The sequence below is a fragment of the Panthera uncia genome, chromosome B1 (assembly GCF_023721935.1).
Source record: "Panthera uncia isolate 11264 chromosome B1, Puncia_PCG_1.0, whole genome shotgun sequence".
Taxonomy (NCBI): domain Eukaryota; kingdom Metazoa; phylum Chordata; class Mammalia; order Carnivora; family Felidae; genus Panthera; species Panthera uncia.
In genome coordinates, this window is record NC_064811.1 from 170,446,945 (window position 1) to 170,590,553 (window position 143,609).

A 143,609-nucleotide genomic window follows, 5' to 3' on the forward strand; every position below is an offset into this window, starting at 1 on the left:
TGTCAGCAAATCCCAATGGCCTTCTCTTCTAATTGATTTTGAATCAGGAATTTTACACTCCCACTGCTAACACCATAATCTAAGCTACCATCCCCACAAGCCTCACTACAGAACCTTCTGGTTGATCACCATTTCTAGTCTTACCCTATACTGTCTATTCTCAACATAGCCAAACAAGATAGATGACATCAAACCTGTGAGCTATATTCTCCCGTTTAGGGCTTCCCCTAATATTTCCATAAAATGCAAAGTCCTTTCCGTTGTCCATGTGACTGGCTCCTGGCCTCCTCTCTGGTTAGAGAAAGAGGGGTCCAGCTATTGTGTAACTAGAGTTGAGAGGAAGGGAAGAATATTGTTGGCTAGTTATCAGAAATACTTCTTGGAGAAAATAGTCAAAGGAGTGCTGTTCAGTTCAGACTGGCCTTGTGTGGATACCCATTTGTTTTACAATGATTGTTTCACAATGGGGGCATTGAACTCCCTTACCCTTGCCCCACTGTGGACTGCACCAGCAAACAATCACAATAATCTCTTGACCTTGCTTTTTGTTGCACTGCCCTAAGGGTAGTCCAAGGAGCGTGCACATCTTCCATCTGCCCACTAAACTAAATATATGACCATCTTCAAGTAATGAACCACAAGGATTGGACATCACTATCCCTTCTATCTGTCAATGGCAGCTGGAAAAACTGATTGGCCTTCTAAAACAGCTAAACTTTGTTCTAATATTGAGTCTCTGGTGTGTTCTAATGCTTTAGGATCAAAGTGGTTTATTGTTATAGAGCTAACTTGGAAAAAGAGATTTCCCTTTGAAATTAGAGAAGCAATTTCTTCTGTCGCCACCACTGTGCTGATAGAGATCATGATGCAGGGCTTGAACTCCTGAACCAAACCGTGAGATCATGACCTGACTCGAAGTCGGATGCTCAACCGACAGAAACACCCAGGTGCCCCCAAAACAGTATGTTTAGCTTAACATCACAGAGAGCAGAAGAGGATGTAGGAGAGTCAAATGTACCAAGTTCAGTGACATCAAAGCTAAGTATTAAAATTGAAGTCATATAGTTAAGAATTCAGAAACTGAATTATTTAATACCAAGCGAAATAAAACAAGAGGAACAGAGAGTGGGGTGTTTGAAGTCATGTTTTCAAATGCTAGTTAGCATTTTAAACTATTCCATGGATGTCCTTAGCAATAAGAAAGGGCTGGGCCAGTCCTAATGGCTTACCTATGTTAGGGAGTAACCTCACGAGACCCCTCTTCTGACTCTTCCTAGCCCTTGCTGGTCCCCATGAAATATTTCTAAAGCATCTGCTCTGCTCTGTTTGGGAATTATTCTAGATGTTTCCTGCCCTTGACACTCAAACTTTTCTCTCTGTTGGCAGCTGGTTTTACAATCTTCATTCTTTTCCTTGGATAGAGACTAGCCCTGCAAATTGACCACCTAGATAAGTCTGCTTTCTTTTTTTCTCCTCCAAAAGTGTCTGCATGTGGGGTTAGCTTAATATTTTTTAATCAAGATTTATTTAGTCAAACACATTAGTCTTATACACAGGGTATATTGTATAAAGGTATTACCCTTATACAAGGGTATATATAGGGTATAGTCAAACACATTAGTCTTATATACAGGGTATATTGTATAAGGGTACTACCCTTATACAAGGGTAAATTCAACCCTTGGTATCAGAGATAAATGTTGAGTTCCAATGATCTCCAATTGTGGGACTTCATAGTAAAACCCTTACTCAAATTCATGTTATGGGTGTTTTTCCATGGCAACAAATGAAATACAAATCTTATACTACCTAGAAATTAAAGAAAAGGAAACAGTTTACTCACGAAATTTACTATAAAGTAAACTACACTTCTAAAACACTATCTTAAGAATTATATTTCTATCCAATTTCCATCTGAGTATGATCACTTGACCGTAGCAGTGAAACCACAGGAAAGAAAATTCAAAATTACTTTAGAGGAGAAACAAAAAATTGGCAGTGTTTCTGAATCAACAGAAGAGATTTGTGAAGTAGCAATGACACATGTAGACTCCCTAGAAATCAAATTAGGAGGATATAATTTAGTAGCAGGATTCACATTTATATAAATGTACATTTATAAAACACTACCCTAAGATTTAGAATTCTTTCAGACTACCACTAGAGCTATTGTATAATCACTTTGAAAATAGCAATAAAACCAAGGGAGAAAAAGAAATCAAAATTACTGTACCAAGTCCAAGAAGAAAGACAAAAAAAAAATTCTTTGGTTGTTCTGGATTATTCAAATGGGTTTGTTAACAATAACAAAAACATTAAAACAAAAGCATACTTACAAATAGAATCAAAAGAAAGCAATTTATAAGACTGACATTTAAATCATCTACAAGTATAAAACATTACCCTAAAAATTATAATCCTACCAAGCTTCCAGTGAGCCAAAAGACAGCCTTCATTTTTACTTGGCACTTTTTAAAAAAAATTTTAATGTTTATTTATTTTTGAGAGAGAGAGAGAGAGAGAGAGAGAGAGAGAATGAATGAGTGGGGGAAGGGCAGAGAGGGAGGGAGACAAAGAAACTCAAGCAGGCTCCAGGCTCTGAGCAGTCAGCACAGAGCCTGATGTGGGGCTCAAACCCACAAACCATCAGATCATGACCTGAGCCTAAGTCGGACGCTTAATTGACTGAGCCACCCAGGTGCCCCTTTACCTGGCACTTTCTTAAACTGTAGATTCTGGGATCCGTTAGTTAGTTTCACAAACTAGTTGCAATAACGCCAGGTTATTGCAAGCAGCTCAGAATAATATGGTATGGCAACCTTGGCCTGGCCTTAATCTGCTTCTCCTGAGGATGGGATCATTCCTGACACGAATGGTCCCATCCTCTGTCCGCCCCCTGCCTCTCCCCCTCCCCTGTTCTCACTCTCTCTCAAATACAAATAAATGTTAAAAAATTTTAAACATACTGTTTTTGACTCCAACAAGAAAATTCTTTGTTAGGTTCTTCCTGGGGAAGCCTTTTTTCTGACTGCCCACTTCCTTACTCAATACCCTTAAATCCAGGTTAAACATTCATTATGTCCTTTATTCTTTTCAGGTTAGGTGGGCTCCTCATGAAATAAACGATCCTGTTATGACTACTGCTTGGATCATTTTCATTCTTGGTTAATTATTATGATTTCTTGATGACAAAGATTGTAGGACTACCATCAACACTTCATGGTAGAAAAAAACACTACTTTATATTGTATATAACATTTCATCTGATTTCTAAAGAGGAGTAGAGGAGACTTGGTGTCCAACAGCCTCTAGGCTGGGTCCACTACATGATCCATGAGCCGGAATCAAATATTCTTCTCTTTAGACGACGTCTTCCAAAAGAGCAACCAAAATGAAGTATATCTGGGGATCGTCGATTAGATCTTTTTCAAATGTAATGTATATGTGTATATAAGGTTGTACTCAGTGAATACTTGAAAAATGTGCAAATCGTTCTTCCATACCTGTGCATCAGCTGTATTCTTCACAGCAACAGAGCTCAGTTAAATGCAACTGCAAGTAGGTTACTGTAAGGTATTCAAGATAAATTGCTTCTAGTCAGTTTTCCTCTTAATATAAGAGCCTGTTTGATTTTGCCTGTTATTTTTGTTAAAGTTTGTATGTTGCATTTTAAAAAAGTTCATATTATATATTTCATATTATATACATTTCATGTTATATATAATATTTCATATTCAAAAATGAAGGCTGTCTTTTGGCTCACTGGAAGCTTGGTAGGATTGTAATTTTTAGGGTAAGGTTTTATAATTTTAGGTATTTTCCCAATTTATAGAAAACAGGATCTGACACTGCAGTTGGTTGAGATGTCTTTAAAAGCTCTTAATTTCTATCAGTTCTCCCTCCACCCCATTTCTTCCATGTGAGTTATTTCTTGAAGAGACTTCTTTAAGTTGTGGAACTTCCCATATCCTTGTTTGGCTGATGATACCATCGTAGTCTCTTTTCGTCTGTTTGTCTGCCATATTTCTTGCTATTTATCTGGTAGTTAGATTTAGGAGTTTGATTAGATGAAGTTTCAATTTTTGTGCAAGAGTGTTTCATAGATGCTGTGTACTTCCTATTGCACATGGTATCTGTGTGTCTCACTCTTCGTGATGCTGTTAAGATAAATCAGTGGGTTCAGGTTTTTTAGCTCCATCCAGCCATTTTGTCTCCCACTTACATTCCACCTCATACTTTTTAAATTTTTTCTTTGTAAGTAATCTCCATGCCCAGCATGGGGCTCGAACTCACAACCCTGAGATCAGGAGCCACATGTGACACCCACAGAGCCAGCCAGGCGGCCCCCACCTCATACTTTGAATAGCCATGCTGTTAAGCCATTGTTGCCTTGTCCCCGTGCTTCATTAGTAGTTGTGAAGAGTGAATCTCTAATTCTAACCTTTCTGTTGCATTTATTATCTTTTCAAACTATTTGGGTACCCTGAAATAACAGCAGAATAGAGACTTGATTTTTTCCTCTTATTTACCAGTTTTCCAAATAAAGAGTTAGTTCCTTAGGTGATACAAGGCTGAGCAATGAGGGATTTAAAAAAATATTACTACATATTCATGGATTTCTATAGATATGTTAAGATCAAATCAGTCATTATTCTTTCTTGAGCCCAAACTATTCCATCTTTAGCCAAAGGGTGCCCCTTTCTATTTGCTCTTGGGTTCTTTTGACAAAACCTCAGTAGTATTTGATAGCTACCTTGCTTTCTGGCCTAACAAAATGTCACAGGCTCATCTTACACAATCCCTGCCCTGGTCCTGAAATCAGTCATTTCCGAAAGGGGTCTCTGTTCCTCTTCAGTGGGCAATGGCATTTAGATGACCCATTTGGACACTAGGGCTGCTCATAGCCAAGAGATTGCCATTGCTTCTTGGCCTTCTCAGTGGACACAGCCTGCATACATGCATTTTGTAGAAAGAGAAAATTTAATCATGAATTCATACTACCATTGCCAATTTAAATTTTCCATTCTACAACTTATCCCTGACATCATTGATTTTGATACCTGTATCTTTTCATCTCTCACTGAAGAGCTTGATTTCCAACAATATCAATTCAATTATTTACTATTTTATTTATACATATATATAATACAAATACACGCAATAGCATATAAATAACAAGACTAGTATTATTACTAACAAATAGTGTTATTAAATGCAGCTTGATTTCTTGGCCATTTTTTTTATCCTTAAGATGTGTCACACTAAGATTATGTAGTCAAAATAATGAGTTTTAAAGTCAGTTTCTTATTTTTCCATGCAGTTATGTCAGTAACTCCTGATATACTTTGATTAATGGCTTTTTTTGTCCTTTTGCAAAATGCTTTGCTATTTTCTTTTAAAAATGTAGCATGTAAACCATTTACATGATTCCAAAGTCAAACTATAAAACACAATATATGAAAATAAGTCTAGCCCTTATTTCCATCTCTTACATCCTGTTCTTCTTATATGCAACCATTTTTATTAGTTTGTGATTTATACTTCCATTGCTTCTTCTTTAAAATGTAAGCAAAGCACACATCTTTCTTCGAAGGAAGGCAGCGTATACAGGGTCCCAGTCTTGCTTTTTTCACTTAATGTATCCTGGAGTCTGGTGGCCTTCCACAGAGATGGTCTTCATTCTTTTGTAAAGCTTCACAGAACTGCATTCTGTAGATATATCGTGGTTTATTCAGCCAGTCTTCTGTGGATAGACACGTGAACTCAACAAACGTTTACTGCATGGCTAAATTGTGCCAGGCCCTGGGGATAAAGACGTGGTCTCTGGCCTCAGGAAACTCAGAGTGAAGAGGGGGAGGTCTCTGCAATACAGGTAACTTTGCTCACAAGGTAGGGAGATCTTGGATCCACTTAGCACAAGCAGTGGGTAGAACAGGGAAAAGAGGCTGACACACAGGAGGGACACAGTAACAGTCTATTGACTGGCATCTTGCTCCCACACGGGCCTTAATATGGGAGAATCCCCTTGGGATGAACTAGTTTTTGTCAATGTTTGAAATTACTTAGAAAATCATGAGAGCCACCGATTGGTCGGAGAAGGCAAGGCCAAATGAAAGACGCAAAGAGGAAGGTTCCTAACCACAAAATTCCCTCAAAAGAGGAAACGTAAATTAATACATAAGCTGTGGTTTAACAATTAAAAGCTACTGCCTGTAGAGAATGTAACACTCCCCAGAGCTTGCCCTAAGCTGTTGACACACACATATATAACTTCTTTATTTTTCATAACAATCCTAACAAGTAGGGACTATCATTTCTCACATTTTACCGTTAAAGAAATTAAGGCACAGAGAGGTTACTGGACTTTTTCTCCAAGGTCACACAGCGAGCGAACAAGGAAAGGAGCAAGGAAGACATCGCAGATAGGACACCCGCAAGTAGTGCCCTCTCCCAGGTGGGACCAAAGTCCTCTAAGTCTCTCCGGATCCGAACCACTCCCTGGGGAGGAGAACCTCCCTCCCTCCGTCCCTGCAAACATACACCCCACGATCGGAAAACCCCACAGGGTTGTCTCTGGATTCTCTGGGGTGGGGGTGAGGGAGCAGGAATCCCAAAGGCAGGCGGCGACCTTCTGGGTGCGTGGCGGAGGCGCGGGGCTGCTAGCCGAGGCTCCCCCTCCGAGAAGCAGCCAAGCCTGCTCTCCGACCCCTTCCGGTGTGCGACGCCCATTTCTTCGCGCTGCCGCTCCCGCCTTGGCACCAATCAAGTCTGCTTCCCGGGCTCCTACGATGCGGGGGAAACTACAGGAAGTCACGAACAAACTCCCGGGGACAGCCAGGCACCGTTAACCGCCGCTGGGGAGCCCAGGTCACTTGGGCACAATTCTACCCTCTGGGAACCCGCAGCTAGGGGACAAGCAGTGCCGACGCAACATGACACGGCGAGACAGGACACGTTCTCACACTGGGCCATGGTTGTCCAACCCGCCCCGCCTGTCTAAGCCGAACCAATGACCGCTAGGTGGTTGTGGGCCCCCTGCTCGAACCTGCAGATTGTCGAGGCCCGCTGGCTCGCTCCCGGCGCCGCCTGCCGTCCAGAGCCCAGTACTGCGCGTGGCCACACCGCAGCGCAGGGGGCTCACACTCGAGAGCCGGCCCCCGGCGCGACCGCGCCAGCCGAACCACCCATCTTGCTGGAAGGCCCCCCGCGTCGGGGTGGGGGTGGTCAGACTTCAGAAGTGCATCCGCGTCGGGGTGGGGGTGGTCAGACTTCAGAAGTGCATCCTCGCCGGACACTGGCAACTGACTCCCCGCAACCCACGGGTAGCCATTTAAAAACGCCGGCTCCCGGCTACTAACACCTCGTATGGAACTAAAAAGCTAGGGCTCGAATCCAACTAGAAAATCAGCGTGACAACCTGCAACCAGAATACCGACGGATATAAAGGACACTAACTTTCTGCATCACTCGAAGAGTAAAAGGATCCTCCTAAGTTCACGTCAGACGGGTAATGTGCCAGCGTCGTAACAAGGTTTAAGGGTGGCACATGTCACACAACGGCGTGAACACCCAATCATCACGCTTATGAACTACAAAAGGATCGGCCCGCGCCTCCTGTTAAGGAGTCCCGAGGATGTCCCACTGACTTTACAGAAAGGGTGACATACATAGTACTTATACACTCAGTCTCAACCGTAAAATCCTGTACACTTTTAAGACATTATCGATGTTCTTCTTTTGTTCCTACCTTACTAAATGAAAACAGAAACAAAACTAGCAAGAGGATCTATCTATGCAAATTTTTCGCCCAAACGCCACCTTTTCTGGAACCCGATTCTCTGTTGCTTTACGACAGTAGGTCGTGAAATGACGAAGTGTTGCCTCAATATCAGCGGAAGCTAGCTTTGTGCTTTGCGGCAGCGAGGATAGCTAGGTCCGGATCCTGATGGGCACGGGGCGTGCGGGAAGGTCTGGAGGTGCCCGTAGAGGTGTTCTGCTCATACCTTAGGGGGTTATTTCTTAAACTCTTGGGGTTTTGTTTTTGTTTTTAATCATCCGTTGGGAGTCTGAGATTCTCTTACTCCCAGAGAGGCTCCTTTCCCTTTCCTGCACCTTTTCCTCTGCAGACTTTACTTTTATTATGCTGGTTAGATTCTTGGTCCTCCGTCCCCCGGACGTCTTGCCGTTTTATTTGGCTTTAGTTGTTTTCTTCGGGAGAATTCCAGCATCCGAGTGATCTTTCTCTAGCAGATCCCCCCGCCCGCCCCTTGCCTCCATCTTGGTTCTCTGGGGGAGACCAGCTCATCACTGCCGCAGTCCGAGAAATGGAGCATGACCGCTCTCGGGAATCCCCATCGCGGGAAGGCACTTCCTTGCCGGGAGAGTGGTCTTCCTCGGCCCTCGGACAGTCCTTCTCCCAGATTTTGCACCGCCTTACCAGCCAGGAGTCCCGACGGGGCAAGGCCAAAAGTGCAGCAGTTCAGGACCTCAGTGCTCTCATAGAAGCCGCAGAACGCGATCAGTTTTTTGAGGGGAGTGGCACATCGCTCCACGGAATGCCCGAAATGCTGGGGCAGGTGGCAAAAGCCCTGGAGAAGTATGCAGCCCCACCCAAGGAGCAGGAAGGTAGAGGTCATGGTTACTCTGAAGTGGCCGAGAAAGCGGCAGCAGTTGGCTTAGTATTTCTTAAACTCTTGGGGAAATTTGAGGCGGCCAAGAATTCCTTGGTTTGCCCTAAGTGGAAGACAGGCCTACGTGACTTGGCAGGACCCATCTATATTTTTGCGGTCACACACAGCTTGGAGCAACCATGGACCAGCCCAAGATCTCATGACGTTGCTGGAGAGGTGCTCGCCTTACTCCTTCAAGTTACTGAGTGTGGTTCTGTGGCAGGATTTCTGCACGGAGAAAATGAAGATGAGAAAGGGAGATTTATTTTAATAATGGAACTTCTTAAACCCGATTTGAATAAGTGAGTATTCTTGTTGAGAGAGCTACTTACTTGAGCTTCAGCCTAACGTTTTAGAATGTTAGATAGAGCTCAAAGAAACTTGAGTTTCTTCATCAATAAGATAAAGGTGTTGTAATAGGAGATTTCTTAAGGCCCAGAAAGGTGATTTGCTATAAATGACATTAGACATTGGCAAATTCTACATTAGAGCCCCGGTCTTCAGACTCCCCATTTTCTACTGCTCTTTGCCATCCTCCTGACAACTGCCCTTGACATTGGAAGTTCTGTCCAAATTATTTATACTGAACTTTCTTCAGTTAGGTGAGAATGGGATTTGGAGAGGATTTAAACTTAAGTGGTTTGAATTTAAACTCGGGGATCTTGAAACTCATCAACAGTTATTAGATAAGGATGGTTATTAGATATGGAAGCAGTGTTTGGGATGAAAAACACCCTATAGATTGCTGTTAGCTAAAGTATTTTCTGTCAGTTCTACCTGCTATTTTGTTAGTATTTGTGACACCAGAGTGATGAGAGAAAAAATGTGCACATAACTCTCACTTAACCAGGAACTTGGAGTTCAAAGGCTTGGTTTGGAGGTAGTCTGGTACTTCTTTTTATTGCTTCTGAGTAGAACCAGGTCAGAGGGCTTCTCTGAACCTGTTTCATTTTTTTGTAATATAAAGATAATATTATCTATTACAGAGTTATTTTGAAGGTTAGTTGAGTAAAGTGTGTAAACCCACTTTATAAGTTGTAAATTGCTGTTCAAATATTGACTCATTTACTCCCTTACAATAATTACAGTGATGCTTGAAGACGTTTCCTTTACTTCTCTCCCGTGTCAGCACGTCTCCTCTGTAACCACCCACAGATTCTTTACAAGCTGTTGGTTTTAAATGGATCCTTCTCATTGGATTAGCTTTAGACCCAGAGCCCTGGGTGATTATTAAATGTATTTAGTGTAAGTTATTTTGATTTAGTATGCATAACATCAAGAGATATCTTATGGGGGATGTATTTTTTTCAAGGGCAAGATAATGCTTTATTTAGCTTGAGTTTAATTTTTTTTTTTTTTTTTTTTTGCTAGCTAACACTGTATCACTTTACTTCCTGTGGTTTCACATTTCCATATAGAGAATCCTGGAAGAATAACCCTGCCACAAAACATGTTTTCTCATGGACTCTGCAGCAGGTCTCTCGACCCTGGCTGAACCAACATCTGGAGAGGATACTTCCCCCATCGCTGCTCATCTCGGATGATTATCAAACAGAGAACAAAATACTGGGTGTCCACTGCCTCCGTCACATCGTGCTTAATGTGGTGAGCGACCTCTGCACTTTGTCATCTGTGTTGATGGGACAGACTGAGTCATGATATCACTATTCTTGCCTTTTCATATTTCCTATTAACTTTCCATTAATGCCGTTACGTGAAAAAAATCACTGATTTATATTTTTTCTTTATATTTTCCTTCTGCCAGCCTAGTAGATTGTGTCTCGTAGGTAATATGTGGAAGACACCTGGGCCATGATCACGCGGGTCAAAATGAATAACCAGACCTTGAGTAATTAACAGTTGACTTTCAAGGAGCAAAAGAATCGGAAACTGAAAGGGATTACACACACCCAAATGCGCAAGCTGTTACTCAAGGAAACTTTTTTTTTTTTTCCCTCTTAACTATGTGTTGTGGAGCTTTTAAAAAAAGTATACACAGAAGTAGAGGGTGCTGTTCTGGGCCCAGCACCCTTCTGCTGCACCACTTTGCGGAGAGTGCTATTATGAATCCTTTGGTGTAATAGACCCTACGTACCCATAATTCAAGTTCGAAAATCATCCATGGTTTGGCACCGTTGGGAAGCTTTTAACTGGGTAATTTGCTTGCAGCCAGCTGCTGATTTGCTCCAGTATAACAGAGCCCAGGTCCTCTACCACGCCCTTTTCAACCACCTGTACACACCGGAGTACCGCCTCATCCAGGTAACCGTACGATTTGTTTATTGGCTGTGAGTCCCAGTTCTCAAATTCGAGTAGAAGGTGGCAGTGTGCGAATAAGAATAGTTGAGCCCTTTTCCTCTCTTGGAAAATGAGGATGATAACTAAGTCAGGGCCAACTTGAAAATAAAGAGGTAGCAAATGACTCGTGAAAATGTCTCGATACTGAGCAGGCATCCACATTGCTGAGTCTCCACAGAAAAGCCAGTGTTTTATCTTCATTTGGGTGAATTACACATTATTTGAGGGTGGCTTTATGTGTGAAAAGTTCTGTTTTACTAATCTTAAGTGTTCTTCTCTGCTCCTCTCTATGAACTCACAGTTGAAACTCCTTGTAGGTTAGATGTTCCAGTGCCATTCTTTCATCCAATACACATTAAATACCTACTGTGTGCTAGTAACCACTGTCCGTTCCAAGAATGAATGAATCAAATCAATGAATCTTAAAGCCCTTCTGGCTTTAAGAAACCCTTTGAGGGGCGCCTGGGGGGCTCAGTCGGTTGAGCGACCGACTTCAGCTCAGGTCATGATCTCGCGGTCTGTGAGTTCGAGCCCCGCGTCGGGCTCTGTGCTGACAGCTCAGAGCCTGGAGCCTGCTTCGGATTCTGTGTCTCCCTCTCTTTCTGCCCCTCCCCCACTCACGCTCTGCCTCTCCCTCTGTCAAAAATAAATAAACATTAAAAAAAAATTAAAAAGAAACCCTTTGGAAAGACATGTAAATAAATGAGTATTTTTACATATCTACGGTGCAGAGTGATAAATCTATTAGAAGACATTTGTATAAAGGGCAGCACATGTCCAGCAAAAGGCAGTTAACCAGGTTTGGTGGTGTTGGGATGGTTTTAGGATTTGGGAAGGAGTTGATATTTGACGGATGAATAGAACTTTCTTAGGATGGGAGAACATTCTGAAGACAGAGAAAACAAGTTATATAAAATCAGAGGTGGAAATAACCTTTTTTGTGCCTGCCCTCCCTTCCCTTGTCCCCCTGCCACCTTTCATTTTAAATATTAATTTAGGTATTAAATTGAGGATCCAGGTACTAAGAGCCAAAAAGTTTAGGGCTCTTTAGATGGTGGTTTAAAAACAAAACAAAACTCATAGAAAAACCAAAAATCTCAGGAGAGCTAGAAGGGAGTGCCTTGACACTGAAACTTCAGATAGGGTAGGTCAAACTGGACACAGATGAGGACCATCTTAGATTCTGTTCAGGAGTGGTTTTACTGTAAGTATGTATAACTACTGCTTAAACTTATTTAATGGCAGGGGCGCCTGGGTGGCTCAGTCGGTTAAGCAGCCGACTTCAGCTCAGGTCACGATCTCGCGGTCCGTGAGTTCGAGCCCCGCGTCGGGCTCTGTGCTGACAGCTCAGAACCTGGAGCCTGTTTCAGATTCTGTGTCTCCCTCTCTCTCTGCCCCTCCCCTGTTCACGCTCTGTCTCTCTCTGTCTCAAAAATAAATAAACGTTAAAAAAAAAAAATTAAAAAAAATAAACTTATTTAATGGCAATGGACTTAGACTCCTAAAATTTGGGTTAAAGTCTAGGGCGCCTGGGTGGCTCAGTCAGTTGAGCGTCCAGCTCTTGATTTCGGCTCAAGTCATGATCTCACAGTTCGGGATTCTCTCTTGCTCTCTCTCTAACCCTCCCCTCCTCAGGCTCTCTCAAAATAAATAAATAAACATGAAAAAAAAATTAGTTTGGGTTAGTCCCAGGTGTGCTCATGAAGTCCCATTTCATAGCTTAGCAAAGAACAGTCTTGAGTAGATGTTAACTTGTTTGGAGATAACGTAAAATAAATTTGAAAATATAAAGTAAGGGGTGTGTGGGTGGCTCAGTTGGTTAAGTGTCCAACTTGGCTCAGCTCGTGATCTTAGTTCATGAGTTCAAGCCCCACATCGGGCTCTGTGCCAACAGCTCAGAGCCTGCAGCCTGCTTCAGATTCTGTCTCTTTCCCTCTGCGCCTCCCCTGCTTATGCTCTCTCTCTCAAAAATAAACACTAAAAAAAAAAAAAAAAAGAATATAAAGTAACATACACTTGGGGTGCCTGGGTGGCTCAGTCAGTTAAGCATCTGACTTTTGATTTTGGCTCAGGTCATGACTTCACGATTTGGGAGTTCCAAGCCCATGTTGGGCTCTGCACTGATAGCACAGAGCCTGCTTGGGATTCTGCCCCTCTCTCTCTCTGCCCTCCCCCACTCATGCGCTCTCTCAAAAAAAACATTAAAAATAATAATACACTTCCTGTGCTTTTACTAGTATCTTTCAGAATTCTATAATGTGGACCCCACAGACAGATTAATATGGGTGCTAGACGAGTCAGTGAATGCAAATGAACGAACGCTTCTTTTCTGTTACTTCCTCCTAGGCTGTGCTCTCGTGTCTGCTGGACTTATTCCCTGTCCTGGAGAAAGGCCTGCACTGGAAGGGAGGTGGGGCTCGACCCACCACACACTGTGACGAGGTGCTGCAGTTGATCCTGACCCACATGGAGCCAGAGCACCGCCTTCTCTTACGCAGGACCTATGCAAGAAACCTGCCAGCGTTTGTGAAGAGGCGAGTGCCCAGCCGCTGGTCTGGCCGCACCCCTCAAGTTCATCCCTGTGGTGCCACATCTTCTCTTCCCTTTTCAGGTTGGGGATCCTAACTGTCCGGCACTTGAAGAGGCTGGAGCGAGTTGTCATCGGCTACCTGGAGGTTTATGATGGGCCAGAGGAGGAGGCTAGACTGAAGACACTGGAAACCTTAAAACTTCTCATGCAGTACACTTGGCCCAGGTAAAACAGCCAAGCAGGCAGGTGGGCCAAGAGGGACAAAACTCAGCCAGTTTTCACTTCAGAACTTGCCCAGGTATACTTTCAGTACAAAGTATTAAGGACAGGCCTGTTTTTACATTGCTATTGAATTTTGAACTGAAGTTGCATTGAAAAGATAAAATACACCCATTGTTAACTTCAGGTGTATATCCCTCAATTTATAATGCATATTAGAATTTCAGAGTCCACTTAGAAGTGCTGTAATAGACATGCTTAACTTTGTTCACCCTAAGGTTTTTGAAATCTAATTGAGAACAGAGAACTTCATAGCTCATTACTGAACATGTGTGGAGCAGTGACCAGGAGAATACTGAGAATATCATTGCTTAGAAAGCATTCCAACTCTGGCTTGAGGTGGGGTCAGGAACAATAAAGTGGAAGGGAAACATGTTAAGTCAGCAAAATACTTTCTTGCATCAACAAAGTTTAATTCAGCTGGAGTCCGGTGCTCTAACATCTGTATCTGTTCTGAACCACAGTACTCTCATTTCCTTAGAATGTACCCAACCTTTTCCCTTAGTTACATCTGGAACTGGACTGCCTTGGTTTACTTACAGTCTTTCTCCTCCACTGAACTGTAAGACCACTTTGGTATATTGAGTATATGAAAGTTTAACCAGTACCTGGTTCTTAAATACACAAATATTTGAAGAATGAATGGACTAAAATAGACTGAATAGATGGATGAAAGAAATTGAATCCAGTTAACATTGGCAGGCCTTTAAAGAGCAGAGACTAAGCTTCCAAGTCGGGATTGTAGGAAGGTGAGAAAATCAGTGCCCTGTATGGCACGAGGGGGGGCTGGGGAGTAGGAAACAGCAGGTTTTATGTGGACGATAGGTGGAGGACTGAGCAGCAAATAGTATAGGAAACCGCTAAATACTTACTAGATCAAGGGATGTAAACTTTTATTCTCCCAGTCACATTTCTGTCCAGAGATATGGTTTACTGTGCATATTTTTCCACTACAACCTCCATTATTTTTCAGCTTCCATTAAGGCTTTTAAGGTTTTTTGTTTTGTTTTTTTATGTAAGAAAAACTACATACAATTTGCCATTTAAAATGGATTCAGTGGTGGGGCGCCTGGGTGGCGCAGTCGGTTAAGCGTCCGACTTCAGCCAGGTCACGATCTCGCGGTCCGTGAGTTCGAGCCCCGCATCAGGCTCTGGGCTGATGGCTCGGAGCCTGGAGCCTGTTTCCGATTCTGTGTCTCCCTCTCTCTCTGACCCTCCCCCGTTCATGCTCTGTCTCTCTCTGTCCCAAAAATAAATAAAAAACGTTGAAAAAAAAAAATTAAAAAAAAAAATTAAATAAAATGGATTCAGTGGCATTAAGTACTACCTTCACGATTTTGTACAACCATCACCACTGTCCTTTTCCAGAACTTTTTTTCATCAAAATTAAAACTTTCAAAAATGCTAAGAAGTTGAAGTTAAATGGGCTGGGCTTAACTGAGGGTAAAAGCTAGGATCTGGAATTAAATAACAGAAAATTCTAATTGTCAATTTGGTCCCAGAAGCCAAGCATATTTCACTTCATTTTAAATTTCCAGGCCTATGACTGTATAAAAGTTAAAGGACTGTGGGCCATCTGCTGTTCTCTGGCCCAAAGTAAAAGCCCCTGGTAAGGGGAGATCCCACTTCTCACTTTCCAGGTGGGGCGATTTCCTTACAGTAGAACCAAGCTTCTGGCTTGGCAGGCCAGAGTACGTGTATTGGAGCTATGCTGCAGAAAAAAGGGTTCAAAATGAGTTCAGAAATCTGGCGTCTCGTCTCTAGTTCTGCTTCCAGCTCCCTGGTCTTCTAAGTCATTTAACTTCAGTTCCTTCATTTAGGAAATAAGGGCTTTACAACTTAGATGGCCTTGAAGTCTCAGTTTTAATATCCTGATTTTAGAGTATGAATGTAACTTTTTTCTTCCTGATTCCAGAGTTTCCTGTAGACGTGTGGTCTTATTGAAGGCTCTCTTGAAACTGATCTGTGATGTAGCAAGGGATCCAAACCTTACACCTGAGCCTGTTAAGAGCGCCTTGTTAGAAGAGGCCACAGATTGCCTGATTCTCCTGGACCACTGTTGTCAAGGACAAGTGAAGGTAAGAGTCTGCAACCTGGTCCTTAGGAAGCTCGTATGTTTGATTATAATTTACTGTTCACATGCCTGACCAAGTCTGTAAGTGAACACGCATGGTTCAGGTTTTCACCTGGGAGCCCTCTAACCTTCAATAAAGGCGGATTAACTTATTCAACTTTTAAAGCTATTCAGAGGTATTTAGGCCAAAAGGCAAGAGGCTCAGGAGATGTCTCTTGGGTGAGGATAGAAAATGGGCAAAAGACTAAGCGTTCTTAAAATTTAAGTTCTGTTATATCTGATTTTTTTTTTTTAAGGATGAAATAATGAGCTATAAGCCACCAAGAAGTAATAATATAGAGTAATTCAGATCCCAGAAATGTTTCCAGTTTTTCCAGGGCACCTGTATTTTTATTTATCCTTATTCTTATTTTTCCACATGGGAATTCTTTAGTTTCACATGTCACAAAAGTTAACTTGTCATAGCCAAAGCATATAATGGCTATGTGTATATTTATATATATTTATAAACTATTGCCTCATTTCTTTTTTTTTTTTTTTTTTTTTTAAATTTTCAACGTTTTTTATTTATTTTTGGGACAGAGAGAGACAGAGCATGAACAGGGGAGGGGCAGAGAGAGAGGGAGACAGAATCGGAAACAGGCTCCAGGCTCTGAGCCATCAGCCCAGAGCCTGACGCGGGGCTCGAACTCACGGACCGCGAGATCGTGACCTGGCTGAAGTCGGACGCTTAACCGACTGCGCCACCCAGGCGCCCCTGCCTCATTTCTTATCCCACTTAGAAATCTTCAGGTTATAAAGCAGCATGAAAAAAATTCATATCCTAACAATATTTATAGAGTATTGTTTGTTGTGTTATCAGTTTATTCAAATTACTTCGTATTGGCTCTTTAATCTCTGGCAGTTTTCAAGTCCTGGATCCAATCTAATTTGCATTGGCTGGGATCAGTCTGCTGGTTCCTGAGCCAGCAGGACATCTGCCTACATGCCAACACAGCTTTTAAAGTTACACCTGTTCCATGAACTGTTCCCTAGTCTCATCCATTCTTTCTTTCTTCGAATATGGTACCGAGAAACAAGAACCGAGGTAAAAGGAACAGAAGTATCAATTAAAAAGAAAAAGCCTGTTTGGTTTCATATTTCAGGGTCTCCTGGTCAAAATTCTCCAAAGCTGTGAAGACAGCAAGGTGGTGAACTGTATCAGAAAAGTCCAGCAGGTTTCTGAAGGCACGCCCTACGATGGAACTTAAGATTTGTCTTACTTTCCTAAAACAGGAAGACTTTTCTTCTTGTTCCAACTGTATAAATGGAATCATTTAAGAAAAAAGGTATTTTTACACTCAACAGTGTAACTTAGTTCTTTTTCCTTCTTTTATTCCCACAGAAGTAGGGAAAGGAGAACAAGAAAAAACTGAAATCTGAACATTTCTAAATAAAGTTGAGGGGGGGTGGGGGAGAAGGATACCAAGGAAAACAGGTGGGTAGCATTTAAAATTTAGAAATATTTACACCCACAGATTCATCTGTTAAGCTTCTTGGGCTCAAGCTGTTACTTCAAAACATATGCCAACACTATAAAAATACTCTGTTCACAACTTAAGGCTTTCTCCACTCCCAGATTTCCTTGCCCCACAGAAGCAGCATAAATATTAAAGACACAAATATTGTGTGAAATACTGTATGAAAGAGCAAAACCTGGAGGTATATACATGGTTAAGGTAAAAGAAAGGAGGATACTGAAAATGTTCAGTCCTGTTGCAGATGTCCAAAGGGAAGTCATGTAGTTTTGGCCTTGGCCACAGGCTCTGTCTCCTGCTCATACTCTATCTCTACGTAGGCTCGTTTCCTCCGCAAAGGTCCTTTCAAGGGTGTTTTGCCTTTATGTGTGGCATCAAGGGCCTTTTCTTCTTCCTCACTGGAGGATTTATCATCCTGATCTTCATCACTACTGGCATCCAGCTTATCCATATCCTGATATGGAGAGAGGAAAAAAAGAAAATGCTAGATGCATCTCCCAAACTCCTTTCATCGTCCTCTCAATTTAGAACTAGGCAATTTATCTGCCTCTGTGTGTGTTCAGAAACGTTCTGTTCTCTGAAGGTCAAAGGTCAATTTTTTGCCCATAAATCTCACCTCAAAATCACTTATGTCACTCTCATCCACCTCATCATCTTCCACAAACTCTCTCTTTCCCACATCCTAAAACAAAACATAACTGTTAAGTTGAAAATACAGAATGAAAATTCAGCTCACACATCTAATTCTATTCTTTGATAAGTGCAACAGTAACAAACAGAATCATAGTCTACTTACTTAGTCCCAACCAAAATCTAATTATTTCCAAGTTTAATACTTCTGAATTAAAAAATTTTAGGGATATCAATTCTCATGCCTAATACAAATCATTAGATCATTTTAATTTGCTAAAAAAAAAAAAAGTACATTAGAAAGGCTTTACAAACACTTAAATCTATTAATTTCAAATATCAAAAAAGGGTCACTACTAGGAAAAGTACATCTATGTGCCTGTATGAGCGCACCATGTGATTAGCAATTACCTGCTAAATCTGGCCTTTTTCTAAAAGACTATCACTCAAGTACCTCCCCTATATTAATAGTGAAATTAAATCCTGTATAAATTTCAGGTTCCTGAATGGTATATTCTGTCAGCTGATGAGGATTCTTCATTTGTCCCCTTAAAGGAAAAATCTCAGAATGCCAATAAGTAAGATTAAAATCCAACGTGTTAATAGTTTGTTGACTGAACTAAAATTAATCTCATGATAGAAAAAAAAGGACCAAATAATTATTTTTGGGTAGGGGAGTGAAAATGCTGTTCTGTCACTCAAGTACATATAAAGAGATCTAGGTCTACAGGTTACTGCTTTAGGAAGCACAAACGAACAAACAAGGCTTACTTCTTCATCATCTTTTTCCTCAGCATCTGAAGAGTCACTCTCTGCCTCCTGCTGTTCCAGGGCCTTGTCGAAGGCATGAATGGGGAAGTTGTAGATGTCGCCATACTGAGGAACATAAATACAGACTGGATTTAACATCTGGATTTTACACTTGAAGTCCACTGTCCGATGACATACTGTTTTCTCCTCAGTGATTAAATAAGAATACTTAATGTGATGGATAATAATTTTTCTATATTAATTTCAAGCCTAGAGCCAACAGTGTCTTTACAAGCCTGTTTCTGACATTTAAGTAATCAGTGGTTAATACCAAACACTATAAACTTAGTAGTTTATAAAATCAGTGGGTTGGAACAAATGTAAATTTGCTGATAGGAAATAATACGGGAAAAATAAGTTCTATCCGTTTTGTCTCGTAAATGACAGTAATTTTTAAGAAGATTTAATTCCTTTTAAAGAACCTTAGACTAGGGTAATATGCAGGAGGATCAGAACTGCATGCCTTTTCTTATCTAGAGCTCTGAAACCGTTGCGTCAGGAACAGGAGTTCACAGTATGGTGCAAAGGGAAAGGTCTCTTTGCTGGATGGAACATCAAGGGTAACCAGGGCACCTTTCGTGTTCATGTTCATGAACTAAGACGGGGAAGCCAAGGCCTGTATATTCCAGGAAGGCCTGTTCTATTCCAGGAACAAAATCAAGGTGAAGACCTTTCTAGCATCTTTGAAAGTAAAACACACTTCCCACTATTTCCTAGCATGATGTTACTGTCTAAAAAGTGAAATTTATATCCCAAACTTCCTAGCTTTCTCACCGTATCTTGTTTCAGTCGCTCCAGCAATTCCTTTTCAATGGCATTGTCCAGCTGAGCAGCTATTAATGCCTTTTCCTGTAACAGAAAAATTTGAGTAAACCCATTTACTTCCTTAGTACTCATATTTCAGCCTGTATAAGTAAAAAACCAAAAAAAAAAAATTTTATTTCAAAAAAAAAAAATCACTTTTTTCCCCTCTTGCATTAAAAAAAAATCACATACCACGATCAAGTGGGATTTATTCCCAGGATGCAAGAGTGGTTCCACATTCACAAAATAATCAACATGATACATACGTATCATTAGAAACGATAAAAACCATATTATCATTTCAATAGATGCAGAAAAAGCATTTGACAAAGTACAGCAACCATTCGTGATAAAAACCCTCTGCAAACTAGGTCTAGAGGGAACATCTCTCAACATGATAAAGGCCTTATATGAAAAACCCACAGCCAACATCATCATCAATGGGGAAAAACAGCTTTTCCCGTAAGGTCAGGAACAAGGCAAGGATGTCCACTCTCACCACTTTTATTCAATATAGTACTAGAAGTCCTAACCACAGCAATCAGACAACAGAAAGAAATAAAAGGCAACCAAATTGGTAAGGAAGAAGTAAAATTCTCATTATATGCAAATGACATGACACTGTATATAGAAAACCCTGAAGGCTTCACCAAAAAACTACTAGAACTGATCAATGAATTCGTTAAAGTCACAGGATACAAAATCAATGTACAGAAATCTGTTGCATTCCTATACACTAACAATGAAGTGGCAGAAAGTAAAATTAAGAAAACAATCTCATTTACAATTACATCAAAAATGATAAAATATCTAGGAATAAACTTAACCAAAGAGATGAAAGACCTGTATTCTGAAAACTATAAAACACTGATAAAAGAAATTCAAGATGATGGAAAGACTCATGGGGCTGGAAGAGCAAATCTTGCTAAAATGTCCATACACCAAAGCAATCTACACATTTAATGCAATTTCTATCAAAATACCAATAGCATTTTTCACAGAACTAGAACAAATAGTAAAACCACAGAAGACCCTGAACAGGCAAAGCAATGTTGAACAAGAAAAAATTGAAGGTATCACAATTCCAGATTTCAAGTTATATTACCAAGCAGTAGCAATTAAAACAGTATGGTACTGGCATAAAAATAGACACGTAAGGGGCGCCTGGGTGGCCAGTCGGTTAAGCGTCCTACTTCGACTCAGGTCACGATCTCGCGGTCTGTGAGTTCGAGCCCTGCATCGGGCTCTGGGCTGATGGCTCAGAGCCTGGAGCCTGCTTCAGATTCTCTGTCTCCCTCTCTCTCTGCCCCTCCCCCGTTCATGCTCTGTCTCTCTCTGTCTCAAAAATAAATAAACGTTAAAAAAAAAATAGACACATAAATCAATGGAATAAAACAGAAAACACAGAAAAAAGTTTATAATTATATCATCAATTAATCTTTGACAAAGGAGAATTAAAATATTCAACAGGAAAAAGTCTCTTCAACAACACTGTTGGGAAAACCGGAGAGCCACAGGCAAAAGAATGAAATTGGACCCCTTCCTTTCACCATACACACAAAAATAAACGCAAAATGGATTAAAGACCTAAATATGAGACCCAAACCATAAAAATCCTTGAAGAGAGAACAGGTGGTAATCTCTGACATTGGCCATAGCAACATTTTTCTATATATGTCTCCTGAGGCAAGGCAAATACATGCAAAAATAAATTATTGAGATTATATTAAAATATTTCTGTACAGCGAAGGAAACAATCAACAAAACTAAAATGCAACCTACTCAATGGCAGAAAATATCTGCAAATGACATATCTGATAAAGGGTTAGTATGTAAAGAACTGATACTACTCAATACCCAAAAACAATCCAATTTAAAAATGGGCAGGGGCACCTGGATGGCTCAGTTGGTTCCATGTCCGACTTCAGCTCAGGTCATGATCTCATGGTTCGTGGGTTTGAGCCCAGCATTGGGCTCTGCATTGGCAGTGCGGAGCCTCCTCGGGATTCTCTCTCTCTCCCTCTGCCCCTCCCCCCAACTTGCATGTGAGCACACACACACACTCTCTCTCTCTCTCTCTCTCAAAATAAACTTTAAAAAAAAATAAAAATGGGCAGAAGACACGAACAGACATTTCATCAAAGATACCAGATGGCCAAAAGACACGTGAAAAGATGCTCAACATCACTCATCAGGGAAACGCAAATCAAAACCACAATGAGGTATCACCTCACACCTGTCAGAATGGCTAAAATCAAAAACACAAGAAACATCAAGTGTTGGTGAGGATGTGGAGAAAAAGAAACCCTTTTGCACCGTCGGTGGGAATGCAAACTGGTGTAGCTGTTGTAGGAAACAGTATGGGAGAGCCCTCAAAAAGTTAAAAACGGAACTGCACTACAATGCAGGCAATGCACTACTGGGTATTTACCCCAAAATACGAAAACACTAATTCAAAGGGTTACACACACCCTTCTGTTTATGCCAGCATTATTTACAATAGCCAAAATATGGGAGCAGCCCAAGTGTACGTCGATTGATGAATGGATAAAGAGAAAGTGGTATTTAAGAAACAAAACAAACAAGGAAAAAAAAAAGACAAACAGATCCTTAACTCTACAAAACTGATGGTTACCAGAGGGGAGGTGGGTTGGGGGGAATGGGGGAAAGAGGGAATGGGAATTAGAGAGTACATTTACCATGGAAAAAAAAAGAAGAAAGAATGCTCAAACCCTGCTTTGAGTAGTATGCAATGTATAAGATTAACAACATACCAAAATTCTGATTTCTCTCTCTTTTAATGTTTGCTTTTGAGAGAGACAGAATGTGAGCAGGGGAGGGGCAGAGAGGGAGACACAGAATCTGAAGTGGGCTCCAGGCTCCAAGCTGTCAGCACAGAGCCTGATGCAGGGCTCGAACTCACAGACCTCAAGATTATGACCAAAGCCAAAGTTGGACACTTACCTGACTGAGCCACCCAGGTGTCCCCCAAAATTCTGATTTCTAAAATACTTAACTTCAAGAATCTCAGACAAGGTACTTCTCTGTTCTCCATTAAATATATCTCCAAGAACCCTTATTTTAACCTGCCCTGAAAATCATAATCTTAAAATACGAATATCCAATATCTTATGCAACTAATACTGTTCTCTATTAGCGAACCATTACCCAAGGCCCAAACAGTTCACAGGAAATGGTGACTGAATCTTTCTCATGATCCCTATACCTATAGAGTCCTACCCTCAATGACATACAGAAGCTATGAATACAAGAAGGGTAAGTTACCTCTCTTCTTTTTTCCCTCCGCTCCACCTTCTTACTCAAGGGAACAAGCTTCCTCCTATGGAAAATAAAACACATTGTCAGAAAACCCAAGGGCATGTTTTGTGTGTTCCTTTAAAAAAACGAGAAAATAGGAATGGAGTTGGTTTTGTAGGGCTCAGCTCAATATAGCTAACATTACATACCTGTAATTCCCTAAGTAGTGAATACTACAAGTCACACATTTTTACACATATTTTTATGCTTATTTTACTTTTTGTTTTCTTTGAGCATTCTGAGACTTCTGAGGGCACTCACCATGCTTCATGATTAATGCTTCAGTTAACTAAAATAAAGAATTTTCTGTAGGGATGCTTGGGTGGCTCAGTCGGGTAAGTGTCTCACTCTGACTCGGGTCACAATCTCCCGTGAGTTCAAGCCCCACATGGGGCTCACTACTGTCAGTGCAGGGCCTGCTTCGGGTCTTCTGTCCCCCGCCCCTCTCTCTGCTCCCCGCCCCAACCCCCAACTCTCACATGCTCTCTCTCAAAAACAAACATAAAAAAAAAAAAATTGTCTGTAGAAGACTGCCACCTTTAGCTTTCTCTGCAGGTCACAACGAAAAAGTATTAGGACCTAGCACTCCTTAGTAAGATATCCAATTAATTCCATGGATTTCATATCACTTTTTAAAATTAATTTTCGGTGAACCCGGGGTAAAGTTCTGACATTCTTATTTATCCCCATTTTTTAGGTCATTGTTAAATCCCTAATTTTACGATTGTGTCAAGGAGTTATACAATTTCCTGAAGCTGATTTTCAGACAGGGAGGAGATCATCAATTTCTACTATATTGGTTTTTATTTTTGTTTAAGTTTATTTTTATTTATTTTGAGAGAGAGAGCGCAAGCGAACACGTATGTGCAAGCAGGGGAAAGACAGAGAGAGAGGGAGAAAGAGAGAATCCCAAGCAGAGTCTGCCCTGTCAGCATGCAGCCCGACATGGGGCTTGATCTCACAAACCGAGAGATCATGACCAGAGCGGAAATCAAGATTCGGACGCTTAACCAACTGAACTACCCAGGTGCCCCCCCGACCCCCACACTGTTTTTTAAACAGATCAAAGGGCACAACTTTAATCAGAGGTAAACTTTCTTCGTAGCATATCATACAAGGTTACCTGAAACTGAATTTAGTAAGAACCATTACTAGACATTTCAGAGTCTCTCCATAAAATGATCCAAGGAAAGACAGACTTAAAAAAATACACATAATAGATGAATGATCTAAATACTTACTGTCGCTTTAATGTAAGTTTTCTAATTCGAATTAGGTACTGGGTGATCTTGGTGAATCTCTGCTTACACTTGTGTCGAATGAAACGGGGCCAGTAAATTAGATTTTCATCTATTTGCTCCAGTGCTCTCTCATAGTTTTTATGAAGCCGGACCTATAAATAGAAAAAGAAAGCTTGAAGAGTGAGGGTAAATGATTAGGTGGGCCTTCACTGCTATGATACCCAGGGGCCTATTGAGGTTGGCTTCAAAAGTTTAATGTAGCTATGGTCAAGGAAGAGAGAAAAGCATGTGGCAGTTTTGTTATTGATCAAGGGTCACTGTCATTTTATGTCCTAAGTCTTACCCGTTCCCAGAGCCGCCTAGGAAAAGCTGCTCGTTCTATAACCTTCATATACAAGTAGCACTGTCCTGCAAGGTAAAGTAAATACCGTTAATATTACTTACAGAGAGACCAAAGAATATCCTTTTAAAAGCTGTTGGCTAGTTCTCATGGAAGTTCAAACTAAGCAGTTACCTTTCTCTTCTTTGATAGTGGCATACTGACTGTTTGCCAGGGGACAAGACGACCGATTACATAGTCCAGTCAGGCTGTATTCATTTCTGCAAAAACTCTGAGTCTTGGTTCTAGAATGAGAGGGAAAGAGCAAAAATTGTAAGAGGGGTTAACAAGAGGACAGCTGAAGGAATCTTTGCCCAAGTTGCAAATCTAGACTCACCTTATTTTGAAGGAACAAAATTGCTTGTTTCCGAGTGTGTCCCAGATAACCTGCAAGACAAGGTAAGAACACATTTCAATTGCTCTGACCCAACAGGTGGGAGTATTAACCCAGGAAAACACAGTGCCCTGGTTTACTTAGGAGGTCTCAAAGGAGTCTTTGAGGGATGAGAGGAGGAAGACATGCTTTGTAAAACAGTTTGATCTGTGGGGGCACCAGGGTGGTTCAGTTGGTTAAGCACTGGACTCTGGATTCCACCTGCTCATGTCATGTTCTCACGGTTTGTGAGTTCAAGCCTCGCGACAGGCTGTGCTGACGTCACAGAGCCTGCTTGGGATTCTCTCTCACTGTCACCCTCCTCTACTCCTCCTCTTTCTCTCAAAATAAATATTTTAAAAATGTCTGATTTGTTTTCTTTTGTAGGGATTCTTGTAGGGAAAAAAAACACAAATTATCAGTAACCACAACCCCCTCACCCACAGATAAAACTTCATTAGAATTTTGTAAATATTTTCGAATTTTTTCTATATATGCATTCCAGCAACAGTATGCCTATATGTATATTTTTAACAAAAGTGAGATACTAATTTTGTGACTTTCTTAATATGTTCATTACCCATTGTAAAAGGCTGCACAGAACTAGATTGTTGGATATATGTACCATAATTTCATCTCATCTGGGCAAAGAAAATCATCTACTACTATCCTCTATTAACTAATGTGTTCTTTATTCATTCAGCATTGATGGTATACTTAATTTATGTAAGGCACTGACAATCCTAGAACCTGACACACAGGAGGCACTCAAGTATTTATTGAACGAAGTAAGGTAGTGTCCTGAAACAGTTTTACCTCTCTACTTAGGGAGAAAGAAATGTAAACAAAGCATCACAAAGCACTAGTCTAAGTGCCACAAAAGAAGTTTGTAAGAGCCTTTAAGTGGGCTGCCCTGAGTAACTGGGAAAGGCTTTAAAGCAGCTACAGTAGTTAAAGCCTGATACATAAAGAAATGTAAACAAACAACATTTTTGGAATTTTATAGGATGTGTGTTTGGCAGGCGATGATAGGAAACAGGTAGGAGGAAATGAAACTGGGAAAGTAGGAGTTCATTCGGGCTTGTGGCTTTATTATTATTTTTTTAATGTTTATTTATTTTTGAAGGAGAGAGAGACAGAGTGTGAGTGGGGGAGGGGCAGAGGGAGAGGGAGACACAGAATCCGAAGAAGGCTCCAGGCTCTGAGCTGTCAGCATAAAGCCCAACAAGGGGCTCGAACTCACAAACTGTGAGATCATGACCTGAGCTGAAGTTGGACGCTTAACCACCCACACGCCCCAGGCTTGTGGCTTTAAATGTCATCTGTAAGTCGATGACTCCCAAGTTGTCATCTCCTGGTCAGACTTCTCACCTGAGCTACAGACTTGTATATACATTTAACTGCCTACTTGACGTCTCCACTTAGAAGCCTGAAAGGCCTCATACACATTAACATGTCCACACCCCTTAAAAGAATACTGTGTTCCTTCCCCATCTCCACAAATAAAACCACCAATGAACTATTCGAAATCCTTTGATTTCTCCCTTTTCCTCATCATTGAATCCATCACATAGTCTTTTTGGTTATACTGATAATACAGATCTCAAATGCATCCACTTCTTTTCATCTCCACCATTACAACCAGGGTTGAAACTACTTTCATCATGCTCTAGTTTCCTTGCTCTTATGCTTTCTCTCCTTGAAAAGACTATCACAAAACTAGACAACTTTTCACAAAAGTCAGATGTCATTTCCCATTAAAAGCCCTAAAAGACACTACATGATCTTGTCCTGCAAACATACCTAACTTCATTACCTCTCTCTCTTCCCTGGATTCCTATAGCACAGGTCACATCAATATTCTTTAATACAGTCCTTCTCTCTTATATCCAGACCTTTGTATTGTACTGTTCCTACTGCCCAGATATTTTGCTTTTCCCTCAGCCCCTCAGTGACGGTTCATTCTCATCTTTTAGATCTCAGCTCAAATGTCTTTTATTCAGAGAAACCTTCCCACAACAGCTTTGTCTGAAGTGGTCTCTCCTAATTACTCTCTCCTTCATCAACTTTGGTCTTCTTTTCACAGTATTATTACACAGTACAGTGGTTTTAAATATGTTCACTTGTTTACCATCTGTCTCCTCCACCAGAGTGCTCCAGAAAAGCAGAGGTCTTTTGTCTGGCTTATTAAAAACTAAATCTCCAGTAATTACCACACTGCCTGGCACACAGCGCTTCTGTATTTCCCAGGACTAATTAAATGAACCGAGGATGCTTCCAAAAATTATGGCGTGGGCAGACCATGAACAAATGTAAGGAAAATCCTAACACAGGAAAAAAAAGATTTTAAAGTAACGTGAACACGGAAGAATGGGATCTGGAAATCTGAGGTCTAAACTTGGCTATACCATCCCCAACCTCACCTCCACCCGCACCTCCCACATCCAGAGACACCATGGGCAAAGTCCTTCATTGCTGGGCACCAGGGACTGAATAAGCCAACCCTGTGGACTGGCGCTGTTCTGGCCCCTTCACCCCGCTGAGGCAGCGCTGGGGATCCCGGGTAGACACGTGAGAGCCCCACGCTCGGAAACCGGGGTTCCAGCAGCCTCGGTTCCGCAGCGACACGAAGCTAATGGGCCAGCTAAGTGTTGCCTCTGATCCCCCTAAAGCAGGAGAACCCAGGTGGCAGAGAAACAGGACACTCACATCATCTGACTGCATAGCGTCGGCAGCTCAGCGTGCAAACCCGGCCAGATCTCGGGGGCAACCATGCTTCTTCCGGAGAATCACTTCCGGAAAGCCTAGTCTCACCTATCGCGAGAATTCTGATTTCCCCGGCTTGCACAGCGCCCCTTGGCGGTCTAGCTTCTGCGCGCATCTCCAAGTCCTGCGCCACGTCCGGACCGTTACCGTGCGCCCCCGCTGCCGTGTAGGTCTTGTTCCCGGTCTCACCCTGGGACGGTAAACCCGGCTAGGAGGCCCCTGCCACCCCGCGCAGGAGTCGGTCGAGTCCTGGAGCGCAGAGGCCGAGGTCCATGGGCGCGCCGTGGTCCAAAGCGCGGGTTGTGATTGCCCGTGAGGATTGGCTGTCCCTCGCCGGCCGCCGGGCGTCCTCAGTCTCGGGAGTGCGCCCGGGAAAGCGCGGACCACCTCCCGCCGGGCCTTAGCGCCTGGAGGCCGGGGCTGCGTTGTCTTTACTCCTTCTCCACCAGGCTGGGGAGCTCAAACTCTGTCCTTCTTCACCTGAGACCCTGATTCCCGCGCTCACTCCTCCCTCACTTAACCCCGCAGACACTCTTGTTCTCTTTTGGTGTGGGTCCTGACCTTTGAAATTCATGGATTAGATAATATTTTTTAAAAAAAATCGGAGGACTAACAGCTTTCCCCCGCTTTTTATTTTAATGGGAAAAAGAAAACCTTTATTAGCGCACACCATTTTTCAAAAGAATGTTCAGTTTAACACCCAAAGAGTAAACAAAGGCACAGTCTCAGAATAAGGATGGGCGATTAATTTGCATATCACGGTATAAAATAATTAAGTATATCATAAGTAATTTTGCTTCATGCTGGTGAGAACTATGAGTTAGAGCCACACCATTGGAAAACATTGATTTAGCACAGGTTTGGGGAACCAAACTTAGGTTATAAAAAACAATTGCTATTTACTAAATATCTTTGGGCAAGTCAGGTAGCCTTTAGCAAATTATCCCATTTGAAAAATGCGGGTATGTGAGGTCTAGAGGTATGTTAAATGCATAGTTTACATTGCTTCATAAAAAAATAGTTGTGATTGTTCTCATTCACCTACTTGCTTTCCCTGGTTTAAAGACCCAAAGGGCAGTCATATCACACACACACATACCCTTTTATGCTAGTAAAATCAAATTTAAAATAATGTGGAAGAGGGGTGCCTGCCTGGCTCAATTGGTAGATTGTGCAACTCTTGATCTCCAGGTCTTGAGTTCAGCCCTACCTTGGGTGTAGAGATTATTGAAAAAATAAATACAAAGATGAAGCTTCTTAAAAAATAATAGTGATGTGGAAGAAATCCAAAGGTAGATGAAACTCACCAGGGTCACCACACCACACTACCCAAATTGTTTTAAGTAGGGGAAGTGATATATTTTTCAGTTTGATTTAGAATAACACTCCTTCCCTGCTCACCACCAACAGGTGAACCCAGTGAATAGTTTTTTAAACTGAGCTATAATTGACACATTAATTTCAGTAGTACAAAATAATGATCGATATATGTATATATTGCAAGAGGATCACCACAATAAGCCTAGTTAACATTTGTCACTATATAATTACAATTTTTTTCTAATGATGAGAACTTCAAAGATCTACTCTCTTCACAACTTTCAAATATGCAATATATACTTTTATTTTTAACTGTAGTCACCATCTGTAAATTAAATCCTGTCATTTTTGTAACTAGAAGTTTGCCTTTGACCCCCTTCACCCATTTCTCTCCCCTCCCCCAAACATTCTGTTCTGTTTCTATGAGCTCTGTTGCCTTTCTGTTTTAGTTTTTTAGATTCCACGTGTAAGTGAGATCATATGATATTTGTCCTTCTCTGACTTATTTCACTTACCATAATGCCCTCTAGGTCTATTCACATCACAAATGGCAAAATTTCATTTTTAATGGCTGAATAATATTCCATTGTGTATATATACTGCATTTTCTTATCCATTCATCAACTGATAGACATGTAGGTTGTTTCCGTATCTTCAGGTATTATAAATAATGCTGCAATGAATGTAGGGGTGCATACCATTAACACTTCCAACACGTGGGTTTGAATTGCATGGGTCCATTTATATGTGAATTTTTTTTTCAATAAAGTATAGTACTGTACACACATTTTTTTCCCCCTTAGGATTTTCTTAACATTTTCTTTTTTCTAGCTTAGTGTATGGTAGGAACACAGTGTATCATACATACACCAAATGTGGGGGGGGGGGTTGGCACGCCCCTAACCCCCACATTGTTGAAGGGCCAACTGTATATCTTTTTTTGAGTTAGTGTTTCACTTTTTTCCGATACCCAGAAGTGGAATTACTGCTTCATATGGTGGTTCTATTTTTAATTTTTTGAGGAGTCTCCATACTATTCTCCATAGTGACTGTACCAATTACATCCCCACCAGCAGTGCCCAGGAGATCTTTCTTCTCCACTTCCTGACCAACACTTGCTATTTCTTGTCTTTTTCATACTGGCCTTTTTGACTGGTGTGAGGTGATATCTCCTTGTGGTTTTGGTTATTTCCCCAATGATCAGTGATGTTGGATATTTTTTCCTATGTCTGTTGGCTATCTGGATGTCTTTGGAAAACTGTATATTCAGGTCCTCTGCCCATTTTTTTTAATCCGATTGTTTTTTTTGATGTCGAGTTGTAAAAGTCCTTTATGTATTTTGGATATGAACCCCTCATTGGATATATCATTTGCAAATATCTTCTTCCATTCACTACATTGCCCTTTTTGTTGTTGTTGTTGATGGTTTCCTTTGCTGTGCAAAAGCTTTTTATTTTGATGTATTCCCAATCATTTATTTTTTGTTTCACTGGCCTCGGGAGACATATGCATAAATATGTTGCTAAGGGCAATGTCCAGGAGATTGCTGCTTATGTTTTCTTTTAGGAGTTTTATGGTTTGGGGTCTCATATGTAGGTCTTTAATCCATTTTGAGTTTATTTTTGTGTATGGTGTAAGAAAGCAGTATAGTTTGTTTTTACGTAGCTGTCCATTTTTCCCAACACCATTTATTGAAACAACTCTCTTTGCCCCATTTTATATTCTTGCCTTCTTTGTCATAGATTGATTGACCATATAGGTGTGGGCTTATATCTTGGTTCTCTATCCTGTTCCATTGATCTATCTCTGTGGCTGTTTTTATGCTAGTACCATAGTGTTTTAATTACTATAGCTTTTATATCTTGAAATCTGGGATTGTGATACCTCCAGTTTTATTCTTCTTTTTCAAGAATACTTTGGCTATTCGAGGTCTTTTGTGGTTCCATACACATTTTAGGATGGGTGGATGTGTGGTAGTATATAATTGTGTTAATCTGCCTTTCCCTGATGACTAAAGAAATTAAGCATCATTCACATACTTACTGGCCATTCATGTTCCTCTTTGTGCAATATAAGTCTTCAGTTCCTTCCTTCCCAGAGATTTTTATTAGGTTGCTTTTTTGATTTTTTTTTCTTATCGTGTTTTAGGCATTCTTGCTATATTCTGGATATGAGTTCTTTCTTAGATAAATCTACTGCAAATATCTTCTACTCTGGTTTTTCCTTAAGTGTCTTTTGGTGAACAGAATTTACTTTCAGTGATATCCAATTTATCAATCTTTTCCTCTGAGTTTGGTGTTTCGTGTGTGTGTGTGTGTGTGTGTGTGTGTGTGTGTGGTGTTTCTTGAAGTTGATACCATTATTATCAACCAGTTTTTCCAGACTAGTTAATTGAGGTTCCTGGCACTGGAGATCTCAGGGCCAGGACTACAGTGAGGCAGGCGCAGGGCAGCAATGACTCTCAGGTTCCTGCAATGTGCCCGGCATTTGCAGGACTCACTGTCTCCTCCTATTTTAAGCCCTAGATGCCTCACTTGCCTCAACCAAGCCCTGGCCCTCCCAAGATCTTCAATTACCTCCCTAGGTTTATCACCTCCCCTGCAGACTAGGGAAAAATAATTTTAAACGGGTTCTCTAAATTTGGGATTCAGTGGCCTGAAGTTAGTTTTCTTTCGCCACTTTTTAAAAACTAAAGATCATCCTGCTCAGTCTACCAAACACTGGTACCTGATTAAATGTATCCCCAGGTCTCTGCTTTGCCTGGCATGTTCTGTTTTCCTGAATAGGTGACTTTGAATTTGCTCCAGTCCTAGCAGAGTTTGAGAAGCAGAAAGTGTCCCGCGACTTACTAAAGAGAATCTCAGGAGTCTTCCAGAAACTTTTTGGGAGTGAGGTGGCTCACGAGCGAGGGAGAAGCAGAAACTGCCGGGAACCTCTGTGGACTAGCCTTTAAGCCCGGCAACGGCGAAAACCTGGATGGAGGATCGCTGGGCCTGCGAGCGCGGAAAGTGATGCCGCTTTTCCCAAACTTCCTTTCCGAGTCTTCGCCCGAGCCCCGGCTGAGCGCAAACTGAAAGTGGAAAGCGGCCGGGCTGCCAGCAGCCAGCGAGCCTCCTACCCGGGACGAGGTGAGTGGGAGGCACTGGGTCTTTTCGGGCTGCAATGATACCTGGTGGGGACAGGGTCTTGATGCCCAGAAACAAAAGGAGACTTTTCTGGTGCGCACGGAAGCCGGGATGCGCACGGAAGCCGGGATGCACCCGGAGCACACCTCCTCTTTGTGCCCAGAAGAGAGTGTGCGTAAGAGAAAGAGTTGCGTGCTGAAAAAGAATCCAAGTCCGTTTTGGGAAACCTTGGGCAGCGCTTTCCAGAGACACCGCCTGAGATTTAAACCTATCTTGGGCCGAAAAAGCCCAGATGGGAGGCCGGTGACGCGCAGGAGCCCCGGGAAGGCGCGCGGGTCTCCGCCTCGGGCGACTGGGGGATTTCACGTCCCTGCGGGTTTGCCGCGACCTTCCCCGCCCCACCGGTTCGAAAACCTCACTCTGCCGCTTGTGTGTTGCGACTTGCTTCCTTCTTCCCCACGTCTTCAGTGAGAATCACTTGTTGCTGGAATTATGTGCTGAAGTAGTAGCGATTCTGACTGCCCAGCTCTAGCGAGCACTGCTTTTTTAACGGAGAAAATGCCGTGGGGGGAGCCCTCTGAATGGCAAGGCTATCAACGTGCAATCCATTTCTTAGGTATTATTGCACCCGATGAGCGCCCTCAGAGTAGAACTCGTTTTGTGTAAGATGTGTAAATAACATCGATGTGATTTTAAGACACTTCCTGGGCACCTTTTAATGATACGTTGCAAGTGTCGCGCAAAATGATTGTTTTCCTTCTCTTCACAGCTCCAACAGACTGCCCCCCTACTCGCTGCCACAGCTCCCTAAAATGCATGTGGTGACTTGGGTTGTTAATTTCATCGTGTGGCGTGCATGCACTCTGGCTGGGTACAATTTTCAGTATGGCAAGTGGGTCTTCAGGACGTCATTCTCCTTGTATGCCCTTCCTTCTCTCAAGATGAGACAACCCAGAAGCTCATGACCAATCTTGGGCTTGGTAGTGATGTCACACTGCAACTAGGGCATTGTTTCTGATCCACCTCGTGGTCTCAAAGGGAGGGCTTTCAGGTGGGGTCTGGTCATCCGTTGAATAAGCAACCCAGGTATTTGCACACTAAAGTGGCAGAGCCACCAGTCAGGAAGCACCCTAACCTCAATCTCAGAACTTAATCCTTAGGCCTGAAAGCCACAGGCAATGTCCTAGCATCAGAGGCTCATTCAAGTCGGCTCCATTTTTGAAACTGCTGGCTTCCCATGCTGGCTTCCTGCTAGATGGCAGTGTGTAACTGAATTAAATAGGCAATCTTAACTGTTACTGTTATATGGCTCCTCTTTCATTGTTCACTTAAAAAAACCCGTTTGTCTTACAAACAGTATGTTTAAAAAAATTCAGACCAGGATCTTTAGAAAATAAAGAAAAAGGACATAGTTTGGACCGACAATAATGTTATTCACATATGTCTAAGTATTGCTCGGATACTGGCATTTCCAACCCATGTTTAAATGCTTTCTAAATGTGGAGCATAAAGTGCCGATTTCAGTGGGAAGGCAACACCTAATTCAATTACCAGCATTTCCCAATAAGCTTTATAGTGTTTCTTGTCATGGGTTGTTAAAAATTGGAAAAAAAAAGTTTGTTTTTATTTACAGTGTTTTTCAGATATTTCTTTGAGAATAAAATTTGAGTTTTCAAAAGTTAATGATGAGTTGCTAAAAAAGAGAATGAAAATAAAGTAATCCTAAACTTGTTATACAGAAATAGTTCTTCATATTTCCAGAACTCTTAGTTTATGATGGCTCAAATTATCTTGATCACCTGTCTCTTGATTAATCTTTCTTCTGTGGAAAGTTTTTCCTCCTGGACACTCTTCGTGGGATGAGAGCGCTTCATTTTGGGATGAGACCCCAGATCAGCTGGTCCAGCCCTTTGTCTTCGGGCATGTGAAGTATTAGCCACATTGTGTTGGTGTTGTTTAACCAGTACCTCATTCATGATTACATAAATGATCAAAGCAGATGATCTTTCGATTTGTTTTCAATTTTTGGTCTGGGTGGGTTTTAATTTAGCTTAAGTAGACCCACTGATTGAGACTGTATTAATACCACATCATTTGAGTGCTTCAGCATATCCAGAATTTAAGAGTTTAAGAATGGCATCACCTTCGTTTCTATAATAGAGATGTGAAAGTCTCAGGCTACAAATTCTGTCCCTCCATTAATCACCCGTCTTGATTCACATGGCTGCCAGTATTCCTTTCTCTCTCATTATTCTCAACATGTCTCCCCTGAAATGTGTGGTTGGTGGAAGAGGATGAACTTCCAGGATAGAGTCTGCAACGCCAAGCACTCTACATAAAAATAAGTGCTCAGCAACATATGAAGTCTGTTTAAAAAGAGTGAGGAAAACGAACACCAATAAATGTTAATCAAGTAAATTGGATGGAAGTGGAGGCTGGAACCATCACTCCACGTTCACCAGGTGCCCAAGGAACAGACGCAGGCACTAGGTTAGAATAAGTCAGCTTTTTAGTGTTCAACAATTGCTTTATATCCATCTCCTAAAACATCTTCAGAAAGTTTCCTGAAAAATGCCAGCTTCCTGCATTCTTTCCACCGCTGTGACAGGAACAATCACAATGGTGTGGACCTAGATCTCCCCACTTGGCATGGGGAGGGGTAAAGCTTGCCAAAGCATGTGGCTTGGAAAGTCCAGGAGAACGGGTAGGCTGGTGGAAGAGAGGTGTGGATGTGCTAGGTAGAGACTAGAGCACAGAACAGGAAGCTACATTCAAGGAATAGTCAGGACGAAGTGTATGTGTAGTTAGAAGCTGGAGAAGCAGGGCAGGGTCCAAGGAGTCTTGTTTTTCTAAGCTACTCAATTTGATCTTTATCTTGAAATCTGTGGGAAGCCATCGGTGGATTTTCATCGGAGGAGAGATGTCCAGTTTACATTATAGAAACAACTCTACAGGCAAGTGGAGAGAGTGCAAGGGGTCAGACCGGTAGGAACACCAGTTGTCAGGCTTCTGGAGTAACCAGATAGGAACGCAAGAGAAGTGTTGAGTGGAGGGGTTAAAAAGTTCCTGGAGAGTTGTCCAAAAGCCCTTAGACTTCCCCACCAGCCTACCATCATCTGTCTTTCCCAGGGCAGCCAGATTTCAGGGATACCGTGAGGGCTTATACATTATAAAATGAAAATGTACCTTGGGAGAGTCAAACCTACTTGAGAAATTATGCTTTTGTGGGAATAATTTAAATTTGGTAATTAGACACATTCCAGTTAAAGCCTTTCCCTGGCATAACCTTAAACTCTGTTTAGACAGTCGCTTATTAACTCAACCGACGCACCAGTTACTAGAAGAGACGATCAAAGGAGCCTCCCCACAACTCCCTGCCTCTGCCTCACTTCTTTGCCCTGCCAGTGGGGACAGGGAGGAAAAGGCAGACACACACAAAGTGTCAGGGTCAGAAAACCCCGTGCATCTCCCATGCTCACTTTCTCATTTTATCCTCAGAGACACGGCAGAACTCATCTCTGAGCTCCATTTCTAAGACCCTGTACCTTGGACCGGCGCTGCATGGCTGAAACTTGAGGCTGGCACCCTCAGACTGCTAGTTTGCTTTAAGATATCTCCTCTATTTTAATTCAAAACAAAGCGGAGACATTGGAAATTATTTTAGAGTGAAAGTGTTGTTGGTGTTGATGCACTAGCACCTGCAGGAGTGTGAGGTAGTCACGCTCAGCTTCAAATCCCACTCTGGGCAGCAGATGGCCAGCCCCAGGCAGAGCATGCAAGCCGAACAATGCATTTCAGATGCTCGGCTCGGGGGTCAAGAAGGTTGGTTAGTGAGCGTCCATTTCCGATGGTACCTACCATGGTTGTCTGCACAAACACCCATTGCTTCGTCCGGGAAAGGAGTGTTCTGGGGCCACCCTATTGGTGGACTCTGAGATTCACCTTGTGGGCAATGACGAAACAGAAGGGAGATTTCCCCCTGGAATCCCATTGCGCTGGTGCTTACTGGCTTTCACCATGCTCTCTGCAGACCCATCTGTCCCTCCAGTGGGGGTCTGTTGCCTTGTTGACAAGCTCCTGGGTCATTAATACCATATATTAGATTGATGTGCCCCAAGGTCTGGTTGATTGCTGCTTGTGATAAATCATAAACCCATCCCCACTAACTGGCTCTATTCTTTAAAATAGTGGTTGGTATGTCATCACAGCTTGGTCCCTGAGACCTCACTATACCTCTGGCTTTGAGAATATAAGTTAAATTGAGATTCTGTGGATGAAAGGGAATTTGTAACGCTAAATTCTTCCGTCATAGTTCACACAGCCGTGTAAAGACTTAAAAAGGCCCTACCTAGGACGGGCCGTAGGACAGCATTGCAGCCGCTGTAAAAATATCCCAAACTATGTCTCCCATTCTCTCCCTGTCTTTTATTTTCCTTTATTTCTGACCCTTTGTCCTCCTAACAAGCTGCCACTATTTGCCCCATCTCTTTCCTTTCCTGTGATCCTGGAGACCGGCGACCTGATTTCTACACCCACTCCAGCCTTTAAAAACTATGATCTTGGGCAAATCGCTTCAACTTGCCGAGGCTCAGTTTCCTTATTTGTGGGAACTGAGAATAAAACCTACCTTGCTTACTTTACAGAGTGGTTACCAATAAGATCAAGTGGAGTGATATCTGTAAAGTCTTCTGAAAATGATACAGTTTGACACCCACTTAAGGTGGTAATATTTCATGACCTAATCTGGTTTACATTAATTATAGCTATAATAAATTGCCTTTGTGTATAACACAGAAATTTGATCATCTTTCTGTTCTGCAAGGGAAAGAAATAATGATAGTTAATGTTTCTTCTTTATTGTGAAGAAACTGAAGCTTAGAAAGATTTAGTAACTTGTCCAAATTTATATTACATATAAATGACAGAGCCAGGATTGAAACTCAAAGTGCTTGCTCCACATTTTATATAGTTAATAGCTATTAGCATTGACTGAGTGGAAGGAAAGGCATTTCTCAGGTTCTTATGGGTTTTTGTTACTTTTTTCTCTGGTATACCAGCTGACAGAAAGCTATTCTGTATAGCTGTATAGAAGCTGTATAGAACACATTTTTTTCTATGACTTAAAAAAAATTTTTTTTAAGTTTATTGATTTTGAGAGAGACAGAGACAGCGCGAGCAGGGGAGGGGCAGAGAGAGGGAGAACCTTAAGCAGGCTTTGTGCTGCCAGCACAGAGCCGGACGTGGGGCTTGAACTCCTGAAACCGCAAGATCATGACTGGAGCCGACACCAAGAGTTGGACGCTTACCGAGTGAGCCACCCAGGCGCCCTACAGGTTTTTTCTATGATTAAGGCAGATAATCTGTGCTAGTATTGTTGGGTGGGAATTTTATAATCTTAGTGTTAAAAAATGTAAAACCGTACATGAACTGCAGAGTCGGACCAGTTTTTGCTTGTACTTATCAAAGTTGTGATCTTGGGTAAGTTACTTGACTTCCTTCGGATTTCGTTTTCTCATCCTTAAAAATAAGGACAGCAATTGCTCCCTCCATAGAGTTGTAGGAGGTTTGAATGGTCTCAGGCACGCTGAGCACTTAGGAAGGGCCTCTCTCACAATAGGTCACTCAACAAACATTAGTGATCTCCTTTTCTTTGGCAAAGCGAGTATTTCTGCTTTTGAAGTTCCAGTTGGTCGGGCAGCAACATACTTGATATGAATTCAGCTTCGTTTTACACTTAAAAGTATAATAAAAATTATAATATTTACAGATAAGATAGTAAATAGTTACTGGTACGGAGTAGGTACCGTGCTCTGAAATAAGTGTTTCAGCAATCTTACGGAATTCTTAATAACCTTCTGATTAGGCAGGCTTATTATCTACATTTTGGAAATTGAGATATTGAGAGGCTAGGTTAAACCAGCTGGAGAGTTGAGATTTGAATCTTGGCCGGCTGACTCTAGGTCCTGTTCCCTTAGTCACTGTGGATTGCAGGAATTCTGTGGGAAAAAGAGGAAAAACACACCATTGGTGATTTCTGAAACCAAGAGTCATTTTGTTGCCGAGGGACTTAGCCTGGACTTAAAAGTAAATGAAGGTAGGTGCATGAGAGGAGAGTATACCTTTAAGGCCAATGTTTTTAACCAGAATTCTACATCATTTTTATATTTTTAATTCTTAAGGCTATTATCTGGGAGATGTACAATCAGTTCTTAGAACCAGATTTTTGGAGTACTGTAGAGCAGCCTCAGGAATATTGATCCTTGCTCTCTTCTGAACTCCACCATGTCATTTGACCAAGACATTTGACTTCACAGAACCCTGGGAATAAAAGGTATTCTTTTGGGGGCACCTGCGTGGCTCAGTTGGTTAAACGTCTGACTTCAGCTCAGGTCATGATCTCCAAGTCAGGCCTTCTGCTGTCAGTGCAGAGCCAGCTTTGGATCCTCTGTCTCCCTCTTTCTCTGCCCCTACCCCACTCATGTTCTCTTACTCTCTCTCTCAAAAATAAATAAACATTTAAAAAATCAATAAAAAAGACATTCTTTGAAACTTTTTAGTTCACTTTTAAAACTTTTGGAGGGGCACCTGGGTGGCTCAGTCGGTTAAGTGTCCAACTTTGGCTCAGAGCATGATCTCACAGTTGGTGCGTTCAAGCCCCGTGTCGGGCTCTATAGCTGACAGCTGAGAGCCTGGAGACTGCTTTGGATTCTGTGTCTCCCTCTCTCTCTGCCCCTCCCCTGCTTGTGCTCTGTCTGTCTCTCACACAAATAAATAAACATTTAAAAAAACTAAATAAAACTTTTTGAAACGATCATCCATTTCAGATAGATGGAAATCTTATTTGAGAACTTCCAGAGAATCATACTGCTCACAGAACCCACTGCTTTGTTACACTTGCTATAAAAGACTAAACAACTAAATCAATAATCAGAATTCCTTGTGTTCCTTATGTTGTGGCTGAAGTTGTTTTCCATAGAGGAAGTTTGGGTCTGTTGATCATTATCCATTTTTGAACTTTTATTTATTTTTTCCCTACTTTATATGGGAGTGGGTGGATAATCCTGGTAATTTCTATTCTATTTCTCTAGTCCTTTGGAACCTGGGTGGAAGAAGTGACTCCATATAAGTGACTTGTGGAATTCAATCTTCTGATGGCAGGGAAAATTAAGTGGCATCAGAATTTTAGACCCAGGACCTAACTATATAGATCTGCCACTCTCCTCTGATGGGCTGTGTGACCTTGACCAGGTCACTTCCTCTCTCTGATCTTGGTTTCCTTATCTAGGAGTGAGGACTACATGATCTCAAAGGTTCCTTTTCGTTTTAAAGCCTTGGGTTTCTACCTGACAGCCCTGAAAGACTACATTTATTAAATATTCTGCACCATGGCTAAAAGATTATTCGTTTGTTACAGACTTTTTGGATGCCTTCTGGTTTGAAGAAATCTCCAGCTGCTCTGATGATAGTTTAAGAAGACTGCATGCTGTTTCCTCTCGATGCCAAGCCAGGCCCGCACGGAACCTCGGATCCCAGCCCTTCATGGAGACCAGGTCCCAGCAGGAATGGCAGTGGAAGACATCGGCACCCAGATGGTTCCTTCACGTGAAGTTGTCTTGGGCTGTGGGCCGACTCGACAACACCTGGTAGCCAGGCCGGCCCTCTGTCAGTCACCCAGGGCCAGGCAGCATGGTGTGGATTCAGAGGAGGAAGCTTTTGGCATCTTGCCTCTGCATCACAGCCTCTGTCTTTCTGCTTGTCACACTCCAGGTAGCAAGAATTTGGGCTGCTTCGTGTTGAGCCCTGAGCCTTTCCACCCTTTCCCCCTTCAACCCACTGCATTTTCTCCAAGTACTTTGCTTTTTGCTTAATTTCTCAGGATCAGGGGTTTTCTGTCTCAGGCAGGGAAAATACTTTTTTTTTTTAGTAGATGAAACTGAGGTTTTAGTGAGTGGGTGTATCAGGTAGAAACGAAACCAGTGAGATGGGGGGATCAATTTGTGACTCCTGGAGGGTTCTGGTGCTAGAAGAACAGAAAGCAGAGCTCAGTCTGTCTTACTGGGTCAAATTTGGATGGGCCTCTCCAAGTCCACTATTACGATGAATTCTGAAAGGTGGCATTCTTGAAGAAGCCATGATTATTCTGAGATTAAGATGGTCTATTCTGCAGAACACAAACATCCACATTAATACATTTGTCATTCTTTTTTTTTTTTTAACTTTTTTTTTTTTTTAATTTATTGTTGAGACACAGAGCACAAGTGGGGCAAAGGCAGAGAGAAGGAGACAGAATCCAAAGCAGGCTCCAAGCTCTGAGCTCTCAGCACAGAGCCCGATGCGGGGCTCGAACCCACGAACCGTGAGATCGTGACCTGAGCCAAAGTCAGATGCTTAACCAGCTGAGCCGCCCAGTTGCCCCAATACATTTGTCATTCTTGACATATGCTACTAGACCAAGCACTGAATGTGGGTGTTTGAACACCAGTTTTTAGTCTTCCGATTTATTTCATTTAGTCGGTGATTCTGAACTTCATTTGCTGGTTTCAAATTAGAGTAAAAATTACACCATGATAGGAAAAATATAGATACGAGTTCAGATATATTTTGGACCCGTTCAAGCACCAGCTATCCATTTTGAAATCCAAAGGACTTTTATTTTTTTTTTATTTTTTTAACATTTATTTATTTTTGAGGGACAGCATGAGTGGGGCAGGGGCAGAGAGGAGACACAGAATCTGAAGCAGGCTCCAGGCTCTGAGCTGTCAGCACAGAGCCCAATGCAGACTCAAACCCACAGACTATGAGATCGTAACCTGAGCCAAATTTGGATGCTTAATGGACTGAGTCACCCAGGCGCCCCAGAAATCCAAAGGACTTTTAAAGATGATTTGTGGACGTGAGCAGCTCAGGTGTGGGGCTGACGGAAAGAGAGGTGTTCTCTGGGCTTTTTCACTCTCGGTGATCTTCCTTCTTGATTAAGATTGAATGAGATTTGCGTATAAAAGCACTGGCAGACAGTCTGGTGCTGGATTCTACCACCTTCTACTGCCAGATTGGGACTCTGGTCAGAAGAAATACTTGCCTCCTTGCTTGTCTGTCCTGTGGGTGTCCAGGACCTCCCTGTGCAGGAGGAACTGGGGTTCTCTACTTCTTTCTGTGGATGTTATGAGAGCTTTCATCTTAATAGACAATTATTTTGGCACTTTTTTTCAGTTACAAGGGACGGCTGCGTCTAAGCTGAGAGCATTTGTTTTGATGTCAGAAGAAATAGCCATGTTTCTGGTATGGCTGTCGTTTCTAAGCTTCCAGAGTATGAGAGGTTGTATGATTACTGGAGCTGAACCCTTGTCTGGATCTTGATTTCAGTTTGCCACCAATTGTGTGGTTTGGGCTGTTTCCCTGTCCACATGGGTATATTAAATGCTTCAGTGTTAGGGGTGCCTGGGTGGCTCAGTCACTTAAGTGTCGGACTTCGGCCCAGGTCATGATCTTGCAGTTTGTGAGTTCGAGCCCCGCATTGGGCTCTGTGCTAACAGCTTGGAGCCTGGAGCCTGCTTCAGATTCTGTGTCTCCCTCTCTCTCTACCCCTCCCCCGCTGTCTCTTGCACTCTCTCAAAAATAAATAAACATTAAAAAAATTTAATAAAATAAATGCTTTAGTGTTCAGAGTTTCAGAGGTGCTATTTTTTCTTAAACACTGCGCACGAGAAGATATAATGCCCACACATTTAGGACCATTCTTATTTCTAGTGGTTTGTTGCCATGTAGGGAGGGTAAAAGAAGGATAAATTAAAAAAAAAAAAAAATCATGCCAGGGCTGCCATCATAAAGTACCACAGACTGAGTGGCTTAAATAACAGAAATGTATTTTCTTACAATTCTGGAGGCCGAGAGTCCAAGATCAAGGTGTCAGCAAGCAGGGCTGTTTCTTCTGAGGTCTCTCTCCTCGGGACTGGTGGATGGCTGTCTTTTCCCTGTGTCTTCGCGTCGTCTGCCTTCTTCACCTTTATGTGTCCTAATGTCCTCTTTTTATGAGGATACCAGTCACACTTGATGGCCACCTGTTGGGTCCACCTAGATGACCTCCTGTTAACTTAATTACCTCTTTAAAGACCCTATCCCCTAACTCAGTCATATTCTGAGGTAATGGGAGTTAGGACGGCAGTGTATGAATTTGGGGGGCAGGTTACAGTTTAGCCCATGACAGATCTTATGACATAATTAATAAATAACGTAACCCTGAAAATGTTATGCTGATCTTCAGTTAAGCTAAAGTACCGTGGTCCCCTAGAGGAAATCGTTCATCTGAGACATTGTTTTCTACTCACACTTTACTGTATTTTGTATACAGTACATGTAAATTCTTTGGGTGTATATGTATCTTTAGTTTTTGAATTTTATTTACTTTTTGGTTGTATAATAATTCATGAATACGTTTGGAGTATTTTAAAACAAATCCAGGACTTCACATTATTTTACCTGGATTTACTTTAATATGATTCTCTAACAGTTGGGAACTTTTAAAAGTATAGTATAACCAAATTATTGCCACACCCAACAAAGTTAGCAGTAACTAATCAGCACCACCCATATCCTAGGCCGTGTTAAGACTTTCCCAGTTATCTCAAAGAATTCTTTTATAATGGGTTGGTTAGAATCTGGAATACACAAATCCCATACATCACATTTAGCTGGTGTGTCTCCAATTGTGGAGTTTTGTTTTTTCTACTATGAAAGTTTCCTCTGTCCCACCTTCTATTCCATGTCACGGGCTTTTGAAAATACTGTCTCATTGATTCTTTGGAATTTCCCAGATTTTAGATTTGGCTGATTTTACTCATAGTTTTATTTAATATATTTCTCTGTCCTTCATATGTCTTACCACTTAGTGGTGATGTCTGAGGCTTAATGTTTTTTTAAAAGCTATTTGGCAGAAAGGGGTGCCCAGGTGGCTCAGTCAGTTAAGTGTCCCACTTTGGCTTAGGTCATGACCTTGCGGTTGGCGAGTTCGAGCCCTGCGTTGGGCTCTCTGCTGTCAGCACAGAACCCACTTTGGATCCTCTGTCCCCCTCTCTGTCTGTGCCTCCCCGACTTGTGCTGTCTCTGTCTCTCTCAAAATAAATAAATAAACTTAAAAAAGAAAAAACAAACAACAACAAAAAAACTATTTGGTAGAAAAATCTCTCCCTAAAGCAATCCCTATTCTTTGGAAATGAACTTACACCTCACATAGTAGACATTGATCAGAAATGTAGAACAAAATTTGTCTTTGAAGTTTTATCCGTGGCTTTCTAAAAGCTTCTTTTTAAAGTTGTTGGTTGTACATTTGCAGGGGGAAGGTCTGGTGAAAAGATACAGATTTTGTGGCTACAAGTCAACTCCACTCCATCAAGGTGCTGGGGAATAGCCACAACCTTAAGTTATCATGAAAATGCTGACAAAGTTGTTGGCGGGGGCTAGACTTTTCTTTAGTTTTTAGCGATCGTCTTACTGTCATAATGCTGACTTTGGTGTCACAAGTGATCCATGATTTTTTCAAGCCAGTATAATTTCTTACTTTTTTTGGAGTGCTACTTGGCTGTCACTCAGTGGTTTTTGACATTTTTTTTTTGGCCTTGGCCTCCCTCAGGGAATCCAGTGGATGTTACAGACCCTTACCAGCGAGCTGCAGACTCTATCTTCAGGCCGTGGCCCTTTTCTGACACTAGGGCCGCAAGCAAGAAAGAAGGCACCACCTGGGCTGCTGAGAGTTAGGGCTGGGCCACACAGATGTCCGCTGTTGCTTGGTGAAGGAGTTAATACATAAAAGTGTGCCTTCCTTTTACTGATTGATTTGTTGCATAGTTCAACTGCTAATGTTTCAGTTATATGTGACACAGACCAACTGGTACTTTTATACTGCTTTCTCTAACACATTTTTTATAACACTGTATCAATATCTACCCTTAAAATTTGATGATGAGGCAGCATTTTTGGAGAACAACTGCCTTCCTGTTTCCACTCTGTCCACCCTGCCCTCCAGATTCCTGTTGCTGATGTCCTAGCTATCCAGTGACCCACACTGTCCTGAAATCAATAAATAAACATAGTTTTACATGGAAGGGAGCCCAGGACTCACTATATACTTCACCTGATACCACAGTGGAAATTATTAGAAATGTAAGACCCGTGTTATTACTCCTTTAATTGTACCAAAAAGAAACTGATTGGTAATTTACAACTAATTTTCCCTAGAATGTTATCTCTAACAATAGCCAAGTAATAGCCCTGATTTTCATGGGTTTCATTAAGACATAAAACTATTAAAAAAAAAAGAGAGAGATAAAACTATTTCTGGATTCTATAGATGCCTATGGAATAGAGAAATATGCCTGGCATGTGCTCAGTGGAGTTAAACATCCTTGTTGGTAGATAGTTCGGAAGCTTTGTCCACACCCTAATCTCTGGAACTTGTGGAAATGTAAATGTAAATGGTTTAAGGTGACACGCTGAGATGAGATTATCCAGAATTATCAGTGTGAGCCCAGTGCAATCTCATGAGTCCTTAAAAGCTAAGAGTCTTCCCTGGTCAGACATAGATGTGACAATAGACTAAGAGTGAGAGGCAACATTGCTGGCTTTGAAGATGGAGAAGGGGCCACGAGTCAAGAATGGTGGTTAGCTCTAAAAGATAGGAAAGTAAGAAAATGGATTCTCTAGAGCTTCCAGAGAAGAATGTAGCCCTGCTGACACCTTGCTGTTAGCCTAGTGAGACCCAGGTCAGACTCCTCACCTCCAGAACTATGTAATCATAAATGTGTTCTTTTCAATTGTTGAGTTTGTGGTAATTTGTTAGAGCAGCAAAAGGAAACTAATGCAAGCCTCGGTCATCAAGATGAATGGGAGACATGTGAGTGGAAATTAAACAATCTGACTCTGTGATAATTGTCTTCTCTTTCAGGTAGTGGTTGAGCTGGGGAAACTTGAAAGGAAGAAGTTTAAAAATTCCAACGGGCAAGATGGACATGCAACGATGGAGGAGGAGCCTACACACCTCTATCCACTCCCTGGGAAAGAAGCCCTGAACTGGAAAAACAAATCAGAGACTGATAACTACCCCATCATGCTCTGGTGGTCCCCACTGACCGGGGAAACTGGAAGGCTAGGCCAGTGCGGAGCGGATGCGTGTTTCTTCACTATCAACCGGACCTACCTACATCATCACATGACCAAAGCATTCCTCTTCTATGGTAAGTGGGGCTTTTGCCTTTCTCCCTTTGCTTGCTGACATCCTGCTCCAAAGCTCGCTTCATTCTGTCCTCCCAAGGAAGACATGCGGAGCTCCCTTTGAAAACACTGTGACATGCCTGCTATCCTTTGCTTTTGGTCTGTGTAAGGCCCGAGCATTTAGCAAACACAGTAAATCAACAAGCTTGACCAACGTAAAAGTGGTTGACTGGCCACTTGGTAATTAGGGAGGAGAAGGATATTTCCTCTCACCTTTTCCCAGTTGGATACCGTGCTTACTGAATTCGGTATTGAGGGAATTGGGTATTGATTCTATTGCTGATATCAATTCAGAATGTCACCTGTGATAATAGCCAAGAGGTTTTGATGACCATAACAGATGTTTAATGGGACATGAGCTAAGCACAGTGTTCTTTCTTTCATTAGTCAGATTAATCAGCAGTAAAAATAAAAGTATTTTTCAGCATCGGCTTTTAAGAGCAAGCTGGTATTTATCACTTCCTGAGGCTGATTATATGTCATGCTGCGACTGAGGGCAACCAAACCCAGGTAGGGGGAGTTAGCAAGATGCCAGTAGTAGCAGGAAATACAGAGCCCCTGGGTGATGAGTGGTGGGGGCCTGGGGAACACAGGTGAGCAGATTCGGCCAAATGTAGGAAAGGTTGATCAGTTAGGAAGTCAGTGAAAGGAATTCTGCTTTAGAGTTCTGCAAATGTGGATATGTATTTGTGTGTGTGTGTGTGTGTGTGTGTGTGTGTGTGTGTGGTCTGGCTTTGGAGAGGCAGGACACAGACTGGGATGTAGAGCTGGGTCATTCTCAGTGTTCTGCCTAACAGCAACTGAAATACAGCAGAAAATAGGTTCAGCAGGAATCAGGTGGTATATTTGTCCCATATTAGGTCAGGGCCGCAGAGCAGTGGGCAGTAGTGACCTGCTGTAAGTCAGGAGTCAGGGAAGTTCTAGGTACTCACAAATCTGGATATAACAGAGTCCACATTCTTCCCAGACGCCTGCTGCTGTCCCCATTCACTTGCCTCCCCTCTCTGCTCCGCGAAGGGGCAAAGGGAATCGGTGCAGGTTTAAGGAGTGAGGGCTCTTTGCCTGGGGCCAGGCTGGTGGCTCCTTTGTCCTGAGGGAGAACAACCACCTGGGTAGTGTCAGATACTCACTTTGAACATCATTTGACTACAGATCCCACTGAACGTGCAATGTAATACATGCACTTGTATCGTGCTCCCTTCTAAAATCCAAAGAATTCAGAATTCTGAAACCTGAAGCTGTGAGTTTGCATAAGGGATTATGGTCCTCTAATCGTGCTTTGAGATGGACAATTCAATGTATGAGTTTAATTTTCCAAATTTGAATAGAAGCTCCTAGAAATACTTCAGTTATACACAAAAATTATAGATAATATAATGGAGACTGATGTATTACTATATATCATAAGAAATAAAACATTACAAGGAAAATCAAAACCCTCTCTGAACCCTTCTCTGACCTCATTGCCCACTTCCTACCCCAGAGGGAATTATGATCCTGAAGTTGCTGTGTGTGTGTATGTGTGTGTATATATCATATGTACATATATGGTATTATTCTAAACGTTATGCAAATAGTGTGATATGTTAATTTTCTATCTTTTCCCTCTAACTTGCTTTTCCTCTTACATGGTTTTTGAGGTTTATTGATGTTGGATACTCAGAGCTCCAGGACATCCATTTTTTCACTGTTGTATAGTATTACATTGAATTTATATATATCACACTTCATGAATATATACGTATATATCATACTACATGCCATTTTTCTCTTGTTGGACCTTTAGGTTATTTTAAAAACCTTACTTATGACGAACAGTGCTACAATAAACCATCCATGTACATGTGTGAGATTTCGTGGGGTTTACACCTAGCAGTGGAATGATTTGATGTGAATCTGTGTTTATTAGATACTGCCAGACCAATATCCCAAGTGGTTGTATCACAGTGGCTGTCTTTTAAACATTTACAACTTCTTTTTCCTCTTCTTTATTTTTAAATTTATTTTGAGAGAGAGAGCACGAGTAAGGTAGGAGCAGAGACAGAGGGGAGAGAGACAATCCCAAGCAGGTTCCATAGTGCAGAGCCCAATGCGGGGCTCGAACTCACAAACCACAGGCTCATGACCTGAGCAGGAACCAAGAGTCAGACGCTCAACTGACTGAGCCACCCAGGTGCCCCAAACATGTACAACTTCTTAACATGTTCGTGCACATAGACCTCCTGTATTTCCAAATAATGTGCTTAGATTGTCACCTCTTGACTTTTCAGTTTTATTTTACTTTTTTTATTTAAAAAAAATTTTTTTAATGTTTATTTATTTTTGAGAGAGAGAGAGCGAGTGAGTGAGCATGAGCGGGGGAGGGGCAGAGAGACAGAGAAACCCAGAATCGGAAGCAGGCTCCAGGCTCCGAGCTGTCAGCACAGAGCCCGACGCGGGGCTTGAACCCACGAACCGTGAGATCATGACCTGAGCCAAAGTCAGCCGCTTAACCGACGGAGCCACCCAGGCGCCCCTCTTGCGGAATTTCAAAGAGGGGAGACAGAACATATGATTGGAGGGATCAGGAAAGGCTTCATAAGTTCTTTTGTATAAAACAGGAGGAATCTGATATGTTGAGAGATAATGGAATTGGATTGTGTTGAGATTGGAGGACATTTAGTATGTACTCCTTTAGTAGAAGAATGGCATGAATGAGAGCACGAAAGTGGAAAGTTACGGGAAGTATCTGAGCTACAGCAAAGCTATCACCTAGTTCTGGGTAAGAGAGAGAGAGAGATTGAATGATATACAGGGACCAGAACGTGAAGAACCTTGAATGTTGGCTTCAGATTTTGCATCAGAGTGGAGAACGGTATCAGGGAGCCACCGAGAATTGAATGGCTTTTTAAAACCAACTCAAATATAACACCCGTTGTGAACCGTTCCTGATTCCCTTCCATCAGATGCAGCCTCTGCTATATGCCAGGCACAATACCAATCATGAGGAATAAAGACAAGTATAGTAACTATGGCATTTGGTTTTCTTCTGTGTGATCTTCCCTTCCTTCATACTGTATAAAGTCTTTGTTGATAGGGCCACATCGACTCATCTTTGTACACCTCCACCCCTTCTGTCAACCACCTTGCATGTGGGAGGTGCTCAGGAAATAGTCATAGAGACCTTGAGCACAGAAGACGTGAGAGTCTAACCTTATCTTTATCAGGGTGAGAAGACCGAGGCTCAGGAAGGTCAGGGACGTGCCAGGATTACACTGGGGTTGGCGGCAGAGTGGGGCGGAGAGCCAAGGTGCCCTGATACCTGATCCACGGCTCTTTGGCCTGCACCGTGTTTGAATGCACACTCATGAGTATAATTAAACCTGGATATGTGGATTTTGGAATGGCTTAAGATGTCCGGTTTTTAACGGACTGAATTAGAAATTCAGTTCGTTCCGAAGGTCTGTTGAGCAAAATCGAACGAAGACAACACATTTGTCTGTCTGAGGGCTCCAAATCCTAATTAAGTAGGTCACTTACAACTGCACCTGGGACTCTGGTGCGGCAGAATTGAAAAAGAAAAGGCAGGGACGATGATTCAGGTGCCAAAAGCTGACCTAATTTAGTGAAATGGAAACTCAGAGGATTATATAACCTCGAAGCTATTGTAAACCAGGATATTTTTGAGTTTGCTTGTTTCCTCTGTAGCCTACTTTCTTTTCTTCTTCCTAGATATGAGTCATTTACTTCATATGAATACAGTGAATACTGTGTCTGTTTTGAGCCATTTGAGAAATGTAAGGTTTCAGCTACATTAACAATTCTCTGAAACAAAAAATTAAGGGGTCACAAGGGAATAAATTATTTTTTAACCCCAAAGTCCAAGAGTTACGGTAGTCTTAGAAACCGTCACCATAGTGATTTCAAAACACAACGCAAAACACAGCTCTGTTTTTCGACAGTTCTCTTGAAAGGTGTCTCTCGTGAAGGAAGAGGACCCTTGACGAGAATTGGAGGTCCTTAGAGCAGGGAACTGCTTATGTTTTAGGTGAGCTTCTAAATGGAAGTTTTAGTAAACACAGGTACGTGGGGAGAAAGAAAACAAGGAGGCTCCTGAAATATTTTCCTTCCTCAGGAATATGGGTATCAGCACCCCTTGATGAAGGCTGGAGGCTGTGAAGAGGAAGGACATCAGATTTGCTCTCCTCCAAGCACAGCTACAGTGCAGCTCTCCAGGACCGAGTGCTAAGTGCCTGCTGGGAGTTCCAGTGCCTCTACCCTAGGTGCAGGCTCCTTGTTCCCCTGACCACCTTCTTTATTTTTTTAAAGTTTATTTATTTATTTTGAGAGAGAGAGAGAGAGAGAGGGGGAGGGAGAAAGAGAGAGAGAAAGAGAATCCCAAGCAGGCTCCATACCATCAGCACAGAGCCCAATGCGAGGCTCCAACTTACAAACTGTGAGATTGATCATGACTTGAGCCGAAATCCAGAGTCAAACGCTTAGCTGACTGCGCCACCCACCCCCGCCCCCCGTCCCCAACCCGCCCTTCTTGAATGTGATCTCATTTCCTTCTCAAAACAGCCTGGTAGGTAGGAATCCTATCTATTTTGATGAAGAGGGAAGTAAAGTACAGAGTGGAAAGGCTTGTTGTCCATTACTTACGTGGGTGGTAGGAGCCAGAACTTTCTCTTCATGGAAAAGCAGGAGATGATAGAGTCCAAATTATATTTTCAACCTCAGAGAAGACTTAGGAGTAAAGGAATAATCAGAAGTGGGTAGTATCATTCCGGAAGACTTGTTCAAGAACTGGAGTTAAAAGGGAGGTTTGTAGCAGAGGAGAGTGTGGAGAGCCCCACACAGGGAAGTATCATGAGCAAAGCAACAGGAATCGTCATTCTAGTTCACTCTGCACCCAACATGGTAACGAACAAGGGGTTCTGGTATTAAAAAGGTCTCCTGAGCGAGAAGGTGTTTCTATTGTAAGCCACCTACACATTATCAGTTCTCACAGTGTTGTAATGAAATATATTTAGAACAAATGATAGCAAATACAGTAGATGCTTTCTTTGTTTTAAAAGAAAGGGGCGCCTGGGTGGCTCGGTAGGTTGAGCGTCTGACTTCAGCTCAGGTCATGATCTCGCGGTCCGTGAGTTCGAGCCCCACGTTGGGCTCTGTGCTGACAGCTCAGAGCCTGGAGCCTGTTTCAGATTCTGTGTCTCCCTCTCTCTCTGCCCCTCCCCTGTTCATGCTCTGTCTCTCTCTGTCTCAAAAATAAATAAACGTTAAAAAAAATAAAATAAAATAAAAATAAAAATAAAAGACACTTTGGTGGGGCACCTGGGTGGCTCAGTCAGTTAAGCATCCAACTTCGGCTCAGGTCATGATCCTGTGGTTCATGGGTTCGAGCCCCGTGTCAGGCTCTGTGCTGTCAGCTCAGAGCCTGGAGCCTGCTTCAGATTCTGTGTCTCTCTCTCTTTCTGTCCCTCTTCTCTGCTCATGCTCTGCCTCTCTCAAAAATAAATATTAAAAAAAAAATTATAAAAGACACTTTGGGATTTTTCAGTGTCTTAGTGTGATCACGTATAATTTAAAAGAGAGGGGTGTAGGAGTGGGGGCCCTGCTCTTGAGAAAAGGCCTTTTGAGTCAGTCCTCATCTGTCACCAAGCATTAGTCAGACTTGAATGAATGGCGACCCAAATATTCCAAATGGAGACTTGTGCTTATACTAAAAAAGTGATTTATTAGGGTGTTATCTTCACAGTTACAGGAGTACTGCTGTTCATTATTCAGGGTATCTCTGCCCAGTAATCAAGTTTGCCAGAAAATGGAATGAGAATCGTAAGGTTGCTTGGTGAGCTTAGAATTACGGGAAACATTTTAATTGGCTTCCTCTGTCCCTAACAGAGAGTAGTAATGATCACTGCCATTATCAATGCCCACTCTGTGCCAGACACCAGATACTCTCCATGTATTCTCTTATTTGAAATCATCATGCCCTGGGGCGCCTGGGTGGCTCAGTCGGTTAAGCGTCTGACTTCAGTTCAGGTCATGATCTCACGGTTCTTGAGTTTGAGCCCTGCATCGGGCTCTGTGCTGACAGCTCAGAGCCTGGAGCCTGCTTCAGATTCTGTGTCTCCCTCTCTCTCTGACCCTCACCTGTTCATGCTCTGTCTGTCTGTCTGTCTCTCTCTCTCACAAATAAATAAACATTAAAAAAAAAATTTAAATCATCATGCCCTGCATCGAGCTCCATGCTGACAGCGTGGAGCCCGCTTGGGATTCTCTCTCCTTCTCTCTCTACTCCTTCCCTGCTTGCACTCTCCCTCTCTCTCTCTTTCTCTCTCAAAAATAACAAATAAGTAAACTTAAAATAAAATAATATCATCATATCACTGTGTAGTACCCTAGCTATTATTACCATTTTAGAGATGAGAAAACAGGCTCAGAGCACGTAAGTGACTTGCTCAAGGTCACACAGATAGAAAGTGCCTGATCACGTACCCGAACCTGAATATCTGATTCTACAACTCAGACTCTGTTTGTTAATGTTTTACCACACTGTGTACATCCTGTCAACACCACAAAAGCAGGCATGCCAGATACAGCATCTTTCTTCTCCAGAAACGCTGGATCCTCAGCGAATCTGGTTACCATTCATTTCCATTTTCCACGTCTTCATGCAAACGTTCACTCTTTTGTCAATGTTTCATTTGTTCATTCATTCATTCATTTATTCATGTTTTCATGGCCTGTACAGTGAACAAGCATGAGCTATCGAATGAGATAAACACATTCTTTATGTTTTTCTGAGCTCTTTAGAACCTTATTCAGGGGGTTAATTTTCCCCATCCCCTAACTGGAGATCTAGCAGATCTCCAGCTCTTAGGAAATGGACAATTTTTGTTTAAGTTTATTTATTTATTTTGAGAGAACACACGTAAGCAGGGGAAGGGCAGAGAGGAGACACAGAATCCCAAACAGGCTTCACACCGTCAGCGCAGAGCCCGATGTGAGACTCGAACTCATGAACTATGAGACCATGATCTGAGCCAAGATCAAGAGTCGAATGCTTAACTGACTGAGCCGCCCAGGCGCCCCAGGAAGTGGACAGTTTTATGGTCATTTTAAGTTGTATGTGCAGTTTCAAGCTTAGTAAGCGGCTCGTTCAGTCCCGTGAAGAAGCCCATCCGACTCTGAACCAGCGTCGTGTAGCATCTTGCTGCTTTCCCCAGCTTGGACCTCTTTCATGCTGCAAGCCGGGCACCCTGCTAAAGGCACCTGTGTTCTTTCTGCTCTCTATGCTCTGCTTGTTCCCTCTGCCTCCATCACCAGCTGCTTTCCGGAGCCTGGTAGAGCGGCAGTGAGGAGACGGAAGAGAATTAAGGAGATGGGACATTTCTTACTTGACTGTGTGGCTTCACGTCTCCTGAACTTGGCAGGTGGTTAGAGCTGGTGTCCTTGAGCGGGCTGGGTAGATGATAAAGTATACTTCTTCTATCCTGGGGCATTTTCATGGCATTTGGAATTTCCCCGCTGGACTTCTACAGTTTCCTTTCTCAGGAAGCTGCATCTCTGCCCTGGGAAGTCAGACAGCTTTTCAGCCCCTGTGGAACACATCCAGCTTCTCTTTGCTGAGCTCTCTTTGTCCGCCGCAGGGCTCTAGTAGGAAAACTCAAGACTCCCCACCTGCTCCCCACATCTGTCTTGACTAGCTCCTAGCTCTGGGATCACAGGCACACAGCCCTCCAGTCATATAGGCAGGTTACTCCCCCTCACCCTCTAGATTTTTCTAGCAAGATGGGTTGGGGGAGCCCAGCCCTGGCCCACAGTCCTCCTGTGCCTCCATGGGCTCTAAGTTGCAAGAACATACTACATATTTCAGAGGAGTTCCCCAGGTAGCCCTGTGGAAGCAGGGGGTTCAGAGCAGGGCTCATAGAAGAGTTTCCTTAGAAACTCTTCAACAGTGTCCTCACAGGCTCTGCTCTCTCATCCCTCTCAGTATTCTTGACCTTGTTGTGGAATCCAAGAATCACAGAACAGGTTCTCCTTCGTGCCGTGCATAAATTCGGAGAGTGGGGACAACTATGTGTTCTGTCTCACAATTACTTTGAATCTTGGTATATGTCCTATTGGTTTCTATTCCAACATCAAGTTATACAGGGTTTCTGTAGAGAACAATCCCTTTCCAGGCCCCTTGCCGTGTGCTGGAGAAGCCCAGAAAACAAATTCAGTTGAGCATGATTATATCACATTTGTTATGATAGCCTCCATAATTCCCTTATGTGGCTCTCTCTGACTTCATGAGTGACACATCCATGAACCGTGCTCAGGGCTAGAGATTTCTGCTCATCTCATCCCTTATGTGTTGGTTCTTAGTAATTTTTGTCTCTAGACAAAAATTTTAACCTGCTCTTGGGCCCCATGCATTGAATCAGTAGGTAATTGTTGCTAATAGCATGCCAGATTAAGACTTATTTGGGAGATTGGAAAGAAATGGACTTAATTTCTTTCCAAAGAAATTGGAAGTGGGCAGTAATGAAGTTGAACATGAAAAGAAGCTCATAATAACCAGGTGATAGATTGTGTGTTATGCACAAGATGTGTATACATATGTATATGTGTTTATATTTATCTGCCTCGCTCTCTCTATATATATATATTTGCCATAATCAAACCTTATTTTATTTGATTCATTTTTTAAAATGTTTATTTATTTTGAGAGAGAGAAAGAGAGACCAAACATGAGTGGGGGAGGAGCAGAGAGAGAGAGAGAGAGAAGACAATCCCAAACAGGCCCCATGCTGTCCACATGGAGCCCAACGTGGGGCTCGGACTCACGAACCATGAGATCATGACCCGAGCTGAAATCAAGAGTCGGACACTTAACCAACTGAGCCACCCAGGCGCCCCAAACCTCTTATTGTAGATAGATATTTTACTTTTACTTCGATAATTACTTGTGAGATACTTCACAGAGGATAAAGCCAGTCCCAGAGCTCTGCCCAGACCCCCCAGGGACGTCTCATCTCGTTACTACTCCAGATCCTTAGCGTGTGGCCTCTGAGACTGCCGGGCTCTGCCATACTCGGTTCTTGAGGCTCACTGTGCTCACCCCTCTGTACCCTGAGCTGCTTCCCCCACACAAGAGAAGCCTTTCCAGCTTCTGAATCTCTCACTTATGCTTTCTCTCCCTGGGATGTGCTCCCCTGGCTCATTCCTTCCCACCAGTCAGGTCTCTGCGAGCGATGCTTCCTCAGAGACACCTCTTTCCCCACCTTCTTTCTGAGGTAGTGCTCTCTCCGACACCACTCTCCAATGGCATAAAGCCTTGCCTGGCTTTATTTTCTGTTCGTGGCACCCATTACCCCTAAAATTCTCCTATTCACTTGGGGCCGGTTATCTGTGGTCTCCCCACGTTAGTATATGTGCTGCCGAAGCGAGCACTGTGGTCTCCCCACGTTAGAATCTAAGTATGGGAAGACCAAGAACTTTGTTTTGTTCACTGCTGTCATCCCACAATGAAGAACAGTGCCTGGCGCCTGGTGGGCTTTAGGAAACATTGTTGAATGAATAAGTGAAACCAGCCTGATCCTCACGTAGAGATGGGGAGGAAACGAGGACACTGGTATTTTTACCTTCACTGGGTCTTGAGATGTTATATAACCTACCCACGTTGTACCTGGCATTCTTTTTGAATGAGTTCGTTTGACCCTATGATTAACACCCTGTTTTATTTAAATTCTGTTTTATCAAATTTTTTCCTGTGCATGATTGAATTAAACTTTCTGGTACAAGGCTTAGTTCAAAAAAACAGTAGAATCTGCCCTCATTTTCTAGTCCCTCAAAGCAATCACTTTTGACTCTTTTAGCTATTTTCTTAGTAACATGTCACTTCCTAATTTTGTAATTAAGAGGATGAACATTACCCTGGCTGCCTGCAGGTGTGGACACACAGCACAGATGCCACACGCTGGATGCTGCAGAAAGTTGGCATGGTCACCTGGGGGACAGTTGTGTTGTAACTTGTATCATATCAGTTGGGTGTGATTGATTCTTGCTTTAACTAGAGCAGATCTGGCAGTCAGGATTCGTAACAAGAGAATAGCTGTCATGAGAACAGAGGCATTCAGTCTTCATAATGCCCAGCATGCACGTGTCAAGGTCATTTGTTGGAAAGTGAAAAAGCCAAACTCTTGGCCCTTTCAGCGGGAGTTGTGACAGTTTTGTTGATCGTTCATGTAGTATAAAGTGTGGGTCATTCTTTAAACTTGTGTCAAATTCGTTTCCATCTCTAGACAGGGTCTTCAAGTGATGCTGGAATGGTGGAGAACCAAGCCCAAGTCCTCTGCCACTTAAATTTCTGAAACTTGAGAGTTTATGACCTTATTTATTTTGCTCTAGATGAGTGGTTCCCAAACCCAGCTCACCCTGAGGTCGTGGTGACCTATGGTGACCTCAAACAGAGTCCTAACAGCCTGGGCCCCCCTTCAACATCCTCAGAATCTCTTGTGTGGAAGGCTCAAAATCTGCCAGGTATCTGTCAGTTTGTCCATGCGGGAGATTGACTTAATAGGCATTTTTTAGGGCTTTTGGGACGTGTGGGAGGAATTGGCCAGAGATTTGAAAACAAGACAAAAGAAAAATTTTCAAGAAAGAAAATGTAATGATAACACACTGGTTTGGCTCGGCAGCAAATAATATTTGTGCCTGTAATAATGAAAGCACTGGCTACACACTTAATCAAAAATGGATGAAGAGTCACAGGGGAGGTGGGTGGGGGGGTGGGTGGGATAGGTGATGGGGATTGAGGAGGGCACTTGTGCTGAGCACTGGCTGGTATATGGAAGTGTTGAATCACTATATTGTACACCTGAAACTAATACTACACCGTGTATTAACTACCTGGAATTTGGATAAAAACTTAAAAGAAGAAAAGAAAAAAATGGATGAGGAGGGAAGACAAATGTGTGGGGGAAGGGCGACCTGGGCAAGTTCAATCTACACCTTCCATAGCGGCAAGACAGTAGGTATCATCCAAAACTGAAAAATCAAGGAATAGCCTATTAAGTGTGTTATTTAGATATTTTTGAAGCGTGAATACAGAAGAAACACCTGAAAGAATTGGAGTGGTGACTTCTGGCATGCGGGAAGGGGAATGAGCATGGGGCAGTCTGGTATTAATGGCCTGATAAAACGATTCACTTTTAAAGCTATGTGCGGGTATTAATTTGGTATAAATAAAATTTAATTAACAAAGATATTTTGTCTTGGGAGATAGTTAAGCACAAGGACAGTGAGAACAGTTATTAATAAATTATCCAATTCCTAGGCTTTTCTGCTTTTATCAGGATACCTTTGGGAAGAGTGTTAATTATGTAAAGACACTAATATTTCTTCTAGCTAACATACTCATTTCCTTCCATGAAAAAATTGCATATTAATATTACTCGATTTTCAGTCTCTCCACATAAAATGATGAATCAACTGAATTTTGCTAGATTTAATTTGGTGTAACGACAAAGGCTTTGGGGAGCCTCATAATGGTTAGTTTTAAGGGCTGTTCAGGCAGGGCGGGAAACCTCTTTGCCTGCTTTCTGACTTAGCCTCTCTCTTCTTTTTTAACCCTCTCTGTTCTTTGATAGCGTGTGGTAATATAAAGATTAAAGGAAGAGCAAAATGGCTAAAAATCTGAAAGCGTGTCTCAGGTTAACCTTAAAAATCTGGAAGGAAGCACAGAAGTAACCAGTGCCAGAAGTCAAGCACTTTTCCTTCTTACTGGCATGAGGCGCGGGACAGATTTTATTATTGCAGCTTGAGCAAATTTGGGCCAATGGGTTGGTTGGCACCCAGACAAGCTGGCAGCTCCCTGTCTTCCAGAGCAGACAGCCACAGTGCTCATAGGCACCCAAGTGAAACCATTTTGCTTCCACCGATGTGTTCTCTTTGCTCTTTAAAAAAAACAAAGCAAAACAAAAACAACTTAAACTGAAGAGAGTATGGTAGACCCTTTGTTTTCACACATTTTGATCTACCCCATCTAGATAGTTCTAGGGTGCAGACTGAGTGTCCCGGACTTTGAGAGATGGGACGGTAGGGAGAGTCACACGCCCGCCGGACAGGAACAGCCAGGGTCCATCTCTCAGCCGGCTTCGTATTATGTATTTGTTGCATATGCTGGAAATCTCTTGAAATAGTAACAAGACTCTGGCACGCTAACTAGTTATGTGACTCCCCCCCTCCCCCCCAGCAACAACAACAACAAAGAAACCTTAAAAACTTTTGTATTAGTGACAAAGTAACCTCTCTGAAGGAGGTAAACTACTAGTGCTGACAATGAAACAATGAAAACGCAGGCAAAACGAAGGCAAAGCAAAGCGTTTTATGAAACAGAGGTTATTAGGCAGAAGATAGCTATTTAAGATCAAAGAGTAGAACACTGGACTAACCTTACAGTCTGGATCTATGTGAAATAGTCCACATAGCTCCATGTTCTGAGGACATTGTGTGCTACTGTATTTGTGTCTTGGGAGAATTTGGAAATGTCTCAGGATGTATGGCTTGCTGATGTCAGGGTCTGCTCCTCATTCATTTATACAACTGGCATCTAAGAAACATTTATTATATGCATTGCCCTGTGCTGGGTGCTGGGGTTATAGTGGTAAATACAGCAGGCTCTGCCCTCTAGAGCTTACAAAATATCTAAGTCAGGTGCTACCAGCTAGGCATGAGCATTTTGGGTTTGGAGTAATTGGGGAGGCTCTATGAGCGTGAGACTTGAAAGATAGGAGGAGACAGACCTATGTATGATTTAGAGGGGATTAATTCCATGTCGAGGGAGCAGCTGATGCATAGGACAATGGGAAGGAGTTTGATAGGAAGGAGGGTCAGGAAGAAAGTTGTTGCGGCAGGAAAACCAGGGGTGTGAGGGTAGAGTGTAGGAGATGAGATTTGAGTGGCTGGCAGGGGCCTGGTGGTAAAGGGCTCCATAGGACAGGGTGAGAGGTCTGGTTGTATTCTAAGTGCGATGGGAAAGTATTTAAACAGGGTTGCTGTGATCTGAGTTTTGTTTTGCTTTTTTCTGATTTATGTTTTTGCAAAGATCCCTGATGGCTTCTCCATGGAAAATGGATTGGAACGTGAAGGTGGAAGCAAGACAGTTTCCATTAAAGAAATGCAAATGATGCTACTTTGGATCAGGGTAGGAGGTAGTGGAGAAAGACAGGGGTGGGTTTGAGATGTGATTTGAAGATAGAATGGATGTCTTGGTGTCTTCGTGGTGTCTATTTTCATATACGTGCGTCCAAAGAGAAAAATTAACTGTGCTTGTTCATTGAACTCCTTGGCCTTTCAGACACTTAGTTCAACCTCATGGTATCCACTTAACTTACCACGACTGTGATGCATAAAAAACGCAAATGCGGCTATTCATTTCCCCTCTGATGGGTAAAAACAATCGGTCATAAATTATTGATCACTAAATATTTTGCTTCCACGGGCACATAAATATTTAATCCTTAAAGTTATTGACATCTGCATATTTTACTTTCCTGAGTGCAGACATCTAACCTTGATATCCGTAGCATTGGTAACTATATTTTTTAGTTGCATGTGAAGAGCCGTGATTAAAAGTATGCAACCGGTAGTCATATAATTCGCTGCCAAAACATTAACATTTGTTTACTGCTGAAGCCATTGGCATCTAGTCAGAAAATCTAGGGGAGAAACATCCAGTCTCATTTATATGGTCATTCTCCACTCTACCCCCTGCCCCCAGCCCCCTAGAGTCTTTTGAATCACCTGGAAAAATTAAAAGAAAAATACAGAATTTTGTTTCTTATTCCATACCAAATCAACATCTCTGGAAATGAGGTCTAGGAATCTGTGTTCTTTATCAAACTTCCCAAGAAATAATGGTGTGGCTAGTCTTGGGAGTGAGGGGTATTGGGAATAGCTCCTAGATGGTCTCTTATGTGGCTTCTGCCCCTAATGTTTTATGTCTTAATATAAAATCTCTAAGTTCTATCATGGGAATTTATAGATGGATCTTTGGTTTTATATCCTGTTATTGCTTGTGTGTATGCCTATGATTTATTTCATGCTTAGTCTTTGGTAACAGAATATCCAATTATAACGTTATGCCTTTGGGAAAATAAAATCCTCTTTAAGACATCTGCCTTGTGACAGTTTCCAAGAATGTCTCATGTTGAAATTAGAAAACTGTTTGTAATTGGACGTGTGAATTTTGATGATTATTTCACAGGAATTATGCAGTTAGGGCATTTTTTCAGCCACATGGGCACAGTTTGGTCTTCCAGGGGCATTAGTTGTTGGACTAATACAGCATCTGGTGATGTCTGAAAGTGTCAGAACCAGAGACCTCCGCTTAGAGCAAGATTCTTATTACTTAGCTGATGCCGAGCAAAAGCATGGATCTGAGAGGGGTGAGACAGAAATTCTTCCTCTACTGTCTCCACCCAGCAGCACTTGTACCCAGGATGCACATTCCCTGGGAGGGGAGGGGGATGTACATGTTGTCATAAAACTGTACAAGTGTTGAGGCTGAAGGGGGTTTCCGGGTTCCTTAATTCCGCTGTCTGCCGCAGTGCGCACGTTCCTAGACTCCTTTAAAACAGTCCCATTAGATTCCCCTGTGGCCAATGACTGTAAAGCTCTTGGTTTTTCAGGGACCGGAGTCTTTGAACCATGATCAGTTGGGGTGGTCCATATTTCTCTTTATTCTCAAGTTTTTCTTGTTTTATTCTCAAGTTATTCTCTTTATTCTCTAGTTTTTATTTTCATCCATGCCATCGAGCAGTCTGTAGGCTTGTTAGCTACGTCGTGCCATAGTTTGAAGAGAAGGAACATATTCACACTCTCATTTCCCAGGTAGCCTATTTTCAACCTCTCGATTCAGTTTTCCAAATATTCCCTGGTTGGGTCACCAGTATACGGAAAGGAATTGAAAGCATAGAGATGAAATGAGCCTTTTTGCTTTCCGTGGCAACCACTTTACCTCTGCTTTTGCTCATCCTATATAACTTTGATCCTTTTAGTGAATGCTCTGTCTTCATATTGACTGAGGGTAGCAGGACACCGTGCTGCTCACACAAGCGGGTGATTTTGTCTGGTCGCAGTCAGTATATGAAATGGTGGCTGGTAATTGTGGTGGTGAGGTAGGGGGTGGTGAGTTTTGGGACATGGGAAAGATTTGCTCAGCTTACATATGGAAATATGGACTGGGTTATTTTTTTTTTTTTTATTTTAATTAAGGTCAAGTGTTTTCCACCCTTGTTCCCTGTACTCATAGCTCCTGTCCCTTATTTTCTAGCCAACATTTTTGTTGTTGTCATCCCCTCCTCCTCCTCAACTGCTTTGTACATTTCTGTTATGAGTTGGACAAAGTATGTATCTACTTGGTAACACCCATAATGCTCTACTTTATATCACGTCATTTCTTGGAAGAAAGAAGCTGAAAGTTGTTGTATACTAGCAAACTATTCTGAAATACTCTGACAGAAAGAACTTCTCTTGTTATGCACAAAGGCAGGTCTAATATTATACATTTCCATGCTTTGCAGAAATAATTGTGGCCTGATTTTGGCAGGGAGAGCCACAACCGTAACCAAACTGTCTACTCCCAAATTGCTTGAGAAACTATGGTGTAATGGAAAACCCTGGAGGCAGGCGGTCAGTGAGAGCAGAGCTGACTAGTTAGATGTGTGACATTAGCACTGTTTCTGAACCTCATTAAGTTTCTTTCCTCATTCGTAGTATGAGGATAATTCCAATTTCTGTAGAGTGTTTATGAAGTTTTAAGATAATTCATGTAAAGTGCAAAACATAGCCTGAGGCATAGTCAATGCTTAATAATGATGACAGTTATTAATATAACCTGAGTATAATGATTACGTTCTAACGTTCTTTTATTATCCTTTTAATGTCCATAGGATCTGTGGTGATGTCCCCTTTTTCATTTCTGACAAATAATTTGTATCTTCTGTCTCTCTTTTTCTTAGCCTACCTAGAGGCTTATTGATTTTACTGATCTTTTCAAAGAACCAGCTTCTGTTCCATTGATTTTTCTGTATTAACTTCCTGTTTTCAAGTTCATTGATTTCTGCACTAGTTTTTATTATTTCTTTGCTTCTGCTTATTATGGGTTTAACTTGCTCTTTTTGTAGTTTCCTAAAGTGGAGACTAATGTTACTGATTTTAGGTTTTTCTTCTTTTTGAATATATGCATTTAATGCTATAAATTTACCTCTAAGCACTGCTTTGTCTGTATCCCACAAATTTTGATACGTTGTTTTTTCATTTTTATGCAGTTGAAAACTTAAAATTTCTCTTGAAGTTTTTCTTTGATGTGTTACTTAGAAGTGTGATGTTAACCTCCACGTATTTGGAGATGTTCTCTCTGTTTTTTTTTTGTTTTGTTTTGTTTTTTTTTTGTTTTTTTTTTTTATTTTTTATTTTTTTTATTTTTTAATATATGAAATTTACTGTCAAATTGGTTTCCATACAACACCCAGTGCTCATCCCAAAAGGTGCCCTCCTCAATACCCATCACCCACCCTGCCCTCCCTCCCACCCTGCCCTCCCTCCCACCCCCCATCAACCCTCAATTTGTTCTCAGTTTTTAACAGTCTCTTATGCTTTGGCTCTCTCCCACTCTAACCTCTCTTTTTTTTTTTGATTCCTAGTTTAATTTCATTGTGGTCTTAGAGAAGGTATTGTATGATTTCTACTTTTTAATCTTTTGCTAGGGTGTGTTTTATGGCCAGAGTGTGGTCTATCTTGATGAATGTTCCATGTGAGCTTGAGAAGAGTGTATTCTGCTGGTGGGTTGGATGCAGTCGGGCACAGATGTCAATGATATCCAGTTGGTAGATGGTGTTTTTCAGTTCAAGTATGTCTGCTCATTTTCTGCCGGCCAGATATGTCCATTTCCAATAGAAGTGTGTTGAAGTCTCCAACTACAATAGTGGACTCATCCTCTCCTCCTAGCAGGTCTATCAGTTGTTGCCTTGTGTAGTTTGACAGTTTGACAGTCTTTTGATAAGTGCCTACATGTTTAAGATTGCTATCATGTTTTTGTTTTGTTTTTTGGTTTTTAGTTAAAAAAATTTTTTTAATGTCTATTTATTTTTGAGAGACAGAGAGATAGAGCATGGGCTAGCGAGGGGCAGAGATAGAGGGAGACACAGAATCCGAAGCAGGCTCCGGGCTCTGAGCTGTCAGCACAGAGTCTGATGCAGGCCTCGAACTCACAAACCGTGAGATCATGACCTGAGCTGAAGTTGTTGGACGCTTAACCGACTGAGCCACCCAGGCTCCCCAGGATTGCTATTATGTTTATATTCAAATGAGCTAATGTAAAGTTAAGGAGCAATGATAATAGGATTAAAATAGACTTAAAAGTAGACTAACAGAGATGGTTTTTGGGTAGAGGAGGTTTCTTTCCTTTTTGAGTAGGCTACTGTCTTCCTCACTGGTCCAAGGGCTCCATCTACTTTGGGGGAGAGTAGGACTGTTACAGAAGAAAAGCTTGACGTTTGTATTTAAGACATTCATAATAGGATATTTCCTGTAAGATAATAATAGCTTTCTAAAGTCAGACGGTTCTCTGGAGGGGATTTTCTACATTTCTTTGGTTCCCACTTTAACGTAAGGGAAACTAAGACTAGAATACTTAGCTTGTAGATTTCTTCTTCCTCTCCAGAAGCTACTCCTTCCAGTTGTGACAACATGGTCAAAGGCCTTGCTTCTCCAGATGGTAGAAGGAAGGGGAAGAATCCTTGCACTTTCTAGCCCTTGGTGTTGTGGGGCAGGAACAAGGAGGAAGAAGAAAAGGAAGGTAGGTGCCAGTGTTTTGTATTTGCCCTTGTCAATCCCAAATCCTGCCTTTGGGTCACATGTTGAAGTGGTGACTTTAGAAATATCTCCATAAGTTGAGAAAAACACAAAGACAGGTGGGTCCTGAGCTAAAAACGTGGGGTCCAGCATAGTTAAGTGGTCAGACTGGTGTGGCCCAGCACGGGGCTTCTGGTTTGTTCTCCAAAGCCTGTGTGCTCTCGTGTTGGATGTCTGCTTAGTGAGAGGGTGCGGAATATTTGCTGGCCAAGGGGAGAGGTGAGCCCCTGTCCAGGTTCTGGCAGAGGGTGTGAACAGAGCACTCTGCTTTGCCCAGGACAGCCCCGCAGCATCAGTGTCCTCTCCAGTTAATGCCCTCTGCCACTCTTACAAGTGTCCTAGTTGTACCGGGAATGATGTGATCATCCTCAGAGAGGTGTGCGTACTCCCGTGAGCAGTGAGTGGGGCTGATCCTTCAACAGAGCACCCCCAGCCCTGGCAGGGCCCCTTGAGGACCAGATCACACATGACATCAGGTGCCAGCCTCAGCTGCAGAAGCCACAGGATGTCCCCCCCTGAGATCAGAGAAGTCGGAGGGCACCGCACAGTTCCAGAACCTCTTTCCCACTGTCACACGTGGTCATGGAAGAGAGGTAGAGAGGGAGGTAGGCTTAGGGAAACTGTACAGACATTTTTACCTAGAGAGAATGAATAGCATCTAGGAGGACTGTTTGGAGGTTTTGCATCAGATTGGGTTGAATCTATTGTTTTCCCTTTGTGCCCCGTTGATGGAGACTGATGAGAAATACTGGATCAGTTAGTTACACAGAAGATACATTTCATTTCCCATGAAACGTCTGAATTGCACTTATGTGAGCAAATTTTGCATCCCTGTCATCGAACAATTAATTGCCTTGTTCTGCAGCTTTTTGCATCTTTGTGGGGCTTTCTTTTCTAAGGTCTCTCAAGCTGCTGAGACAAGATCACTGTAAGCCTCACAGTTAGGGGTCCAAACTTTTCTAAAGGTAATTAGCGCCAAAATGGAATAGACACAGCCCCCCTTTTTCATGATGTCGCATTTTCCTGCTCATTCAGTACTGGCCACAGAAGTAGGCAGTCCTTCCTGTGTGGTTGGGGTTCACCTTACATGTGCAGTCCCTGTAAGTGACCTTCAGGGACACACTGTAGTGTTTATAATTGGGAAATGCTTAGAGGTCGCGTGTTTTTTCCTTTAAACTTTTTTTTCTTCAATATATGAAGTTTATTGTCAAATTGGTTTCCATACAACACCCAGTGCTCATCCCAAAAGGTGCCCTCCTCAATACCCATCACCCACCCTCCCCTCCCTCCCACCCCCCCCTCCCTCCCACCCCCCATCAACCCTCAGTTTGTTCTCAGTTTTTAAGAGTCTCTTATGCTTTGGCTCTCTCCCACTCTAACCTCTTTTTTTTTTTTTTTTCCTTCCCCTCCCCCATGGGTTTCTGTTAAGTTTCTCAGGATCCACATAAGAGTGAAAACATATGGTATCTGTCTTTCTCTGTATGGCTTATTTCACTTAGCATCACACTCTCCAGTTCCATCCACGTTGCTACAAAGGGCCATATTTCATTCTTTCTCATTGCCACGTAGTACTCCATTGTGTATATAAACCACAATTTCTTTATCCATTCATCAGTGGATGGACATTTAGGCTCTTTCCATAATCTGGCTATTGTTGAGAGTGCTGCTATAAACATTGGGGTACAAGTGCCCCTATGCATCAGGACTCCTGTATCCCTTGGGTAAATTCCTAGCAGTGCTATTGCTGGGACATAGGGTAGGTCTATTTTTAATTTTTTGAGGAACCTCCACACTGTTTTCCAGAGCGGCTGCACCAATTTGCATTCCCACCAACAGTGCAAGAGGGTTCCCGTTTCTCCACATCCTCTCCAGCATCTATAGTCTCCTGATTTGTTCATTTTGTCCACTCTGACTGGCATGAGGTGATATCTGAGTGTGGTTTTGATTTGTATTTCCCTGATGAGGAGCGACGTTGAGCATCTTTTCATGTGCCTGTTGGCCATCTGGATGTCTTCTTTAGAAAAGTGTCTATTCATGTTTCCTTTAAACTTTTAAATTGAGGTATGATATTCGTGAATTTCACTAATTGTAAGCCATAGTTTTAAGGCTATTGATTAGTTTTATGGATCAATAAATTCCTTTTTTTTTTTTTAACTTTTTAAAGTTTATCTATTTTGAGAGAGATCACAAGCAGGGGAGGCACAGAGAGAGAGAGGGAGAGAGAGAATCCTAAGCCAGCTTTGCAGGGTCAGCACAGAGCCTGATGTAGGGCTTGAACTCATGAAACTGAGATCATGACCTGAGCTGAAATCAAGAGTCAGATGCTTAACCAACTGAGCCACCCAGGCTCCCCTGAATCAGTACATTTCTATGAAGGGTTTTTCTTAACGACCTCCTTCTGCCTTGGACAACAGGGTGGGTTAGGGCAGTCTCTGCCACTCCCTGACCTGTTCATCTGCTTATAGGAAGCCAGAATGTGACTAGGATTAATTCAGAACTCACAGAGTTGCATTTAATTTCATAAAATCCAGTAAGGTGAATTAAAAAAAAAAATTTTTTTTTTAGTTTATTTCTTTGTTTTGAGAGAGAGAGCATGAGCTTGAGCTGGGAAAGGGTAAAGAGAGAGGGAGAGAAAGAATCCCAAGCAGGCTCCACATGATCAGCTCAGAGCCTGATGTGGGGCTCGAACCCACGAACTGTGAGATCATGACCTGAGCCTAAACCAAGAGTTGGACACTTAGCCGACTGAGCCACCCAGGCGCCCCCAGTAAGGTGAATTTGATGGGGTGTCTGAAATGTTTCATACAGTGAGAGGGGGACAACCGTCTGAACTCAGGCTCCATATCCAGGTGCTGCTCACGATCCTACTTTCCTCCCCTTTCACTCTTGCCAACTTCAGCCAACATAAGCTCCCCTGAGTGGGGGGGCCCACGTCATCATTTTCCACTGGAGAGACAACGGTCATATTGGCAAATCTGTGTCAACAGAAAACAGTCCCCTTACTCACCTTCTCTCCACCTTCTGTCATTCTCTCTTACGACCTAAACCCTCCGAGAGCCATGTCATGGCCATCTTTGTCTTCTCACTCCACCACTCCCTCGCTTCTCAGCTCCCCACTTTGGCCCCCTCACTCCCCTGAAACAGCTCTTGCTAAATTATCAGTGACATCCCAGCTGCCAAATCCTTCTTGTTGCTAAGTAAGATGAAGGCATATTCAAGCCCTCATTCTGTTTGACTTCTCAGCAGCATTTGACTTTGCTAAGTCTTCCTTCCCCACATGCCCTCTTCTCGGTGCTTCTCCAGGTCAACACTGCTGGGTTTCTCCTCTGTCTACCCTTGCAAGGACACCCTTCTCTAGCTGTCCATTAAATGTTGGAATTCAGCTGGATCTGATGCCTTCTCTGTTTCTCACTCTACATTCTACCCCTGGGCCAGTTTATAATCTCATCAGTCTAAATGCCTCCTTTTTATAAAACATGTGATAAAAAAACAAAAAACAAAAAAACAAAAACAAAACAAAAAAGACAACGTAGGGGCACCTGGGTGGCTCATTCGGTTAAGTGTCTGACTCTTGATTTCAGTCCAGGTCATGATCTCATGGTGTGTGAGTTTGAGCCCCGTTTCGGGCTCTGTGCTAACAGCATGGCACCTTCTTGAGATCCTCTCTCCCTCTCTCTCTGCCCCTCCCCTGCTCGCACTCTATTTCTCTCTCTCTCTCTCAAAATAAATAAAATAAACATTTTAAAAAATTGTATTCTGCTCTGTCTGTAATACAAGGGAAAATAATTTCTGTTTGGTGGGCATTTCATTATGTGCGTGCTTGGTCATATGGAAGGCATAATGAAGTAACCAAATGCTTGTGCCTCTGTGTTGAATCAGTGACTGTGAATGTGGTTATTCTTTATGTAAAGTCTACATTATAGACCGACAGAGGAATGTTGACCTGGCACTCAGTGACCACAAGCAGGGATGTGATTTTCCACAATGGTGAATAGCTCTGGAGAAATACTAAAGAGCAGTCCACTTTTCCTTTAATTTACATGGTTCTTACATTCCTGGAAAATTTGATGTAAATTGAAACTAGGCAAGAAATACAAGCCTTGGTGTTTATGTGGAAGATGAGGTTAGATTCTAGGCTCAGATAATTAAAAACAGGTTTTTAACTTTCATGACATGTGGGGCATGGGACATTTCTTCTCTGTGAACTCTGCCGTGCTTTTCAAGGTGTCTAGCATTTGGGGTCCCCTCCCATTGAGTGGCAGTGGCACTGTGAGACACCTGTCCTCATCTCCCCACCCCGGGAAAATTCCAAACATCTGGCTGGGGGTCCTCCTCAGTAGTTGAGAACCACTGCCCGAAGGCAAGGTCGTCCTTGACCTTCACTGCAGCCCATTTGCAGGTAACACCTGCACTCATATCTTTATTGTGGACCTCTCTTCTGGTCTTCATATCGAAACATCCCGTTGTCTGCTTGGTATCTGTTTTATGGATCCCAAAGTCACCCCCGGACTTAGGTAATGGTTGCAGTGTCCATCTGTTTAAGCAAGTCAGGAAACTAGATGTCACGCTTGGAGGCTTCCTCCCCTGTACCCTCCATGGATATCCAACTCATCATAAAATTCTTTGTTGTTGTTGTTAAGTTTATTTATGTGTAGAAAGTGAGTGTGCACAAACAGGGGAGGGGCAGAGAGAGAGGGAGAGAGAGAATCTGAAGCAGGCTCTGTGCTGTCTGTGTCGAGCCAGATGCAGGGCTCGAACACATGAACCGTGAGATCGCGACCTGAGCTGAAATCAAGAGTCAGACGTTTAACCAACTGAGCCACCCCAGGCACCCCTCATCGTAAAATTCTTTTGATTGTATTTCCTAAATATTGGAAATATTTTCTGTTGTTTTGGGATCTCTCCACTCTCCCAGGCTCTAACTTACCATCTTTACTCTAAGCTGCCGCAACCTCGTACATGGACCATCACGGTGGCCTTTGGCTCACCCAGCCGCTCCCACTCAACTTCTTCTCTGCTTCCCCTGGCTACACTGATTTCCTGTGGTTGCTCGTAGTTACCGGGCACCCTCCTACTATAACACATGCTGCTTCCCTTCTGGAATGTTCCTCCTCCTTCTTCATTCTGTTTATTCCAGCCAGCCTTCAATCCCAGCCATGTCACTACCTCCAGGAAGCCTTCCCTGACCTCTCTGATAAGATCAAGTCCCTTATTATAGGCATTTCATAACACATGTTTGAGTTCTGGCATTACCTTCACTTCTTTTTTTTTAATTTTATTTTTCTTAAAAAAATTTTTTTTAATGTTTTCATTTTTTTTGACAGAGTGAATGACAGAGCGCATGCTGGGGAGGGGCATAGAGAGGGAGACACAGAATCTGAAGCAGGCTCCAGGCTCCAAGCTGTCAGCACAGAACCTGACGTGGGCCTCGAACTTACAAACTGTGAGATCGTGACCTGGGCCGAAGTCGGACGCTCAACTGACTGAGCCACCCAGGCGCCCCTGACATTACCTTTATTTACTTCTACGATTAATTGACTAATGCCTGCCTTTTCCACTGAACTGTAAGCTCCCTGAGAGCAGGGCCATTTTCTGATTTTGCCCACTACTGTATCACCAATACTTATTACCACAGTGCCCCCACATAGTAGGCCCTCAATAAACGCCCGACCATCCTGAAACTTGAGAGATTTTTGTGGCCAGAACGTGACCTGTTCTGTTTTGTAACAAGAGGGGGCAGCAGAGAGCTGCCAGAGGAGAGGTTAGAAAATCCAGTTGTCAGGTTGTTTAATCAAGAGTGGGGACAGGGAGGGAAACACGTCCAAGTGGAAACAGAGAAACAAAAGAACAGATTTTGCAGAAGAAAAAGGGAGCCAGAGTGAGGAACTTGGATTTAGGCGGAGGGGGCAGGAAAGGGATCTCTGATGTGACGCGGGCAGCAGTCTGTGGCTTGGCAGATTGCTTCTCCCGAGACCTGTCTAGGGCTGGAAAGAATCCCTCCCGAATACACCGGAAAGGGGTAATGATGCAGACCCGGAGTAAAGGAAGGGAAGAGCCAGTTTCTTGTTGGGGACACAGCTTGTGGCTCTGCAGGTGGTGGCAGTCCTATCCCTTGCATGGGCTGTGGGACCAGCAGGTGAGGCCGTGGGCACTGGGGGGAAGGGGAGGAAACTAACACTTCCCAAGTACCCTCTGTGCTACAGGCACAAAGTGGTCCTGTCAGGTGAGTATTTTCCTCGTTGGAGAGATGAGGGTGCTGTGGTTCGAAGAGTTACAACAACATGGTCCAAGTCATAATCGTGAGGCTAAACTAAGTTTTTAGTCCCAACTCCCTTGCCTCAGAAACCCATGTTCTTTCTCAGACACTCTGGTGCCTTATTAAAGATTTTGGTAATGGTTGGTTTTTACTTGCTGTTTCTGAACAGAAAAATACCCTTTCTGATTATGTGCCCTATTGGTTAGATTCAAAAGCTACAGTAGAGGGGCGCCTGGGTGGCTCCGTCGGTTAAGCATCCGACTTCCACTCAGGTCATGATCTCACGGTTTGTGAGTTCAAGCCCTGCGTCGGGCTGTGTGCTGACAGCTCAGAGCCTGGAGCCTGCTTCGGGTTCTGTGTCTCCCTCTATCTCTGCTCCTCCCCTGCTCGCACTCTGTTTCTCTCCCTTTCAAAAATAAACATTAAAAAAACAAAAACAAAAAACTTACACTAGAAACTGTTACCCCTGTTTATGGATTTGTTGGCTCTGGGGAAATGAAATGTACCATAAGTGTAAAATATTGCATCTTCAGTTGGCAACTTGTAATCTCTAATTTCTAACCAGAGACTCAAAGTTTGAAATGTCCAGGTTTCATACGGCATATTTGTAAGGATCAAAAATTACATCCTGATTGTGTATTGAAGGATACAAACTAATGGTGAGGTTTTCTTAGTCACAGTATTAAACAAGGGACTAATACTAATGTGGGAAATAGGCACCCTGCTCACACACCATGAGCCCAAATTAAAATGCCCTCAGAGCTAGTTAAAGAATTTCTCACCTAGGGGGCGTTTGGGTGGCTCAGTTGGTTAAGCATTCAACAATTCGGTTTCAGCTCCCGTCATGGTCTCATGGTTCATGAGATCGAGCCCTGCGTCAGGGGCTGCTATGTGCCAATAGCACAGAGCCTGCTTGGGATTCTCTTTCTCCTCTCTCTCAAAAATAAATAAACACACTTAAAAAATTTTTTTAGAAAGCAGTTTATGGTGAGAATGATTAACTGGCATCAAAAAATTTGTTTTCTCACCTTCAATATAACTGCCAGAAGAGGAAAATTCACGTGGAAACTTCTAAGAGCGCACTTCTCAGTGGAACACAGACCGCACTCTTGTAGATACTGGTGCTAGAATGACTTAAGCACCCCCATCCAAGCCTGTCTCTTTGTGATTAGCAAAGCAAGCGTGCCTCAGGGTGGGAGGGGGGCAGTGACTGTGGAAATGGTTGAAGTCAGGGGATCCCCAGGGTTCTCTCCCTGTTATCTAATAGCAGAGGAAAAAAATCTTGGAACTGAATGTTTGTCAACATTTTGGCAGAGAGGAATGTGTGATTTTTATCAAATAGTAACTAATGCTGAGGAAGAACATGCATTCTTCTCATTGCAAAGAAAGGAGTGTGGTGAAAAGTGGGTGTTTTGGGTTTTTTTTGGTTTTGTTTTTGTTTCCTTTCAGGTGGGGATGGAAGACATCAAGGTGGACCTTTCGTCTTAGATTCTGTCATCTGTGTTGCCATGTCCGTATTTGTTAGTTTGGTTCGAATAGTTATTAGTAACAACGATCACTTTCCTGTGTGCTGCTTTCTCACCTCAGATTGCCCACAAATAGCAAGATGAGTTCTGAAACCAGTCACTAGCCAGACTCTATGTTTTTCGAGTGTCTGTGTGTCCACCTTCTGTCCAGCATGATGTTAGATTCTGTAGGCATTTACCCTCTCTCAGGGAATCATGGAGAGGGCACACAAGTGGGTTCTTATTCCCAACTGAATAAACCGTTGTTTACAACTCAGAACACACACCCCTCCTCCCCCCCTTAATCATGACCTTCCATCAAAACCTTTGAATCTATAATGAAGCCATACTATCAGGGGCGCCTGGGTGGCTCAGTCAGTTGGGCGTCCCACTTCAGTTCAGGTCATGATCTCGCGGTGAGTTCGAGCCCCGCATTGGGCTCTGTGCTGACGGCTCAGAGCCTGGAGCCTGCTTCAGATTCTGTATCTCCCTCTCTCTGCCCCTTGCCCGCTCATGCTCTATCTCTCTCAAAAACAAATAAACATTAAAAAAATTATTAAAAATGAAGCTATACTATCCAATTAATAATCCAAGTGTGAATTCTTGGACCTCGAACTGGGAGGCTGACCACCTGGAGAGGCTAGAGGATTCGGGATGAAGAGAGAATGTGACATTTGCAGACTTCAGTGAATTTCTAGTTTACAAAATTTAAGATGGTTTCCCGTGAGGTGACACTAGAGGGCAGTATGTACAGTAAAATCTCATAATGGAACAGCCTACTACTGGGCTCTTATCATTTCCAGCTTTTTTTTTTAATGTTCAAATATCACTCCTTAATCCTGTCCATTTCATTACATCAACAAAGGGAAAAGACAATGAAATTCTATGCCATCATAACAGAAGAATCTTAAGAGAATGAAGAATTTTGTGAATATAGTTTTAATCAAAGTAATAGTTAAACTTAGCTTAAAAAATCAAGTAGTATTAAAAGGGATTTTTTGTTTGTTTGTTTTCTTTTGTTTTGTTTTACTTTGGATTAAAAAAAAAAAAAACACTCCTCTTCCCCTGTCTTCTGTACCTTTATTTCCTGTAGCTTCTGGAATTTATGTTCATGCTTCTAAATAATATTTGCTTACTTGTATTTGTGGAGAAAAACCGTTGTGAGATTTATTTTGTTTTGTTTTATTTTATTTTTTTATTTTTGAAAAAGTTTTATTTATTTGAGGAGAGAGAGAGAACATGAACAGTGAGGGGAGGAGCTGAGAGAGAGGGAGAGAGAGGATCTCAGGCAGGCTCTGTGCTATCAGCACAGAGCCTGATGTGGGGCTTGATCCCCTTGACTTCAGCCGAAATTAAGAGTTGGATGCTTAACCAACTGAGCCTCTGTTTTATTTTTTTTTATTTTAGAGAGAGCATGAGCAAGGGAGGGGCAGAGAGAGAGAGAGAGAGAGAAAATCCTAGGCAGGCTCCACACTCAGCACTGGCCTGACTTGAAGCTTGATCCCAGGACCCTGGGATCATGACCTGAGCCGAAATCAGGAGTCGGATGCTCAACTGACTGAGCCTCCCAGGCGCCCTGAGGTTTATTTTTAATGAATTTCCTCAGACTCTCATATTTACTCTCCACCACCCACCCCCCAATTTATCTAACATAGTAAAATTTTATTTCACCAGAAGTCATTGTTTATTATGTGATTGTTATAATTTCAGGTTTTTATCATTCCTCCAGCTTCCACAACCATCAGTCTTGTCTCATTTGTGTTTTATTATCTCTGCATTCCTCCTCCCTCACCTAATTATTTGAAATGATTCTTAAACATCCAGTCATCTCCCCAGCATTGTTTACATTATCATGACTATGAAATATTGCTTAACATAGGGCCAGTGATTGCACTTCCTTTTCTGATACTTTATTTACCCAAGCTAATAACCATCTTAAAAAATTGCCTAGTATTTATATATATATATATATATTTTTTTTTTTTAAGTTTATTTTTATTTATTTTGAGAGAGAGATGGAGAGCAAGTAGGAGAGGGAGAGAGAGAGAGAGGGAGATAGAATCCCAAACAAGGCTTCACCCTGTCAGCACAGAGCCTGATGTGGGACTTGAACTCATGAACTGTGGGATCATGACTTGAGCTGGAATCAAGAGTCAGATGCTTAACCAACTGAGCTACCCAGGTGCCCCCAAAATTGCCTAGTTTTTATTAATTATTTGCCATTAATTTTATCTTAGCAGTATTCCATCAGCTGTATCCAATCCTGTATATGGATGTGGAATTTTTACACGTATGTGCATAAGATACATTTTAGGTACATAAAGTTGAAATAAGTGGTCCAACATGTCAGGTAATCTGCCGGTTTTATTTCTCCCCCAGGGAACCCTTGTTCTGCTGTCCCCTCCTGCTTTAAACTGGACTTGTTGGGGGGTGCCTGGGTGGCTCAGTCGGTTGAGCATCCGGCTTCGGCCCAGGTCATGATCTCGGGGTTCGTGAGTTTGAGCCCCACCTCAGGCTCTGTACCGACAGCTCAGAGCCTGGAGCCTGCTTCAGATTCTGTGTCTCCCTCTCTCTCTGCCCCTCCCCCACTCATGCTGTGTCTCAAAAATAAATAAACATTAAAAAAAAAATTTAAACTGGACTTGTAGGTTGCTAGTCTTGCTGAATGTTCTCATCCTACGGCTTCAAATATCCTCAGGAATTTTTTTTTTTCCCGTTTTCTGATGGACTCCCTGTTTCATAGGTCTGTTTTTAGCGTTCTTGATGTACTCCCTTGAGTGGCTGCAGACCATTTTCTGTTACCTAAGGAGAGTGCAAGGGTGCTTTGGAGTTTGAAGCCCAACATTTTCTTCCCTCAGAATCTTGAAGGGTTTGCTCCATTGTCTTCTAGAAGTCTAATGTCATTCTTTTTTTTTTTTTCTAATATTTATTTATTTTTGGGCGGGGGAGGGGCAGAGACAGAGGGAGACAGAGGATCTGAGGTGGGTTCCACGCTGACAGCAGGGAGCCCAATGTGGGGCTCGAACTCACGAACCGTGAGATCATGACCTGAGCCGAAGTCGGACACTTAACCGACTGAGCCACCCAGACGCCCCAAATCTGATGTCATACTGATTCCTTCTCCTTTGTAAGTGAATTCTGTGACCAGTCACACAGGCCAGTTTGACTTAGGGACATTGGATCGCTGATTTGGGCTAGTGACCACAGAGCTTTATGTCTTTGAGGGAAAGCCTCCGTCAATACTAACTGAAGAACAGTGGAGTCTGGAGTTGGCTTCATTTTTCTATCAGGTTATTACTCTTTGTGTCTGGTAGCATTGTGCTTCCCATTCCTTGGCAAATAACCTGTTTTCTGTAAATTTTGATGACGTGACTTGGTTTGGGACTTTCTGTCTCATGGCGGCTCATGTCATTCAGTTCTGAAGACGCATCTCATACCGTTAGTCAAGTCGTCTTCCCTGATCTCTATTTGTGAAACCACTATTCAGTGGATATTGGGTCTCCTAGATTTTGTACGTTTTAATTTTTTTTCTCTTTTCGATCGCTTTGTCATTCTGTTCTGCTTTCAGGAGATTTCGGTTTTATTTTCCAACGGTCCCATAGCACTTAAAACTTTTGTTATGTTGCTTTTAGTTGAATATTTTTCTTGTACTGTTTTTGTTTTATGGAGGCACTAACGTAACATAACTAACTACTGTTAGTGCAGTAAGCGTGGGCCATGTCTCCGGAGCTGCTCAGTTTCTGAAGGGAAGTGTTTGAGTAACATAACCTGTCTGTCTATGTTCTGGGAGCTGGTGGAGAGAGGTCCTGGGGTTTCCGCTCCTCACCCCACGTTTTCCTCCAGTCTTCCTATTTCTAGCTCCCGATGCCATTCTGCTCTGTACTGTGCCCGGTGTGACCAAGTATGAATACTCTCATTTCAGAAATCTAGAGAGAATGAGTCTTGCGGTGACCTGACTGGGGATGTGTTGGTCACAGGCCAACAGGTGTCACATGTCCCAGCTCATATGTGAGAGAGAGGGAGCCTGGGCTCCTGCTGCCCTATCGTTAGATTTTTCAGTAATTCCAGTCTTCTCATCCCTCACCTCACCTTCCACAGTCCCCGTCCCTTCCTCCTACCCTTCCCTGGCCTGCCCCGGTACGTTCCTCCAGGACCCACCTGCTCCACGCTGAAATCCCTCCCCGGACTCAGCCTCTTCTCCAGTTCTTTGTCCTTGTAGGTTTGTGTCTTTGGTCTGTCCGTGTCTGGTCATTTTAGTGGGATTTGAGGATGGGGAAGAGGTGGCCTTGTGTTTGGCCAGGAGGTCAGTGCTTATCATGATGAGCCAGGTCCTCAGCTCTTCTTTGCTAACCCCGGGCGTTTAGGCGTTGCTAAAAAAAAGATCATTCATGACACTTTTGCCAAAGGTGGTAAGGAGGACTTGATTCAAGGGAGGACGCACTTTATTCAGGGTGTGGGGACCGCGGCATTGGGGTCTGGCCGTGAGAGAGACTGGCCTCAGCCCCAGATACAGCATGGGCAGGTGGGAATTTGCAGCTGGGCAGCACGTGGGGGTGTCAGTGGTTGGAAAATTGCCAGGAGGAAACAGCAGGGTGAGGGAGGTTCTGGCTCAGCTGACCTAACAGGATTTTTGCTGAGGGCTGGCCGGGGGTGGGGAGGGGAAAGGATCAGACCCCCTGGGGGGTGGTGGAGGATGAGACATACGGTCAGACCTCAAGGGTGATAGATAGGGGCGACCCTGGCTGAACTGACATGAGATTCTTGCTGACCCTGAGCAACTCAGGGACACACCCAGAAGCTCCGAGGTCAGGACCTAGTTTAAAAAGAGCTCAGCCGAGGATGGTTAGCGTCTGGTCAAGGAGGTACTGGGTCAGTGTCCAAGTCAACTTGGGGGGAATTGTTTTTTAAGTAAACAGAGAAAGAAATAAGGTAAGGTATTATTTGGGAATAAAGAAGGGAGAATACAGCGAAAATAAGGAAGATTTGTTTTATTCGATTTGGGTTAATAACTATAGAGCTTATGCCCCTTGAAGGAAAGATACTTACTAAATATGTCAAGTTATTCTATTTAGCTCATTCTAGAGGGTGTGATCTAGTTATATACGTTGATGGCATGTATTAGATTGATTACATTAAATATACGTATAAGGAGCTGCTTTATTTATTTTTAAATGTTTATTTATTTATTTATTTAGAGAGTGCACATGCATGCATGGGAGCAGGGGAGGGGCAGAGAGAGAGGGAGAGAGAGAATCCCAAGCAGGCTCCATGTTGTCTGCTCAGAGTCCAGCTGGTGGGCTTGAATCCACAAACCGTGTGATCATGACCTGGGCCCAAATCAGGAGTCTGGTGCTTAACTGACTGAGCCACCCAAGTGCCCCAAGACCCCGCTTTATCTGAGGCACTGTTCTGGCAGACTGTGCTTACATCTTTATACAGCATCACCGTGGCCTCCTTCACTGCCATTCTCCCTGCCTTATTTGATGCGAGTAGTACATTTGTTTGAGTGGGCAGAGAAGGCTAGACGTGGTGGTGAAGAGAGACGTCTGATACTTTTCCAAGGCGTGAGTGCCAGCACTTAAAAAAAAATAAATATAAATGAATGAACACATGAATAAATAGAATAAGCAAAGCTACCAGGGGTTTGTGTACCCAGGAAGTGAAACGTCTCTCGTTTTGTGCTTCTGCTTTCCCTTGTGCGTGGACCGTTCACTCCGGTGCCTTTGTGCCCAGGGTTTCCTAGGACGGCAGAGCAGAGGCACGATGCGTGATATGGGCGAATACAGAGCACTTCCTAGTGGTTAGCCTGACAGGCCTCGGGAGCAAAAATCGTGGCCCAGGTGTGAACGGCTCAGCAAATTCTGCCGCTGCGGCCAGGCTGATGCCTGTGAATCAGGCACGGGATTTTCAGTCTTGGCCTTGCGTGGCTCTGTAGTTACAGTGAGTTGACTGAATCAAAGTGCAGCTCTACTTGTCTAATCATTGCTGAGGGTCAGTTTTTGAGGCCTTTTCAAATTTTTCATACCGGCTTACCGTTTATTCCCAGCGCTTCACTTGCTGTTTGCTTTGGCCCTGCACTGGATGCCTCTGAAGACATTTTGAGACCTTATTCAAAACAGTAATGTGGTAACCTTGATTTCAGAGGTTGTAAGCTTCACTATTATTGAGGATCGTATTGTCCCACTTCTTTAGACTAAAGATCTTGAGGGGCGCCTGGGTGGCTCGGTCGGTTAAGCGTCCGACTTCGGCTCAGGTCACGATCTCACGGTTCGTGAGTTCGAGCCCCGCGTCGGGCTCTGTGCTGACGGCTCGGAGCCTGGAGCCTGTTTTCGGATTCTGTGTCTCCCTCTCTCTCTCTGACCCTCCCCGGTTCATGCTCTGTCTCTCTCTGTCTCAAAAGTAAATAAACGTTAAAAAAAAAAAAAACTTAAAGATCTTGAAAATGTACATTAAGTAAAGATGGCTTTAAAGCTGATGCATCGTGATGTAGCCAACACGCAAATGTTCGCTCCACGGAAGCGGTTTGTGTGGCTGGTGTGGCCTACACAAGACAGACGTGGCTTTTGTTGTCCATCCAGTGAGCGAGGACTCAGGAATCATCAAATACCCGTTCTGAGCTCAGACGTTGAAAGCCCTGGCAAGTACAATGAAGCGTGTCTGAGATTCCGAGCTCTCTGGTTGCTGCCCAGGGAAGTTCACACGTGCTTGATACAGAGCCGGTCCCAAAATGTTGTTCCAGATCACTCTCTCTTTGCGTGGCGGATTGTTTTCAATCCAAAATGAGATTCCTTTTCGTATTGACTAATGGTACTCCGCAGTCTTTCGTTGTGAGAGAGAGCCATTCAGGAAAGTTGAAACGAGCGCGGTCGTCCGCATGTCTACTAGGGAACAGATGAATAGAAAATAAAAATATTCCTCCGTGGTTCGTTTTGGCCCGATTCCAGCTGTGCTGTAGATGAAAACTGCTTCGGCATTTCCCTCTCTCTCTCCTTCATCCCGATTCTGTGTTATTCTATCTTAATTTTCTTACATACCTTGGATCAGTGAATGTGCTATTTTTCTCATGACGTCATCCACGTCTCTAATCCTCTGATTCCTTTCATGCGAGCTCCAGGATATCTCTGTGGTACCATTATTTTTCCTGAGCGCTAGCTCCAAGTTACCGTGGGAGGATTTATTTTCAAGCCTTGGCATCTGAATGGCCTGGCCCATAACACCCAGCGGCTAGCCCCCGCTCATTATGAGACAGGGGGCTTGGCGGTAGGCTAGGAAGCCAGAGTGAAATGGCCGTGAGGGGTGGTCATCAGTAACAGGCGGCTGCCCGCAGGATCTGGTTCGGGCTGCTTTGGGCAGACGGTGCTGCGACGGGGCCCCTGCATGCCAGCTCAGCTTTCGAGTTGCGGGAGAAAGGGTTGGCTGTGATGTTTCACGGGGCTATGTTCTCAGCTACGTACTGGACGTCATTACATACCCTCAGATGGGAGAGTCAACCCAATAACTTTCCAGTTCCCAGTTGGGGAATAATTCTGGGAAGACGTTTGGCTCTAGTGCAACAGCTGCTTTACTGGGCTAACAGGAACCGGCAGACATTTGGCAAATGGAAACGCACAGGCCCACATACACCCAAGGCTCACGAGTCTTAGCCCTTGCCAAACATGCACCCAGTGGGAGACTCTGGATTTTCACTTGAGAGGCTTCCAGTGTTAAGTTCATGGTCACTTCCCTACAAGGCCTTTTGAAGATTGGGCCGCTCTCCTCTCTGACAGTCACCACTAGTGGGCAGCACCTCCCCTCCTGTGGGTGCCACCTGCCTGGCTCAGGCCTGCTTAGCTACCAAGCCGATGCCTTCACTTCCAGCCTCAGATGCCAACTGTTTGCAGGGCATACCAATCCTCTGGGCAGTACTGGTGTCACAGAAGAGGCGGGGAACTGCAAAGTGATCGTTTCCTTGGATCAGGACAAGATGACACTGCAAAAATAAAATATTCGAGGGCTATTTCCCTCTAGAAGGATCACTGAATGATGCATTGAAGGACATCTGTCTGGGACCTCTGATCCCCCTCCCGGGTACTTTGGTCCTGGAAGCCTGTGCCTCTGTTTCCTAGTAGCTAGCCAGCTCTCAGACATTTCCTTGAAGTAAGTAAATAAGACACCAAGGTCAGAACGGAGACTACCTCCTGAACCAAAGGCACGTCACACGTTTTTATTAGATTAGGTTCCCACTGCTGGGGTTATCTCTGTACTAGAAGCTGTTTGTGTTGGGTCGGTCTGCTGCATTATTTAGAGGCGCTGAAATCTGCACCACCTTCCTCCCCCACCTACTGTGCCTCTGTTCTTCTAGTCACTTGATGAGTTTATAGTTGTAACAACAAAACCTCGTAAAATGGGAGAACGTTAGCTATGCTTTTCTTTCAATATTTCCAGAGAAGGAATCCGTGCAATTTCCTGTGATGGATGACTGCACAAATTCCCTGTGAATTTTGCATGTATTTTACATCAGGGAGCGAGGTCCTGTGCTGTCCCCTTGGAATCCTCCAAGTGCAGAGCTGAAAGTCACCACAGCCCTTTGATCTGCCCCACGCCTCAGAAACCCTTCTGACCACATCCCTAAAAACACGTTTCAGTCTGTCCTGAATCTTTTGGGTGAGGGAAGATCCCACTCTTATTTTTAAAATCAGCTCTTGAAAGGTGAGGTTTACATATAGTAAGTGCACACATTTTAAGTCAGCAGTTGGTGAGTTTTGACGAATGTCAGAATCAAGATATAGAGCATTTACTCACTCCAGAAGGTTCCCTCCTGCCCCTGTCAGCCTGCCCTTACTCCCCACCTCCCCACTCCCACCCCCACCCCCCCAGGAAACCACTGATGGGATTTTTATAGGTAGGTTAGTTTTGCTGGCTCAGAGACTTTATATGTTGAATTGTACACCAAGCACTCTCTCTTTTGTCTGGCTTCTGTCACACGGCATATTTTTGAGATTCCTCTATTTCCCAGTCAGGAAGGGACGAAACTGAATTTTAACCCCCGTTGTACTTGACAAGGAATAAGACTTGGTTGAGCCTAATTCATGCCTTTTCTTCCCAGGTGGAGGCTACTGAGGGCCTGGGCTTTGTTTTCTTTGTTAGGAGTTTGGCCCCGGGGGTGACTGTCCTGCATTTGCCCTGGATTCAGGGAGTTCCTCAAATAACAGGAATTTCAGTGGTAAAACTGGACAGGTCCCAGGCAAATTGGGACAAGTTGGTCACCCCAGCTCCCTCTGGTAGGTACTCTAAAGCACCAGAGATACGAGCTTCTAAATAATAAAGGAAGGGCAAGAAAAATGGACATTTCATTTTTGTTCACCTTGAGGCTGTCGGCGACATGGGACCCACCTTGGGGAGAGTCCCTCTGGAAGCTGTCCAGCTGCGGGGGTGGCTGAGGCTTGTGTTGATGACAACTCCTGTTGTTGTTGTTTTTTTAATACTTCGGACTCCTATTTTATTAAGGGCATATTATGTTTTATTACTATTCTGCTTTCCAGTATACTATTTTAAGAGCTCTGACATTTAAAAGTTTAAATGTAACCAAGATTACCAAGTATGTATCTGAAAGCACTAAGATTAACTAGTAATTATTATTGTTTCAAGGTGCCTGGTGTGATGGACTCCAGCTTGATGATTTTGATGTGCTTAATTTTAAAAATCCAACCAAGTTTCCAGCTGAATTGCAAGGCATTGCTCTAACATGGCTTCTCTGAGGACGTGAGCTAATGTCTCATTTACATATGAAATAATTCATTAGCTGGATGTGAGCAAATGTCTTCACCTGTTGATATTCAGGTAAACTGCAATCTGCCAGCTTTCTTTTTTGGGGGTGGATGAAATGCCTGGCATTTAACTGTGCCATAGAGTTTTCCACATGAATTCTGAAATACGATACTCTTATAAGCATGCAGGATTCCAAGGGCAGTATTGCCCTTTTTTTAAAAAAACATTATTTATTTTTGAAAGTTGGGGGGTGGGGAGAGGGGCAGAGAGAGAGGGGTACAGAGGATCAAAGCAGGCTCTGCGCTGACAGCAGAGTGCCCGATGTGGGACTCAAACTCACGTACCATGAGATCATGACCTGAGCTAAAATTGGATGCTGAACCTACTGAGCCATTCAGGCACCCCTAAGGGCAGTATTTTCTAAGTAGCACTGGAGATGTCATGGCAATTTTGGAGTATGTTTGTGAGCCTTTACGTATTATACAAGGATTGTAAGATTTTTTTTATGCTTCTTTTCAGAGAGGTGTGTTGTTTTTTTCCTTTAATTTTTTGATGTTTACAAATTACACAAGGAATGCATAAATATATTCACAAAGGCAAATTTTAAACAATAAAGAAGCAAAAAATGAAATCTCACCTTTACTTTCTCAATCCCTGTCCCAGTCACATTAATGGCCTTCCTTCCAGAATTTTTATGTATAATTGAAATCAGCCTGTAGTTTTGAATGTTTTTTTTTTTTCTCTGAAACTGAAGCATACCATAGATATATATTGGGTTTGGTTTTTCCATTTAAACATATGTTTTAAATTTTGGGGGGGTTAGAATATATCAAGTTTACTTCATTATTTTTAAAGCTACATTGATTCAGTAGTATGAAGGCACCTAAATGTATTTAATCATTCCCCTGTCCATGGCTATTTAAATTATTGCTGTTTTTTTGTCATGTTATTATAAACTTACTTGTATGCCTCTGTTCATATGTGCTATTATTTCTCTAAATATCTGAGAATGGAGTTGCTGTGTCAATGGATAAATTAAAATTTTGCTACATGCTGCCAGATTGGCCTCAAAAAAGCTGTACCATTACTTCTCAAAGGTTGAATTCTTTTTACATGTGAAAAATTTGAAACAAAGTAGAAATGGATAGTTAAATTTTGCAAGCTCAAACAGCAAATTGGGAATTTGCTCTGCTTTTAATAAAATCTGATTTATTGCTTACTTACACATTTGACTTGTATAAAAGTTCTCAGAAAAACTTGCCACTTGGGTATTGATTTATTGACCAGTTATAATCTTGTGGACTTTACATGAGCTCAGGATTAGAATGAATTTTAACGTTTTTCCATGACTGACTGATAAGATGTTTCCATCACAAACTCTAAGGAAGATGTGACCGGCGTGGGATGGTCAAGACATGACCTCCACCCAAAGCGTCTTCCACACCGAAGCTTAGGGTAAGAGTCTAGTTCTTTAGCATTTCCTTAATATCTCCGTTTCCATTTTTATTTTTTTTTTAATTTTTGTTTTAACGTTTTATTTCTTTTTGAGACAGAGAGAGACAGAGCATGAACGGGGGAGGGGCAGAGAGAGAGGGAGACCCAGAATCGGAGGCAGGCTCCAGGCGCTGAGCCATCAGCCCAGAGCCCGATGCGGGGCTCGAACTCACGGACTGCGAGATCGTGACCTGAGCTGAAGTCGGACGCTTAACCGACTGAGCCACCCAGGCGCCCCTCCGTTTCCATTTTTATAACTCACTAATCCCTTCTCAAATCATTGACTCTGTCAAGAATTTTTTTTTTTTTTTTGGCAAGAATTAGTAACGTGATGGCAAAATGTTGCTAAGACTTCACATTATTTTTTTATGAGGTGACAGTATCCCTGGTCCACCATGATGTATTATCATAAGTCTCTAAAATAAAACTGCTGCACTTATCAGAGTACATGAGGCAGGTGAGTGTTGCTAAGATGATGTAGGGGTTTTCTCATCACTTCATTTTACCCACTTCTCCCCCACTCAATATGTCCTTTTATGTTTATAGAAACCCATTGACCTCATTGGGTGCAGATCAAGTCATGAAATCAAACAGCTAGGAATGTGAACGGCAATTCCTATTTTGTGATAGGACTGATAAAATTTGCAGACGACCCTTGTGCGAAATGAAGGGCTTTTGATGCTTTGATGTAATTGTAATGCTTTTTTAGAATTCTCAGTGGTTCCAAAGCTGAGCTCTATCCCTTTGACCATACTTGCTGTTAGCACCCAGTTTCTACATTTACTTCCTGCTCTTTCTCTACCTCTTATTGCCAAAGTAAGCCAAGGCCTGACTTCTGCAAAATAAGATCGGAAAATGCATTTATTTATTGTCCAGATATCTTTGAGTACGTAGTGCGTCACAGGCATTGTGTTAGGTTCTCCAGGCAAAGATTAACAAGACATGGGTCCCTGCCTGTTGAGAGGCTAGATGGGTGCACGTGTAATCCCAGTTGAGGACACTGAGTGCTGTGGTTCAGGTCCATACCCAAAGCCACAAGATACCTGAATAGGGAACAACCAACACGAGGAGGTAGGCAACTTGGGAAGCCCTTCCTGCAACAGAGTTCACCTCCTCGAAGTCCACTGCTTCTCCATACACCAGCAGACAGACTTCCCAAATGTCGGGTCACAGACTAATGTCAATGCCATTCAAATGCATTAGGCTGTAAATATCAAAAAACCTGGCCAAAAGTGGTTTAGCAGTCAAGGCATTAATTTGCTAAATCAGCTGGAAATCTGGGGTAGGTAGGCCTGTTTTGTTCAGCGTGTCACAGATGACATGCTTCCACGCCGTCATTTTCCCACATGGTCATCGGACGGCTGTGGGAGCTTAAAGCTCTGTGACCTCACCTACCTGAGCACGTCCAGCAACCCCAGACTTTGATGATAGCCCTCTCCGAGCCGCTCCGCGTCTTGTACTTTGTTCCCCTGGGCCTGCTCGCTGGCCGGCTGGCTGCTCACACGCACTGCCGCCTTGGAGGGCAGCGGTAACTGAGCCCTGAAGCGAGGCGCCATGTCTATGGGGCTTCCCTTGTCAGGACCAGAGTTTCTGAGGGAGTTTTCATTTCCAATTTTGAGGCCCGTTCTGTTCTCTGAGCCATTGTTTCTACAGGATAGGGTGTTTGGGGACCAATTTCATCTCTCTTTGAGTACGAACAATCAAGTATAAAGTAATATCAACGTAGGAGCTCCTGGGAGGGTCCGTTGGTTGTGTCTGACTCTTGATCTCAGCTCAGGTCTTGACCTCAGGGTTGTGAGTTCAAACCCCACATTGGGCTCTGTGCAGGGTGTGAAGCCTACTTAACAATGACAACAGCAACAACCTAATATCACTATAAATTCTTTTATTTTTCCCACTATATCAGTAGTGATTATACTCAAGTGTTGTAATAAGTATGTTCTTATTTGAATTGTTCGTGCACTAAGACTCATACACATTAATAACCTCAAAGACCCCTAATGTTAAACATTGCTTTTCTTTGGGAATATGGGTGATGTTTCTTCATCTGTATGTATGTATGTATGTATGTATGTATTTATTTCGATCTCCCCTCCATCTGTTTATTTATTTTTGCACAGTAGAACTTCTTGTATTGAGCATATGTTTTCTAGAAATTTGATAAAAAATTCAACTAAAATTAAAATGATAGGAAAATGTTTATGTCCTTTGTGCATTTACAGTCTTACTCTTGTTGACCGCCATAGGAGAGGTGGATCTTACCTGTTCAAAGTATTAAGCGTGTGCCTATAAACTATAATTTATACATCGTATTACTGAGGGTTCCTCACGTAGACCTAAAATTCTTGACCGAGTTTGTGGCTGTTTTGTTATTTCCGCAATGACACACGTGCGTTAGGAAATCAAGCTGGGTGCCCCGTATGCATGATGAACTTTGGAAGGCAGAGCTTTCTTCGCTGTTTCTCTTTGGGGAGAGAGAGAGAGAGAGAGAGAGAGAGACTCTAAGATGATTAAATGGACTGGGGCACTGGAGACTTTGAGAATAAGGAGAGTTTATTTCTCTAGGTCATAGCTTCCCACTAAGGTCAAATGTGGCCCAAGGGCTAAGTGGAATAAAATGATTTGGCAGTCCCATATCTACCAGGTGGTTTGGTCAAAGTACTCAGTTGTCCGGATCGTTGGTTTCAGAGGATGTAATTAGCTTGGAGATTGATTGCTGTCTTGAGGATTGACTTCTGTAAAATGTCCCTCCAGCAGAGAGTCTAAGCACAGACTCCTGGGCAGTGCGCACTGAAGTTTTAGTTGCTAGTGAAGACGTCAGTGGTACCAAGTACTGTAGGAAGCGGTGCGGCCGACTTGGGAAGATAGCTGTTTCACGACCCACTTTACAGAGTTTAGTTTTTGTCCCACGACGTGGAACAGTCGGGAGAACACTGAAGTGACACATACATACACTAAATGGAATAGTCCTATGTGATCGTCAAAAAGAATCGGGCGCTAAATGGAACAACTCTGCCTTCACTGACATGGAAATAACCACATGGTAGTTTCGTGGAAACTGCAGGTGCATGCGCTGTGTCTCATGTGTTTTCATTTCTGTGCAAAAATTTACTTCATTGTAGTTTTGTTGAATGTTTATTTATTTTTGAGAAAGAGCACAAGCGGAGGAAGGGCAGAGAGAGACACACACACAGAATCGGAAGCAGGCTCCAGGCTCCCAGTTGTCAGCCCAGAACCCGTGGGGATCGAACTCATGAGCCGTGAGATCACGACCTGAGCTGAAGTTGGACGCTCAACTGACTGAGCCACCAAGGCGCCCCAAAATTTACTTAATTCTAAAAAGCATTTTTCCCATTCAAATTTTAGCATCCCCGATGTCACCGTGTATTTTATAGTTGCTAGCCTCCCTCCAGTTACCGTCGGCAACAACAGGGAGGTTGTTGTGGTGGTCCTCATGGCCACGAATGGGCCCGTCCTTCCAGTCTGCACGAAGGGAACTGCAGCCCTTTGATGTTTCAGCAAACCATTCAAGGACCATTTGAGGAAAGAATATGGGTCAAGTTAATGCCTGAAAACGTTCTCTGACACCTGGTAATGCCAAGCAAGCATGGACACCAAAACTTGGGGATTGTGTCAGTGGTTTGGAAGGAAACCCCAGAGAGGATGGTGCTGTGTGCTTTTAAGCAATGCTGTATCGCTAACAGCCTTAATGGCACAGAGCAAAACATGGTAGAAAACATAGGACATCACATATTCAAAAATGATTCAGAGTTGGACTCTGAATCTGAAGACATTTTAGATGCTTTAACCAATTCAACTTTTATTTTTCTAAGTATTCACAAGAATGATAAATCACAAAAATCTGTAAGCAAATCTAAAAGAGCTCTTCTACTAAGTATAAATAAAAATTCTAAGAAAGCATTAGATCATAGTTTAATTGCAAATGCTTTTCTCAGTGACACAAAAAATTAATGGTCCGTCTTATAATTTATTTTTCCTAGATTCAGTTAAATGTGCTATTTTATCTTCCTCCCTCCTTTCCTTCCTTCCTTCTTTCCTTCCATCTATGTATTTTTTTAAAAATACAGAACATGAAAAGAAGCTGTTAATAGAGGAGAGGGACCTGGGTTTCTGGTACATGGGAGAGGGAGACACTTCTCCTATATAATATTTTATTTTAGTCCTTATCAAAGCTATACATACTCCAAGTTTAAATAGCAAGTTTGTGTTAGCTTCTCAGGTTACTTAATGGTTTTTCAGTATTAGGCCTTATCTACTGGCTGTATCTTGGAAGCTACTGGCTGTATCTTGGGTTGATTCTTATATCCTCTCCTACTCAAAAACTCACCCTTCTTGTATCCACACCTTCCACTTATATTATCGTATTTGATAGATTAATATTCACTCTACATTTTTATGGCTATGCAAATGATACTCATAGATGAACCAGCTGGTTCACTGTTTACTTATTTGCCCTGAGTTGATAATGGAGTCTTATTTATTTTTTTAAATTGCTTTGTTTTTTTTTTTTTTTTTCCTGTACTTATAAGCAGTTAAGCCCCAAACTCTTTGACCAGTCAGAAATAATCATTCCATTCTTTCTCCTGCCAGGGCTGTTTGCATTTCTGTTCTAGTTTGAACTTCAGCTAATGGCTTAACATTTACATTCATAATCATAAGATCCCTGGAGCTTATTTTGTTCATCTGTGAAGCCCCAGAGTTCCCAGTTTAATGCTTTCCAAATAGTAGAACTCAGTAAAACCTTGCTTTTTAAGGGTGCTGCTCTGAGTCAGTGGCGCTGCCTCCTGTCTCCAGGTGTGTTGGCTGCAATAGAATCAGAACGTGAGACGTAGAAACCCCCACACGCGGCTTTTTAATAATGAAGAATAAATTCTTTGCGTGCCTTGAGAGATATCACAGACCCTAATGCAGGGTCATGTAGCCTTGCCATGAAAGTGGCAAGCAGGGGTTTAGCAGAACATTCTAGAACTCTCTGAAGTGGCTTTGCCAATAAGCCCTGGGCGACATTTCAGCTCCTGTCTCCTGGGGGGCGGGGGGAGGGGGGTGGATAGTGCCTTAGGCCGCCCTGCAAACTGTCAGTCCTGCTCTGGTTTCTTCTTCATCTTCTCACTCGTTCTAATTGTTACCATGGAAGAAATGGAATCCCTTTCGAGATTAGGCTCAGACGCTGTCAGAGGTACCTTAATGTGCTTGTGAAGCTTATTGCAGATAGCGGTAGTGGGGAGGTAGCAATTGCAATAGTTATCTCAAACACTGGAAGTTGTTTGAGTTTCACGAAGCAAATGATTTAATCCCAGGCAGGAAACGACGACACACTCAGTGATGCCATTGTGAGTTTCGCTGCCGCTGAGGCGTTTAGCAATAGGGTGATTTATGAGCCACGGCTGTCTGCCGAGGTTGTGTTTCGCCCATCGTTTCACAAGCCTTAACATCTTGTAGCCACAGAGGTGTTCACTTCCGACGGGTAAAAGGTTCCATAGTAAAATTTTTCGCAGCAAGAAAGTCTTCATCTTTTTCTTACGTTAAATGTCAAGAAACACGGTTGAAGGGGAAAAACAAACACCCAAACACAGTGGAGAGGATTTGTAGTTTGTGATAAAACTTCTGTTCTCCGTAGCTACCTGGGTCATCAGCATTCTGTGTATTTGTGTTCGCAGCTCAGAGAGGCATTTACAACACAGTACCTGCACCAGGACTGGGCTTCCCAGGGTCAAGCAGTTTGATGGTTCCTTTCGTAAGGAGGAGCCTCATTTTCTGATCATTTTCTGATTTTATGTTTTCCCTCCTTAAATAGAAGGCTTGTGTTTTTTCTCCTTCCCCATTCTCACCAGATGGACTAAGAGGGACATAAACACAAAGGGGGACATAAAACCCTGGGATGGTGATAACAAGGGGATAAGAATTGTGAAGAAATAGTGTTTTTAGGAAAATCAAGGAGTAAGCGAGTAAGAAAAAATCTGCAACAGAAGTTGGAATAATAAATTGCAGTCAGATGGAGGTCTCAAGGTTTTTTTAAATTTTAATGCTTATTTGTTTGTGAAAGAGAGAGAGAGACAGAGCATGAGCAGGCGAGGGGCGGAGAGAGAGAGGGAGACACGGACTCTGAAGCAGGCTCCAGGCTCTGAGCTGTCAGCACAGGGCCCGACGCGGGGCTTGAACTCACCGACCATGAGATCGTGACCTGAGCCAAAGTCGGACGCCCTACCGACTGAGCCACCCAGGTGCCTTGGAAGTCTCAGGGTTTTGAAATGGACTTCTGTAGTAATCGTCCTCTGATAGGTGTTCTAGGTGTTTCAAACAATGGGATTTATTATGGGAATTGGTTAGTTACAAAGGCTTGGAAGGGTTGGTGGAACAAAAGAACGTAAGGGAAGTTACGCGGAACAAGTAATGGGAAACAGCTACCATCCGTGGGCTGGAGAAGCATGGCAGGGAGACTGGTTGACCCAGAATGCAGGACAGCTGGCCTCCAAGGTTCCGCTGTTGGAGGTGAGCAGGAACCTGTGCGCTGGCACTGAAAGGTCATTGCCACTGCCGCTGGGGCTGTCACCACAGTCTTCGTGGCTGGTGTCTCCACTGCAGCCGATAACGATCACAATCCCAGGTGCTGCTGCTCTCTCTGCTAGGGGAGAAGCCTGTAGAAGAGGCTCCTTCTTGCCCTTCCACTTCCTAGCCTCCCTACAGCGCTCCCATTGGCAGGACCTAAATGCAGGCCGGTCGGCAGGGGGTCCTGAGAAATGAAGTCTGCAGGGTCTCTCCCTTCAGTGCGGAGCACAACACACAAAGATAGGAATGGAGCTGAGAAGCCAGCAAGCCGATGACTAACACGACCTCCTGTTAGAAAAAAGAGCTCCGGGCCCTCTGTGCCCTCCGTGAACCCACTTGCAGCCGAGAGTGCTGTAATCTTGGGCAAAACCCATGGTAATACTAAGCCCAGTATTTGAATTCTCGAAGGAATGTGTGTTCTGTTGGGGGACATTGGTATGTCTGGAAGAAAGTAGTCTCCAGGAGAGAGAAGGTCTCTACTTTAGATTCTCTCCTTTCGTGATGGATTTATATAAAGCATTGACTCCTGGATCCATTTTGGTGGAAATTGTCTACAAAATAAAAGGGCAAAATCTTCCATGTGCGTGTTCTGTTCTCCATAGGAATTTGTAATCGGTATATTTCAAGTCACTCTGGGGAAAAAAAAAAAAAAAACGCACATAAAAAGCAACTTTATCTGGTCACATATAGCGTCTGCCTGGCATGAGAAAGCCGGAGGATTGAGCGGATCTCTCGGCCGCATGCTCGGGCTGGCAACCCTTCTGTACGGGCTGGAGCTGTGTGTTGGCGTTAAGATTTCAAATGCCCGTGACTCGGAGTTCTCTGTAGGTTTATGCTTGGCTCATTGGAGTCAGTGTGCCGTGTACCAAAGATTACGATTCACCCAATTCTGTGCACCTGAGATGTACTTTAAAAGGAAAAAAGCCGGGGTGCCTCGGTGGCTCAGTCAGTTAAGTGTCCACCTCTTGATTTCAGTTCAGGTCATGGTTTCACAGTTCATGAGATCGAGCCCCGAGTTGGGCTGTGCGCTGACGGCACAGAGCTTGCTTGGGATTCTCTCTCCCTCTCCCTGCCTCCCCTCCTCAAGTAAATAAACAAATAAATAAATAAATAAAAGGGAAAAGGCAAAGGAAGGGTTATACTCAAAGGTAGAGCACCTAGCTTACTCTAAGAGGTTCAAACCAACCTTGGTGGTGATGTAATGGAGACAAGACACGAAAAGGGACTGGGCTTTAGGGGAAGATAGTTAGTTTAGTCAGGGCATGGTCATTGGTGATTTTCTCTGGGCTATCCAAGTGGATATTTCTAGCATGCTATTAGATAATCTGGTTGGAGCTCAGGGGAGCAGTCTGGATAGAGTATAAACGTAGGATCTATCAGTAAGTAGGTTTAGTTGAAACCTGAGTAGGGTTGGGAAACGGACATGTTGGCATATTTTAGACTAAATCATTGAAGAGGATTCATTATGGGAGAATGTGCTAGAAGGAAATAGTCATCCCCCCGTTCCTCCTCCTGCCCAACCATATTGGATGTCATTGTCCAGAGGTTTAAAATCTGAATTTGTGTCCTTGGTTTAAGTAATCACACACAGTACATCAGGCCACTGTTATACCAGAGCATGAATTCTAACCTGGAAGCAACTGTGCTTGGGGACGATGATTGACAACTTAAATCTGGACAATGGAGCTTTTGGACTCGGCCCAGAGGGGTCAACTCTGGCTTTCTCCAGCTGTGCCCCTTCATACAGGACGAGGAGTCCATAGGCTAAGGTCACGTTCTCACCTGTGGCCATAGAGCCCGTGCCTCCCCCTTAGAGGTCACACTCCAAGTACCAGGATCCCAGAATTCCCTGCCCCAATGGCCAAAGTGGAGCTCACTTCCAGAGCCCTCAGTGGCCACTCTCTGTTGCAGGTATGCACCCCTGGGCTTCAAGATTGGTGAAGGGGTGACTACAAAGGTGTGGAATGTAAAAGAAAAGTTTTACACTGGATACTTGTTAAGCTAGATTTTATCCGAACTGCTCTAGTAGAGGAGAAAGACTTCAGTATAGAACTGAGCTCACTTCTGGGGCGCCTGGGTGGCTCAGTCCATTAAGTGTCCGACTGTGACTCAGGTCATGATCTCGTGGTTCATAAGTTTGCAGCCTGCGTTGGACTCTGTGTCATCAGCTCAGGGCCTGGAGCCTGCTTCAGATTCTGTGTCTCCCTCTCTCTCTGCCCCTCCTCTGCTCATGCTCTGTCTCTCTCTGTCTCAAAAACATTAAAAAACATTAAAAAAAAAAAGAACTGAGCTCAACTCTGAATACAACAAAGACTGTTGGGGATGTCTAGCCAACAAGCAGGGTGAGGCAATCAGTGTATGGAAGGTTACTAAGAGGACAGCAGGGGTAGGAAGATGTTTGCTAAACTGGCTTCAGGATTCATGTTGGAGGCAGGTCAAGGACTTAGACATCAGTTGTGGGGGATGAGGGACTTGGTTAAATATCAAGGGTGAGGAGGGGATTATCACCAAACCAACACGGCAGGACTCTTTGCCGAATCTGGGCTCTGGAGGCCGAGGGCAGGGCAGCCGGCCAAGGTTGTGACATAGTGAGAAGAGGGCTCAGAAGAGCCTGATTAAATTTGGTCAGAGAGGGAGCTTTTGTCAGGACAGAGCTTGGACTTACAGGTTCAGGTGTCCATGTCTGTGTCACAGGGTCCCTCATGGTGTGGCTCAGAGCCAGGGGCAGAAGGAAAAGGGGCCAGGCACCCTGGCGTTCCGGCTTGGAACCCTGAGGAATCTGAGAGGTCTCGGTTTGAACCTGACTGCCCAGCCACCGGTTCTTTTGCAAGAGTCTAAAAGGCTGATGCCTGAAGGGATGGGGCAGAGATTGTCTGATGGGGACTCTCAGCTGAGCAACTCAGGAGCTTCAGGAGGCACCTGGACAGTGGGGGTGGGGAGGGACAAGGCCCAGGACAGGCCACGAGGGAGCCCCTCCCCCCCACCAAAGAGGAAGGGAAAATGGCGTCTAGCCTGGGGTGGTGCTGACTGAGTGGAAGGGAAGGCCTGAGGGGTTAGGTGAGGCTGTCTGCGAGCCAGGGAGAACCTTTCCCTTCTCTTTTCACCCTGTGCCAGGCCCCAGTGAGAATCACGACCTATGGTAGAAAACGGTGTCGATTTTGAATATACGTTCTCCACATTTGGTGTGAACTGTGACTTTGCACATTAAAAAATATATATATCCATGAATGGGGGCTCCTGGATGGCTCAGTCGGTTGAGCGTCCGACTTTGGCTCAGGTCACGATCTGATGGCTCATGGGTTCGTGCCCCACATCGGGCTCTGTGCTGACAGCTCTGAGTCTGGAGCCTGCTTCGGATTCTGTGTCTCCCTCTCTCTGCCCCTCCTCCACTCAACTCTCTTTCTGTCTCTTCCTCAAAAATAAACATTACAATTTCTTTTTAAATCTTAAAAGAAAATCCAGGAATGTATATATGTTAAGGTGGAAGGATCAAAGATCCAACACTCAGAATGATTTACAGGTGCTGAACGTTTAGGCATATGGTACTCCGGACCCCGTTTTTACTCTTGCCTCAGGCTCTGCACCGCCAGGAAGGGGCTGCAAAGTTGCTGACTGGCCTAGAGCACAGGCCCAGTTAGGGGGCGTGAGAAGTTTCCAGGCCCAGGGGCAGATGGACAGATGCCTGATTGAACATGTGCGATTGAGAGAGGGCTACACGACATAGAATCGATAAGGGGCAGGTAGGACTCATGAAGAGAGGTGGTGGAGAAGAGGGGGAGAAGATGGGTCTAGAAGCTAGTACGGGAGTGCTTGGAGTCCAGTGGCCTGCCCACACACCCCGACTGGGCTGGAACCAGGCCATCTGCAGAGGTGCATGTATGGCACCCCTCCTGCCTTTAGTTAGAATTTAGCCTGGGGTGATCGGGGTCTTTCCCAGGTGCCAGCACCATTCTTTCACATTAAAAAAAATTTTTTTTTTACTGTTTATTTATTTTTGAGAGAGAGACAGAGCATGAACACGGGCGGAGGGTGGGGGTAGCACAGAGAGAGAGGAAGACACAGAATCCGAAGCAGGCTCCAGGCTCTGAGCTGTCAGCACAGAGCCCGACGTGGGGCTGGAACCCACGAGCCATGAGATCGTGACCTGAGCCCAAGTTAGATGCTCAACCGACTGAGCCACCCAGGTGCCCTGCTTTCACATTTGGAGTTAGCCCTCAGAACCTTAGAGAAAATACATGACCTGATGGGGTTGTGTGGGTAAGTCAAGAAAGTTCACGTGAAACGGCTTTAAAAATAGCAACAAACTACGAAAATTCTGGGTGGTAATATGTGGCCTAAATTGTTTTTCCCCAAGAGCTTTCCTATATTGAGGTATTCTTTGTGGGGCACACAGTTTTATGTTAGAGTTGTCTTTAAAAGCAGGGATTACTAGGGTGTCTGGGTGGCTCAGTCGGTTAAATGTCCCACTTTGGCTCAGGTCATGATCTCACGGTTGGTGAATTCGAGCCCTGCTTCAGGTTCTGTGCTGACAGCTCGGAGCCTGGAGCCTGCTTCGAATTCTATGTCTCCCTCCCTCTCTCTCTGCCCCTCCCCTCCACACACTCTGTCTCTCTCTCTCTCTCAAAAATGAATAAATGTAAAAAAACTTTAAAAGAAAATAAAATCAGGCGATTACTTCTGAAGGACATTTTGAGGGGGCACTTTTCTTTTCCTAAATAAGGTATATGTTCTCCCCGAGCAAGCTGGGTTTAAGCCGGGTAATGTTTTGGTGGGGGTACCTGGGAGCACCACGAGCAAATCGTTCAAAAGAATCAAGCGTTGTAGTGGGGCCACTGATCTTTCCGGTCCTTTAGCATTAGCCAGTCGGAAAATTCTGCTCCCCACTAGAGGTTTCAGCTCCAGATAAATGATTCAAACTTCGTTAGTAGAGTGCGGCTGATAATACGTGTTGCCTTCTGTTTTCACCAGTCTGGGTAGGAATAACAAAAAAAGAGTTTGTGTGCTTGCAGAAGGGAAGGAGCACATAAACATATCGTAAAGTATAGTCGGTCTTCTGCTTGTCTGCCACTCCAAATTCAGCCTCCGCAGTTAGCAATCTGGCACCATTTGCCAGCATTAATTTGATTCCATTTGTATTCCAAGTTGCAATTCCCTTTACAGTGCACTTTAGTGCTTAAGATCTATTTGTCAGCTGTTATTTAAAGGAGCGAATAAATTTTTCAGTATGCAGTAAACGCAGAATAACCCAGAGAAATGAAAGTTTGAATCCGAAGTTGTTAAACGGGAGAGCCAGTGAAGAGGACTGTGTAAAACTAGTGAGCTAATGGCATGCAAGTTAGTCACGTTTTTATGGATTTGCCGTAGTTGAATTGCCTTTGATTTCTTTAAACGTTCCAACTCTTGGGGCGCCTGGGTGGCTCAGTTGGTTGAGCATCTGACTCTTGATTTCTGCTCAGGTCACTATCTCACAGTTCGTGGGTTTAAGCCCTGAGTAGGGCTCTGTGTTGACAGTGGATCCTGCTTGGGATTCTCTCTCTCTCTCTCTCTCTCTCTCTCTCTCTCTGTCTCTCTCTCTCTTTCTCTCTCTCTCTGCCCCTCTCCTGTTCACACACTCTGTCTCTCTCTCTCTCAAAATAAATAAACTTAAAAAAATAAGGTATGTTCCAACTCTTGTTATAGTGGGTATTGCCCTAGAGTTGGAGAGAAGTAAGGAACTCAGTTGTTTCCTGAGCCACCTATAGAAATTGTTCAGTATCATCATTCATATTCTATAAATTTTTTTATGTTTATTTCTGAGACAGAGACTGAGCATGAGTGGGGGTGGGGCAGAGGGAGAGGGAGACAGAACCAGAAGCAGGCTCCAGGCTCTGAGCTGTCAACACACAGCCCGACGCAGGGCTTGAACTCACAAACTGTGAGATCGTGACCTGAGCCGAAGTTGGATGCTCAACCGAGTGAGCCACCCAGGCGCCCCATCATTCATATTCTAGACCATGATATCCTCAGTGAAATATGGTGGACCCTTGAACAATGCAGGTGTTAGGGGCACCACACCCCACACAGTTGAAAAATCTGCGTCTAACTTTGGAACCCCCAAAACTTAACTACTACTAATAGCCTGCTGTTCACTGGAAGCCTGACGGATAATATGAACAGTTAACACATATTTTGTATATTATACGTATCATATACTATATTCTTCCAATAAAGTTAGCCAGAAAAAAAGAAAATGGTTATTAAGAAAAACATAAAAGAAAATACATTCACACTATTATACTGTGTTTGTTGAAAACAAATCCACAGGTAAGTGGACCCACAAAGTTCAGGTCTGTGTTGTTCCAGGATCAGCTGTAGTTTAGGGCTTTTATGGTTCTTATTTCAGTCTTCTTGAGTGTTGACCATCTGAAGCTGTAGGTTTAGGGAAGGAGCTCACTGGGCAAAATGCCATCTTTTTTAAAATCTTCCCCAGAGAATTTTAGTGTGGAAGAATCTGATTAAAAGCCTACTTTAATATGATTTTGTGTGTGTCTGTTGTGTATGTGTTTTAGGGAAGTAGCTAGAAAATACTTTTTAAGGTAAAAAAAAATAATGGGAAATGTTTCTGGAAAGTTAGGTCCCTTTAACTTTCCTCTCTGTTAAAAAGGTATTCCCGTACTTTTAAAGATGGCATCACTCCTACAAACTAAACAATTCAGATGGATGTCCTAGAACCTCACACTCTCGTTTTTCAAAAGCCATGTTCTTTTTTAGAGCATGAACATACATGGATGTATCTTGCTTAGATTCCGCAGGCTTGTTTTACTACTAAAGATTGCATATGCACGGAACCCCGTGCTCTTCTCCCCTTCCTTCCTTTATCAGGGTTCCAGTAGAACTTGGCTACCGAGCCGGCAAGCCCTCGTTACAGTGAATGAAGGGTTCATAATTGCTACCAGTCTCAAGTCCCATTCATGTTATGAATACAATCTGAGTGGACCTAGAAACTGGCCACAGAAAGATCTAGCCAGAGCTGGTTTTGGTGCCTGTTACCCTTAACTGATGTGGACGAGCAGAGATGATGCTCAGGCCATCTCCATTCTCTGAAGCACAGGAGGCAGGCGTTGTGTCCTGCTGCTGTCCTGGTCTTTGGATCTTTGCCGTGGCACAGCCAGGGCAAGGCAAATAAAGAGTCACCTGCGTGCCATATAGCAGCAGCCGCCAGCCACTGGTGTCTGACCCACTCACTCAAGACACCTGTGCCTGCCCCACTCCCGAGTTAAGTGTGGACCCACTTCTGTTCTAATCATATGCCACCAATCTTAATCTTGTATCTTGATCACTGTCTCTGACTCCTGTGGATTGGACTCCAGTTCTCTCCCAGTTAAACAGCCTTGATTCCTGTTATGCCTTCAGCGGAAACTTAATGCTCTAACTCAAGTTCCTGGGTTCCTGGTCCTATTGGTGACCAGTTGACCAGCAACCACTTCATGTGCAAATGGCCTTTCTTCTCAAATTCTCTACTCTTTCACATCTTCAAGTTTGTCTGTTAACTTTTGCTGACCACCTAACTCTACGTGTCATTAAATTCCCGGTGTGTATGTAGGTGAGCATTCTTTTTTGTTTTTTAATGTTTATTTATTATTTTTGAGAGACAGAGAGACAGAGCGTGAGCAGGGGAGGGGAGGGGAGGGGCAGAGAGAGAGAGAGAGAGAGAGGAAGACATAGAATCCGAAGCAGGCTCCAGGCTCTGAGCTGTCAGCACAGAGCCTGATGCGGGGCTCAAAACCCACAAACCATGAGATCATGACCTGAGCCGAAGTGGGATGCTTAACTGACTGAGCCACCCAGGCGCCCCAGTCTTACTTGATCTTTAATTGTTTAAAAGCCTTTCGTGATTAAATGACTTCTTGCTGTAGTGTTGGCACCAAAGAGTATATATTTATTTGAGAGAGTGTGTACCAGCATTAAACAATTAATTTTTATGAATTCTACTAGAGAATATGTTTTGTTCCTCTGGAAGCATTTCTTTGGGCTTTTTTTCTTTTTTTCCCCTGCAGATAGATTTTTTTTTTTTTTTCCATTTCCTTACATTTAAAAACTCAAATCAGGGGCCACAAAATCATCAGTGTCAGGAACACTTTAGAAATTCTGTTACATATTGTGGTATTGTCTTAATCCTTTCTCGGTTATAGAAATAACTTCTTCCTGATTGAGTCTGCATCCACGATGTCAGGAAACAACTGCTTACCACATCCATCACTTCTGTCTGCACAGGATCGTGTTTCAAAGGTTTCCCAATTAATCCTGTGGAAGTTAGAATCACTCATAATTATAATCCTGTTATGCCTTCTTTATTTCTTGATGTGCTTGTTAATTAACATCCATCCTGCAGCGGTCTGTAGCATGGTGCTATTATTGGCTGTTTTGTCTTTAAAAGCCTCTTTTCTACCGTTTTGACTAAGATTGATTCACTGCACTTTGTTGAAATCGATCATTTTGGATGAAAAAAAATATCTATACCATATATTCATTCTGGCTACTTTTGCGTGATTTCACTTTTTTTCAGTCCATCAATGCCAAGCTGGTTGCTTACCCCTTTTTGACTTCCTTTCTCTTGCTCTTTTCTTTTTTAAGAACTGTCTATCTCTTTCTTTCTCCCGCCCTCTCTGAGACAACACCTCTGGGGAGAAAAGCCGATTGGCGGAGGCAGCAGAATAAATTCTCATTTCAGAACCAGGCTACACACTAGTCCCATTTCTCTTTTTATAAAATCAGGAAGAAGGTCCCTCTGCTTGGTGATCCTCCCCCTGAACAGTCTCTAGGGTGACAGCGTCGTGACTGACTGCGAGGCACTTTGCAAGTGCTGTAGTGTCCTTCATTATAGCCTCAAACTCCTCTGTATTCTAATCTCACCAGGTAGACTCCAGACGAGCACTAAAATTCTTGCGCACATACTAATGTTTTCTTTTCTTCTTCCAGGCACTGACTTTAACATAGATAGCTTACCTCTGCCTCGGAAGGCCCATCACGACTGGGCCCTTTTTCACGAAGAGTCTCCGAAAAATAATTACAAGCTCTTTCACAAGCCAGTCATCACCTTGTTCAACTACACTGCCACGTTCAGCCGACATTCCCACTTGCCACTGACCACCCAGTACTTGGAGGGCGTAGAAGTCCTGAAGTCACTCAGATACCTGGTCCCTTTGCGGTCCAAGAACATCCTTCGAAGAAGACTTGCTCCACTGGTGTATGTCCAGTCAGACTGTGACCCGCCATCAGACAGGGACAGCTATGTTCGAGAACTGATGACTCACGTTGAGGTGGATTCCTATGGTGAGTGTTTACGAAACAAGGATCTCCCTCCGCAGCTAAAAAATCCAGCTTCCATGGATGCTGATGGCTTTTATAAGATCATTGCACAGTATAAGTTTATCCTTGCCTTCGAGAATGCGGTGTGTGACGACTACATCACTGAGAAGTTCTGGAGACCTCTGAAACTGGGGGTGGTCCCTGTGTATTATGGGTCCCCCAGCATTGCTGACTGGCTCCCAAGTAATAGAAGTGCTATTCTCGTGTCTGAATTTGCTCACCCTAGAGAACTGGCAAGTTACATCAGACAACTGGATCACGACGACAGACTGTATGAGGCCTACATAGAATGGAAGCTGAAGGGTGAGGTCTCGAATCAGCGACTTCTCACAGCACTCAAGGAACGGAAGTGGGGAGTACAAGACGTCCACCAGGACAACTACATCGATGCATTTGAGTGCATGGTGTGCAGCAAGGTGTGGGATAATATCCGGCTTCAGGAGAAGGTGAGAGAATCAAGGTTTGGCGAAGAGGCTCTAGAAGAGCCATCTCGATGGCTTCTGACATTTTGCATCCTTTTTTAAAAAAAATTATTATTATTATTATTATGTTTTAAAGTTTATTTATTTTGAGAGAGAGCAGGAGGGGCAGAGAGAGAGGGAAAGAGAAGAGAATCCCACGCAGGCTCTGTACTGTCAGCACAGAGCCCGACACGGCACTCAAACTCAACAAACCACAAGATGGTGACCTGAGCCAAACCCAAGAGTCGGATGCTTAACAGACTGAGCCACCCAGGCGCTCCGCCATTTTGTATCCTTCTGTAGCGGCCCCTTCGTACTCCTCTTCATTCCCATTAGAGAGACCAGGCTCTGCAGGAAGGTGAATATTTCATTCCTCTCCTTTGAGGACTTCATTCCTCATGAAGTTTACTAGTCCTGTCCTTCTTCCCGAAGGCCTTAAACTCCCCTTTATTGTTTCTTCTGAAGGACACCATGCTGCAGGTGCTGGGCAGTGATAGAAGCAGGCTGCAGGAGAGGGAAGAAAATAATAAAAAATGGGAAACTTCTAAATCTCATCCACATTGTCAGGTCTTTAACTTTTCCATCAGTGCTCTGGTTTCTGTCAGCCTCCTTACACGTTTGCCTCACAGGCTACTGCTTGGAAACTTATTTTCATTTCACATGTGCAATCTAACACCTTTCTCTCTCTCTCTCTCTCTCTCTCTCTCTCTCTCTCTCTCATTCTTGCTCTTTCTCTTTCTGGCACATGCTTATTAATATAGAGAAAATGTTCAAATAATGATGGAATAACCCTTAAAATATTTCTTTTTCTTAAACTATTATAAAGAAATTTCTTAGTAATGTCTTCAAATTTCTTGATGCTCCTGGGAATGGTCTCACTTTATATATAACTAAATTTGTTAGAAGGTAACTTATTGAAAGAAAGAGAAAGATTAGTTTAATTTACCTTTGAAATTAAAAGAGAGTGGTGCCCAGGTGGCTCAGTCAGCCCCTAAAAGTCAGCCAACTTTGGCTCAGGTCATGACCTTGCGATTCATGGTTTCGAGCCCCGTGTTGGGCTCTGTGCTGACAGCTCAGAGCCTGGAGCCTGCTTCGGATTCTGTGTCTCCCTCTCTCTCTCTGCTCCTCCCCTGCTCACACTCTGTCTGTCTGTCTCTCTCTCAAATAAATAAATGTTTAAAAAAATTGAAAAAAAAAAGAAATTAAAGAAGAAATGAGATGGCCCACTTATACTATACTACTTGGCCATCACTCATCAGTCCCTTGTCCTACTCCCATATACACGTAACGTTTCATCTAAGTTCTCTGGACGCAAACAATTTTTGTTAAATACTGAAATGTTTATTTTGGACAGCATATTAATTTCAGGTCAGACATAAACCTGAACAGTTCATTGAATTATTTTTGTGTATTGTATAGATAAGGCTCTCATATGAGAAATGTATGTATTTTTAGACAAATTTTAAAATATTTGAAAGATTATTTTCCTCATTTTAACTAGTATAAAAATTTAAATTGTTTTATCTGGTTTTATATAACAAAGATTTACTCATAAAATCATTTCTTTTAAGCCAAGTGACTTGGTTGCTGCACAAACACTATTACATCATCCTTCTCAGAGAATGCATCCTGACTGGCAACGACTTCCTCTTTGACCTCAGTTACAGGGCCACGTTACAGCAAAAACCAAAATCCGCACACTGCAGAAAACGTGAAAAAGTAGAGACCACATTAATTACCCATGCCATCCTAATTATTTATTCTGAAAGTCTGTTAAAGCAGAAAACAGAACTTCTGAGGGTGGTGATTTGCCCGGGGCTGTCGAACAAGATCCGTGCCAGGCTTGGACATGACACTCACAGAAAACCAAAGAACCCCACAAGCCCTAACTGTGTCCGCACCTCACAGACGCCCTTTTGGAATGATTGCTGGGGACTGGAAGAGAGCGCATGACGACGTTGGTGGATAGCTTTGTAAAAGTTATAGGAGAATGTGTATATTCCTGCATTTCCAAAAAAACAGCTAACTGTGGTATTTCCGAGTGCCTGAAGGTGATGTAATTACATGTCCTTCTCTTTGGAGTCTTTGAAGAAAAGTAGATGGAGTAGGCTGTCCTTTGGCGTGTTCTTATTCCTCCCCGAGAAGTGGTCAGTGAGGATGATTAAAAGGCTTTGCTTGCATTTCAATGGATGCGCTACAGTTCTCAAATGCTAATGTGCTCATTATTGAAAAGCAGAACAAAATGTACCGTGAAAGTAAATTAAAAGGGTATTAAGACCGGTTCTTTACTCTGGCATTTATTCATTTGTTTTACAAGATTTGTTACAGCTTCCATATACCATGCCTTAAAGTAAGCTGCTTATATATGTTTCTTCACTTTTTCTCTTTCAGCCAAGGAAAAGCTAAAAGAAATAATTTTATTTCCTCTGACTCTGATTATTTTTCATCTTGTGGCTGGCAATAATTTAATCATTGTATTTGGATGTAGAAACTACCGTAAGAATATCAAATGTATCTCCCCTTTCTCTACTCTGCTTCTCCCCTGCTCTCCCTCCCCACAGACCTAGTGAGTTATCTATTGCTGTGTGAATAATAATGTCACAGACTTAGTGGCTTAAAAACCACACATATTTATCATCTCACGGTTTCTTGTGGGTTAGCTCATGGCTTAAGCGGGTCCCCCGGAAGCCTGCAATCAAAGTATCAGTCAGGGCCGGGTGTTCACCCGGAGGCTCAACTGGGGACAAGTCTGCTTCTAAACTCACATGCTTGTTGGCAGATTCAGTTCCTACAGGCTGTAGGACTGAGGGCTTCAAGTTGCTCGTTGGCTGGAGGCCGGAGGCTGCCCTTGGCTCTGAGAGGCCACTACATTCCTCGTCCATGCGGGCTTCCCCAGCATGGCTGCTTACTTCCTCAAAGCCAGCAAGGGAGTGAGAGAGTTCAGCAAGATCAGTGCTGCAACCAGCATATATGATCATGTGCACACAATCACATACATTCTCTCACCTTTGCCGTATTTTATTGGTTAGAAAACAAGTGAAGATACCTTGCACGCTCAAGAGGAAAGGAATACAAGGGCATGAATACCAGGAGGCAGAAATCACGGGGGCCATCTGGAGTCTGTCCACCACACCTGTTGAATCTGAGTAGGCTTGTTCTCTATGGTGTTTGCTTTATTTACCCCATGTAGGGGGAAGTCTTTCGGTATTGAATTGACTTTAGTCTGTAAAAGAACATTTACCGATACACCCTCCTGACCTCAAAAAGGCCATAATAGGGGAGACAGCATATAATCGTCAGAGATCTAACTTCACAGGGGATAAGCTTTTAAAAAATTAGCTTTGAGATATAATTGATATACAATAAACTGCACATATTTAAAATGCGTGGTTTGATTAGTTATGACCTATACCTGTGAAACCATCACCCCAATCAAGATGACAAACATTTCTGTCCTCCCCAGGAGTTTCCTCATGTCCCTCTTTAATCCATCCTCTCTCCACCCCCTTTCTCAGGCAGCCACACATCTGCTTTTTGCCACTTCTGACAAAGAAGCTAAGGCACTTTTCTAGAATTTTATGTAAATGGAATCCTGTAATGATTCTCTTTTGTGTCTGGCTTCTTTCTATCCACATGATAATGTTGACATTCATCCACAACACTGCGTATCAACAGTTCCTTTCTCTTCATGTTGAAGTTCGCACATGCCAAAATGGCCTTATCCATTCAGCTGTTGATGGACATTTGAGTTGTTTTCAGTTTCTGGCTATTACAAAATAAAGCTGCCTCGAACATTCACGTACAAGTCTTTGCGTGGACGTATGTTTTCATTTGTCTTCTATAAATACCTAGGCAAGGAATGGCTAGGTCATACGGTAGATGTCTGTTAAACATTTTGAGAAATTACCAGATTGTTTTCCAAAGTTACTCTGCCGTACATCCCCACCAGCATTGCATGGGAGTTGCATTCATTAACAGTCGGTGTGGTCAGTCGTAGTTTTTGCCATTTTGCTGGGTGCATAGTGGTATCTCACTGTGATTTAATTTACATTTCTCAGCAACTAATGATTTTGAGTATTTTTTAAATGGCTTATTTGCCATCAATATCTTTGGCAATACGTCTCTTCAAATCTTTGCTCATTTAAAAAAGATTGAGTTATTCTTGTTATTCTTGAGTGGTGACAGTTCTTCATATATTTTGAACAAATAACAGATGTTTTCTTCCAGTCTTTGGGTTTTTCCATTTTCATAACAGTGTCTTTGAAGGTGTAAAAGGTTTTAATTTTGATAAAGTCCAGCACATCATTTTTTTCTTTTATATTTGTGTGTTTTGTGTCCTATATAAAAATATTTGTGTAACCCAAGGTCACTAAGATGTGTTTCTGTTTTATTCTAGAAATGTTGTGGTTTTAGCTTTTACACTTGGGTCTGTTTTCCACTTAGAGTTAATTTTTGTAATGCAGTGTGGTGTAAGAGTTGAGGTTTGTATATTTGGATGTCCAATAGGATCGGCACCATTACTGGAAAGATTATTTTTTCATGATTGAATTACCTTGTTGTTTTTTTCTAAACTCAATTGGCCATATATATATATATATATATATATATATGGGTTAATTTCTGGACTGATCAATATGTCTGTATTTAAGTACTGTAGCTTCATAATAAGTGTTAAAATGAGATAGTGTCAATCTTCCAACCTTGTTCTTTTTCAAAATTATTTTCACCATTTTAGGTCTTTTGCTTTAATATATAAATTTTAGAGTCAGTTTGCCAATTTATATGAGAATGCTTGATAGCATTTTCATTGTGATTGTGTTGAATGTAAGTATCAATTTTGGGAGAATTGACAACAATATTGAGACATTTAACCCATAAGAATGATATATCTATCCATTTAACTCTTCTTTAATTTCTCTAGACATTATTTTGTAATTTCTTGTGTACAGGTTTTTTTATAACTCTTTACTCAAATTTATCACTAAGTAGTTCACATTTTTTGATACCATAATAAATGATATATATTTTTAAACTATATATTCTGATCATTTGTTGCTGGTATATAGAAAAAAAATTGATTTTGTACGTTGACTTCATAGACTGCAACCGTGTTCATTACTCTGATTAGTTCTGGTATCTTTTTTAAAGATTTCTTAGGATTTTTCTACATAAATGATCATGTCATTTATAAAAGAAGATGATTTTATCCCCATCTCCAATCTATTTGCCTTTTATTTCTTTCCCTTTTCTCCTTTACTGTACTAAGACCTTCATTATAACTTTGAAGAGTACTGTTGGGACCATAGTTCCCCATCATAGAGAGACTTGTTCTTCATCATTGTCTCATCATTGTTTTTCGTCATCGTTTATGATATTAGCTGTAGGATTTTGGTTGATGCCCTTTATCAAATTGAGAAAGTTTCCTTCTGTTCTTACTTGATGAGGATTTTTTAGCATGAGTGGATATAGAATTTGTCAAATGATTTTCTGTCTCCATTGAGACAATCATGGTTTTCCTTCTTTATTTAATGATGAATTACAGTGATAATTTTCAAGGCTAAATGACCTTGCTTTCCTGAGATAAACTTCACTTGGTTATATTATCCTTCTTATTTACTGTTGGATTTGAATTGTTAAAATTTTTGTTAGGAATTTTTGCATCTATGTTCATGAGGTAGACCGGTCCATGTTTTTCTCCCAGTGCCTTGGCTAGTTTTCATATGTGGTAATGCTGCTCTCATGTTCCCTCTGCTCGTGTTTCCTGAGTTTGTGGAGATTTAGTATTATTTTTTCCTTAACTGTTTGTTAAATTTACCAGTAGGCCATCAAAGTTTTTTCCTTGTAGGAAGGTTTTTAAGTATAAATTGAATTGTTTTAATAGATACAAAGCTGTTCCTGTTATTCATCTCCTTTTGAGTGAGCTTTGGTAGATTGTATCTTCTAAGGGATTTTTTTTTTCATATTCTCCAAGTTGTCAAATTGACTAGCATACCATTGTCAGCATTCCTTTATTCTTTCAATATCTGTACTATCTGTATGTCACCTCTGTCATGTCTGATATTAATTTGTGTCTTTTTTTCATGATTAATCTACACAGAGATTTATCCATTTCATTGAGCTATTCAAATAATTAGCTTTTGATTTCATTATTTTTTCTTTTGTTTTATATCTTAATTATTTCTGTTCCTTATTTTAATTTTTCTTTTTAAATTTTATTTATTTATTTAATATAATTTATTGCCATGTTGGCTAACATACACTGTATACAGTGTGCTTTTGGTTTTGAGGGTAGATTCCTGTGGTTCATCGCTTACATACAACACCCAGGGCTCATCCCAACAAGTGCTCTCCTCAATTTACCCTCTCCCACCATCAACCCTCAATTTGTTCTCTGTATTTAAGAGTCTCTTATGGTTTGCCTCCCTCTCTGTTTGTAACTCTTTTTTTCCACTTCCCTTCCCCCATGGTCTTCAGTTAAGTTAATTTTTCTTAAATTGGACTTAATTTGCTCATTTTCAAATTTAAGGTAGAAACTTGGGTCATTGATTTTAAACCTTTATGCTTTCATAATATACGTGTTTAATGCTATAAAATTCCTCTAATCACCACCTGAGCTACCTCCTACAAATTTAGGTTATTATATTAATGTTAATTCAGCTTAAAATATTTTCAGTCTTCTGCCCTGCTACCAGTCTCCCTCCTGAGCATCTGATGGAGGTCCATGGAAAAGAGCTTTTGAGTGGATTTGAACTCTTCCTTTGTGTCTGGGACTCCTAGGTATTCCAAACTGGCATGAAAACCCATACTTCACCTTTAAGAATTTGTTAAAAATGTAACTCGGGGCACTTGGGTGGCTCAGTCAGTTAAGTGTCCAACTCTTGATATTGGCTCAGGTCATGATCTCGCGGATGGTGAGATCGAGCCCTGCATTCCTGTCAGCACAGAGCCTGCTTGGGATTCACTCTCTCCTCTCTCTCTGCCTCTCTCTCTCTCTCTGTCTCTCTCTCTCTCTCAAAATAAATAAGTAAACATTTTTAAAAAATGTTAACTGATTTCTTATTACCTGTTGGTATGACGACCACCGCTTTCTCCGGTGTTCTGTCAAAGGTTAAACAAATCATGTATCCATCTCTCCCTGGAGGGGCTTGTCACTCTGGAATTCGGTTTACCTGGTTCCTGTGTGGTTTTGGTTCCCTGATGGCCTCAAGGAAAGTCGTGAATTTAGATTACCTGACTTTGTCCTTATTGTTAGAATAGGAACCATGTTCTCTTTGGAAGCAAAATATTTGTTACTCATACTTTAGAAACAGCTTGTTTTTCTGCCCAGGACCCCAGCTGGAAAGGCAATTTGAGATGCTGAAACTTAGTCACTTCCAAAATGTCATAACTATTTCATCAGACACACTTCCTTCAGGTCATACTGTGAACTATTTCTACAAGAACACTAGAGTTAAGAGTCCATTTCATAAGATTATTTTCTTTGTGATATCACCTCAGATGGAACTTTATCCTACACTGCTGAAAGGACTTTTGAGTGGGCAGGCACGCAAACAGATATCAGTACTGGCTTTCTCATGTAAACAGTGACGCAGCACCAGGGTTGGGAAGGCCATCCAATGGTATGTGGTCAGTATGGCTACCAGCTGACTGGTTCTAGCATCGCGAACAAGCCATCTGCTGGTTATCTTGGAACATTTCCGGTGCTGGCGATTGCATCATTTTTCAGGGTAGCCCATTTTATCTTTTGTTAGTTTTGACAGTTATATGGTTCTTTCCTTGGAACCCGGACTTGCTTTCTCTAGTCCATTCTTAGTTACCTGCTTCTGGCTCTTTAGTTCAATGGGATGTAGCCTCGCATCTCCACATGTTAGTCAATAAATATGAGCGGTGACCTTTCAAAAGTTTGCATCCTCCTTTCTTGATTCTGTTCTGCTCTTGCTTCAAATATAATCTCTGACCAACCATAATCCCTCACTAAAGTAACCCCAATTTTGAGCCCACCTCTAGTTTTCTGGGGGAAAAAATGTATTGCTATTCAGACTTCCCAGCTTTTAAGTCTTAGCATTTCCTAATGGTTTGCTGTTTGGATTTGTGTTCTGGGTCTCTGTGCTGTGTTGTCTTGGTAAAGAAGTCTTGCCCTAGTTCCAGACCCTTTTAAGCCAAACTGCATGGTCATTTGTCAGTGGTCCTCAAGAGCAGAGAGGTATATCCTTCACTCTCTTCCAAACATGTTAATGCATTCAACTTAGAGTCCCTTCAGATGCTTAAAGGAAGCTTTATATGCATTCTAGGTCATCTTTTTTTGGGGCTACACCCTAGTATCTTCTCCTGTGCTTCCTATGGAAAGTTTAACAAAAAAGGGAATATGTTGATTCAACCACAGGTAGGCACCCAAATTGTTATATTTCCAAATTGGTTTTTCTACTCTGCTTTCTAAATTTGTGTTGGATGAGAATTCTAATTATTACAAACTCAATACATTATAAGCCCTGTTATCTTCGCATTAAAAATTTTTTTGGAAAAAGATACACATGCACATAGCTCAAAGTATTAAATAGTTCTGCAAAGTTAGTTTAAAAAAAAAAAAAAGAGCAGCCTTTAAGTTACCCCTTTTCTCCCTCCCCAGGAGCAATCTCTTACCACCACACTTAGCTAATTATTTTGGTATTTGCCCAATGTTTCTAACTAACATGCCGATACACTAATATTTTGATGTTTAAAAAAAGGGACCCTGAGAGCTCCCCTGCCCAGCATTTGAGGATTTTCCTTTCTTATCTTTTTCTATTGCGTGGACACCTCTATTTCTTGCATGCTTTCTCCCCTTTCCCGAGTTTGCGCTTCTGACTGATCCTACCCTTGGACAGCTTCTCGAGAAGGGTTACGTGAGGATGTCTGAAATGTCTTCATTTCACTCCAACATGGAAGCCATAGTTTCGCTGAGTGTAAACTATCAGTTTTCCTTAGAATGTGGGAGGCATTTTGCATCGCCTTTAAAAAAAAAAAAACAACTTTTACTTTTGCAATGATTTTAAATTGGCGGAAGAGTTACTAAGATGGTACAGAGGTCCTGAACGCCCTTCACCTGGCCTCTCCTGTTGTCAACATTGCACATCATGACATGATAACGTGTCCGCGCTTGAGAAATTAACGTTGGCACACTGCTATTAACTCACCTGCAGACTTTAGTCGTATTTCACCCGTTTTTCCACCAACATCCTTTGTTCCAGGATTAAATCCAAGATACCAGATTGAAATGAGCTCTCGTGTGTCCTTGGTCTTCTCCAAACTGTGACAGTCGTTCAGTTTCCTTATTTTTAATGACTTTGATGCTTTTAAAGAGCACTGGCCAGTATTTTTGTAGACTGTCCCTCCATGGGTTTGTCTGATGTTTTCTCCTGTTAAAACTTGGATTATGGATGTGGGGGAATAATATTGCAGCGGTGAAAGGGCCCTTCTCATCGCACCTTGTCAGGGGGGTGCATGACATCAACCTGACCTATTACTAGTGATGTTAACTTTGATCACTTGGTTTAAGGCGATACCTGCTAGTTTTCCTCCGTGAGCTTACTGTTTTTCCCTTTCCATTAAGCAGGTTGCTAAGTCCAGGTCATGCTCGAAGGGAGGGGGATTGATCTTCACCTCCTCGAGAGAGGAATATCACACAATTTGCGGGCATGAGTTAAAACCACCACAATAATGAATAAATATTTCAGGGGAGATATTTTGAGGCTACACAAGTATTCTTTTTCTTCCCTAAAGGTTTACGCACTAATGTTAACATTCAATGGTTAGTCTCACCATCGCTTTTTAACCTCCAGTGTCCTTGTCAAGAAATCTACAACCATCCTAACTCCTGATCCTCAGAATTAGACTTTTCCAGTCACGGAGGTGGCAGAATCTCTCCCTTCTTTTCTGTGTTCTGAGATTTCATAAAAATATTTGCCAAGAGACTATTTGTTTCACTGGGGAGTGACGATATTTGCTTTCAAAGGAAAAGTACGTGTCGGGTGCTGTTGTTGTGAGGCAGGAACATGGGACTTGTTTTTCCTTATCATCTATTTTGAATTCTTTTTTCCTTTCTCCCAATGCAGGGCTTACCACCCAAAAGATGGAAGGCAGAAGTTACCCACCTGAGCTGCCCGGAGCCCACAGTGTTTGCTTTCTCACCTCTGGCTCCACGTTGGAGCTCTTTGAGGGAGATGTGGATACCAAGCTTTGAACAGTCCAAGAAAGAAGCCCAGGCACTAAGGTGGCTGGTTGATAGGAATAAAAATTTTTCAGCTCAAGAGTTTTGGGCCCTTGTGTTCAAGGACTAATTTCTACCAGTATCACAGTGATATAGACTACGGGCTTCTCTTGAGCTTTATTTTCTAGGTTGCCTTAACACTCGAATACAGTCGCTACTTTGTTGACTGTCCTTCAGGATAAGGATTAATTGCTGTAGTTCTCATAATGAGCCCTCTCAGCTAATGGATATGAATTACCCTTAGGGGTCACCTCTGTATTTTTTATACTAAAAAAGTGAATATGTCGTATGGACACTGGTCACCTTCAGTTTCCACGCCTGGACGGATGTACCTGCTGCCTTTTGTGGACGTCCAGCTAATGCGGAGTGAGTGCTTTCCTCGCCGCAAGCGAGGCGGAGGGTGGAGCTGTGGATTCTTGACGCTCACCTCACTGTCTGCGGTTTATTAGTATTTGGCAAGCCCGGTGTCCTGATGCTAAGCATGAACATGAAATGCATTAGAACTTGGCAATGAGAGATTCCATCTGTTGGTTTCCAGGGATGTAAGTGAGTAATAAAAGCTGTGTGAATTTTATCGGCTGTTTAGTCTTCAAGTCAGAAGAACATACGCATGCCTGCCTTCTCCTTACTCTCACTACCTCTCTTTTCTTCTTTCCACCTTGCCCTGCGTCCTTCCCCGCTCGCCTCCCTAACTGGAATGTCTTAGGAAGACCTGCCTTCTCCTCGTGTATGTTGAACGGTGAGATGTTCTCAATTGTCTCTCACTCTGCAGAGCGGAAGAATAATCATATGATCCAGGCGGTACACCCTGTTCATTTCCATCAGCATGAGAGTAGATGTCCCCAGGAACCCCAGTTGTGTTGAAGGTGATCTGTTTTTTCTTAGGATGATGCAATAGTGGGCAGCCCCACTGGTTTGTAAATGTCCCTTGTCATTTCTGATCCCGTCACAGAGAAGGTTCAGCTCTCCTGGTGGGATCATCCACTAGAGCTCCATGAAAGACCGGGAGAAAACACTGGCTCACATTTTCTTCCCGTGTGATGGTGGGGAGGCTTTTAGAGGATACTATAGCCCATTGCCACCCAACGTGTCATGGCTTTGGTGCTCTTTATTGTGGAAAGGCCCAAGCCACAGAGGACAGTAGGAGTCCCTGACGTTCATGTCCCCAGTGTGGCACACGGGCAAAACTTAGGGTGGCTCCCGTGGTACCAGCTCCCCCTTTATCCCAAGCCAGTGCCTTTACATGCCAGCCATGAACAGGCTCTTCCATAGGTAGTGCTCTAAGTGAGGCCTGAACCAATACATTCTAAGAAAGGTCACATTGTTATTTGGGAGAAGGTGTCTATGACTGGGTCCCTCTCCATCCCAGCACGGCCATTAGCTGAATATGATTTGGTACAAATCTCTTCCCTCCTTGGGCCTTAGTTTTTGTCCCTAAAAAGAAGTGATTGGGCTGGTCACTGAAGTTCTTTTCTGTGTCACGTTCTTTGTTTATCAAAATGAAGGCGTTTAGATTTGAAGATGTTTTCACTAAGGCAGTAACAAACCATTTAGAGCCTCTGCATGGTTTTAAAGGGAAGAGCGCTCTTTGGAGGAAGAAGCATCCTTTGTGGCTAGTGTTAGGGATAGAAAGTAGTTTATCTCTGTCTGCCATCTTTTCTGATAATATCCAAAGGGAAAGTCTTGGAAATGGCAATTGTTTGTTAAAGGACCAGATTTTAAATTGTATATTAAATGAGTTTTGTTGTTGCTGTACTCTTCAAAGAAAGCCCAGGATGTGATTGGTGCCTCTGGGGAGTTATTACCAGAGAGCTTCAGTTCTCCATAAATGCCTTCAACTAATGCCCAGTATTCATATGCTGCACGTATGTTTTAAAGCTCAACGTTGCGTGTAGTTTTGTTCTATCTTGTTTCTTCATCAAGACTCCATAGATAAAAGTCTCCCTAAACTTTTCAGAAATATGTAGCCCTCAACAAATTTAGTGAGATGAATAATTGACCATTTAGCATGGTCTAAACATTTTGCGGAGGAAGGGGTCTGAGGAGAGGGAACTCCATGGGATTGAAAGTGAGGTGTGTTTCAAAGAAAATAAATTAGGAGTTCTTTGGGACTCTTTGAATACCCATACATTTGAGACTTTATTGTTGTTGTTTGTTTAGCAAATGTGTCGTGTGTGATAATTGCTGTCGTGGAGTGAGAGGCGTGTCCCCACTGTAGCAGGATTCTCATCTGCAAATGGGGAGCTGTGCATTTTTGAGGTCCATGCAGGCCCCCTCAGTACCATTCTATCTGTTGATCCTATCAGACCACACCCTTCTCTTTACCTCAGTGTCTCCATTCTGAACTACGATTAAGAAAGAGTCCTGTCTCACAGGGCTGCTGTGAAGGACTCTGTGCAGTGCAACATTCTGTTCAATGCATCAATACGTTTTGCTTGGTTTGTTCTCAAAGACTGTTTTTCAAAGTGATATGACAAGATGGATAGAAACCTTTTCAGAAACGTTGAAAAGAAGGCTTACCAGTGCAAGTCAATAGTCTTCAGAATCTTCGTGTGGAAAGATATCTTTGATCTTTGATCATGTAGCAAATCTAAAATTTCAGAACCCGAACGCTGACTGGCTTATTTGTTGCTGTTAAGGACTAGATTCTGGTGACTAGAACATCAGTTGAGATTATTACCGTTAACAGTAACAGATTGAACGCACACAGTGTTCTAGGCACTACTCAGAAGTGAAAGACAAGCAAAAATGAGCATCATTCCTTCTGAGCCACACATTGTATATTACATGTAGAACAATCTAGTATCTACAGAACACTACATGAATCCAAGCACAGTGCCGGCCTGAACTTGAGATGCCCAGTGTAATACTGTGCATATAAGAAAGTCATTAGTGTGCTCATAATTCCTGCTAAAGAGGACAAGGCATTAGGGGAATCCGATGTAGAGTTAATTTTCAGTGAATGATGTTGATTATCTAAAGCAACATGGGTACAGTTCTGCATAAATGACATATGTCTTTCTTGGAATCATCAAGATATAGGTTGTGGAAGTTCACAGGCTGAGAATAATGGTGGTTAGTTTATGTTTCAAGTGGCTTTGCAATCCTGAATATCCTAGGAAGAACTTTCTTACCCTTCTTTAGGGAATTTCCTTTTTTTGTTTTCCCTTTTGTTGTTGTCATTAGTGATACTGCCTTTACTGCATAATTCTGACATCAACATATATCTTTATTTTCTTCTGATTACAGAAATTAAAATGCCTGAAAAACTTGGGATGTAGAATTACAAGCTGTGACTCTAGAATAAGAAAACCGGTTTTAGTCCCCACGCTCCAGTACCCCATCTGTATTACCTTGGCCAAGTTATTTGGCCTTCTAAGCTTCAGTTTGCTCACTGGGAAAGCTTATTACAGGTCAGCCTCTCTGTGAGGTTGTTGTGAAGGGTAAGTGAGCCAGAATTCATCTTCACTGCACAAATGCTTGCTGTCGTTGTTACAGCTACGTGTGGCCATCAGCCTTTGCGAAGACCTTGACTGAGATTCGTGCAGAACAAAGGCATTGGTAATGATAGTGTCAGCAGTGGTACCCTTCTGTTTGTCATTTAGTTATTTGGTACACATGGATTGTTAGGAGACAGGCATTGTGTTTGGCACCTCAGCAGATGTGAATTAGGCACGGGAGAGTGGTGTGAAGGGGTCTGGGTAGGGACTGAGAGGAATGCTCAAATTGTACTGTCTCTCCCCTCCATGGGATTTCTGATGGAGTTTTATACAACGCTCCTAAAAGCATAATGGGAATCGAACAACTTCTTTAGGGTAGCTGTGCAAACCCAACGAAACCCAGTGCAGGGGCGCCTGGGTGGCTCAGTCGGTCGAGTGTCTGACTTCGGCTCAGGTCATGACCTCATGGGTTCGTGAGTTCGAGCCCTGCGTCGGGCTCTCTGCTGTCAATGCAGAGCCTACTTCAGATCCTCTGTCTCCCTTGTCTGTGACCCTTCCGGCTCGTGTTCTCCCTCTCTCTCTCTCTCTCAAAAATAAACAAACATTAAAAAATATATTTAAACCCAGTGCAATGATGTCTGGCAAAAGCCTTTCAATTTTGCAGTTCTCAGTCTTGAGGGGAGCCTGTTCGATGTGCCCATACCAAGAGAGGAGGGAAAGGTGACCAGGTCTGGAAGTTCTGCCTCTCTTACTTATTAACTGAAAAACAAACAAACAAACAAAAACAAAACAAAAAACAAGAAAGAGGAGGAACCTGCTCAGGACTTCTGAGAGACAAGCCCTGTTTTGTTCGTCGTATGTTACCGATGCGAGAATATGAGTGCAAAGCACGGGAGCTCACTGTTTAGTCATAGGAACCTCTCTTGCTAATAGGTTTGGCCCATCAATCTCCTGGGTCTAACCCGTTAAATTAATGACCCATTGATGGTGGTGGTGGGATTATTAGGGAGATGGGCAAGGGGCAGAGGTGTGGGGAGGAGCAGAAGCGCTCTCCATGATTTTTGTCATCTCAACTCATTGGGCTTCACAGCCAAGCCTGTGGTCATTTGGGGATGTGGCTGCATCCCTAAGGGGTGTGACCAGCCATGATTTGACGGGGACCTCCTTTCACCTTCCTGAGGCTTCTTCCCAGATAGCTACCCTTGCTCCTTTGTGTCCCCTTGGAACCACGGACATGAGAAGTTCAGCTGTTGTCTCTGAAACCTCTGAAATGAATCAGAAGGGGACACCGATTGGGGCGCCTGGGTGGCTCAGTCGGCTGAGCATCCGACTCTCGATTTCGGCTCAGGTCTTGATCCCAGGGTCGTGCCCTGCGGTCGGGCTCTGCACTGAGCGTGGAGCCTGCTTGAGATTCTCTCTCTCCCTCTGCCCCTTTCCTCTGCTCACTCTCTCCCTTTCCCTAAAATAAAAAATAAAGTAAACAAGAACTACACACTGCTAAATGCCTCCAAGGGTGTTTTGAACATTAGGTGAAAACTTGATTCCCTATTTTATTTCTCATGCAAACCACGGCCACGTCATCCAACCTCGTTCACCAGAGGAGGTCACATGATCAGCCTGAATAGGCCACTATGGACACTTGGAATTTTGCTTTCATACACAACTTCATTTTCAAAAAATGGGCCGAGTGGGTAATTGAAGAAACTTAGAGACCATCAGGGTGGGTAGGGGGTGATATGAATGGTTTCGAGGCAGGGGCATTATCTTATCCCAGGAGCCTTTGAAGTCAGCCTAACGTAAGTTGCTTCTAAATTCAGCTCAACATGACCGTGGGCACATATCTGGTGAGTCGCACCCAGAAAAAGGCAGTTTTATTTAAGAATGTCCTTGATGAAACAGTTAAAAATGATTAATTTTATTAAACCTTGATCTCTGAGTACATGTCTTTTTAAGATTCCGTGTGACAAAATGGGGAGGTATCCGTAAATCACTTCTGCACCTCAAAGCACAATGGGAATCGCAAGGGAAAGCACTTGTGTGCTTGTTCGAGGTGTGAACCGATTTAACAGCTTTTGCCTGTAATTCCATCTCTACTCAAAAGAGCATCTGGCAACCTACGGCTATCCGGGCTTGGGTTTTTGTGCGTCAGCTGCGTGAACACAAAGTGAGCCTGTCACTTTAAGAAAGCTGATGGATGTTGTTGCCCATGATAACATTTCAGCTTTTGAGCGCAAGTTAGGATGTGCTTGATTGGTGGTGATATTAACAAACGCTGCGTTTGACATTGCCTGAAAACAGAGATGATGCTGTGTCAGAGTGTTTTTAGTTTATTAGTTTGTTTTTATAATTCTAAGAAAGGAAAAGATGGTGTCAGGTACTGGAGAGAGAACAATTTTTTAAAAATTAAATTAAAAAAATTTTTTTTAGTTCAAGACTTCCGTAAGTGAAAATGGAACTTCCAGTGGGAGAGTTTTTAAATTATTGATTACTTACTTGCAAATTGGTGTAAATAGGGGTGCCTGGGTGGCTCAGTTGGCTAAGTGTCCTACTCTTGATTTCAGCTCAGGTCATGATCCCATGGTTTGTGGGACCGAGCCCTGCATCAGGCTCTGTGCTGACAGCACAGATCCTCCCTGGGATTCTCTCTCTCTCTCCATCTCTTCGCCCCTCCTCTGTCTGTGCTTTGTCTCCCTCAAAATAAATAAATAAACTTAAAAAAAGAAAGAAAGAAAATTGGGGTAAGATAAAAAGTATGAAAGGTTTCATTGAGGGAAAAGAAGCCTTTGTTATTTAAGTCAGAAACAACAAAAAATGTATTAAGGAACAGGAAAAATACTTTAAAAATAGATTAAAAAAATATTGTTACTCTGGTGACTCAATGTCAGTCTGCCTGGAATTTATTAATATATTGAATACATTTTTTTAATGTTTATTTATTTCTGAGAGAGAGAGAGAGAGACAGAGCATGAGCAGGGGAGGGGCAGAGAGAGAGGGAGACACACAATCCCAAGCAGGCTCCAGGCTCTGAGCTGTCAGCACAGTGGGGCTTGAACCCACAAACCACGAGATCATGACCTGAGCTGAAGTTGGACGCTTACCCAGCTGAGCCCCCAGGCGCCCTTGAATACATTTTTATTGAGCTCTTACTACGTGCCAGGAATTATTCTGGGCCACGGACACCCAGCAGCGAATGGAACCCACCAAGCCCCTGCCACTATAGAGCTGACATTCTGATTTGTTTAGGGGAATGAGAATGGAAATGCTTTAGCGAAATAGAAATCACTGCCTGGAAGCTTTATTTTATCAGAGCCCCATGGGATGGAATTTACCTCCTGACTCCTTACCACCACATTTGAAACATGAGATGTGATATAAATGGGTTATACTGATAGAGTGTATTAAACATGCTATATTGACAAGATATGTTAAAAGTACTAAGGGTTCATGGGTGCTTGGGGGTACAGTTAAACATCCGACTCTTGATTTCAGTTCAGGTCATGATCTCACAGTTCACGAGATCGAGCCCTGTGTTGGGCTCCACACTGAACTTGAAGCCTGCCTGGGATCCTCTCTCTGTGTCTCCGTCTGTCTCTCTCTCTCTCTCTCTCTCTCTCCTTTGCCCTCTGTCCTTCCCCTACTCTCTCTCTCTCAAAATAAATAAATAAAAAATTTTTTTAAAAATTAAAAAGAAAACTAAGCATTCAAATTTGAAGTGAGTTGGCAAGTCTAGGAGCAAATCCTGTCTCTAATCTTTTCACGGTTTACTCCGTTGTTTTATTCCTGTTTCTCGGAAAAGGAGACATTTCTTCTGTCAACCTTGGGTGATTTCTGGCAAGAATAAGAACTCTGACTTGGGGATTAGCAATGAAGACGGCGGGCCCACTGGGCAAGCAGGTCCACTCTGCCGAAACTGCATCTGTTCACCGTAAGTATAGAGGCTGGGGCTGGTCAGCATTTGCTTTGTCATGGTGCCTGGAAAAGTTTTATCTTACAAGCTGTATTCAGTCATCGTGTGTATAGTTCACACACCATTAATAAGAAGACTCATTTCATCACTGAAATAATATTCTCTGTGAGTCTGAGAGAACACAGGTCACTTAGATGAGCATCTTCCAGTAGTGAAGTAGGATCACAGATGTCTTCTATTTCCTGTTTTCATGGCCTAAAATCCCAGCCTCCGAATGCTCCCGCCTGGAGGTGATGGAGCAGGAACAATAAAAAGGAAATCTGCGATGTCCCCTCCTTATATGTTTGTTTCTTGATTTTCACTATAGCTCTGGGGATGCCATTAAAAATACATTTTGGTAATGTTTATTCAGAAAGATGGTGCCGCCCTCTGTGCCTTTTAGCAGCATGTATTTTCCGGAAAGACTGTGACAATAGGTTGATGGCCTTATGATTTATTTTCCGAACGGGGACACTCTTGAGTGAAAGGGGAGCCATTAATTAAGCCAGGATGATAGACATAAACTAGGATGCGTGGTCATCCTTGCCATAGGGAATGTAGGAGGCAACGTCACGTTTTGGCACCACTGTGTTCCAGAACAGTCTCCGGGCATGGGGTGCTCAGATGAGGAAAAGGTTTATAGTATTGATTAATACATATTGGATGCTGTCCTGTGTAATGGCACTTAGTTGTTGCAATAACCATTTGAGGTAGATAGTTTTCTCCCCTGCTTATAACACAAAACACAGTAGGTGCACCTGGGTGGCTCAGTCAGTTAAGCTTCCGAATCCTGGTTTCGGCTCAGGTCATGACCTCATGGTTCATGAGTTTGAGCCACGCATTGGGCTCTATGCTGACAGCACAGAACTTGCTTGGGATTCTCTCTCACACTCTTTGCCCCTCTCGGTTGCTCTCTTTCTCTCAAAATAAATAAACTTTAAAAATTAAAAAAAATAAAAGAACACAATAAAACTCAGTTGAATCATGGCGGGGTGACATTTTAAACAGTTTGAAGTGACAGAAGCCATTGTTTGAGCTTTGCCAATAGCTTTTTTAGTGGTAGAGATCTCTACGTCTCCTGGGTAGAGGTTATCTGTACTCCAGCAAGAACCTTTTGATCAATTGGTTTACATGTGGCAAGGTCAGGTGATTGGGTCCCCTTTGTTCTGGAGGAAGGGAGGAATTTTTTGTGCTTAGAAAAGGTGGTTCTCTCAAATACCTTAGTTATGGATGAATCAAAAACCAATTATAGGGGAAGAAGTGGAAATTTTAGTAGAATAGGTGTTGTGGACTCTCGAAAATCACTGACTCGGAGCATCTATTCTCCCCACCTTCCAGAACCTATTTCCCTGCATCTTTTGACAACGTTTTAGAACTGCAGAAAAGTGGCAACACTCAATATCTCTTCAATTAGATTCACCAGTTTGTAACATTTTGCCACATTTGCTTTACATCCTATTTATTTATTTATTTATTTATTTTGCCATTTAAAAGTAAGTTGTGAAATAGAAGACATCCAAGTTGGTAAGGAAGAAGTAAAACTTTCACTATTTGAAGATGACATGATATTCTATATAGAAAAACCCTAACGACTCCACCAAAATACTACTAGAACTGATAATTGAGTAAAGTCACAGCATACAAGATCAATGTGCAGAAATCTGTTGCATTTCTATACATTAATAATGAAGCAGCAGAAAGAGAAATTAAGAAAATCCCATTTACAATTGCACCAAAAATTATAACCAAAGAGGTGAAAGACCTGTACTCTGAAAACTACAAAGCATTAATGAAAGAAATTGAAGACGACACAAAGAAATGGAAAGACATTCCATGCTCATGGATTGGAAGAACAAATATTGTAAAAATGTCTATCCTACCCAAAGCAATCTATAGATTTAATGCAATCCTTATCAAAATGTCAATAGCATTTTTCACAGAGCTAGTACCAACAATCCTAAAGTTTATATGGAACCACAAAAGACCACAAAATAGCCAAAGCAATTTTGAAAAAGAAAAGCAAAGCTGGAGGTAACACAATTCCAGACTTCAAGTTACATTACAAAGCTGTAGTAATCAAAACAGTATGCTACAGGCACAAAACAGTATGGTACTGGCACAAAAATAGACACATAGATCAATGGAATAGAATAGAATACCCAGAAAGAAACCCATAAATATATGGCCAATTAATCTTTGTTAAAGCAGGGAAGACTATCCAATGGTAAAAAGTCAGTCTCTTCAACAAGAGGTGTTGGGAAAACTGGACAGCTACATGCAAAAGAGTGAAACTGGACCATGTTCTTACACCATATGTAAAAGTAAATTCGAAATCGATTCAAGACCCAACTGTGAGACCTGAAACCATACAAATTCTTGAAGAGAGCACAGTCAGTAAGGTCTCTGATATAGGCCATAACAACATTTTTCTAGATTAGTCTCCTGAGGCAAGGGAAATAAAAGCAAAAATAAACTATAGGGACTACATAAAAATAAAACGCTTCTGCACAGCGAAGGAAACAACCAACAAAGCTAAAAAACAATCAACAAAACTAAAACCTATTTTCCCAACAGAATGGGAGAAGATATTTCCAACAAAGGCTTTGTATCCAAAATATATAAAAAACTTATAAAACTCTACACCCAAAAAACAAGTAATCCAATTAAAAAATGGGCAGAAGAGGGGTGCCTGGGTGGCTCAGTCAGCTAAGTGTCCAACTTTGGCTCAGGTCATTATCTCTCAGCTCATGAGTTCAAGTCCCATGTCAGGCTTTCTGCTGTCAGCACAGAGTCGGCTTCAGATCCTCTGTCTCCTCCTCTTTCTGCTCCTCTCCAGATTGTTCTCTCTCTCTCAAAATAAATAAATAAAAACTTTTAAAAAATGGGCAGAAGACACGAACAGACATTTCTTCCAAGAAGACACCCAGATGGCCAACAGACACATGAAAAGATGCTCAGCATCACTCATCATCAGGGAAATGTGAATCAAAACTACAATGAGATATCACCTCACACTGTCAGAAGGGCTAAAATCAAAATACAGGAAACAACAGGTGCTGGCGAGGATGTAGAGAAAAAGCACCTTCTTGCCTGACTGATGGGAATGAAACCTGATGCAGCCACTGTGGAAAACAGTATGGAGTTTTCTTTAAAAGTTAAAAATTGAAGTGTCCTACAATCCAGTAATTGCACTACACGGTATTTACCCCCAAAACACAAAAACTAATTCAGAGAGATACATGCACCCCTATGTTTATAGCAGCATTATATACAATAGCCAAATTATGGAAGCAGCCCATGTCCATCAACAGATGAATGGATAAAGAATTGGTTTATATACACAATGGAATATTATTCAGCCATAAAAAATGAAGTCTTGCCATTTATAATGACATGAATGGAACTTGAGAATGAAATAAGTCAGAGAAAGACAAGTACCATATGATTTCACTCATATGTGGAATTTAAGAAACAAAACAAATGAGCAAAGGAAAAAGAGAGAGAGAGAGAGAGAGAGAGAGAGACAAGCCAAGAAACAGACTCTTAACTACTGAGAACAAATTATGGTTACCAGAGGGGAGATGGGCGGCGCGGGAGTAAAACAGGTGATGGGGATTAAGGAGTGTACTTGTAATGTATGGAATTGTTGAATCACTATTGTACGCCTGAAACTAATATAACACTATATGTTAACTATACTGGAATTTTTAAAAAGTTGCAAATGTCACCTCCCCACCATCTTCTATGAAGGACATTCTTCTAAATAACCACAATCCCATGATCACACTCAAGGAATCAAACGCTGACACAATAATATTATCTAATACACATACCATATTCACAGTTTCTCAACCTTACAAATGATGAGTTATTACAGCTGTTTCTTTTTTTCAATCCAACTGAGAATCTCATATTTCCTTTATTTCTTATATATCTTTAATCTCTTTTAATTTAGCAGAGTTGTCTTATTTTACTTTGTTTTGTTTGCTTTTGGTCTTTTGTTGACACAGATATTTTTGAAGAGTCAAGACCATCTGTCTTGTAGAATATTCCATAATCTGGATTTATCTGAATGCTTTCTCGTGATTAGATTCATGGACCCCTTCTGTTTTGAAGTTCAACATCACCTCTGATGCACTGGAGACTTTAACCAAGGCCCCTGCCAGAGAAGACTCCAACACTTCCCTCTCCACGTAGAGATTCACTAGATGAGAAAAGGGAATCTGAGGCAATGACTCAGGCTTAACAACCAGGTTTAGAGGATGGTTAGTTATTTTTGTAGTGTGTGTGTGTGGAGGGGGTGGGGGTGTGATGAATATCAGATTGAGAGAATAAAGAGGAGGAAGTGGAGAAGGGGAAAGAAAAGAAAACTAACAAGGTGTTTTGGTATTGTTTTTTTTTGTTGTTGTTTTTGAAACCAACATTTTATTGAGCTCTCCTACCTCTCAGAAATCTATCCCAGCAGATTTTCTCTTTGCCATGGGCATCACAGACACGGGGGTGCAGCCAGCACTCCCCCTATGCCCGCCTATGGCCCATCTGGGAGGGGAAGCCTCCTTCCCAGGACAGGCCACTGCACGTACGATGCAGGGCCAGGAGAGCAGGTCCAGCGAGGCCTTGGTGCTGGCAGTTAACCAGTAACGACCCGAGAGGTATGATGAATTCATTTCTCCTGCAAAAAGAAAAAAAACCTAGTATGAAACCTCAGTAGTGTTCCAGCACTCAGAGTTTAAATATTAAAAAGGGATCATCAGAAAACAGTTAAAAAAGACAACAAAACCAACTGAAGCCACCTCCTGGTGGGGGGGGGGGTGCAGAGGCCAGCCCTGCACCCTCCCACCCTCACTCCACACTGAGCAGCAGCAGGTGTCACTGGAGAAGGTGGAGCCCCAAACCTAGCAGCAGCAACAGCAGCAGCAGGGACAGCGCCAGCCGGTGCCCTGGGTTGGGGGACAACTGTGGGATCAAGGGGACGGGGTAGGTGGCGAGAGGTGAGGACTTCAGCCTTGAACAGGTGTGCTCATTCTGCAATGCCTCCTATGCTCGCTCTGTGGACGCAGGGGTGAGCCCTGAGTGGCTGGGAGTGGGGTGGGCCCAACGAGTCAGGGAAGGTGGAGAACACAGGAGCACCCACTCCTAACTGAAGAGGTCTGGAACAAGTTGACCAGAAAGAGGGGCACAGGTGGGGCGGGGCAATGGCCCCAAGAACAGGGCAGAGGAGGAGAAGCCAGCCCACCCAGGCTGTGGCTCGTCTCCTGGGGACTCAGAGGGAGGAATGGAGAGTGGTCAGGAAAGGTGCTCAAGGGAGGAGGCACCTGCTGGGTAGATGAGGGAGGAAGCACCCATGTCTGCCAGACGAAGGTGCTCCTGGCAGAAGGAGAGGCATGAGCACAGGTGGCAAAGCAGGCAAACACGCTCAAGAATTCAAGCATGGAGTCAGTAAACCAGGCGTCTCAAAGCCAAAGGCCTCTGGGACCAGGCACAAGCAGAAAAGTGGGGAAGCCAGCATGACAAGACAATAGGGAGTAGTGGGGCCTGTGGCACTCAGAGAGGATATGCCCTAGGGAGTATCACCCCATGCAGGAGGGTAAGTCAAGGTCATGAAATCTCAAGGCTTCTTTACCCTGTCCCTGATAGGGGCAGGAAGCTCCAGATCCTTATGTTCTCCCTGAGATTAGTGAGACCGTCCGAGAAACTTCTAAGAGCACCTGTCAGGCCTGTCTGCTTGTGGGTGAAGGCCAGGCTGTACCTGGACAGCCCAGGCAGCTCGCCGATGTGGGACAGCATCCACCTGACTTCCATCTTGTCCCTGATGAAGGCTGCCGCATGGCCACGTCGTCAGGTTTGTTGCTGTTAGGGGAGGGCCCAGGACATAGGAACCCCATGAGATCGGTCATGCCAGGAAGGTCCAGAATTTCTGGAGCTCCTGCAGGAAGGTGCTCAAAATGACGGCCCTGGAGAGGGGTACTTCCAGAGACATTTCTTCTCTCGCGTCAGAGGTGGTGGTGGCGGTGGCAGTGGTGGAGCCGGGAGGCGTGTTGTCTCTAAAGAGAAAAATATGTGGTAGAAAGAGCAGTCATGGTGGTAGAGAATGGAGACATATGGTGTACAAATTAATTTTTCCAGCTTTTTTCTCTTTAAGGCAATTATAAAGCAGAACAGCTCTTTGGGCTAATAGACCCCTAACGTTCTATGATTTATTAGAATAATTAGAAAGGGAGATAAAACCCTTTTGAGATAGGAAGTTGGAAGCTCACATTTTTGAAAACGTGATTTTTTTTATTACCTAAGATAATGAAGCAGGACATGTCATTATATACATAGCTTATCCATTGCCATGTAACTAGTAAATGGCAGAACCAAATTTCAGACCCAGGATTGTCTTGTTTGTTCCTGTTCTTTCTGCCATACTTCATTTTCTCTCAAAAGAATCTCTCATGGGATGGATAGGTTGTTGTGATTCTTTGCAGTACCCTGGAAAAATAAAATGTCTTTCCCACTGGTATGGAAAACTCCAGTTCTACCCTTATAGCCTTTCATAAATATGAAATTCCATATGAGTGAAATGGAGCCTGTGTCCACGCTTCTAAGTCAATCTATTTCTTCTTCAGAAAACTTTCATGTGATATTGGAATTATGAAGAATTTGGTTTGGGGTGCCTGGGTGGCTCAGTTGGGTGAGCGTCTGACTCTTGATTTTGGCTCAGGTCGTGATCCCAGGGTCATGGGATAGCCACATATTGGGCTTTGCTCTGAGCATGGAGCCCGCTTGAGATAGATAGACGGATGGATGGATGGATGGATGGAAGAATAGATAGATAGATAGATAGATAGATAGATAGATAACATTAGGTTGGAATGTATTAAACACTTGGGAAAGCCCACGGCAGCTGTGTTAGCCTTAAAGGATACTCCCATCTTTGGGAAGGCCTAGGTTTGGCCTTCCACCAGATTTGTTTGCAGGGTGCTTTGTAATTCTGTACACACAACAAGTACTTTGACTTCCCCATTGTGAGAGCTGGCAGATGAAAGCTCAGGAAGGACTGTGAAGTAAAGGTGATGTATTTGCGCAAACAACAAAAACTCAGAAATGAATGATGTTGGAATTCTGGCAGTGATGCTGCAGTAAACCATGATCACAGTCATGGAAAACCAGATTTAACATTCAACGAAGAAAGCATATGGTGTCATTTCTTATGCCTACCCCACCCCCACCCTACCTATTCACAGTCTGGGATTCTTTCTAACTTGATACTTGTGCAAAATTTCCTCCATTTGTTTTGCAACTATAGAAGATAGTGTAGCTTCCCAAAATTCGTATAGACCCCTGTCTTGTGAAGAAGCAACACTCCAAATAAACTTTATAATAAGAGGTTTGCAGGGGTGACCGAGTGGTTCAGTCAGTTCAGCATCCGACTCTTGATTTCAGCTCAAGTCATGATCTCGTGGTTCGTGAGTTCAAGCCCTGCATTGGGCTCTGAATTGATAGCGAGAAACGTGCTTGGGATTCTCTCTCTCTCTCTCTTTCTCTCTCTGCCTGCCCCCTGCTCATTCTCTCTCTCTCTCTCTCTCTCTCTGTCTCTCAAAATAATTTTTCAAAAAAGAAGTAAAATGTTGGAGAGGGTGGCAATAACAAGGGACAGGGAGGTATGGGTGATAAAGAAGAAGTGACAAATGCACTTTCTGAGGAGATGTGAAAATGGCGCTAGGTTGGGGAGGTGAAAATGGCGCTAGGTTGGGGAGGTGAAAAAGGTGCTAAGTTGGGGAGGCCAAGTTGTATGGTGAGGCTGATGGCACACAGTCATTGTTCTGGAGAAAAGGCTTTTGCTATGGGTTTCTTTACAGAGGCCAATGTCTCAGCTTCAGTTTCAGGAAATCCCGAAACAGGAAATAAGATGTTGCAAGCTTTGGGCTTTGGGGACAGACTCATGAGAGCGATAAATTTCAACAACCTAAAAATTGCTCGGTGACTTCTTGGCTTCTGAGGACATGTAGCCGAGCCAAGGTGAAGCCACCCTTCCTCCCCCCCACCCCCACCCCTCACGTGCAGCTGGCTCAAGTGCCCTCAGTCTTCATAAACACAACCACATTCTTCAGCTCTACACCGGACCTCCCCTCAAGTCACACAATCCCTCAGCAAACTAAGGGTCATTCATGAAGAGCCCGGAAAACAAGGAGAAAACAACTCCCGATCCATGTGGCATAGAAAGAATCTGTTTTGGTGGGAACAGGAGGGGAACTGGTGTGGAATTCAGGGTTTAAACAGTCTGATCTCAGCACTGGCAGCCTCTGAAATGACCTTGGAAAAGACCTTGCGTCAATTCCATCAGAACCTCCGGACAAAATACGTGAGTTCAGCCAAACATTTGAATGTTTCCGACGTTTGCCTGTTTGCCATCATACAGGGGATGGTCTTCACTGCACTGGGATTCAGTGTGACTCTCAGGAAGGCTGTTCTGAAGGGATCCCTCCCCACCCCCTTCCCTCCTTTCCTAACACCCTGCAAATTATGCGGGAACATTGGACATGGCAGATATATCTAGCTGTTGTCTGACTCACGTCTCACCTAGAACATGGTAGCATTGGATTTAGATTAATTTGGACCTGACTAAAGTGACACTAGAGACTGGGAACCTGAATGTGTCCACCAGGATTTACAAATCTTTTAAAATGTTCTCATGTGTGCTTGCGGCTTCCCAATTAGGCAGAGAACTTGGTGTCAGGCTGTGCACGGCTTCTCCTGTGTTTACATGTGTCACATATTTCTTCGGGGCACTGCCCAGTGGGGTAATTGATTAATCTAAGGCAGCCATTAATTGTTTGATGTTTGTTCTATAGAAGGATTGGAGATGGTCTCAGGGCAAATATAATTTGAGAATAGCCAGGGGTGAGTGACAGCATCACTGTTCTCTCATCTCCCACTGACTCCGGACATTCAAAGTGAGCTTGGCAATTATCTAAGAAAGAAAGGAGCGACATGTGGTTTTTTCCCAACGGGGGATTTCATTGTCCATTTGGGTCCTTTGTTTACTGCGTCGCAAAGAAACCATGACAACCATATTTGTCTATTTCCTCTCCCCTAGATGCTTTTGGCTCCATCTGTTCGATATTCACCAGTGAAGTCAACTTTTCATCTCTTTTTTCGTTATATGTGGAAGTGTGCTTAGGTGAGTTCCTTTTTTTTAAAGTAAAAGAAAAGAAAAATTTAAAGGTGGTGCTTGACTGGATGTATTGTTAAACACCTTCTCTACACTTCCTCCTTCTTAATTTCCACTGGCATGTGACATGCTCACTTATTTGACTTGCCAGAAGGTGTGGGTGCAATGTGCAGAGACGGGCCATCCCAGGAAAACAAAACAAAATAAATCCCCCCTGCTCTGTAGGTATATGTTTGTGTGATGAAAAATGCCTCCTCTATATTCATATCGACGTCTAACTTTATTCCTCTCTACTAACAAAATCTCAGGCAGTGGCAGCGAGGAACAGCTCTGTCCTTCCTCAGAAGGTGGTTTTGTCTTCTTGTTAAGGCTTTTTACGAGTTTGTACGGTCATGTGGCTCTTCGACGGGTGTGGAACACAGAAAGCGGTAACTAAGAGGAAGAAATATGGGGCCCGGCTTGAATGGGACACCAAAGAGACTTCTTTTGCTGGTGTAGGGTGACCTTTCACAATTGTGAAAGTTCCCCTGTTACAACTGAGTAGCCCCAGACAGAAGTACCCCAGGCTCAGGACTCCTGGCTGTGTCTAACTTTGCTTTTGCTATTAACTACCTTTGTGATCGCGAACAAACCATAGTACCTCAATATGGCCTCCACTTCCTTCATATGTAAGGTGAAGTAGTATTAGGTGACATATAAGTCTCCAAAGAGCCTTTAAATGATCCTGTTCTGTTTCATGGCTAAACGGTAACAGGGGCTAATGATTTTGCTAGTTTTCTTCTCATACCCCTCGTGTATAATTCTAGCCTCAGACTTCTTCGTGTCGCATTCTATAGCCTCTCTCGTCTATCCTGTCCACTTCACGTTTTCAACGATCGTTCATATACTTGTGACTTAAACCATTAAACATTTTTATGTTCCATTATAGTTACATAAAATACAGTGCACCCATTTCAAGTTCAGTGAGTTATTTGGAATATATATACAGCCATGTATCCACCACCACAATCAAAATATAGAACATTGATGGCAGCCTAACGAATCCCCTAGTTCTCTTTTGCATTCAACCCTCCCCCATTCCTGGCCCACAACATCGCTAATCTGCTTTCTGACACCAAACGTTTTGTTTTCATCTTTAAAGCCATGCTTCTAATTGCGATCAGATATGCATGTTCAGCTACCCACTGGGAAATATGATTTAGATGCATCACAGGGCCCTTGACCTTTATAAAATGGAAATCAAGATCTTTCCCCATAAATCTAATCACCAAAAGTGTACATCTGAGAATCAGCTATGTTCCTTCCTTGCCTTCTCTCTCTGTATTCATCCATCCCACTTAGGAATCCACTCCCTTAGTGTATTCTCATCTATCCCTTCCTTCTGTCACTGTTTCAGGTTAAGCCGTCACTAACCACAGTCTAGTCTCGTTCCGAAGTTCCATGGATTTCTTCTAAGGTCATGCCCCACATCCCTCTACCACCTAGCTCAGATTACCTTTGTGTAACCTTTCTCCAATATATTTGTATGGTGTAAACTTTATAGTCCACTCACTTCAGGGCCTTTCAATAAAATCTTTCTCTTGTAAATCAAATACTCCCTAGCTTAATATCCTTTAATAGCCACTCATCCCCTTTGGGATATAGACTCTGGTATAACCCTTACCGGACTTTTCAGGCTCACCTCTTACTTCCTCATTAGCGTGCCCTGTGCTCTGCTAAAACACACTAACTATATGTTGCCTGAACACTCCATGTTTTCTTCATACCTATACATCTTTGAATAGAGTGTTTTATTTCCTCTGCCTGGAATATCAACTGGATGAATCCCTATTTATCGTTCGAGTCTCAGCTCAAATGATTTCCTCAGTGACGCTTTCTTGAATACTCTCAAAGGCTGTTAGTTATTCTCTCCTTTCATTACACAATGTACATTTCTCCTTTATACTCACCAAGATTACACTCCAACGTGGAAAAGGAGGGGGCAATACAACTCATTCCCCAGAGTCGACTTAACAGGTTGCTAGGTTGAGCTCATGTGTACATACTCACATGTGTGCACATACACACACACTGATAGAGAATGAGGAAGAATACTTTGATAGTCTTTGACTTTTGGTTCAAGTTCTACCTTCTAGCTCAGTAAGAGTTTTAATGAAGGGTTGTAGCTTTATGAGTGACTCTCCTCCACACTTCATAGGTTCTCCGGTTTCGTTCACTGGTCTGCAACTCACTATGTTTATTGTCTTCCATTCCCTACTCGGGGTCCTGCTTCCTCTGCAGGTGTACATTCTTGAGCACCGTCAAGTCCTCTGCTGGATGCCACCCCAGGTGGAGGGAAAGAGACCTTCCCAATGTTCTAGGCTATCTAGCATCTGCAATATCGTAGGCATGTTCTGTAGATTGTCTTGCTAAAATATCATGTCTCCTATTATCTTCTTTTATCCTAGTCTGGTATGCTTCTACATCATGAGGAGAAAATTTAGATAGGAAACACCTCTCCTGTAATGTTTATAAAAGGACTTACTATATTGTAATTTTTATGATCTATTTACATGTTTGCCTCTTATAGACTGAGTTTCTTAGAGATCAGATAGTGGTTTTTTTTTTCTCTCTAGTGCCCAGCATAATGAATGAATGAATGAATCTTATGATGAACTTGGATCCTGCCTATATTTCTTTTATAAGACTAATGATTTTATGTTAAGTAGCATGTTCTGCCTTAAAAAAATTCTCATGAGCAAATGAAAATGTGTTTGAATATCTAGAACTGTTTGAATTGGAAACCTTTCCATTTAAAATTAGCAACAAGCATAGGCAATATTTTGATATTGATACCTCTAATTCAGTGCATTATATTTTAAAGTAGAAATTAAAGCCAAGCTTGCATAATTAATTTGGATGCTTAATTTGCCAAGTCTTATTGCTGTTGGTCGACTTGTAGATATATAAGATCAAGCAGTATTTGAAGAACTTACGGTATGTTAAAAGATAAGAAAATAAACTGAGAAAATGCAACTGACTAATATACACTTTTTTCTTTAGCATGTTCGAGAGGAAGCTAAATGTCAGCTCAGAGTGCTGACTGCAGAGATCAAGGTGGGTTGTTTGTTTTCCTCAGGGAGTATAAGAGGCTGGATGGGTTCTCTTGTTTCTTCTGTGCAGAAGGTGACAGGCCCAGGAGAAGAAACATCTGGAAATCCGCGGCTTTTGATAAATGTCTGTTGAAGAATAGGTTGTGTGGTTAAGTGTCAGAAAGTTGGGTAAAATAGTCAAGAAGTCTTTTGGAGATATGGATACTTCAAAATGCCTACAGCGGACGGTAATTTCAGATCATTTGGAGAGATAGTGCTCCCTAGCCAAGGGCTAAGATCTCTTGGAAATTTTCTCTGCCTAGCCTGTCTCATGATGGCTCTTTGCTTGCTTTGTGTAACTATAACATTCATGTGGGCTGTCTAATATTCTCTATGTTTATATGATGTATGACTATATGATACTGTAGGATATTCCCAAATTGTATTTCACCTACTAGATTATCTTGTCCTAGGGGGTCATGTCCTTTTTTTGCATTCTCTCTAGCTCAGTATATATCTACTATGTTCTAAACATTTTTACATATGGCTATGATGTGATTTGGGTCTTAGAACAATTTTGTAAACTGAAAATATTGTCATTCTGATTTTTGCAGATGGAAACACAGATGTAGAGTGTCAAGTAACTTATACAAATTTACACAGCAAGCAAGTGGCAGAGTCCAGATTTGGATTAAAGTTCATGATCATTCCTCAGTATACTTTTCTAAAGACACAGAATTATTCTGAAAAGAGTACTGAGATGTTCTTTAGCCGACAAAATAAAATAAAGAGACAGCTTTTTTTTTTTTTGTCATGGAATTAGTGTGTTTTTCATATCATCTGAATATTATGTCCATTCTATGTTGGTCATTCATGGAATGTGTAATCCAAGGTTCTGCTTTGAACTGGTACTTGATAGAGATGGGTTCATGGGCTGACAGTGTGAACCCAACGCTCATATGAAAGACCATGATGCTCGTCTGTTGATCTGGAAGTTTAGTCAAAACAGTAAGGTAAGTTCACCAGAAAGGAAATGTAGCTCACAATGAAGCAATGTGAATGTCTCTCACAGAGTTTTCTCTTTTCCTTTCCCCTGCGCTGAGGGGTGGGTTATTATTTTAAAATGCAATAAATACCACGTTCTGTAATTGCTCATTCTATCATATTCTCTCTTTTCATTCTTCACTGTTCCTCCTGCCATCTTGATGACACCTCCTTCAGGCACTCACAAATTTCATCCCTCGAAAATGGAATGTAAAAGCCCATTAAACTATGCCACACGTGGCAATTAATTGCCAGAAGAAAGTCACCCAGAACCTTGATCTCGGACCTGTCCTTTAAATGATGTAAATCCAACTTATCTCACTCTGAAGCTTCTTTGAATTTTAGTGTCTCCATCACCGTATGGTAACACTCCTCCCTTCTTCAGGGTAATTGAATAAAAAGATGGAATCACCCCATATGCATTTTTAATTGCATCTCTTTGGATAAAATAGGTTGATGTCACAAGAGTCTTCTTTCCTGAACTAACTGCAGATGTGTTTTTAATACAAACTGTATCAGTCTATAAGAAAGCTAACAGAAAAGCTCTAACAGAAAGCTCATGAAAAATAGTCCCTGTCGGCCAACTCGTGAGTCCCAATTGCATTAAACAATTTCACATTAAATCTTTATTTTGATGGTTTTTATTCAGCTTATTTATGCCTCGGACCCATATAGGGTGTCACAGTTATAAAAATGCCATAAAATAAGGCCACGAATGAAATTATCTTTAGGTATGAAATAACTTATTCATAGATGAAGGTAGATTGTATTGCTAGCTTTTACTGAGGAAGGGATTTGCAGATTGTCTCTGGGATGATTTGGTAACTGCTAGCTTGGGTTGTTTTCTGTCCTTTGGATGTGTGTCTATATTCTCTAAAACTCTTTCGATTTTAGCTGGAACATCCACTCTCGTGGCTCCAAAGCAGAGCTAATCTGCTTTTCTGCTTCACAAGCTTCATCTGTGTTTTTGTTTTGTCTCAGCAAGTGAAGGAAAAAGATCAGGGCATGAATCTCTCACTCCATTAGAAGGATGCATTTCCACTTTCATCCAATTAGCTGCTGTAATTTGAAGCTTTGGGGGCCTGCTGATAAGGTGGGAGGCTGGCAGAAGCAAGGCCTGCAGAAAGCTTTCCGAGGGCACACAGTGAGTTGTTATCATGAGTTTCACTGGAAAGATCAAGTATCAGGCCTGCTCACCCCAGCCTGATCCGCCAATCCTCATATATATTCATTAACCATCGATATGTGGTTACTCAGCAAGGTTACACGAGCCTTCACACACAGGTTCTGTAAGGTCTGAAAGCACACGGAACCAAAGCAGCCAGCGACTGGATCAAATTTCTAGCACAGCTTGTTCTCAGGGGCAAAGAGTTTAAGCAGCTATCTTCTTCCCCTCATTAGGTATTTATTTATTTTAAAGTTCATGTTTTTATTTTTGGGAGAGAGATTGTGAGTGTACAAGTCAGGGAGGGGCAGAGGGAGAGAGAGAGAGAGAGAGAGAGAGGGAGAGAGAGAGAGAGAGAAAAGAGAAAGAGAGAGAGAGAGAATCCCAAGTGGGCTCCACGCTGTCAGTGCAGAGCCCGATGTGGGGTTCAAACCCACGTAGGGTGAGATCATGACCTGAGCCGAAATCAAGAGTCCAATGCTCAACCCACTGAGCCACCCAGGTGGCCCTCCCTCTTGTAAACATAATGGTATCCTGGAACTTTTAATCAGACTCCTTTCATTCATTTTTACTGATCTCTTTGATAATGAACAGGGCAAAGGAACTAACAAGACAATGGAACTTGTTATTTCTGGAAGTCTGAGGAGACTCTTGTAAATTCCCAGCACAATGAGGCGATGATTTGCCCAGGCAAAAGGACCTGAAAAGTCCCAACACCCCATTTTTATGTCTCTCTGTCCCTTCTTGCAATATGAGCAGAGAACACACGTACTTCTAAAAATAAGGCCAGGGGCGCCTGGGTGGCTCAGTCGGTTAAGCGTCCGACTTCGGCTAGGGTCATGATCTCGCGGTCCGTGAATTCAAGCCCCGCGTCAGGATCTGTGCTGATTGCTCAGAGCCTGGAGCCTGTTTCAGATTCTGTGTCTCCCTCTCTCTCTGACCCTCCCCCGTTCATGCTCTGTCTCTCTCTGTCTCAAAAATAAATAAACGTTAAACAAAATAATAATAAAATAAATAAAAAAATAAAAATAAGGCCAGATATTCTCTGACAAGTTTAGCCTGACTATAAAGGTAATGAACATGAAAGGGATTCTGCTCTAAATTTAGGTGTTGGGTGTTTTCTTTTCTAGAATGATCTCCCATTTTTCCTGGGAAAACTCCAGCACCGAAAAACTGTTTGTGAGAAGTAACTATGCAAGGAAGGTTCTTTCCACAAAGAGAAAACTCGTGGACTCGGAATATCTAGTCAATTGCTTCTGAGAGCAAGGATGGGCTTGGCGAAATGGAGAAGTCAGATAACACACTTGGGGTCTGGATCTCTCTTATTTTACTTCTGCAGTATCCTCATCTGTAAAATGAAAGGGAAATTGTATACTGGGAAATTACTAACACGTCTTTTGGCTTCAGTGTTCTATGATTGGTGAGGTGGTGTATCTCAGTTTGGGATTGGCAAATATTAAGCTTGTATATGGCCATTCTTGCCAGCTATATTAACAGCATACACCTCTAATTAATTGTGAAAACTATTCCTGCTGACCTTGGAATTCCAAGGCCTTAAAATCCTTCTCAGCACAGAATTTCAAGCAGCCACTATCCATCATATGAAAAACTTAAGTGCCATTCCGGATATGATGAACAGCGATGTAATGACAAGACAAAGGAATGGACAGGAATCTGATCTTGGGTCTGATTTGATGCTTCTGTGTAACCCCTTGAGAGGTCAATTAAATATTTTAAAGTTAAATTTGATACAGCTTTTGCATGAAAATAAGTTCTCATTTCTCTGGCGTAAGTGCCAGAAGTGCAACTGCTGGTCCTGTGATAGTTGCGGATTTCATTTTCCAAGGAATTTTTGGAGTGGCTACAATATTCCCACCAAATACATTTGAGGGATCCAGTTGTCCTGCATCTTCACCAGCATTGAGTGTTCTCACTGTTTTACATTTTAGCCATCCTGACATCTCATGGTGGTTCTTTTAAAAAAATTTTTTAATGTTTATTTATTTATTTTATTTTTTTGAGAGAGAGAGTGCGAGTGGAGGAGGGGTAGAGAGAGAGGGAGACCCAGAATCTGAAACAGTCTCCAGGCTCTGAGCTGTCAGCACAGAGCCTGACGTGGGGCTAGAACTCATGGAGCATGAGATTATGACCTGAGCTGAAGTCGGATGCTTAACCAACTGAGCCACCCAGGCGCCCCACTCATGGTGATCTTATTTTGCATTTCCCTAATGGCTAATAATGGTGAAGATATTTTCATGGTCTTTTTTGCCTTCTTTATAACATCTTCTATGAAATGTCTCTGCCTGTCTTTAGCCCAAATTCTAATTGGAATTTTTTCCCTTTTTTACTTCTGAGTTTTAAGAGTTTTTCTGTTTTGTTTTGTTTTTTTACATATTCTAGATACTAGTTCTTTGTTGGATAAGTAGTTTACTAACATTTTCTCCTCCTCTGTAGCATGCGGGGTTTTTTCTTTAATTTTGAGAGAGAGAGAGAGAATGAAAGAGCATATGTGCTCATGGAGGATGGGCAGAGAGTGGGAAAGAGAGAGAATCCCAAGCAGGCTCCTGCACAGACCGTGAGATCATGACTTGAGCCGAAACCAAGAGTGAAACGCTTAACAAACTGAGCCACCCAGGCGCCCCTGTTTTCATCCTTTTAACAGGGACTTCCCCAAAGCAAAAGTTTTTGATTTTGAATGTAACGTTTTATGACTTCAATTATTTATTTATTTGGAAAATATTTAAACTTTTTAAATTGAAGAGTAGTTGACAGACGATTTTATACTCATTTCAGGGGTACAGTATAGCGATTCTACATTTATACACATTACAAAATAAGCACCACAGTAAATCCAGTTACCATGTGTGACAATGCACAGTTATTACAATGTTATTGGTTGTATTCCCTGTGCGGTACTTTGCATCCTTGTGACTTATTTGTTTAATAACTGGCAGTTTGCACCTCTTACTCCCCTTCACCTATTTCACCCATTTCCCCACCCCTCCCCTCGGTCAACCACCAGTTTGTTCTTTGTCTTCGTGAGTCTGTTTCTGTTTTGTTTTGTTGGTTCGTTTGGGTTTTTAGGTTCCCCATATAAGTGAATTGTCTTTCTCTGTCTCACTTCTGTCTTACTCATTTCACTTAGCATAATACCCTGTAGGTCCATGCTTGTTGTCACAAGTGGCAAGATTTCATTTTTTATGTCTGAGCCATATTCCAATATTTTTCTTATCCATTCATCTATCAGTAGACACTTACGTTGCTTCCATATCTTGGCTATCATATAGGCAAACCCCAGAGACATTGTGGGTTTGGTTCCAGACTACGGTCATAAAGTGAATATCACAATAAGGTGAGTCAAATGAATTTTTTGGTTTCCCAGTGCATATGAAAGTTTTATTTACACCAAACTATAGTCTATTAAGTGTGCCATAGCATTATGTCTAAAAAAAACCCCAGTGTACATACCTTAATTGAAAAATACTTGGGGCACCTAAGTGGCTCAGTCGGTTAAGCAGTCGACTCTTGGTTTCAGTTTAGGTCATGATCTCATTGTTCGTGGGTTTGAGCCCCGCGTCAGGCTCTGCGCTGACCGCATGGAGTCTGCTCAGGATTCTCTCTCTCTCTTTCTCTCTCTCTGTCTCTCTGCCCCTCCCCGACTTGTGTCCCCTCTGTCTCTCTCAAAATAAAGACACAAACATTAAAAAAAAATATTTTATTGCTTTGGCTCAGGTCGTGATCTCATGGTTCATGAGTTCGAGCCCCACATCAGGCTTGTTGCTGTCAAGCACAGAGCCTACTTCAGATCCTTTGTCTCCTCTCTCTGCTCCTCCCATGCTCATACTTGCTCTCTCAAAAATAAATAAATATTACAATCTCTCTCTTTGCTCTCTCAAAAATAAATAAATACTAAAAAATAAAAAAATATTTGGGGCGCCTGGGTGGCTCAGTTGGTTAAGCGTCTGACTTCGGCTCAGGTCATGATCTTGCGGTTCACGAGTTCAAGCCCCACGTAGGGCTCCGTGCTGACGGCTCAGAGCCTGGAGCCTGCTTCGGATTCTGTGTCTCCTTCTCTCTCTGCCCCTTCCCCACTCGCACTCTGCCTCTCTGTCTCTCTCTCTCAAAAATAAACATTAAAAAATTTAAAAATATAAGTAACTAAGTAAAGAAATACTTTACTGTTAAAAAATGCCAACCATCATCTGAGCTTGCAGTGAGTCATAACCTTTTTGCAGGTGGAGGGTCCTGCCTCGATGTTGATGGCTGTTGATTGATCAGGGTGGTGGTTCCTGAAGACTGGAGGGGCCACGGTAATTTCTTAAAGTAGGATAACAAGGAAGTTTGCTGCATTGATTAACTGTTCACTTCATGAACAATTTCTCTGTAGCATGCGATGTTGTTTGATGACATTTTACCCAAAGTACTTTCAGAATTAGATGCAATCCTCTCAAACCCTGCCGCTGCTGTATCAACTAAGTTTATGTCATATTCTGAAACCTTTGTTGTCAGTTCAATAATCTTTGCAGCACCTTCACCAGGAATAGGTTCCATCTGAAGAAACCACTTTCTTTGCTTACTGTAAGATGCAGCTCCTCATCCGTCAACATTTTATCATGAGATTGCAGCAATTCAGTCCTATCTCAGGCTCCACCTCTAACTCTAGTTCCCTTGCTATTTCCACCATATCTGCAGGTACTTCCTCCACTGGAGTCTTGAATTCCTCCAGGTCATCTGTCAGAGTTGGAATCAACTTCTCCCAAACTCCTGTTCACGCTGATGTTTTGACCTCTTCCCATGAATCATGCGTGTTCTTAATTGACATCTAGAATGAGGAGCACTTTCTAGACGTATTCCATTTATGTTGCTCAGATTCATCACAGGAATCACTATCTATGGCAGCTTATCATCTTATAAAAAGTATTTCTTAAATGATGAGACTTGAAAGTTGAAATTACTCCTTGATCTATGGGCTACAGAATGGATGTTGGATATATACCTAGAAGTGGGATTGCTGGATCATATGGTAACTTTGTGTTTAATTTTTTGAGCAACCATCGTATCATTCGGTAATAGCTGTACTATTTTACATTCCTATCAGCAATGCTCAAGGACCCCAATTTGTCCACACCCTTAAATGACACTTGTTTGTTCTGGAGAATAGAATTTCCAAATATAATTTGGAATTATAGCTCATTGTGGTTTTGATTTACATGTCCCTATTGATTAGTAATGTTCAGCAGCTTTTCATGTGCTTATCTGTCATCTATACATCTTCTTTGAAGAAATATCTATTTAAGTCCTTTACCAATCTTAAGGTTGGGTTGCTCATTTTTGATTGTCAAGTTGTTGGAGCTTTTAAATTAATTCTGGATATTAATCCCTTATCAGACATATGATTTGCAAGTGTCTTCTCTCATTCTGTGGGTTGCCCTTTCACTCTGTCAATAGTGTCCTTTGATGATGTCCACTTTAACTATTTTGTTGTTCCTCTTGCTTGTGCTTGGTGTCATAATGAAGACGTTGTTGCCAAGTCCAATGTCATGAAGCTTTCCCACCTATGTTTTATTCTAGGAGTTTTATAGGTTTGGGTCTTATATTTCAGTCTTTAATCCATTTGGAGTTAATTTTTTTAATTTAATGTTTATTTATTTTTGAGAGAGAGAAAGAGACAGACAGAGCATGAGTGGGGGAGGGGCAGAGAGAGCAGGAGTCACAGAATCCAAAACAGGCTCCAGGCTCTGAGCTGTCAGCATAGAGCCCGACGTGGGGTTTGAACTCACGAACCGTGGGATCATAACCTGAGCCAAAGTCAGAAACTTAACTAACTGAGCCACCCAGGTGCCCCCGGAGTTTTTAATTGTTAAATATAATGTTAGTATCCATCTTCATCCTTTTGCATGTGGATATCCAGTTTTCCCAGCACCATTTGTTGAAAAGACCATCCTTTCTCCATTTTGAATAATCTTGGCATCCTAGTTGAAAATTATTTGACAGTATATGCATGGGTTTATTTCTAGGCTCTCACTTCTGTTCCATGGGTCTATGTGTCTGTTTTCATGCAAGTACAATATTGTTTTGATTATTGCAGCTTTGTAGTAAGTTTTGAAGGCAGGTAGTGTGAGAACTCCAACTTTGTTCTTTCTGAAGATTGTTCAGGCTATTTGGGTCCTTTGAGATTCCGTATGAATTTTAGGATGGATTTTTCCATTTCTGAAAAAATATCACTGAGATTTCCATAGGTTTTTTTTTTCCCCTATAGGGATTGTATAGAATCTGTAGCTTGCTTTGGGTAGTACTAACATCTTAATATTATCAAGTTTTCCAATCCATGAACAGGGGATATATTTCTATTTATTTGTGTTTTTACTTTCCTTCAGCACTATTGTGTGGCTTTCAGTGTATAAGTCTTTTATCTCCTTGGTTAAGTTTTTCCTAAGTATTTTATTATTTTTGATATTATTACAAATGGAGTTGTTTTCTTAATTTCTTCCTTACAGTGTTCATTGTTAGTGTTTATAAATGTAACTGATTTTTGCATGTTGATTTTTTATCTTGTGACTTTACTAGATGTGTTTATTACTGAATTCTAACAGTTTTTCTATTTGTGAAACATTTAGGCTTTTCTACAATAAGATCATCTTATTTTGAACAGAGATAATTTTACTTCTTCCCTTTTCCATTTGGATGCCTGTTTCTTTGTCTTGCCTAATTGCTCTAAAAAAAACAACAACTAGAATTTCCAATGTTATGTTGAATAGAAGTGACAAAAATGGGCACCCTTGTCTCATTTCTGATCTTAGAGAAAACTCTTTCAGCTCTTCACCTTTGAGTTTGATGTTAGCTGTGGGTTTTTCATATGTGGCTTTTATTATGTTGAGGTGATTTCCTCCCATTCCTAGCTTATTGAGTGTTGTTGTTTTTAATAATGAAAGGATGTTGAATTTGTCAAATGCTTTTTCTGCATCAAGCGAGATTTTTTTTCTCTCCATAATTCTGGTAATGTAGTGTATTATATTAATTGATATTCATATGATGAGCCATCTTTGTATTCCAGGAAAAAAATCACACTTGGTCATGGTATATAATCCTTTTGCTAGTATTTTCTTGGGAATTTTTTATCAATAGTCATCAGAGCTATTGGCCTTTAGTTTTCTTTCCTTTTTTATTTATTAAAAAAAAATTAATGTTTATTTATTAGAAAGAGAGAGAGAGAGAGAGAGAGAGAGAGAGATTTAGCAGGGGAGGGGGAGAGAGAGAGGGAGACACCAAATCTGAAGCAGGCTCCAGGCTCTGAGCTGTCAGCACAGGGCCCCACGTGGGGCTCCAGCTCACAAACTATGAGATCGTGGCCTGAGACGAAGTTGGACACTTAACCGACAGAGCCACCTAGGCACCCCTAGTTTTTTTTTTTTTTTTTTTTTTTTTTTTTTTTTTTTTTCTTGTTGTATCTTTGTCTGGCTTGGTAACAGGGTAAGGCTAGCCTTATAGAATGAATCTGAAAATGTTCTCTTGTCTTCAATTTTTGGAAAAGTTTGAGAAAGGTTGGTGTTAATATTTTTCTTTAAATATTTCGTAGAATTCACCAATGAAGCCATCTAGTCTAGGGCTTTTCTTTTCTTCTAGAGAGGTTTTGGTTACTAATTCAATCTTCTTATTAATTATAAACTACTCTAGGCTGAATTGTATCCCTACAGAAGTCATATGTTGAAGCCCTAACACCCAATACCTGAGAATGTGACTGTATTTGGAGACAGGGTTTTAATGTAGTCGTTAAAATGGGGTTGTCAGTAAGCAATACGACTGTTGTCTATATAATAAGAGATTAGGACACACACAGAGACATCACATACGTTCATGCACAAAGGAAAGAGCACGTGTGAAACCCACACTGTGAGAAACTAAATGTCTGCTGTTTAAGCCACCTGGTCTATGGTATTTTGTTATGGCAGGCCCTAGCGAACCAAACTGTGGGTCTGTTCAGATTTTCTATTTCATCGTGATTCAATGTTGGTAGGTTGTATATTTCTGGGAATTCATCCATTTTATCTAGGTTACCCACTTTGTTGGTATATAATTGTTCATAGTACTCTCTTTTACTCCTTTTATTTCTGTACAGTTGATAATAATATCCCCTCTTCCATTTCTGATTTTAGTTTCTGTGGTTTTTGGCTAGAGTAGAAGTGTTATTGTCTAACAGTATTCTGTCTTGCTAGGCTATCCCTTTTCTGCCCCTTTGATATTTTCTAGTTGCCTGTTTTTTCAGCTCCATGTCTGGGGTATATGAAAAGAAAGAGGTGCTCCAGGGTACTTTCCACAGTGTTGTTCCTTGGGTACCAAGTTCCCTAGCAGATCACCGTCTCTCCGTTTTGCAGATTCTTTAAAAAAAATTTTTTTTTTTTTTAAATAGTGAGAGGGTTTTTAGTTGTACTTTTCAGAAGGCAATGTGAAGACTGGACTAGATGATCTCTAAAATCCCTCCCTGGTCTGTGGATTTTCAGATAGGCTTTTCTGATTTTGAAATAACTAAACCCTAAGTAAGCAAACAGAGCCACTGTTCCCTTTAGGTGGAGAGTAAATAGATTAGGGCTCACTGCTAGCATCAAAACAAAGGCAGAGGCGTCATCATTCTACTGTCTTTAGAGAAACTTTAGGTTTCCCCAAAAGCTTTTCATGGGAAAAGCTTTTCTTTCCTTTTTCGTTTTCTTTTTCTTTTGGAGTGGAGTTCAAAGGTTAAATTTTCCTGTTTTCTTTCTCTCTCTCGCTGCTAGTAAACTTGCTCTGGGGCTGAATATTTTTGCTGGCCTTCTAAACTCTGCTTACCCTATTGTCAAATGGGGGCCTAACTATTGGCACCCAGGGTCTAGAGAGAGCTCCGCACCCAGGAATTTGTCTTCTCCACCCTCCTTTCTCCATAGGCAACCTTGTCATTGCCTCAGCCCCCTGCCTTGACCCTTTGATGTCTCTGCTAATGTCCACTGTTGAGTAGGACAGCTCGTTGTTAGTTGTTGTCCCACATCAGAGGTTGTTCAGGTATATTCCAGAATCTAGTCGGAAGCTTAACCAACTGAGCCACCTCGGTGCCCCATGTTAATTTAGGATTAAAGAAATTATTTAAAAATAAATTTCAAAGGGCCCTGGGTGGCTCAGTTGGTTAAGTGTCTGACTCTCGATTTCTGCTCAGGTCATGATCTCATGGTTTATGAGTTCGAGCCCCATGTTGGGCTCTGCACTGACAATGCGGACAGAGCCTGCTTGGGACTCTCTCTCTCTCCACTCCCTCTGAAATAAATAAATAAACTTAAAAAAAAATTCCCAAACACTCAGAATGTGTCACTTCCTAATTGTTTTACTATAGTTTTCCATTGCCTATACTCGTGATGTTATTTACATCTATTTTGCCAGTATGGCAGAAATACCATAGAAGGGTGTGCTCCCAACCTCACAAGCAGTGATATCACACTGGTGGTTTGAAACTGGCCATAGTGGGAGTACTTAGAGTATGGAAGTTAGAAAATGCCACAATCAGAGCTGGATTTATTGTTTTGTTGACTACGTAAACTTAAACAGATGGAGGGGTGCCTTAGTGGCTCAGTCTGTTAAGCATCCAACTCTTGATTTTGTCTCAGGTCATGATCTCCTGGTTTGTGGGTTCGAGCCCCTCATCGGGCTCTGTGCTGACAGTGTGGAGCCTGCTTGAGGTTCTCTCTCTCCCTCTCCTGCCCCTCCCCCACTCGAGGGCCGTGCATGCATTCTTTCTGTCTCTCTCTCTCAAAATAGATACACTTAAAAAAAAGGAAAATGATGGAGAAATGTCATTAATGCAGATTAAACTCACATCTATAGTGGTTATATTATAAATATTCCAAAAATTGAAGAAAAACCTTCTAGTATTCAAAACTATCATCCACCAGGAAGTGATCCTCATGTCACTGACGAGTGAGTCATGTGCTAACATATGTTTCTGTTGTTTTGCTGTTTTATTCATTAATGTAAACAAAAGTATCCACTGACATTCACATCAGAACTACATCTGTGCCATCAAAGATGTGAGTGGCTTTTTGGTAAATTGCATACTCAACGAGCATTTTTTCATAGGCTGTTTCTGTCAAAACATAGTTGGATGGCAATTATAGGTTAGCAACTGATACAAGTTTGGTAAAAAAATAAGCAAAAGGATTCTGTGAGAATCAACTTACATGTAGAATTTACAATAAAACGTATCATAAATTTTATTATTATTTATAAATCATGTGCTGCACATCCCTTATATCACTAAAATTTATAATATATGTGTGTATATATATGTGTGTGTGTATATATATATATGTATGTATATATACATGTATGTATATATATACACACACACATATATATATGTACACACATATACACACATATATATACACACACATATATATATATACATGTCTATTTTTTATCCTGGGGAGCCAGCTGTTAAACATTTATCCTTATGCCACTGTTCAGACCCTAATTCTTCACCAAGGGACTTCAAACACCTTATTTTAAAATTCATTTCCCAACCAAAAGATGTACTTTAGGAAAACTTTTATGTATGAAAAAAGTTTGCTACTTGACTGGATTATTCTCAAAGCCCCCATTGTAATCCATGAATTTGCCAGCAGGTGTCACTGTGGTGTAGGGTCACAGTCTGAAGGGCTCCAGGATTGAGCTCCAATGAAGTTACACAGTGAGTATCTCCTAAAGTCTCTTTATGGAAAGACAAAGTCGCATCCAAAATCTCTGCAAACAGGCAACACAGTCACAGAGGTATAATCTGCTAGTTCTGTTTGTTGGCTTGTTTTATATTTTTAAGTCTGCTGCTACGTGTATGTTCAGAAGGCCTAAAACTCTATGGCCTTGCTATTCAAAGTCTGGTTCATGGACCAGCATCACAGGCATCACCTGGGAGCATGTTAGAAATACAAACTCTCAGGCCTGCCCAAGACCTTTTGAATAAGAATATTCATTTTAATAAGGTCGCCAGATCTCTGTGCACATTCAGGGGAGTATGGAAGCAGCTTATAAGTGACCCATATATTGACGGTTACCACGAGGCTAGGAACAAGATGGAAAAATAATGTCCAGCCTCATCGGTCACGAGAATGCAGGTAGTGGGAAAGAGAGGGACACTTCCCGAGGGAGAGGTCTGATATTTGCCTTAGTGCATGTTGGATGGCCTAATGTTTTTCTTTTTCATTCTGGAAGGAACTTCTCTGGGTCTTTTCCCACATAAACCGATCGAGCTAACTTCGCCGGTGTTTATCTGTTGCTACGTCGCTTCCACGCTCTGTATTTCAGCCGTACTAACTTACCTGCCAGTGTGACCTTCTTAAAGCTCCAGCCAGACTGTATCTATCACTCCACTCCTTAAAGTGGCTTCCTCCTGCTCCTAGAACACGGACCAGAGTCTCTGTCATGTTTTGTAAGGGCTCCTAGGATCCAGCCCTGACTCACTTTGCCCTCCCTCTTCAGTCCTTCTCCTCTCCTTAGACCCAACACTCAGCTCCACTGGCCTTTTGGCCTCTCCTCCCTCACAGTTTTGGGCATTGGCCCATTCTGTTTCCTTTCCCCAAATGCTGCACCCCCTGCCCCAACTCATCTATTGCCAAACTGATACTTTCTTTAAAGAACTTAGGAAGTCTATTCTAACCCCCTTCCTAGATGCATTGAAGTCCTTCATTATATGATCCTCTAAGACTTGCATTTTCATTTTGTATGCTTATCATGTTTGTGACGACTCTTTTTCAGAGGACTCTTTTCTCTGGCAGACTTTTCTCTATAAAGGAGGGAGTATGTCTGCCTCATTCATCCAAACACTCTGTCATGGCCTTCGACATCCTGAACAATCTGGTCCCCATCTCCCCCACCAGTCCTTCATCTTTCTGCTTTCACCATCTTCTGCCATTCCTGTCTCTTGCCTTTCCCTTGTTCTCCTGTCTCCCAAACACACCAAACATCTCTTGCCATAGGTTTTTGTACTAGCTGACCTTTCTGTCCTGGCCCTTCCCCACTGTTTTCCTAAAGTCTTTAAGTCTTAGTTATACTTCTGGAGGCAGACTGGATTGGAGGTGTGGTGATAAGCTTTGGTTTCCATCTTATACTACATCTGTCTTTTGATGGATTATTTTGTGGTCCACTGGTAAACAGAAGAGAGCTGACCTGTCTTGTGTATATTTGACAAAGGTATGACTCTGGGCAGAAGTCCCTTCTTCTGGAACACCAGGTTGCTAGGTTCACTTCTCCACCAGCTCAGACCTGAAGATGACTCAGACCTGAAGATTTACCTGTGGGAAATAAAGAGCCAAGAAGACCTGGGAAACGGGATATAATGGTAGTGAGAGTTGTTTATTTTTTGGCCTACCTATGAAAGTCTGAGAAGTGGTTAAGGCCCCTTCCTTCTTCATTACTCACAAGTTTACAAAAATAATATTAAGGGAGAAACTAAAATGAAGGCAAGCAATTCAAGTTGTGCTTTCTCTTAGTGTGACAACAGAATTGTTGCTTAGAGAACAAATGTGTGCTTCCATTCTTTCCTTCATTCAGCTCCCTGCTTACAGAGCTCTCGCTGTATGCGATGTCTTGCATTTGGGCCCACACTCATTTTTCTTAACCCAACTACAACGCTTAAACACACCGAACCTTGATCCCCTGATGAACCCATCCTTCAAAGCTTTCAAGTTAAACTGTCTGCTCCTACGGGAAACCTTTCGTGATTCATTCCCTATGAAGAATTCCTCACTCTCCCTAAGTGGATGTGTACAGTTTTATTCACACTATTTAGTTTAATACAGTTAATTCAATTGAACAAATATTTGTGAAGTGTCTGAACTGTTCCTGGAAATATGCTAGTTGCTGG

General features: G+C 42.4%; 4 protein-coding genes, 1 long non-coding RNA gene and 1 other non-coding gene across 7 annotated transcripts in view; 2 read left to right on the top strand and 4 right to left on the bottom strand.

The window, feature by feature from the left end:
• Positions 1-2,281: 2,281 nt before the first annotated feature.
• On the bottom strand, positions 2,282-8,277 carry LOC125922498 (uncharacterized). Its single transcript, XM_049630085.1, has 3 exons — positions 8,272-8,277; positions 7,046-7,379; positions 2,282-6,783 (listed from the first exon to the last, which is right to left on the bottom strand). The coding sequence occupies exons 1-3, from the start codon at positions 8,275-8,277 to the stop codon at positions 6,356-6,358; spliced, it is 768 nt and encodes a 255-aa protein (XP_049486042.1). The 3' UTR covers positions 2,282-6,355.
• TTI2 (TELO2 interacting protein 2) lies at positions 7,378-17,100 on the top strand. Of its 2 annotated transcripts, XM_049631629.1 has the most exons (7): positions 7,378-8,971; positions 10,088-10,274; positions 10,839-10,931; positions 13,314-13,501; positions 13,579-13,722; positions 15,692-15,854; positions 16,996-17,100. In XM_049631629.1, exons 1-7 carry the CDS (start codon positions 8,325-8,327, stop codon positions 17,098-17,100), a joined length of 1,527 nt encoding a protein of 508 aa, XP_049487586.1. In that variant the 5' UTR covers positions 7,378-8,324. The 2 variants fall into 2 exon arrangements, with proteins under 2 accessions (XP_049487586.1, XP_049487588.1); XM_049631631.1 differs by lacking the exon at positions 10,839-10,931.
• Positions 7,498-7,601, bottom strand: LOC125924171 (small nucleolar RNA U13). Its single transcript, XR_007458335.1, has one exon. It is a non-coding gene; the product is annotated as a small nucleolar RNA U13 (small nucleolar RNA).
• On the bottom strand, positions 17,080-27,734 carry MAK16 (MAK16 homolog). The gene is made up of 10 exons (XM_049631632.1): positions 27,632-27,734; positions 24,887-24,936; positions 24,685-24,794; positions 24,514-24,578; positions 24,171-24,322; positions 22,897-22,951; positions 19,582-19,656; positions 18,769-18,873; positions 17,984-18,049; positions 17,080-17,821 (listed from the first exon to the last, which is right to left on the bottom strand). The coding sequence occupies exons 1-10, from the start codon at positions 27,644-27,646 to the stop codon at positions 17,627-17,629; spliced, it is 888 nt and encodes a 295-aa protein (XP_049487589.1). The 5' UTR covers positions 27,647-27,734; the 3' UTR covers positions 17,080-17,626.
• Positions 27,735-31,629: 3,895 nt separating this feature from the next.
• On the top strand, positions 31,630-109,483 carry FUT10 (fucosyltransferase 10). The gene is made up of 5 exons (XM_049631633.1): positions 31,630-32,136; positions 39,548-39,900; positions 45,071-45,359; positions 97,813-98,648; positions 108,755-109,483. Exons 2-5 carry the CDS (start codon positions 39,820-39,822, stop codon positions 108,977-108,979), a joined length of 1,431 nt encoding a protein of 476 aa, XP_049487590.1. The 5' UTR covers positions 31,630-32,136; positions 39,548-39,819; the 3' UTR covers positions 108,980-109,483.
• An 18,248-nt stretch (positions 109,484-127,731) lies between these two features.
• LOC125923379 (uncharacterized) overlaps positions 127,732-143,609 on the bottom strand; it is a 16,329-nt gene continuing 451 nt past the window's right edge. Inside the window, exons 1-3 of the long non-coding RNA XR_007458010.1 lie at positions 142,913-143,609; positions 142,066-142,142; positions 127,732-128,670 (exon numbers count right to left, since the gene is read on the bottom strand). The exon at positions 142,913-143,609 is cut by the window's right edge and continues 451 nt beyond it. This is a non-coding gene — a long non-coding RNA (uncharacterized LOC125923379). The remainder of the gene's footprint in view (positions 128,671-142,065; positions 142,143-142,912) is intronic.

Excerpts from the sequence above, each read along its gene's own strand:
- LOC125922498 (XM_049630085.1), bottom strand. Across the intron at positions 6,784-7,045 it reads CGGGCCTCGACAATCTGCAG|GAGCCCGGGAAGCAGACTTG; the intron begins GTTCGAGCAGGG and ends CCCGCATCGTAG.
- TTI2 (XM_049631629.1), top strand. The coding sequence starts at position 8,325 with ATGGAGCATGACCGCTCTCGGGAATCCCCATCGCGGGAAGGCACTTCC. Across the intron at positions 8,972-10,087 it reads CTTAAACCCGATTTGAATAA|AGAATCCTGGAAGAATAACC; the intron begins GTGAGTATTCTT and ends ATTTCCATATAG. Across the intron at positions 10,275-10,838 it reads GTCACATCGTGCTTAATGTG|CCAGCTGCTGATTTGCTCCA; the intron begins GTGAGCGACCTC and ends ATTTGCTTGCAG.
- MAK16 (XM_049631632.1), bottom strand. Across the intron at positions 24,323-24,513 it reads CTAGGCGGCTCTGGGAACGG|GTCCGGCTTCATAAAAACTA; the intron begins GTAAGACTTAGG and ends TTCTATTTATAG. Across the intron at positions 19,657-22,896 it reads GGAGGGAAAAAAGAAGAGAG|GAAAAGGCATTAATAGCTGC; the intron begins GTAACTTACCCT and ends TTTCTGTTACAG.
- FUT10 (XM_049631633.1), top strand. The coding sequence starts at position 39,820 with ATGGTGTGGATTCAGAGGAGGAAGCTTTTGGCATCTTGCCTCTGCATC. Across the intron at positions 39,901-45,070 it reads TTCTGCTTGTCACACTCCAG|GTAGTGGTTGAGCTGGGGAA; the intron begins GTAGCAAGAATT and ends CTTCTCTTTCAG. Across the intron at positions 98,649-108,754 it reads ATATCCGGCTTCAGGAGAAG|GGCTTACCACCCAAAAGATG; the intron begins GTGAGAGAATCA and ends CTCCCAATGCAG.